Below are 144,179 nucleotides of genomic sequence, written 5' to 3' on the forward strand. Positions count from 1 at the left end.
TAAGAATATAGAAGCAATGAAGCCAAGCAAGTTCACCGTACCTCCAATGAGACCTCCAATGTCAGAGACCAGCTCCATCATCAGTTCAAAAAAAACAAGTTCAATCAGAAAAAAAATCCAACGAAGCACGAAATATGAGCTTCTAACTGTTCTGATTGTATTTATAGTTTTATATATTTTTGAACTGATTACGGAGCCGTTCTCCGGAAAGTTTTCATTAAAATTATATTGAACTTGAATGACGTTTTCTTTAATTTTAAATTCTTCATCAACTTGCAAGCAAAGAAGGATAATGACGTAAGGACTTAAACACATTTTTAAGAATGAAATTAATATAAATTTAACAGCATAATGCCTATAGAGAAGCCGGTCGAATTAACCAGGTGCAGTGGAGATTCGGGACATTCTGTCATGTGCTTCGACTCCACGGCAACACGACTAACTTCCATGAGAGCTTCCGCCTCACTAACATGTCTAACATGTCTGTCTATATACGTAGCAGCATTGTATGGGCTGTTACAGGCGCGTTATCGCCGTACGCACGGTCTGTGACACTTTTTAAATGGCCAACAGTTGTACGTGTGTGATTTCACGGCCTCTTTTCGAGAACAGCGATTTGTCAGCGTAAGCTGGACTACTTTTGGGCGAGGCGGCCAGTCGCCGTCTCCGGGCTTGTGATCGTCTGTCTCGTCCAAAATCACCGGCCAAATGGCCTCGATTTTTGACTGGGCTAGCCTGAATATCTGTCAACGAAATCAAGCACGAGGGCTATAATTTTAATTTCGCAAAATCCTTGCAAATTTATGAATGCAATATCAAAGAAATTTCCAGTTATTATTGAGAAAATTTATACTGGTTAAGCTCTAATAAAAATAATGGCATTGAGTAATAATGCTGAAACTAATTTCTCGTGAATTATCGTGCAATGAAATTTTTGTATTACACAGAAACTGTGAAAATATAAGTACAGAGAATTATTGAATCTTGAACAATCCTTGGAATCTTTAGTGGAACAAACCATTGCACTCGAGTATTATGTATACAAAATTTGTTAGATGAGATTTAAAAAATTTTCTCGCTGAATCTAAAAAATTAAAATTTTTATCAATATGGTTTTAATCAAACTTCAAACTTTTTTAAGATCTTCTTTAGCAAACCATATTTAAAGAAATTTTCAAGGAATTTAAAAGCAAAGAAAACGCCAAGAAAATTCACCATATCGATATTGAAAACGTTTCGGAGTCCAGCTCCATCATCAGTTCGACTAAACTAAAAATGAATAAAATCACATTAAAAATCAAAATTCAAAGACAGACATAAAACCTAAATAAGATCTAACATTATATCGAAATCAACAGGACTAGTTTAGATCAACTTAGGCCTAGGGGTTCGACAAGAATATAAAATCCTAGCGATTTACTATTTCCAGATTATATGAGATAAACGCATTATTGAGACATGGTTTTCGTTTGAAGATATGTAGAGACTCCAAAATTCTCAAATCCGAGCACCCAGAAGTGGAACCGAGTATCCTGAAATCACTCTCAGATACAATTTTCTTGGCGTTTTATTTGCGTTTAAATTCCTTGTGAACTTGCGATAATCCTGTATCCTCTGGATTTTAACTTTGAAGGCAACAATAGTATACAAGGTATTATTTTATTCGTGAATAATATCTTATAGTTATTTAAGAAAAAATTCTCAACAAATTATTTTTTCATTTCAGGGATAGCGAGGCACCAATTTGCCGCGCTCAACTAAAAAATTTTCCTGCTCTCTTGTCGTTATTCAACGACATTCCCAATATTCAACTTTTAAAGAATGAAAAATTGAAAACAATCACATTATACGCACGATTTAGAGATATTTTTCACGCGGAATAAAATAACAATTTGAAGCTAACTGAGCCCTCGGATGGTCGTTGCTTTTCAAGACTTTCAGAGAGAATTTGTGTAGCGGCATAATTGCATGGCAGGAATCAAATGGAAATTATATTGGCCAAAAATTTCTGACAAATAGCTTGTCTGAAGACAAAAATCTTGTCCCAAAAATTGTAAAATTGTGTTGAAGAATATCCCCAAAATTATGCGCGATAAGCTAATTTGTCAGAAGTTCCGATATGTGAACTGAATATAAAAATAATTGGGAAGGAAAAGAAAATATGTAATTGGAGTTGTAAACAATGTTCGCTTGTAAGTAATGTATTAACCACATACACGACTGGACGGTCTTCAAATTTCATACTGGAAATAAGTTCATGAAAACTCCATATAAGTTTAATTCATGTTATAGAATTGTTAAAGAAAGTCAACTAAATCGAAGCATAAGACACAAATTTTTCATTTATAAAAGAGTCTTGAGCTTTGAACAAATTAACTGGTTTTTATAACGTACTTATCTTTTCTATTAAAAGCGACTTTAATGAAGCTTCAAATGTATCTAAGTTACAGCATGAAAAGCTCTGAGTTATATACTCATAAAATTAAGTGTTAATTTGTGTAGACGCTCGCGAGCTTACTCCAAGGTTTTGGTGTTTGGTGCTTCGCATTGGCCACAGCAGGAACCGAAGTCATGCAGCGTGATAGTCGTCACAGGTTCTTTTTAGCACATTTTCTCATTTACGGAAAAAAGGCGCTAATATGCTCGCCATGTCCGCCAGTCCGTCTGTCTGTCCATCTGTCTGTCCGTCTGTCTATCCGTCTGTCTGTCCGTCTGTCTGTCTGTCTGTCTGTCTGTCTGTCTGTCTGCCCGTCTGTCCGTCTGTCTGTCCGTCTGTCCGTCTGTCTGTCTGTCTGCCTGTCCGTTCATGACTTCACGTTTTCGTCGACGAGAAAATGTGCTCTCTGTCACTCACTGCAGTGAGTACTGAGTTATATATCTTTTATCCCTGTTAAGTATAACCTCACCATGACCTGCCTTAATTTCATGTATTCTCCAGGACGAATTAATAATTATAGTCCCATTAGACAGTTATTTTAAATTAAAATCAGTAATTTTGTAGCTTTAAACCTAATTGTGTCTTCCCTCTTTGCGGCTGAAGTAAGTTATGAATGGATTATGGAGAGTCCACGTTCATATGTAAATTTGACACAATTATTTCTGGGTAGTAACATTAATAAATTCAACAAGCAAGTTTGAATGGCTGGGAGCACCAGCCCTGAGGTCATTGCTCCTATTGAAGTTGAGAAGAATCCAGTTACGCGCAACGGCTCTTTGTTCATGGTAGTAAAACTGGCTGAATTTCGTGTCATAAATTGTGCGTGAAAAATGAGTTTTTTGCAGATGACCCATGTCGATATCGCAGATCCAGGGCTTTGTTTATGCAAAGGAACAATGTGAATCTTTGCCTGAAGGATGATAGAAGCTTTCAAAATTAAAGAGTTGAGGAAAGTTACTTCTCTTTATTTTTACGTTTAGAGCATGTCAAACAGAAAACCCTAGCATTTATTTTATCACTAGATGTATAAGTTAGGATAAGTTTTATATTATAGGTTTTCTTTAATGCAGGTTTCATTGTCAATTTTAAAAATTGTCAATAAGAAATACTCTCTGGTCTTCAATGAAACCTGCATTAAAGAAAATCTTCTGCCAAACTACACCAATATTATAGGTTTTTGCATCAGAGGAGGGATTTCATAATAGAGCGCTGAATTTATTTAAAAAAACCGTAGATTTAGAGACTGATAAGTTGTGTGAGAATTAAAGATAGAGGAAGGTAAAAAATGATTTTTATCGTAATGAGACAAGTGCGGAAGTTCAAGAATTATGCGAGGATTATGGTAATTGATTTGAACAACTCAATAACTTTTAGATTGTAATACTTACTAAGCCTAAGTCGATTCAAAAAATAGTTACATGAAATGATTCAAATTTTAAGCCATATCTTAAACTAGCAGGTTAACCCATGGTTGAACTACATAGTAGTATATAATTCAACCATGGGTTAACCAGCCTGTGCTTGATAATTCATGCATGTTTGGAATATCAATATATACTTTGGTGTCATTTCGGTAACCTTGAATAATTCTCCGGATAAGAATGAAGCTTGCATATTCTCATTGAATGAAGAAAATTTCAAATCTATACTTGAATATGAAAATAGCACTCCCATATTGATCTCGTTTCAAAATATACACAAATTATCTTGCGTTTTTTAAATTAAATTAATATTTAACAATGGCACAATTAAATTTTAATTTTTGTTTTGATCTTTTCCGCCCTGTTTTTCAATATTTTCTCATATATATTCTCTCACTGAAATGAAATTCTAGGTGTAGGTAATATCCCGACATGATAAGTATCCTGGATAGTGGATACGCTTCTAACACACACACGCCCACATTTTGACGAACATAAAGACAACTAACATGAGATTTATGTTAGCTGATGTTTACGTTGTCCGTTTTTATTGCTCTAAATTCTTTTTCAATCTAAATAAACTGTTGTGGAGATCCAGTAACGATTTGAACAGGAGCGAATAAGTTTACTAGGCGAATACGTGCAACCATTTTAAATAAAGCTATTTGTGTTTTTCATGTGCATTCATTTCGCTGTTTGATTTTAATGAAAAACACAAGTAGCCATTTATTCATTTCATTCATTTCTTTTCACTTCGCTCTTCCATTAATGTGTCGAATTTTCACCGACCTTAAACACACAGTAACGATTTAAACACAGTAACGATTTAAACAGGGGCAAATAAGTTTACTAGGCGAATACGTGCAACCATTTTAAATAAGGCTATTTGTGTTTTCCATGTGCTTTCATTTCGCTGTTTCATTTTAATGAAAAACACAAGTAGCCATTTATTCATTTCATTCATTTTTTTCACTTCGCTCTTTCATTAATGTGTCGAATTTTCATCGACCTTGTCCCGGTTATTGACATAATTTAATTATTAACTTTGAAATAAAATGATTTGTTGCCATCAACACAAACATACTAATTTTAAAAGGAACCCACTATTTAGATTTGCTTAGGCAATCCACTGTGCAAAAAAATCATCAATTAATAAGCCATTTATGCGCTCATGCGACTAGGCTTTCCGTGTTTACTTTTATAGGCCCCAGCATGCGAAATTGCGCCTGAAAGTATAATTCCCATCGATTAGATCATAACAGGTGCAACATGTTTACGAACACCTCGATGAATTGGATGTTGAAATATTGCAGTATCAAAATGCTATTGACTTCGACAATAAAACGGTTCTTTATTGGGCCACGATAAAAATCACGAGAAAATTAAACGGATAACGGGCATTATTTTGGCGGAATTTGGACAATATAATTTCTTTCATCCGTGCCAAAAAGCCTTCATTACACTGTTGTCATTAATATATATCTAAATTTGGCCTGGATCTTTCGCAAATAATTCCGGTTATCTGGAAACAGAGTGGACCAGAAATAAAAGCTTCTTGGGCATACAGTACAGAAACAGTAGTTGTAGTGTCAAGGCTAATATTTTCCTTCGACTGTTGGAGAAGGTCTTTCAATATAATAATTTCAGCAATAGTTAGGTTACATGTACTGTCATATCGGTTTTTGAGTGAACTATTACGTGATCTCCTGTAGACCGGCCCTGCACGTCATCATTGCTATGTGATCCACCACAGAGGTTAGTACTTGCATTGGTAATCTTCCGTGTTGATATGGTGGTGGCCTTTCTGGTGATAGTGAATATTATTATTATATTACCTAATTATTTATGTGTAATATTTATTCGTCAGTGTTACGTTAATTCAACCCCTTAATTTGTTTTCAGTCGTGCTTTTTCAGCGGGGCTCCGAACCTTGGCCATGAATTCGAATTAATAGGCAAGGGCTAGAAAAACATATGGTTCATGTTTTATTCTCTTGTAATCATCATTCGTATATTATAAAGGTTCTCAATTTCTCATTTTGATTCATCCTTTATTTTTGATCATCGGTCGAATGTTTGGGGTCAAATGAAAAAAAACGTGAAAAAGCCCTTTTATTGATACGTACCCAACAAGATTAACATTTTTTGAAGCTTCACAAATAAGATAATCTGCAATTCATTGATAAACGACATCCATTTTCTTTTCAGGGATTCAACTCTCACTTGAACTAATGTTATTTTAGTCTGAATAGTGATTATATAACAGCGACAGCGGGAAAATTTTTCTTACAATATCGGCAGAAAGTACAAAAAGTACAAAAATCTATTGAAGCTGCATGGCGAGTCGAGTTGTTCAAAAGTTACGGGGGAAATACAACGAGCTTGACAGGAGGGCAGCTGTGACACAGCTGTTGGCAAATTACTTCTCTCTGTGATATTTATTATGATTTTTCGTGAGTTTATTAGAGGGGCACTGCAGTGTTACGACTGCCTGAGAGTCGGCAGTCCGAGCTCTTTATGGGAGATTTCGTCGCTAACAGAGAACGAACTACAGAACCTTGAGCTCGAGCACATTTTCTATTTAGGTTTAAACCAAGAGAATGTAATCTCATTGTACTGAACAGAGCTTCACAAAAAATGCATTTTGTAACATTTATTGATTAATAACACGAGCTATCATCATATTAAAGAAATTTGGTCAGCGTGTTGGATTTCCAACTCAATGCACTTTGAACGCGAAATTTTGTTAAATTTTTTACATATACCTGCGTACATTTCACTAGAAATGACCTGATAAATAACGCACAAATTTTTCTCCCATATTCACTGGATTTCTTTGAGTATGTCTTCCAATTTTTAACTAGAAATAATGAAATAAATTGTATTTCTCTTATAATCCCATTTATAAAACTCAATATTTTCCCGATGGAAAGTGCTCGTCAACATATTTTTCAAAACATATTATATAATCAAATTTAAGATAAAGAGCGAAATATTAAATTATTTTTCGGAGGAGTTAGGCAAGTACTTAGATAAAATCAACTTCATCATCACAAACCATTCGCCTTCCGTCTCTGCTCTGCAATTGGAGTTTATAACTGGAGGCGGAAAACTTGAATAATGAAATGACATAAAAAGGCATCATTATCCGTCATGCATTTTCGGAAGTTCGTGTGCTCGTTTGATGCTTAGAATTTAAATATAAAGGCGATATTCGAGCGCATATCCACGATACCTGGGGCCATACTTCAAAACTCGCTATATAAGTGAACGTAAGTACTTACGCTCTATTTTCTTGTCTACGATTGGTGGATTCTGCTTGAAAGGCCGTCGATGATTGGCGGATGAACTTACGATCTCTTAACTTTTTTGAAAGTATAGGCCCTGTCGTGTATTTTTTTTGTTTAAAATTTGCTGGAGCCTCTGAAGACTAGTCCAATGTGGTCCTGTCGTGTCTGCGTAATATTTCAGCCTGCAACTTATTCTTATTAAATGTCAGAAAGTAATAGGAAAAAATGAGAAAGAAGGAGGGTGAAGAAGAAAAATTAAAACAAATTTTGATCTGTATTTCCAAATTTTATTAGGAAAGTTATATATCCATTATATTCAGGAAAATATATTCCGAATATTAAATATTCCGTTATTTTTTTCGTTATGTGTGATATTCGGTCCAGATTTTTTCCCAATCAATGGTCTTCTAAAAAATTTGTAAATAATTCAAAGAATTTTTTAGGAAAAACTGACAAAAAAAGTCGTATATTTGCTAAGGGAAGTAATACATCGAGCATTTAATTTCAAACTAGAACTAAATCAGTGTAATATTTTCGGGTTATTGGTATTTGATATTATTATCAGTCTGCTTGATTTGCTAGTTCACCAAGAATTTCAAACGAAAGAACACGACAGAATTGAATTCACTACATAGTCTTTGACAACGTCTTTATCATCACTATTGTGACCAAGATTTGACATAAAAGCAGCTTCATACGGTTAAGTAGAAGCCTAAGTAGCAGTTTACATGAATCTAAAACTCATCATAATAAATTAAAAGCAATTGAATTTTTGTTATTAAAGCCATTCGAGACGATATTGCCTTCAGTGAGAATCGGTAATGACGCGCATTTCATGTCTTAAAGTTTTTGATGACCTGATAAATGAAATTTCGAACTATGTGCCCAGTAATATCATTGCATCCTCTTATAGATTTTGCATCACAGACTTGAAATTATTTAAATGAAAGTTTGCATGAAAATCGGGGTACTGAAGGTCCGGCCTAACGACCGGGAAATCTGCCAGACTTTTCACTGAACTGCACGTTCATTGGAATGATTGATCTGGACGGAAGTAAGTAGCGAATTTCCGCTTTAAGCAAGGGAAAATTACAGCAATTATGATGATTAGAACTCATAATAATCCACCCACTAGCAAAATAAATCTCTAAAACTGCAGCAATTATGATGATTGGAAACTCATATTATTCCGTCTTGTAGCAAAATAAATTTCTCAAATTGAAGCAATTTATATAATAAATGGAAACTCATATTATTCCCTTCTGCAGCAAAATAAAAAAGATTCTCAAAACCTTACATTGTGTAATGGTACGGTATATGAGGAGTGCGATTTTCTAACCACTTACAATAATAAGAGTTGAAAATTAAACAAATTTTACCAAAATAAAACGCACAATCGTGCACAATCAGTTCGTTGTCCTGCTGCACGAAGCTCCATATTAATGAGATGTTGGAATCCAATTATCAATCTTTCTCGGTTCGGTTTCAAAAACACAAGCAAATGAAGCAAGAATTTAGTAAATGATCGCACTTAGCAGTTTTTTTTCCTTACATCGATTAGATTATCACTTTGATGTTCCGTACATTCGTCGCTCCTCACCAACTGAAGATAAATAGTACCCGCTGATGGGTAGTATTAGAAGATTTTTTAAATAATGCGAAAATAATTCGCGCTTTGGCAACTCTTTTGTTTAAGTTCTACGGCGGGCCGTTGAGACCAGATGAATGGGTAGCATGGACTGAAAATCGTTCACGGCTCAGCAGGTGTTAGCGTTGCACCTAACATGAATGTAGGTGCAGCGTGCTAAACGTTATACTGGAATCACCATTGACCTCATTTGAGCAAATCGGTGTAATTATGGAGCATTTTGGGACATCATTATTATTTGGAAATTGAACCTTCAAATACATGCATCACAATTATATCAAATAAAAATCAGTGACTGCTGATGCCGTCAACCTATAACTCTTGAATAATAGTTTAAACTAAAATAATAAAGAATCAAGTTTCTCCCTCGATCATGTCACAGGTGCTGAAAAATAATATCTCGGCTCAGACTTTTTCTGAACTCAGGCCATTATGGTGGAGAAAACCTTTTTCTTCTCTTCTTGTGCGCGCTGCCATCAATACCGCAAAGTAGGCTATTTTTCTTCACAGCTCCTATCTTTTCCTCGCACTGTTCCTCTACTTGTATGCAGTTACCGGAAATGACCGGGAAGTTCAGTATTTTTTCTGCTCGCTGAACATATATTTCGGGCGATCCTTTCTAGAAAAAGTTCCCTCAAAAACTTTTGAGTGAATTCAACAGATCTTTCGTGGATATATAATATTGCTATTCATATTTTATTTTTCAACGTTTATTTTGTTTATATTTAAATAAAATTATTATTATTTATATTAATATTTTATTTCTGCTCACTGAATATATACATATTTTGGGCGATCCTCTCTAGAAAAAATTCCCTCAAAAACTTTAGAGTGAATTAAACTGACCTTTCATTGATATTTAATATTGCACGAAAAAAGTTGTAGCTTTAATATTGGTGCAAACAAATAAGTAATTGCTGAAATAATAACAGGAAGACGTATTGATTTCTGAATTTAGTTTGATTGCCTAAACGTAAATCGAACATGAATTTATGAACGGAAAAACGCCAATAATATTCTCCATATTTCCGGCAAAACGCTTCGGACCAGTTTCATCGTCAGTTCTGAACATCAAACATGCAGGTCAAATGAATACTAAGACAGAATTTACACGGACAAATTTGCACATAACGATAGCCTGCCAAACGGGACCAGAAATAATATGAACCAATTTATTAACAATTTCAAGCGGATGAGAAATGTAACCGTTGCTCAGACAAGATTTCCGTTCGAAAATGGGCGAAAACTTCAATATCATTGAGTCTGTAGCACTGGATTAAGAGGTAAGAATGTGAAAATCTAATAGCATGATTCCGCGAAAATTAATTAATATATGGATTATTTATATCACTTTAATTAATGAAATTTTTAAACTGATGATGGATGTGGCAACCGAAATATTTTCAAAGAAAATAGCGTGAATTTTCTCGATCCTTCTTTTTCTGTAATTGTTGAATCAATATTATCCACAGTGATACAGTTTTTTTTCTATAAAATTCATTAGCTTACATGAATTCGGTCTTGGCTTCATCGATTTTGACTTTGCTTTTTCTCGGGTAAGTAATTTTTGAGGTCCAATATAACAGGATAATGCTTATAGAGAGTCTAGCATCTATAGATGCTAGATGTTTCTGTAGCCGCGCCTCATGCGTCTCTAATTTTTGTACCGCGATTTTCCTTATAATTTTTTGGCGATCATTGAAACAGTTATTTCTTATATTCTTGGTCTTAAATTTGTACTCATTTTTCCATTAATGTTTTTGTCTTTCGGTTTTACTAGCATTTTCATTTAGAGAAAAAGCCTGTTCATCCTGATTATCCGAAGCGCGTCACTTTCATTCTATTAGTCGTGAAGAACTTTGCACTTCACTGCTGGTGAACCTTAATTCTGTGACCTTATTTATTGTGACATGTAAATTAGTGCGTGATGATTGTGAATAGTTATATTGTGATATATAAATTCGAGTTTTGATATTTATTAATAGTAATTTTGTTAGGAATATTTAGGATTAACCGTTATTGCTACATCTTAAATTTGTTATTCTTTGTTTGCAGAATCTTATTGGTTAACCACGAACAACAGGTTCAGTACCAGCCATCCGCTGGGTTTTTGGGTTTATTTTGTGTTTTTTTGACTTCATTCCGAGTTTATTTTGGGTTCAGTTTGAGTTTTCACTGTTCCCTTTACCACGTTTTACCGTAGCCACTAGTGCCTTCGTTACCAATAAAGTGTCAGAAATTCTCCACGTTCACTTCCCTGCACGGTTAAAGTTTGTTTGTCTGACTGGCGCTGAAGTAAGAGCGGCAGGTATAGCCGTCGCGCTTACATTTCTACAGAAGAAGACTAAGTAAATTTACAGATATTGATGGAAATGTGCAAATGCATTCGACTATGTGAGTTACCTGTGGTTACTTGACTTACATGTGAGGTACCTGTGGTTACTTTTTCGACCATAGTGCGTGGGCACATTGGTTATTCAAAAGAACTTCATTTCTTCTGTTTATTTATGTGATCTTCGGAGTGTGTCTCTGAAGCAAATGTTAAATGTGAGGTAAGTTGTCATGCATAGACACGACGCTCGCTCGCACGACCCAAGAAACAGTTGATGTCATGTCGGAGCAGAAAGCTGGAACTTGTGAAACGCATAATAAAAGTATTTTCCAGTTTCATTTTCCGGAAAATGTCCTAGTCAATAGTCAATGACGGTATATTCGTACGGCTACAATGCAGACGAATTTTTGGAGACACTGGAAGAGGTTTGAGATAATACCAGATGGCTGGAATTATAGGCCCCGTTCACACCATATTGCTCGGAACGTGCCAGGTATATGCCGGTCAAAAATCAATCCATTATTCTTTAGTGTAACCCATAGAAGAATTCACACCAGCCGTGCAAGGCACTGTACATGGTGGGAATGTTTCTATGGAAATTCATTAAAGAAATTTGAACTGGACCTTGACCGTCATAAGTTTGGAACGTGCCCTGCAGTGTGGTGTGAACACGGCCTGCGAAGATACATCACTTCTTATGAAAGTGCATGAGGTTTAAGTGCATGGGAAACGGTCTCAACGAAATATTCTCTCCAATCAAAATGAGTTTCAATGAAATTTGGAGAAATTTTTATAAAATAGTGAATTAACAATATATAAAAATTTTTGATAATGATGTTTTCGTTAGTGGCATTTTTCAACTACTGTTTTTCAGGAGCTGTGCGAATATGTTTGAGGGAAAAATAACTTTTTCCGGATTCGAAATAATTGATTTAATGATAATAGTGTAATAATTCATCAGAATGCTCACTAAGGTTTTTCAATTTTTAAATTACACGGTCATTCCCGGAGACCAAATTTAATCGAATTTCGCTTTACAACCAAGGAATAATTTACATGTTGCGAACATTAAAATCACGACTTCCACTTAATTGAACAAGACTAAAGAAATGTTGAAATTATTTTTCATATTCATTCCATCGTATCAGCAAAATTAAGTTAGAATATTTTCCTATATTCAGTCATATATTAGGACACAATTAACACATGAAATGAAGATAAAATGCTATAACTAGGGAAGAGATTATTGCTTGAATATTTGAGGGGTAAATTCAAATGCATGAACGTAAATTGTTTATAAATAACTTCAGACAAAATTATTACATATCCTAGACGAGTGCTAAAAAATAAAAATCCAAGATAACACACCAGAATCAAGACATAAGTAAAAAACTCACTATATTCATTTAATAAAAATCAATTGAAATGTGGGTTACAACAAAATATGGTAATGTATCTTTGGGGAATACCGGTTTGAATCGTCAACAAATTTTCAGATATCTCTAAGGAAAAAAATTGTAAATTTAATTTTAAAAATGAAGTATTAATAGTGCAAATTATCTCTCAGGTTTTTTGAATACTTTCATAATGAAAGTGAGTTAATAAGGGTTGAAATTACTCGCTTAGCATACTTACATTCAAATTAGTGTATTCAGTACTCGTATTAGTTCTATTTATATACAGATTTAATAGACTTCATTCATATTGTCTTGACAGATCCACCTAAAAGTATTATGTACAAGTGTAAAATAAATATTTCCAAGCCGCCATTAAAGGTCTAATCTTATATTTATTTATTTAATAAAAATCTTTCTAAGTAACACAAACAAAAAATACGGAGCAATGTTTTTCAATATTGAAACATTAAAGAAATATTGGATGGTTCCTATTTTCAATATTCTCATTTCGGCTGGTATCCAAAAATTTCTAATATTTTGTTCGATTCTAACAACGAGTTTATTTAATGTACATCGGTGTATCTATCTGTTTCCTTATAATTGTTTAAATATTTTCAAATTTAGAGTCGTGATTACGTAATTTGAAGAAATAAAATCGGTGAAAATTGTATACAAAATTGAAACTTTTGCATCAGCGCTTAGTAAATACACTACAATTACTAAGTTCCATCAATAATGATTCACATTCACAACCATTAATCATACTTCATTGATCTTACTTGAATAAAATGAAACATCCTACGCCAGAGGGTAAAACGGACGGTTTGATGTACTACGTGACTTCTAATTTTTGAAGCGGTAATTATAATTAAGATTCATTCGAAATCAATTTTATATTCTACTAATCACCGAAAAATTAAAACTGAAGCATTTAGTGCCTAATTGTTTTGGTTTACTTAGCTGCACATGGACGATTTTTAAGCGATCAATTTAGTCCTATTGAAAATGCTTTAAAATTCATGAAAAGTTCAATATATATTTATCTTAATGATAGATTATATGGTCAAAAATATGGACGCAATATTAAACAATGAGAATACTGTAACAATACTACCCGATGATTCCTCCACATTTTCTTATTTTAGGTGATAATTTCTCCAAAGTCTTGCTCGTCGCTGCCGTCTGAGCAATCGCGCACTCCGTTATTCAACTGATTAATCCCTATACATTTACCGTCCAAGCACTGTAGCTCAGGGCAAGTCTGAGGTGTGAGTTTTTCTGTTGTGGATGACACTCTAACTGTCGGTGTCGTTGACGAATCGCTGTTGATATTCTCAGTTACGGTACTTTCGATCTCGGGGAGTTTCCGTTGGGTAGTGGTAGATGGTTCTTCCAGAAGGATGACCGAACCAGAAGACAGTGTTGTTGTTTGAGGTTCTTCGGTTGAAATTGGACTGGTTGGCTTAGGGGTAGTTCTGAAAGCTACCCTCTCGGTAGAGAACCGTTTCGGGAAGTTCAAATTTACGCGCGGTAGATCGTCAATGTCCCTGACGGGTATTCTACGAACGCTATCGTTTTCTGTGCTGGAAATAATATCAAGTGGTGTGGTATTTGTCACGAACCGGTTTCGCAGCCCATTTTGTGAACGTCTAGAGGATACTGTTGATCTATCAGCGAACGTTTCCGTGAATCGGTTGTCGGTTGTGGAAGGCTGGCGTCGACCTTGTAGCTGCTGAATAGGTTTGGAAGTTTGCTTAGATTTATTCCTCAAAGCAAGTCGTTCAGCCAATGACAAAGTCCCCGTGTTCGCAACAGCATCAGTAGAATCATCAAAAGACGGTTCCGACACTGTAGTGTCAATGTGAGCTCCACTAGAGATGGATTTCGGTCTTGAAGTAACAGAGAAGCGAATTGATTGCTCAGTTGCTATGCTGCTCAAACGATCTGCCAACGAAAATCCGGAACGCGTTGATCCTTTCTCATCGCCAGAGACCGGAGGTGTCACGGAAACTTCATTTGAGTGCAGTCGTTGAGAAGGGAGTTCAGATCGATTATTATTTGGCTTTTGTGATCGATTTCCTACTGAAATTGTAGAGGCGTCGTCACTGGAACTTGACATTGCTAATTTCAATCTGTCTGCGAGGCTCATAGGAGTTGGTGCGCTGGGAGATATAGTGGGCGTGGAAAATGTGGATCGCTTAGTGGAAGGCTTATTGTCTCTCTCGAGTGTAATGCTTTCTTCGGCGGGCGAGCTAACAGTTAAAATAGTTGCTGTGCTGCTTGCCACAGGGTTTACTGTGGTCTCATCTGTAATTAAGAAATCTGTGTCAATTATTACGACATAGCAAAAATTAATATATCGACTTGAAAGGGTATGAAAATATAAGCGATTATCAAACTAAGATGTCATAGTTTTCTTATAAAATTTTCAATAATTATGTACACAATCTAATGCATAGACTTTGCTTAATGATATAATTTGAAAATTATTCTCGGGAAGGGCTTGTTTTTTCTCAGCAATCTACTTTTAAATATTTCATGCTATCCCATTGCAGTGAATAAATATTGAGAGATATATTTTTTGAGCAAATTAGCAAAAGATTTAATAATGAAAATAAACACAAATTGCTAGCACTTTAGTATAACCTATAATATTCATGCAATCAAGGCTTCTAGGAAAGCACTTGAAATTTACTAAGCAATAAGCATTGAAATCTGTCGGCAAGACAAATTACCAACACTTGTTGGAAGCAAAATTCCTTATTAATTCGACCTATTATACATACAAGCAATGAGATTAGGTAAATAAAAAGGAAGCAAATACATTGCTTCCTTTTTCCCTACATTCATAAAAGGAAGCAATTGCGCTCAACATTGTGGATTACAGGTAAGCACAGCGTGCATGTTACACCACAAGCAGCGGCTGTTTAGGAGAGCGAAAGCATGCAATTGCGTGGCACGTACATTTCACAGCTCGTCAGTCTTGATGGTCAGGTCAGTCACGTTACAAAGGTCTCTCACGGGCTGATGAGTACGGGTCATGACGGCCCTCTCCTGATGGGTGGTAAATCCTGAAGGGTCGTTGGTTTACAGCAGGAACGTCGTAGTGTAACTCGGAGGTGAGCGCGTCTTCGCGATATTGGAAGTTGTTTTGGTGCGGCTCCTGTGGATGTTCGGCTTGATGGTGTTGTTGCTGTTCGCGTTCATGACCGTTGAACTGGAAGCTGTTCTCACTTCTAGCTGGCCCAGCATCATTCGGCAGAGGTGGCTGCTGACTTCGGTGCCTGTACAGAGCTGGACGAGATGATCCTGTGTTTCTTGGAAGCGGGAAACTTACGCGGAAATTATTTGGTGGATTAAACTGAGATTCAGTATCAGACTCTTGACGATATTGGTTAACTGATTGTCCCTGATATTGTCTTGGCGTGTAAGTTGGAGGTTCGTACCGTTCGCGAGCTGATTCTGAATCATATTCCTCGTTGTCCCTTCGAGAATCATAATCTCTAACATTAGGAACATTTGTATCTCCAGCTTCGTTTTCATTAAAAGAATTTTCTTCTTCATCGTAAACTTCAATTGGCTCCTGGTGAATCACACTTGGCCGACGGGCTTCCTCGTGTTCTGGCTCATCAGTACCGTCACTCCTATGAAGCATTGCAGGATACGTCTCTTCCGCCACAGTTTGCGTTGCATCGTACGGCATTTGATCCTGTTGTTGTATCCTTCTGTTTGGAATTCTATTTCGATTCTGAATTCTTCTTCTATGAGGTGCTGCCTGATGATAGTCTTGTATAGGTTTATTATCTGCAATATTTTCTTCGTGTTCTTCATTGTAGATGTTAGGGTTAGTTTCAGGTAGTACATTTTTAGGGAGCGTGACGGGCTGTCCAATAGACGGATTTTCGAAGTTATCAGCAGGCTCTTCGCCACCAAGTACCTCGCTACTCGATTTAGAAACTGGTATTTCTGCTTCCGAAATTTCCTCTCGAGTTTCTTTGACATTGTTAACTCTCTGTGGACGACGCCGGATGAGTTCATAGCGCCTTTCTACCGGTGTAACCCTATTCACTTCAGGGAGCCTGGTCGCTTGCAAGGGTTGCATGTCAGCCGGTAATGTAGGACGACGTTGCTGCCTCCATTCACGAAATCTTTCTTGGAAACCTTCCAATCTTGATGGAGGTCGGGTGGGTCTAGCTGTTATTGAAGTTTCAGAGTCAGCTATGTCATCGCTTGAACCTTCTGTTTTAACTTGCTGGTCAGGCACGGCTGATGGAGGAAATCGACGGCGGTTAGCCCCTGCCAACCGCTCTCGAATTCGTTGGGAAGGAGTTCTAGAAGTGCTTGGACTGCTGTCCGATTCTGACGTTGATTTTAGAAGCTTTTCGGGAGCCTCAGGATTATTTAAATCTTGGTTTTCGCTACCGAGCGAGTCATGATAATCTACTTTTTCATTTTTAAAACGAACGACCCGTTGGTCAACAGATGAAGATGAATCAACGGAAAATGTTTCTTTGGCAGGGTAATCAACATCCGGAATAGGATGGAGATTTATATCCTCTTTTCCAATGACAGCTGACTCTGAACCTGCTTCGGAATCATCGCTGGGTTCAAAATTTCCATTGAATGGCCGACTTTGTAAAACAGGATGGGGTACATCGTCTGCGGATTCTTCACTTGGTGCAACTTGGTTGTCTGAAGTTTTAGCTTCCGACTCAAAATTTTCTGGTTCATCTCGCAAGACAGCTTCTTCATCTCTATTGAATTCAAGATTGGGGCCATAAACTGATTCCAAAAGACCAGGATCATTCAGACTTGGACCGACTAGAGCAGGCTCGTTGATCACTGCAGGATTGTTTGAATCATATTCATCGTATGCGAAAGGGGGTGCATCTGGTTCTGGAGCGCCACTTTGTTGCTCCACGTCAATTTCAGCAGAATCCTTCCGATCAAACTCGGGGACTTTAGGATGATACCTAGACACAGGTGCTGAAAATTTTGACTTAACACCTCCACTCATATACGGTTCGCCTGTGCCAGATTCTTTTTGGCTCGGTGGGTTTTCGTTACCACCTTCGCCCTGTCCGTTGGTTGACTGAAGAGTTGCGTCTACACCGTTTACAGGATTCCCTTTATTATCGTCATTCGTCAATGGAACAAAACCCTCTCTATGTTGAGGGCAGTTTTGTTCGTCACTGTTGTCCCTGCAGTCGTCTGCGCCGTCACAAAGCCATGACGATGGTACACAAAGTCCTGTCGACGCGCACTGGAAGTCATCAGCTCCTGAGCATTCTATGTGGGAACCGGAATATGGTTAGTACATTGACTAAAATTTTCGGGAAGAAAGATTTTGCGATACGTGCATTTCAAAGCAGGGTTCACTTGATTAAGGGAATATGATTTATTATTTACATTGCGGCGTTAATTGTTAGCAATAAATATTCGAAAACCTGATTAGTTAGTTTGTTGTTTGATTGATTAGTTAGTTTGTTCTTTTTTATTTTAGGTAAAACGATTTCAATCAAAATAATGGGAAACCTATAATAATAACAAAGTGGCATGTGCCTCGTTGTGCCTTGTAGTCCTGTAATGAATTCTTAGATTTATTTTTATGTGACAAACTTAAATTTTGTACCAATTAATTTCCAGGCAAATTGAAACTAGAACTCTGGGCTTTCAGTTTCAGATGATGATGAGGTTGTCTCATGAATCTCAAAAGATATGAATGATCTGCAATTAAATTTACTAATTCGTTCGAAAACTGTTTCTAGTGTTATTGTTTATGTTCGGATATTTTACCTATTTACCTAGCATTTTAAAACATATGATGGATATTATGCCTTACGGGATCAATGTTGCACAAAAAAATATCATAACTGACATGAGCGGCGCTCGAGATCTGTCTAAGATCACGTAACTTATAGAAGCCATAAGCGTCCATTGCTCAATATTGGCGAAAATCTGAATTTTATATCATATATGATAAGTGCTCGTCAACTGGTAAAACGTATCAATTAATGCTCATGGGTAAGAGATTATTATTAGTAAAGTCCCCACTTAGTGCTGGGAGTTAAGCATTTTGAACCTTAACCTTTTCAGAAATTCATGAATTTCTTTAACATAACATATGAATGTGCATGGCTGCGCAATTTTTTAAATTTCATCCACGCAAATTTACAACCAGCAGGATTAATGTTGCACAAAACTTAAAAAATAATGTTGTGCTAAATCATCGAATTTCAACTTCCAAATCAACCAGGTAAATGCATAATCGATAATTGCTGCTTGATTAAAAAACTAACATGCATTTCTAAGGAGTGGACTGATCAGAGTTACGTTTCATGCGAAGAAAATCTTAAACTCATAATTAATCAATTTATGATTATTTTAAAAAGTCGTTAAAATTACTAGGAGCAAAGAAATACCAGACCTAACGAAGAAAAGGCAGTGCAAACTTAAATGCTAAAGAAGATAAAATGATGAATTCGATAAAAGGCATCAAATTACCGAAAAATTTTCAAAGGCATCAAATTACCGAAAACAAATTAAATAGTGTTACCCTAAAAAGTGAAATTCATGAATTTTGGGGACACTTAAGGTCTGAGAATGATTTTAAAATTGTATTTGTTTCGTTCTTGTGGTAATCAACAGAAAAACTGAGAATGCAAGTCATATTATAGAGAATATTTAAGGGCCATAAAACCAGATGTATTCCCATTAATACGAAAAAATACATATTCTATTTTAATTTCTGGAGTTAGGAAGCCAAAATCATCCATAAGTGTTGAAAATCTATACAATATTTTTTTTAAAACTCCAGAACCAGGCGGGATCTAACTAGAAGACCACTAAAAAAATCGTGCGGTAAATTCAGCCGAGCAGACGTGTAATTAATGGTGGAAAAGTGTTAGCTCTAAAAACAATTATGTGTAGTTGTGTACATTTGGGTGAGGTGTCTACTAAATAAATATTGCAGCTACAAAACCAAGTGCGTTTTGTGAAAAGAACCCGTTTGTGTTGTCATTTTTCCCAATTATAGGAAATACGAGTTGTGCTAACTATCAATTTTTAACGGAAGAAACTAATGAATAAATTGGGAAAGTTTTCACTATTAAACAAGAAAAACGAATTTTTAATTGGCTTTTGTAACATCTCACCAGGGCGACTGACAGTACAGTTATTCTCGTCGGAATTATCGGCGCAGTTTTGGTTGCCGTCACAAACATAGCTGTTCAAGAGACAGTCGGAGCCATCGAGACACATGAACATCTCCATCGTACAGATGGCCAGACCATCTTCTGCAGGTCCGGACTCCGACTTATCATCATCGGTTGATGATTGTGTTGAGGGGACAAAGTGAGTGTCATGATCTAAATCTGACTTGCTTTGGTCAGGAAGGTGTTGCATTGAGTTTGTGTTGTGGAGGTTAGGGACATTAGCAGAATTTTGGAAGTGTTCGTTAGGAAGTGTGTCATGTTGTGTGTCGATTGCCGAATTTGTGAGATGCAGTGGCTCTGATGAAAATCAGGTATCCCTTTATAGTTGATGACAAGCATAGAGGTTTAGGCATTCAAAATATGGAATAAATTGCTAGCATTATTCCGATCATAGCGCTCGCATATGCATAAGATATGCGATTGTTAGCGTATTAGTAGGCTTACATGATAATTGATTCAAGCATTTTAAACGTGAGGCAATAAATTATAAAATTTGACCTATACATGCTATTGCAAGAAAATACCGTAAAAATTTCATCAGAGATTTCAAAATTTCCGAAAAACAGCAGTCTCACAGCGTCAGCTACATCATTATGATAATAATAAATCAATTATGCATTATTATGAAGTTTTGAATTTTTATTCATGCTCCGGACATAATTCCACTCATTTCATCGATAATTTCGGGCAAAAGCTCACAAACATGAGATGACCGATAATTAATGTAGACCGCAATGACACTCCCGAAGCGAAGTTTCGAAAATTTCAGAAAGTTCAATTGAAAATTTTAATCAATATTCATGCATTTTCAATAAATTCGAAGTATTTCGTCAATTAATGTAGCTATTCAGTCCCAAAACCTAATATATTAGATTACTGGGACAGTGAACAACTATTTCATTTATGTCCAGAATTTTTCCCGATGAAAAAACAAACACTGCCAATCATCCCAGCCATGTAGTTTATTTCATGGTTTATGCACAATTTTTTATAATTCAGGCTCATTCTGCAAAACGCATGCTTGCTCCAGAAAAATTTTGAACTCTGAAAGCCGAATTGTTAATCCAGCTCAGCGATGATTCAGTATTTCCTTCCATGATATATCAGCGCACGTTCAGTTGGTCTTTGACAGAGATCAAGCTGGCAGGGGCTTCTCACACAGCAAGCATTAACCCAATTGTATACAAATATAATATATAATATTTATATTTATTAAAATATTATTATATTTCTATACAATAAAAATTACATTGGTTATGGCAAGCCCTACCTTGTTGCGCCGACACGCAGACGCTGGGATCGGACGAGTCCGGGAATTTGCCGCAGTCGAACATGGCGGCGACACCCGAAGAATCAGGGACTTCGCATGAGCGAGCCACGTCTGGAATTTTTTTTCACATTTTTTTATTGCTAAAAAATAATGGAATTGTATTCTTATTGAAATGATTTAAATCAGAGTTCCGGTATTGTCGCAAAGATGTACCGTCTAGCGTAAGCTTGTAAAATAAAAATTTCCCAAGCACTCCAATGCTTTTGACCTGTAGCCAAGTTAACAGCTGAACTCCTACGCTATCTTATCGCATATATTGTAATTGAACTCACCCAAGCAGAAGCTCCGGCAGGGTGGCAGAACCTTAGCATCTCTGCATGGCGGCTCAAGAATACTGCAGGCGTATAATGGGGCCAAAGCTGAACATTCAGACTCTACGAGCAGACTCTGGAACAAAAACCGGTGTTTGTGTGGATAATATTATACTATGATCACTGATCAGGCTCTTGAACAACAACCGTTGTTTGCAGCGGAAATACTGGTCCGTGAACAGGCTCTGGAACACAAAACATTATATCTAATATCTAATACGAGCAGACTCTGTAACAAGAAAAATTGTTTGTATCGGAAATTTCAGGCTTCGAGCAAGCTCTAGACACAATTATATTTTGTCAGTAAAATATTAGTCTGTGTGATATATTAGTCTGTAACACAAGCCTTTTTACTGGAGGAATATCTACTACGATCAGCCTCTGGAGCAAAGACCGCTGTTCAAAGGGGAAATATCTACTACGATCCGACTCTGGAACAAAGACCGTTGTTTGTAGGGGAAATGTCTACTACGATCAGACCCGGAAACAAAGACCGTTGTTTGTTGGGGAAATGTCTATTACGATCAGACCCGGGAACAAAGAACGTTGTCTGTTTGCTAAATATAAGACTCGAGGAGCAGACTAAGAAAAATAAACTCTTTTTTTTTGTAGGGCAATTATCAGTAACTTTGAGGCGACGGAATATAAACCATTATTTGTAGGGAAATAATCACTAACGGTTAATCGACCTAAATAATTATCACTATCAATTCAATAAAATTTGATCACTTCGAAGAATTCTCCAATTAATTAATTAATATTATTAATACGTTCAATCGCTCATTCATTAATAGATTTTGAAACGTCCTAATTAATGTTTACAAGTATAATTATCTTCATTATTATTGTTCGTTAATACTTCAGAATGCCTATTGATTTGAATACGGTAGGTGCCATTTACAAATCTATCCCATGGTATTGCGCCATTCTACCGCGATAATTCTTTTACGTGGAGACGCAATTACGAACAACCTCAGCCTCCACTTGAAATGGAACATCAAATCAAAAGTGACCACTTGATTGTTGAAAGCCCGGCAATGGAAACTTGATTATATTTTGTATCAATTGCCTTACCAGATGACATTTATTAACCACTTGTAGGGAAATTCTACCACCGCTCGCTCACTTTGACGATGTCCAGAGATGCAAAGACCTCTTCGACAGCCCGGTGGCCCAGCCAGTTGGGTAGACCAGCCAGGTTCCAGGGAACGGAAGAGGTGCACATTGGCAGTTGAACGGTGCCACAAACTGCAATGAATTATCACAATAAGCTACGCGAAATACAAATAAAGAACAGAAAGATATACACTCGAATTTTCAGAGTTTTCATTTACTCCGAAAATATTAGTAAAAAATAGAATAAAGAAAATACTTTCTCCTAAAAAAATGAAAAGAAACGGGTCATTTGCCAACACCAAAAGCTAAAAAATATGAAAACTTAATAATATTTTGAGGCCACCAGAGCAAAGGACGCCCCATTAAGTTGTTACCAGTTACCACTTACAGTTTTTTTCATGTTTCAGTTTGCTTACAGTTATTTTTACAGTTATTTTTATGTTTCACCTTTCACCAAACTATGGAATTTTCCATTCTCCTCACCTGGTTCAGGATCCAAATTAGCGAAGAAGTCAATCTCTTCCTCGTGCTCGGTTCCTTCTCCGTGAGGCATGCCACCTTCAATTCGAGGACGCTCATCATGGTGTCCCAAATTATGTTCATGATGGTGACTCTCTGGTACTCGTGGACCACTGTGGACATTATCTCTACCTTCGAGTCGTGCCTCACTATCCCTGGTAGGGGACACAACATCAGCAGCGTCTTGGAAAACTTTGAACTGACTCGAATCTGCTGAGCTTATTTTAGTGGTAGGAGCTTCAAAACTTGCTGCCGTCGAGAACGTGTTGAAGTCTTGAGATCTTCCCGCCGTAGATTTTCCGGAATCATTTGGAAGAATTTTGTATTTATCGCCGTCCTGCAGCGTGATTTCATTCACTTCTACGAGGCCACCAATCACTTCTTCTGCAGAGCCGGAGAGCAATCCTTCCTCAATGAGCTGTTTCTCGTCTGAAAAATATATTGACGGCATTAATTTTTAGTGATATTCTTGGTATTGACAATAGAAAACATGAGAACAGTTTTATAAACTAAAAATGAATCAATAAGGTTTAATTTTTGCTGCAATCAATGTTGATAAATGGAAGTTTTATTAATTACTGACAAATCTATTTATAATTTGATGGAAAATAACTATCGGTTAATGAATATTTATACTGATAAGCATCAAGAATGATTACTTTTTATATTTTTTGAGTGTTTTATAATCCGACAAAAGAATGGCCTGGAAAACGCAATTTCATTTGCCTGAATAAGGTTTTTGACGATCGAAAGATGAAAGATACTGTGCCAACTTCTCAACGGAAAGTAAAAAATTGTAAATATATATATCAATAAATCCAATAAAATTTCATATATATGTCAATCAAGACTAAACACATGTTTTCTATGTGTCCGAACATTCAGTAGAATTTCTGCATAATACTGAAGCTCTGAAAATCTTAAGGCCTGATCTAGGTCCAGGCTGACACAAGCCTGTAACAGAAGTCGATAGTGCATAAGACGGTAAGACACGATCACTCAATTGCTCATGCATATTCAGTCCAAGCAACTCATTTGGTTGCCGGTCAACATGTTCTCTTCCATTTGAATTGACCTCGGGATCAAGAACACGAGTCGAATATTGTTGATCGATGCCAATGACAGGCTCGACAGGATCAAATCCTACAGATGAGACAGGAACTTCGAATAGACACGAAAGCCCAACGAATAAGAATAGAAACTAAACGACAATAAAAAATAATGCTTTAAGTATGAAACTTCTTATGTCACTTGAGCAGAAGGTTTATGAGCGGTAAACTTAAATTAACAATTTTTTTGCGGTAAATTTAGACGAATGCTCATAGGTTCTCGATTGATTCAGCGGCCATGTCTTTATAATATAAAATATGAACTAAAAACAAGTCAGACTCTCACAATACACAATAATCGTAAAATTTTCGCGAAAAATAATGCAGTTAGAATAAACTACAGCTGTCGATGACATACGAAGTTAAACCTCATAAATGATTTACAAGTCCTAAATAGTTAATTTGTGTTTATCAAACCTTACGCAGTATGGGTATATAAATATCAATAAAACGTGAATTAACCAGGCTTGGCTCGTCATGCATCATTCAAAAGACACATGCACTGGGTTGTTAACGTCATTAGGCTTTTCGGCATTGGTGCTGATAATTGCTGTTAATTGCAACGCAAGAAAATGTACATCATAATTACGTTAAAATGTCGTTATATAGATAGTGCGAAACGAACGGACAACAAAATGTTAACATATTGCCGCAGGTTAATACATGAAGAGTACATAAATGGGTGCTTCAAAAAACTGGGAATAAGCATTAGTGCATGACGGAGCAACGGTTAATACATCGTTTCTCATTTGATGAACCCTAGGAAAACAAGAATGATAAAAACCAATGATGAAACCTATTCAACACATCCCCTATGTATTACTTGAATAAACTGAGACTTCATAGAAAATGTTAAAAACCAATCGGAGTTAAGGAATATCAAGCAATGCAGGGACTGTGAAAAATTTAATCAGTGAATCAGGGTCACACTCGGCAGAAAATAATGTAAGAGAATTGAATTACATTATATTCTTATCCAGGAGATGAAGTTATCTAAGCAAATTAATATAAATTCTAACCCCGGAGAATGGATGATATAAGAGAATCAAAATCTCAGCCGTGAGGAAATATAATATAAGAGAATGAAATTTTCAGCCGGGTGGAAGAATAATGTAAGAGAATTAAATTCTTAGCTGGGTGGAAGAATAATCTAAGAGAATTAAAATCTCAGCCGGGAGGAAGAATAATCTAAGAGAATTAAATTCTCAGCCGGGACGAAGAATAATCTAAGAGAATTAAATTCTCAGCCGTGAGGAAGAATAATTATAATCTAAGAGAATTCAAAATTCAGCTGGGGAATGAATAATCTAAGAGAACGAAATTCTCAGCCCAATAGAAGAATAATCTAAAAGAATTAAATTCTCAGCCGGGAGGAAGAATAATCTAAGAGAATTAGAATGAAGTAATTCTTACCCGGTATGACATAGAAGCATACGACGAATATGACAGCGACTACGACAGCGAGACCCAGCAGCACGAGGAGACCGAGCAGCGCGTCGCGCAGTGCGTAGCCCGGACGGCAGACGCTGCTGCAGCAGCGGCCGTACCTCGGATCAGGCTCCAGTCTGCCGCCTGCCTCGCCTTCCTCGTGCTGGAGAAAAAAGAAAACCCTTTGTTATTTCACAGTCAGCTGTTGTTGTTGATTTTTTTTAGGGGGGATTCATGAACAGCAAATCTGCATAAACCCAACCACATCGGAACATTGTAATCTGTAGGTTAGATCCGTGGAATAGGTTCTGCCCTGGGAAAAAGAAAACTGTTTGTTATTTCACAGTCTCGGAATATTTGTTCGGATTTGCGAACAGCAAATTTGTATAATCCCAACACCAAATGAACGTTGTAATCCGTAGGTTTGATCCGTAGAAAAGGTTCTACCAATGTCCATTACTGTCCGAGAACCTACACAGGTAACTTGTTTATTTTTATCTAGTGTTATTTAATGTTTGTTAACATCCTGTCGTGTTATTCGTTTTGTGATTTATTCAGTGCACAGAAATTCTAGTTAGGAATGTTCTTACTATTATTATGTATTATTCTGTATATATATTTTAGTGATCCGATTCATATCATTATCATTCATTAAATAAAATATATCATTCAAATAAAATATATCATTCATATATCATTCATTAAATAAAATTTTTTTTCACTCCTGACATTTCTTGTCCGGAGTCTGGATCGTGACCCAAGTGAAAGTGTTTGCCATATATACTGTGCGCACAAGAAGGACGAAGCTATATTTTATTATCTCAAAGAAATACAACTGCACGAGAACCTTTAGGGCGCCGGGCGGAACTTCTACAACGTGTCATTGTTTGATTAGGATATCAATTGGTCGGTCTGATTATTAATTGCTTTATATCTCCGAAACTCTGTCCGTTAAAATCTTAAATTTATTTCAATTAGTATTTGTCAAAAAAAATAGCGTGGTATGATTAACCGTTATTTTTATTAAGCGGTATCGACCGCATCATATATTCCAGGGATTCCTTCCTACTTGACATTTTCTATGTCAATCCGAGGAGGAAAGTCAATGCTAAATAATATATTGAAGGAGAGACCGAGTCTCTCCCTTAATCTACTAAAGACAAATGTTCAAAGTTGTGAGTTACATTAAAACATAGCGTATTAATTGTTCTCATCACTCATTAGATTTACCTTACACTAAGGCAACAATGCCTCAGACCGTCGCCAACTTCGTACTGTGGTTTCACAGGTTTTAATGGAAATTGTATACAATTAAAGATGTTTTAAAATTAAGCTGCCTGATCTATTTCGGCTTCCATCAATCAGTTTCAACAGGGAAATATTTTATAAAAAAAAAATCCACTGTGAGTGAAAGACAAGTTATATGACCGATGGTTCCAACCTCGTTAAATTAACACAGGCGCCTAAGACAAGTAAATCGAAACCAACATGGAACATAAATCACAGTCGGGAATTTCGTGTTCATAAGGAGCTCGTTACACGCAATTAAGGCTCGAGCAAAGGATCTGCCGCTCATTTGAGCGTTAAAATGCGTGTCGCTCACGTCTACATCGAGAATCGCACACGGAAAACTTTGCAATGGAGAGCTCCGCAATCGCTTTCCGGGAGAACAATGGACATTTTTTGCAAAGTTTGCTTGGTTTTCAGATTCTTCAAGAGACGTTGCATTAGAAACATAATAGAGCAGGTGTTTGTAAGCGAGGCAAAAGATATTGCATAAAAACCTCTGCCTTAAGCTCCTATAAAGGAACGCTTTTGAATGGTGTTCTTTACTGGAAAGAGTTAGATGACTGGCATACTGCATTGGTATAAAGACCAATGCAGTATGTCGAAACTTTCCCATTCGTATGTGTACAATAATAAACAACGAAGTTTGGACTTCGAGATTGCAGAAATTAGGTACAATCGCAACGAGTAATTTCGAATAATTTCCTCTCGAAACTATTGGAGGTTTCGTCTTCTTCTCAAGATAATTACATGAGATATTTGAAAATTATTTAATATCTGTTTATTCGGAAATAACTTTTAGAATTTTCCCTGAGAGTGTAGGAGAAAGAGCCTGGAGAAATAAATAGTTTGATAGAACATCAAATTATCTTAACAAACTTTCATTTGATTATAGTCGATAGTTTAGATAACCAATTCAGAAGGATTCACATGTATTCATATTGAATTGCCAAATTTGATGGAAATTTAAAATTCGGAAGCCAGACACTCATCTACTGCATCAGTAAAAAATAAAAAAAGGTTGCTCCAAATACTCCAAAATTGTATAATTCTATAGGCCAACTCTGTATCAATCATTCCTCATTAAAAGATGAAAAAGGCCTACACAATGCCTATGGAGCCTCATAGCTTGGTCAATTAGTCATCAGCAATTATCTCAATTTGCGGTGAAACGGAAGCTTCGATCGATGAATTTAATCCTAATTCTCAGCTAATCGAAATCGTAAACGAGCAATTAGTGAAATGTCAGGAGCTTATCATCAATGCAGATGGTCAGGAATAATGACTGTGATTTCTGAAGAGAAGAGGATGTGTCAAGACAATAACATGTTGAAAAGAAAATGTTGCAATGAAGAGATGTTGAAAAATAAGAGAAAATCGAAAAGAGAAGAGTATGATGAAAAGAATAGAGGATGTGGAAAAGAGAAGAAGATGCGAAAAATAGAAGAGGATGTGAAAGAGAGAAGTTAATTTTTAGAAGAGAATAGGAGGTGGAAAAGAAAGGAGGACGTTTACCGAAGACTAAAATTATAGATTGCTATATGCATCTGGGTTTTATGGGAATGAAGTTCTCTATCAATTTTACTAATTGATTGTCAATTTTTCCTTTACAACCTTAAGAAAATAACATCAAATTTATATCTACAAAAATCTTCAAAAAGTCCATTGGTTGAGACACTAAATAAATGTTTTCACTGCCATTCTTTCTAAAATTAAAAGAAATACAGCCTATATCGGCAAAAATACAGCCAAAAATACTGTCAAAATACAGCTTAGATCATACGAACAGCTCGGTGCGCGCTGAACAAATAAAACTTTTCGTACGACTCAAGTTTTCGACGCATTGCTTACATTATTAGATCTACACAATAAATAAATCTAAATTTTAAGTTAAATCAAACTGAAATAAATCAAATCACAATATTGATGAAACTGATTTCAAAAGTTGCCAATTTATCTTGCAGTCGTGCAAGGAGTAAGTAACATCATTGCAGAACTAGAAAAAATGTTTTCTTTTTTCGCGAATGATAACCATTGATCATGGCGTGCAAAACTTGAAAAGGTTGAGGCAAACATGACTTCGGATAGCGAAAGAACTTCGGTGTTCTTGTAGGCGCACTACATCATAAACATAATAATAAAATTCCAGAGAGAAAAGGTTAGTCGCCCAATGCAACGCTCACGCCAAAATGCCTTCGAAAAAAAGATTCAGCTTCAGCAAAAAAAATCATTCGAGTATTTTATTGCAGGCAGTCGTGGTTCTAGGCATCATATGGCAGACGCCTTCGTACATCACGTAGGTTCTCAAGTATTATATCTATTTATGACTGGAATTTACAGTAACACTGGGATGATCTCGACGTAGGAATCCCCATATACTGTAAACTCTCTTGACGTAGGAATACCAATCAGCGGAAACTCCCTATGTAGGATTACCATGCGGAAACTTTCTACGTAAGAATAGCGCGCGGAAACTCTTGGCGTAGGAATACCATGCGGAAACTCCTTACGTATGAATACCACGAGTAAACTCTCTACGTAAGAATACCACGCGGAAACTCTCTACGTAAGAATACCACGCGGAAACTCTCTACGTAAGAATACCACGCGGAAACTCTCTACGTTATAATACCAAGCGGAATCTCTCAACGTTAGAATAGTGCGCGGAAACTCTTGGCGTAGGAATACCATGCGGAAACTCCTTACGTATGAATACCACGAGTAAACTCTCTACGTAAGAATACCGCGAGTAAACTCTCTACGTACGGATACCACGCGAATACTCCTGACGCAAGTATACCGTGACCAGTGCTTAATAAATGAAGGAAGTTTTATTTAAAAAGAGTGATATGTATACAATTTTATTTGAAATTGTTTGAAGAAGGAATTGTTGTTGCATCAGTGAAATATAGTCCTAGTACGTACAAATGTATATGACAGAAGATGAATTTAAAAAGAGTGATATGTATTCAATTTTATTAGAAATTGTTTGAAGAAGGAATTGTTGTTGCATCAGAGAAAAATAGTCCTAGTACGTACATATGTATATGATAAAAGTATGAATGATGATGTAATAAAGTTTCGAAATGAAAAAGCGTAAAATAATAAAAATTAATGGCAATCGGATGGGAGCGATTACTGTAATTTCTTTGCATTATTTATGACTAATATGCATATAATTCATCCCATTATGACTGAACATGAAACTGAAACTAAATTTTTAGAATGTATAAGAATCTTAAATAGAAAAAAATTACTCAAACTATTAGATTCAGTATTTGATTGAAATAACACTTTTATTGTTGATCAGTTTTCGGTCGATTAGTATTCGATCAACCTCAGCAAAAATTGTAGCTTGTTTTTTTCGATAATTAATGCAAATGAGATCGAAACTGCCCCTAGCGTCACATTCTGTATCCAAATATTATATAAATTACTAAGTGAAATAATTATATTGTCAATGCAAAAGCAGCTTCGTTGAAAGTGAAGCATTAACGGTCCCATTTATTTATTGATTCCAAGTGGCTTTATCTTCAAAATCAAACCACGCAATAAATAAAAATAAAATTAATAAAAAATAAAATCCAACCACGCAATATTTTCACTGGGAACCGATTTTGCATGGAGTATGGAGCGAAAAATTTTTTCACTTCATCGGAGAGGAAAAACTTTTTAAATATCTGGATATTAAATTTATAATTATTTGATTACAGTTCTAGGCAAATAAAAAATATTAGTCTTAGTTCGACCAATGTGTATGGCAAAAAACTTCCTCCATGCGGAAATGTACTAATTTTCATGTAATTAACACAGATTCCGACCCACCTTCATACATCATCATGCCCGTAAGCAGGCACATGTGAGGAAGAAGCGATCGCTTTGTTCAAAGTTCACCTTGGCATTTCGATGGCTTCTTTTGTATGAGCTAGTTTATGTAGGCCACCACTATCATTATGCTCCTTATGCATCATGTATAGAAAAAAGTTTCTGATAGGCCTTCAGAAATATTATTTGTCAATGTAATGTATAAAAACCATCTCAAACTAATAAAGAATCCGTCTAAAACGGATAAAAATTTTTATCGATTCAAATGCATCCGAATAATGAATTTAATGCAAATTTATACTCTATGAGCTAAAGAACTTCTAAAAAACATACAATATTAGCCTTGATAAAAAACTTTTAAAAGGTTACTTGGACTACTTGTAATAATTGTAAAAGTTTCCGAGCAATCATCGCGTTAGAAACAAAATAAAAAAAATAGCGAATATTTTGGAGCAAAACGGTTTCAAACACAATAATTAGATGAAAAAACAATGTCTTGTCCTTCAGTGTCTGGGAGAAAAATAACGACGAAGATACGCCAAATAAAAATAAATAAATATAAATAGATGAATAAGTACCTTATAAGGTCAGTTCATTTAATTTGAAATTTCTTCGCAGCTGTGTGTAATAATCAGTTTTATGACGAAATAAATAATATTTATACTATTTAGTTTATTATCGTCTTACTCCATAAGTAACGGAGAACCATTCAATTATTATCAATTAATGAGTATGCTCAGGTTTGAAATTTGGCGTTTTAATACAATTAATTTTATTTCAATCGTACCAATTAGTGCTAAAGATTCATGGATACTATAACAAAAATTTATCAACAAGGCTTCGAGGAAGATTTATCATCTTGAAAAAGATTTTTGCTCATTCTCATTTAGAATTAATTATAGAAAACATCAAAATATTGCGAGTTAATTGAGTATTTTTGACATGTTATTGAAAAAATTAGGAACTTCTTATAAAGAAAATTCATAGGGTGCAACGAAATATTATTGAAAAGTCCCTAAAATTTGTCAAGGATTTCGTTCGCGTGACGCCTCGGTATCCTAAGTACCGCACTCTAACAACTTTGAACTATCTGAACTTTCGGCGTTTGCATTTCTAAGTTGCAAGAGGAGCGAACACAACAGCGACTTAACTTAGGAAGCGCCTCGGAACCTTGTGGGCTCTCCGATTAACCGCTTGCCCTTTCCAGAAAAGAAACCGTTCGAAATGAACAAACTAGAGCGTCGGTAAACCACTTTGATGGGGTCCACCAAACTGTTGCGATCTTAGACTTTTTACTATCTAGAAATCGAATGTTCATAAGTAGCATAAATTAACATTTAAATTATCATACGGTCGATCTCGTCGTGAAAGTGAAACAAAAACACTGTAAAATCAACTACTCCGACTGCTTCCGAGTCCGAAACAACCATTCTCTTTTTAATTTGCATACAAGCCAGCCAGAGCCGAACTAATTAATGAGTGATTTGCAAACAGAAATGGTAAATAACGGAAAAAGTGGTTGGAAAACTGCTTGTAATTAGTTCTACTACTAAAAAACTGCATACAAATCCTACTTAATATGAGTCACCACTGCAACGAGCCTAGTGAAAGTATTGTCGCACAAGAAAGTGGAAACGGCTGAGCGTGATGCATGCATTTTCATCTCTCATCGTGATTGAGAGAAAGCTCGTGGACTTAAAAAAATCGTGATCGTTATGGCCAGTATTTAAAAATCATACCTTGAAGTCCTGAGGCGACTTCTGATCCATTGCTTCGATATATGAAAAAATATAAGAATAAAAATGTGGATTCATATATATGAATCCACATATATGAATAAAAAAATAAGTTTTAGTCGTTATTGTACTCATAAGAATTTTTATTCTTCCTTTGTTTAGTACACATTGTGCTTAGTTAAACAATATTTATCTACTCAAATAAACAATAAAAAAACTGAACACGACCAGAAATTCGGTTGCCGAAAACGCAACCGACAACAAGACAAATGGTAGTAAAAATAGTACAAAATTATTCAGTTCCCAAGCAATAATTTCTTCAATTATTTTTTTTATGGATGAAACGTTCAACGTACAACTTGAAATTTTCAATTTAACGAGGCATTTTATCAGGTAGCATTCATTAGTTTTATTCTTATTAACGGGCTGAATTGAATTAGAATACATATATTTCATACGAACTAATAATTTTTTCTGCAGATTTCAGAAAGAAAAATTTTCGATGTTGATGGAAAACACAACCGGTAATTCAGCAAATGGTAATAAAAACCGTACAAAATTATTCAGTTCCCAAGCTATAATGTCTTCAATTAATATTTTTATTCTAACGATGAAGCATTCAAATTACAACTTGAATATTATAAATCTTGGATAATGCTAACGAACAAGTTCAAGGTAAACCTGATATATAGCGATTTTTTTCTCCTGCTCAAATAATTGGCTGGAATACATGGGCCATTTCATGCCTTCGTATTCACATTACGTTTAAGGAAGCACCGTTTTGCGATCTCGGCTTATTTAGGCAGCGAAGCGGCAAATAAGTTTAAGATTCCCGCGCTGCTGCCCGACATGAGCTTCTTACATGAAAATTCACTCGCCTTAGGGAACGGCGGCGATTTCCTGTGCGTACAGGATGCAGTTACAAATCTGGAAAACGTGAACACACGGAATGTATATATATTAGTACCTCATGAATTAGGGTCGTGATGTTATATGTTTGGATAAAATTATTCTTAATATTATCCATGAGTAGAATTTTAGTCAGATTTCGCATTCAAATGGTTTTGTAGCTAATTATTTATAAAAAAAATTCCGAAACGTTTTCTATAAGATATGAATTTTTGTGGACTTTTCTTTGCTTTTAAATTCTTAGTTAATTTGAGATTTAAGCAAACACGTGATATAAATTCATGACATGGCTTTTTATGGGTTTGGAATATGAGGGCAACGATTAGACCATAACAATTAAACTCAATGAGTATATCTAAAATTTGAGGGCAATTGCACTCTTACAAGAAACGTGTAATTCTCAGTTTTCAATCTGTGATGTCACACTCACCCACCCAAGCAAATGGCGAATTGCAAACCTCATTACACTCGACATTAGAGTTCTCATTTCGCTCACCTGCGATCAAAATAAACTCTGCAATTTGCTTACAGCATTGCAGTGCTCTGCGCAAATTCTACTTAAACACTGAAAACCTTTTCCAGTTTTTTTCATCTTCACACTTCACAATCAAAATTATTTATCGAAAAGCGCATGTGAAGGAAACGAAAAATGTTTAAAAAATATTTACGTACATTTTTTGTAGCAGGAATCGCACTTTAAATACTAGGCGAGAAATTGGGATAATACATTTGATCTGTTTTGTTTCAGTTTTCCATCAATTTGTCATAAATCGAACTGGGAAATTGTCTTGTAAGGTAATAATTTTTAGACCGAAATATATGAGATGGATACTGAAATGCGATTTTAATTTGTTTGAGCCCACACAAAGCCGGATTTGATGATGGTTAAGAAATGAAAAAGACTAGAGAGTAAACTTCAAACGATACATCCGTAATTATTATAATGTTTTTCAAACTTGATAAAAATCTATTTGGTATTTCCTTTGACCTAAGGAAAATGAATTCAATATTTTATCTGTACTTATCTAATATGTGCTTTTTTATCCAAGAGATTGATATAAAGAATTCAACTTTCGAACAGAATGACTTTTCTGTCTATAGAATTCAATTGCATCTTGATGAATAATGGTTAAAATACAAGAACAAGTGATGAAAATTTTGTGAATTTATTTTAATTATATACATGGAAATTTGAATTTTATGATCATTAATTTGGTTGAAAGGCAAAAAATTTCATGACCTCTATTGGAACCGACTACCAAATTGAGAATATGTCACAGATGTTTCATCGAATCCTGATGAGTTTATCGAGCATTTGTCTCTGAAACGCAGAGCATATGAGTGATGCTCAAAGCATTTATTACTCGTGCCTCTCTGTTTGGATGCATAGGAATATCCAGCAGGCAGAACCATTAATTTCACGGGTGCAGATCACAATAACGTTTTCCAGAAAGCAATCACGAATCGACGAGAATCTAAGCCACGATTAAATGCATGACTGGAATTCTCTTAATCTGTTCACAGCAACAGGGCACTTCATGTTCACAACGAAATGATTTTAATTCGATATTCACGTAAAGTGATTGATCACTTCCAATAAATATATATTGCAAGCCTCGCTTGCATGTGGTGCGAAGCGATTATATCATGGTTCAATTAATTGTTATTTTTGCTGCACTTCTATGGTATAGAGAAGTTCATTTTGAAAATCGATTCATAATTATGCATGGAATGATGCACATATTTCTTCCTTGACAAAAAGGTGTTCTTATATCGTTCGAATACAATGGATAAAAAAATCTGTGCCATATATTTGTCTTATTATTACCGAAGTAATCAGTCAAGCATTTATTTTTAGACGAGATATAACTGGCAATATAATATAAGACATATTTAGACAAGATATACCTGACATCATTGCCAGAAAAACTGGAATTTTATTTTAGTTTTAAATCCAAAGTTATTGAGAATCTTAACCTGTATTATGTAACGTCAAAATCTTCATTCTCATTGCTACTTATCGTCTTACCGAAAAAGAATATAAGTTGATAATTTTTCATGTTAATAGAAAAATCTCAGCGCAGGAACTGGATTTCTGTTCAATGTTAAACGGAAGCCACGAATTAAGGCGAATTAATCAACATTTGAAGCATAACGAGCCGATCTACTGAGTCGGATAAAAAAATAAATTGATTTCTGGAACCCGGCCGCAAAGTTTCTTGCTTCTCTACATAGAAGATAAAAAAATTTATGTATTTTAATTCATATTTAAAAATATTTCATGTCAAGAAATCAATAATTGTCGATTTGATTCATGAATTCAAAGAATTTTGAAAACAGTTAGAGGGCTAGGCATCCAACGTTGCAAAAACCTCAGCTGTTGTAAAATTGAAATTAAAAGATATCATCTACCGATGAAAAATGGTGAAAAGACAGTGCATGAGGGCTTACGCACACATTTCACTCACAAAAATCTTGTAACACATTAAAAAAATTTATATGACAACCTGTAATTTCATTTTCTAGAAACTTTTTTGAAATATGCAAATAAATGTCTATGCATGAAAAAATAATTGTATGGTAGAGCCCATTTGATATGACAGAGAAATGATAAATTTACATGCCATTACCGTGTTTATATTTCACACGGAAAATTAAAAAATGATATACTGGGCATGAGGCAGGGTTAGTCGTTTAGAAAGAATTAAATTGATCATGATGCACCTTTTAGTAACATCATTCAAACAAGAGAGATGAATGTATTTTGTTTGACATCATTTGCTGCCTTGGGGCTTGAAGCAGCACACTACGCTCAGGCATTAAGGCAGCTGTGCTTAACAATTCCTGGTTCGCTGTCTCTCAAGTCATCTATTTTCGTTAAGTTGTGAATAAGAACTTCTATTTCTAAATTTAGGATTAAAAGACACATTTTTTATTGAACGAAATAATCATCTTAATTTCAAAATCTTAGCGTAGGAACTTGATTTCTGTTCAATGTTAAACGGAAGCCATGAATTAAGGCGAATTAATTAACATTTGAAGCATAACGAGCCGATTCACCGAGTCCAAAAATTAAATGAAATGAATTGAATGCCGGGTTTGAATTCAGTTATGAGTAAAACTATTCTATAATTAACCCATTCAAGTTAATTAATTATTAAAAGTTAATTTATTTATCTTAATCTTGTTCACAGACACGGAAATATGTTGATCTGCGAAATATATATCTAGCAAGAAATTGTTCCATTATTTTAAATTACAATCAAGACTAGTTTCTTAACCAGTTTTTAATTTGTACCATTGAAAAATATCAAGTATTTATTTTCAAGAAATACAAACTGCGTTTTCACTGCAAACTGATGCCAAATTTGTTGGCTTTTCCCGCTACCACCCCATGGAATTTTCCGACAGCTTTCATCCGACCAAGAGTTCCATAAACATCCGACAGTTGCTCGCTGAAACATTCAAAGGAAAGTAGTTCAAAAATTCAAGCCATAAAATAGATTTAGACAAGCGTGAAGGCTGCGCAAGAATGGCTTCAAATGAGGATATGGGAAATTTTCATCTCCCTGTAGCTGGAACGAACGCCAAAATTAGCCCAGAAACTTTCAATGAAATTACAAAATTCGACTTTTGTGAATAAGAAGAATTAATTTATGGGCAACGGGGTTATGTAAATTAATTTATTATTAATTTAATAAATAATTTATTATAATTTATTACTTAATTTATTATACCCATAAATAGGCGACAAATTACATTAACATGTCATCAATACATTTAACAGTAATTATAATTAACACAAATTTTGATGTTTATCGATAAAATCTAATTTTTTCTCAGTTACTGAAATTTATTGCAGTGGCACACTGACTAGATTACAAGCTATACTTTTCGAAATCACATAAAGTTTTCATATAATTAATGTCTGATGAGGAACCTAACTTCCTTGTAATATAAGGCCAGGTAGGATAGGAAGACAAATAGGAAGATTCAACTAATGTAGATTCTCTACTTATCAGTGAATAATTATAATTATTTCATCGCGGCTTGGAATACGATAGTCACGAATACAAAGCACTGAGACCCCTGATGATTTAAGAGCTCTAAAGAGGCCACATCCGCGGCCCGAACAGAGCTATGCCTAAAGAGGCCACATCCGCGGCCCGAACAGAGCTATGCCTAAAGAGGCCGCATCCGAGGCCCGAAAGGAGCTATGTCTAAAGAGGCCACATCCGAGGCCCGAACAGAGCTATGCCTAAAGCGGCCACATCCGAGGCCCGAACAGAGCTATGCCTAAAGAGGCCACATCCGAGGCCCGAATAGAGCTATGCCAAAAGAGGCCACATCCGAGGCCCGATCTCTTATACACATCTAGATGTGTATAAGAGACAGGAACAGAGCTATGCCTAAAGAGGCCACATCCGAGGCCCGAACAGAGCTATGCCTAAAGAGGCCACATCCGCGGCCCGAACAGAGCTGTGCCTAAAGAGACCGCATCCGAGGCCCGAACAGAGCTATGCCTAAAGAGGCCACATACGCGGCCCGAACAGAGCTATGCCTAAAGAGACCGCATCCGAGGCCCGAACAGAGCTATGCCTAAAGAGGCCACATTCGTGGCCCGAACAGAGCTATGCCTAAAGAGGCCACTTCCAAGGCCCGAACAGAGCTATGCCTAAAGAGGCCACATCCGCGACCCGAACAAAGCTTTGCCTAAAGAGGCCACATCCGCGGCCCGAACAGAGCTTTGCCTAAAGAGGCCACATCCGTGGCCCGAACAGAGCTATGCATCCGAGGCAAAGTCTTCCGGCAGTGAAAGTCTGCACGCAGCATTGTGCCTGCAGTCACACACTGATCCCAATATATACGCACGTATTACCGCTATCTCGTTGCCGTCTAAACGCCAAACGTTTCTCCTCGGCGCCATATTGATAGCAATACGCTGACTATCAGTCATCGGTTCATGTTTTTATAATGAATGTTGAACTATTTTATATTAGCAACTTCAGATAAACAATTTTAGACCAAATTAAAAAATGAGGCGCTATAATAATTAAAAATTATAACTCACTAATCGTGATACAGCCTAATAAGTGAGGAAAATTTGTAATAAAATATAATACCGCTGTTATCGGACGAGTTATTTCGATCAGGTAGATATCCTAACTTTTAGTCTAGCATGTGTAACTTTTCACGTCCGTGAATATTACCCAGCTTCAGACCAAGGGCATTTTTAGAGAAATGCATAAAAAAAACAATCGATTTGTGGACGTAATGTTGAGAAATTTTGTACAGTAATAATATATTGAAAAATGCCAAGTTTTTAGCTTCGTGAATAATTATAGTACAGGGTTTCAACACTGTAAATAATCGCAGGTGCAAGGCTCTAATACCATTAACAGGAACAGCTGCCAGTTTTTTTTATTATTATACATATATTATATTATTATTTATTTCCAAGAAGCGTTGCTAAGAGTATGACGTCTTGCTAACAATGGGAGCAAGGGCAGCAGTTACGTTATTGCACAATTCGAGTAATTGCAATTACAAAAGAAATGAAAGGCTTATTCTCTAACATATGAGTGAGTCTTTATTACATTAATTACTTGACTCGTCTGGATAATCGTAATCTTGGCATAATAAAAAAGTTCCGCATTATTGGCCAAGCGTACAAAAAAGAAAAGAAAAATAGAACGAGAAATAAATCGATGACGCTGTTAGTGGTTCATTGTTGTCTCTATAATTGAAAATCACATCAAACAACACGGCATTATCATAAATTTTGCTATGGGTTGATTGCAAAAATTCAATGGGAAGGAAGACTATCTGAAAGTTAACTAACTAATTAAAAACGTCATACTGCACACGACATTTCACTATTCAGATATTGGTTGAATATTCAAGCGCTGTCGCGTCATCCGGCAATAATGACTGGCGTATTCGCAGCGCAATTTTCCTGTAATTTTAAATTAGTAAACTCCGAGCGCGTGTTTTGCAATGCGTAAGAAGACGCGACGTCAAAATAACGTACGACCTGCAATCACAAGCGTCATCTTCTCATCATCAACGGGAGGATTTGTACTTCCGTTGCAGGCGTAGGAGAGAGTGTGCGGTTATTGCACACTTATCCAGATGTTCAACACTTCAACTGAAGTGAAACCGAAAGTGTTATTGCTTATATTTGTTGATATTTACTTTGGGCAATTCAAGTGCATATAACCAATTCAATAAAAAAATAAAAACACATTTTGAACAGTATTTTGTTATCGGAAATTTCGAAAATTGCACCGAAATATGTTAAAGTCTGTTTCGCTATTATTGGACGGTGAAACAGCAAATTATATAAGAGTCACTTTGCTCAGTTTAAGAAAAATACTTAACATAAATCAGTAACTAAATTCGGAATCGCCGCGAAATCAAGCCAAGCGAAATTCTCGAACACGTTTAGCAGAATTCAGAAGCTGAAATTTTCCCACGAATCCGAAGACTTTCCGTACCTCGTTTTAAAAGTAGAGCTGTTCGTCCAAGCAAGACTATAAAAATCACCGAAACCACATCACGTGAATCAAGTATTGATCACTAGTATTTGGAGAGAGGGCCTCATTTGCATGTAGGCTCAATTGGATATAAACGTGCTATTTCTCGTGAGTTAGCTTAAATTTCATGATGTATTCCCATGAATCAAAGTGATTTTTTCACTGCAACAGTCAACATGAAACTGAACCGAATTCAAGAATATTGCACATCACAATAACGAATATATACGTATATATAACACATACGTATATACAAAATTCTCCGTGTAAATTAAAATAGTTATTTCAATGCGATTTCGGGAATTAAATTCAAGCCATTGTCAAAGTAATCTATCTATTAGAATAATGTCCTGGAGCGTTTTTAATACATCGAGAAGCCTTTATATTACATATTCTGGGCAATTTAGTTGAAATCGGTCGCAGACTTTTGTCACATGAATAGATGATATTTGCATGGTATTTAAGTTAAAATTCGGTCGCAGCCTCATGTTTCTCATGAATCACGAATAAATGATTTTTGCACGGCAATTTCCTCCAAAAGTCAGTTGAGAAGTGACATTCACAGCTCTACATTCGTCACACACATCCTGCTGGTATAAGTTGTATACTAATTTTAGGTGGAGTCGGTTTCACGCAGGTCAAGGGTAAGAATATATATAGTGGAAAGTTTCACTTAGAGAGAATGCACCATCGGCGTGGACCCAGATGCTGAGGCACCACTTTCACCTCACAACTGTTAATGTGAATTTGAAAATTTCGAAACAAGGAAGTGGTTTCAGCATACATTTTCACACGAAACAGATGAACCTGAAAAAACTGACTCGAAAATCTTTGGATTACTCCATTTTAACGAAACCTCAGTTGTCGGTCCTCGCTTTTTTCAGCGCATAATAATAATAGTAAGGACGATTCATGAGCGAATGAAAAACAAGTTTTCAGCAAGGGGAGGATATTTTCAGGCTTATTACATGTCCTCAATCGATATAAAATTGTGAATAGGAGTGAGTGCCTCAATAATACTTGATTAAATTATTCATTTAAGTATTAGTTTAGAATAAAAATTTTTTGCATTGCAATTTAATTAATTTATTTATTTTTCATTCGATGTTAAGTGAAAAAGTTTATAAATTGAAAATGCTGGCGCTCATGCTGGACTCATTTTTACTCAGAAATATCTAAGTTTTTCTATAAAAAAGGTTAAAACATTCTTTTTGAGAAAGAATTCAAACATTAAAACTGATTAATAATTCAATTAAAACTATTTACAGCAAATAATACAGCAGATATTTATGCATTCAATTAAAAATATATAGATATTTCCCCATATTCTTTCATCACGAAGAAAAAATAATTACTGATCAACTATGTCGAAATTTGCTTTGTCAAAATTTGCTTAATAAAAAAATTGCAGACAGTATCGAATTATCTTAAAGTTTAGCTAAACACAAGCCACCAGCTATGTTCCCGCTCGCCTAGCTGTTTACCTTAAAAGTGAGCCGGAGAAATCAGTCCAGCGACCTATTCTACACTGCAGTGCAAGGCGACTCAGTGTCAAACCGCTGATAACAGACAGGTCTTTTGATATTTTTTACTTGACTTTTAAAAAATTTTGCGTTTGCTGTTGACGGATTTCAGAAAAACGTACCAGTGGATGATCGTAATTAAAATCAATTGAAGCTTAAATAGCATCAGCAAATGAAATCAATTTCGAAAAGAAAATGAAATAACGAGAGATTTAATTGTCGATAGAAATGTTACCCTAATTGATGCTTGTGATAGATCTGATCTCCAATGGTTGGCACAAGATATATTTGCCGGACCTCATAGTTGAAGGTTGCTCACTCAACGCCCTTCAGACGCACGGTATAGGTTCATGGACACTGACACTCCATCGTTCAACCTAAGAACGTCAATGAGCTCCATTCACTTAATTGGCGCCAAGTCAAATGGAGACCATAAATCGAAACTCAAAGATCACACAAGGACCGTGCAATTCATCATTAACATCAATTGAGTTTATGGATACAGAGAATTTGATAAGATTGTCTTTCTATGAATATCACTAATTACTGTTATTAACTGATCTTCGAACTTCAGAACGCGTAAATTTTTGTAAAATTAGATTTAGACAATAATAACTTGCAATTTCCATGGCATAGTATGCGATACATATTTTTCCGTTGACAAAGCCGATTTTTTATTTGGCATATATGCCGCTACGCTCGATTGTATCTATCATCCCAAAAATATTTTTGCAATGCAAGCTTGGCAATGTCTAATTCTTGTTTTTAATTATGAAACAAGCGTAAAGATCTGATGGAACCTTCGGAAAAATTCCAAATCATCACTGAATGAGAATTCAACAAGAAACGATGAGTTGCAGCGGACGATGAAACCGGCTTCATTTCAGGCGGGTATCCGGTGAGCTCTCGGAGGGGCGAAGAGAATGCAGTACAAAAAGAACGCCACGAAAGAGGCGGCAAAAAACACTCGGGCAGTTTTGACCTTGAGTTGTACCTTTGAATTCACTATTGGCAAGTCTACATTATGTTTCACAGTTTAATACCATCATTCTGAAAATTATTATTGTAATTATACAATTTATTTAATTATTAAGATAATTATTTGAATTATTATTATTATTATTATTATTATTATTATTATTATTATTACATAATAAGATAATATACAAATCGCTAAATGTGTTTTGATCATTTATTGCTGAACTGCTGACTATTGTCAGTGTAGTCTGAATGTAATGCTTAAATAAAAATATATTCAATAATTTGGCTTGAAAATTATACTAAATGAAATACAGTAGCCGAACCTCTATAGAGGATAGAGAATTGATAACGATGAAAATATTAAATATCTTGCCTTAAGTTGAGTCGACCTAAATTTCCTAAGACAACTAACTCATAATTTATAAGAAAAACATGAATTGTTTGGCCATTCGAGATCTTTCCCATGAATGTGCTAATATTATCAATTATTTATTATTAAAAACTTGGCTTTAACTGCTTTTGATTCATCTGAGTTTAATTACGACCCAGGTTTCTAAAATGTAACAACTCGGATCATTGAACCTATAATTAAAAAATTTAAAATTTATTTAACTGAGACGTACATCCCGGTTTAGTACAGGTAAAAATCAAAACATTATAATTTGATGGCTTTTAAACAGCGCTCAGAATTTCGACCTTATTAATTATTAAACATTTTGCCTGCTTGATAATCACCAACAATTAGCAAAAAACATTGGTTTTGGTCAACTCTTATATACAGAACCGTAGCACTAACAATTGCAATGGATAAAATAGGGTCTCTGGTCGACGATAGGCATTCCGGCAGAGATGACTCTTCTTCATCATACTGGAGCTGTGAAAATCCAGATTCTATGATATCAATAAAAGCTTTCCTACGTAACTTTGTAGCGGAACTTTTGTCGCTGTCAACCACTAAAAAATTCTGAATAAGTTCTAATGACAAAGTTTGGGAACTGCTGGTACTAATAAAGAATGGAGCAGCCTACATGCGCAAAAGTTGGATCGAGTGTTGCGTTTATATTTTTATATAAAGAAGACTTTGATTAATATAAGATAAATAAAGACAAAGCATTGAAGAAGACTTGATAACAAGTAACTTCATTATTCTAAGTTTTTCTCACTGAGTATCATAGGTAATATCAATTTATGATGTACTGCAGATGGAAATGTTTGTCAATGTCTTGAAGCGACATAAATAAATACACAAGGAAAATAATGAAAAAAGTGCTGGACGAAAATAACTGATTTTCGTTGTTAGAAATAGTAACTCACGAGCTTGAATGATTAATTCAAAATTTCGGGCTATCGGAAGCTGGAATATCTTGTCCGGATACTCATTCCGCAATTTAATCTTCAGCTTTTCTGCTGATTTGACAATTGTATCTGGTCGTGAATTTTATTTGCCCGGCTCTAACTTTTATTAATACTTCATTGGATTAAAATATACTGAAGCGGTTAAAGATTGGGCAGAAGGGAGTCCAAGTTATTCGAAAAGTTTTGAAATATTTGCTTCAATAAAAGTTGAAGTGAAGCATTGGCTCAAACTAACATTGATACATTTATGGAAGGAAGTATTCTATTACAATTGTGTCGAATAAAAACTTTTCATAATAATTTGAAATACTGTAGGTCACATGGACGAGTGAGTTTGAAAAATTCGAAATGAGATAGAAAAATTCTTTCATTCAATTTTCAATAAACTGTAATAGGAGATATTAGGATACTCCATGTAAAGATAAATAATTTTCTACGGCCAACTTAGTTGAGAGAAATTGCTAATTCTTTTGCTGGAATTTATCTATTCCAAAATTAGGCACTCAAAATGAATAAAAGAGTTAGGGAAGGAGAAGGAAAAGCTATGCATGACAGCATGGCATTCTAATATAGTGAGAACTTTCTCCCAGCTTTCTCTGTGATAGAAATTTTCAACGGGCATACTTGCCCCACTAAAGTTCTCCCTTCTTTGATGTTATAAATTCAAATTGGAAAACCAAAAATGTTTTATGTTCACATAGTTTTACTCCACATAAACCGATACTAGGAGAATCTTAATAAGGTTTGGAATTCAACGTCAATTTGAAAAATATTTACGCAACATTTTTCATAGAAAATTTGGTATAACAAATTATTATTTATTGAATGATTGTCTTATTTCACCATATACAATAAATTTCCGCAGAAAATTCATCACGAAGAAATTTCTGCTTCAAAAATTACTATTACAAGCCATTCATTTATCGGGATAAGTAGAAACTTATTCATATCAGAATTATTATAGCAAGCTATTCATTTATGGAGATAAGCGTATCCTTTGCTTATTAATTAACTTAACTCCACGAATTAACCTGATGCTACTCCACCCAGCACAGAGATCAAGTGAACAGCTGGAGCGGTGTATGAACTCTAGTCGTTGACTCCGTTACACGCCTTGTTTAATGATCGAATTGTAGGAACGATCAAGTACAGGAAGAACGTACGCATAGCCGAAACTTTTATCCGCAGAGAAAAATTATTTATTGAATCACTTATGATAGCAAAACACGGATGTTTTGAGGCCCAGATCACAGTTGTAATTCAAGTTCTAGTTCACGAATGATATGAAATAAATTTTATTTCAATAAATACAATCAAGTTGTAAGTTTTGTTCCTATTAGGTGTACAATAGTTAAGATGTCCGAAGATCCTTTACCAATGACTTTGTCAACGTGTTCAAACGATCTGCTGAATCAAAGAATCCGATATTTTCCCCGAATAGGTTTTTCGAGAAGAAAACGCGCGAATAGTTTGCATGATTCACATTTATAAAAGAATTAAATATTTTTGTGCAAAATTGAAATAAAAATTCGAGTTATGATTGAATGTCATTGATGAAAATAACCATGAAAAGCTCACTTGCAAATAAACAGCAAGTTTTCTGATTGCTGAACAATCTTTGATGAGTCCTGGTTACAGAATGAACTCGGTCCAAACTATATAGGTCCGACCTTGTTTAATGAATCTAAAGCGTCAAAATTACACGATGTTGATCTGTCTCGAAAAACATATGTTGCAAATGTTGAAAATTTAACATTTTCTGCCACACTTATCGAGATGAAGTAGCCAACTTAGTCATCCTAAACTAACCTATTCCAACATCTCACAGAGGCTGCTCAAGCAAACGGAACAGACATCGGCCACAATTTGAACTCTTAAGTAAGCCTTGTAGCAAACGCTTTGTTTAGGCCTAATAACCATTAAAGTTCAATGTGAATCCCCTGTTATCTGTTCTCACCTGCAACACCGGATGCCGGATGCGAGGTCGGGCATGTCGCCGCGTATATGAAACACAATATTATAGGACTTAGCTAAAGTATTTTTCTCAGTATTCAAGCCTTTATTTCAAATAATCCGAAAAAGTTAACCCCAAAATAAAAAGAACTCGAGGCGACAAACGTTATGTAAAGAATAATTTTCTCGCAAAAAAATAACACTTTAAAATTATCAGGTAATCACGTGTATGAAAAAAATTTTGCGGCAGGGCAACGTGAGCACGTTATGGAAAAAATAGTGACAAGTAATGCGTGCAAAATGTCTTATTTTTTTACACGATTTTCCACGAAATTATTGAAATAAAATTGCGTGCCTCTATTTAAATTTTAAACCGAAAGACGACTACCACTAATAATTCCTAAATTATTATTTTTTCAATATGTTCCTGATACTGTAGAGGACAAGAAAATTCGAAGTAACTTAGAATTTGATAAAATTTAAATTCTTCATTTGCGCACAAAAATACGCTTGTGCACGTGGATTTGCGTGGATTTGGAAATATACCCTTGCAACCGGAAAATTTTATACTGCTTAAACAAACAAATTAAGTATTGATAGATCAACCTGTGTCTTGAGTTCAGGATCATAATTCAGGATTTCACATAAATTTAGTGCAAAACTTATGTCATTTATTGCATGGAAAAACTTATTTTATTTATATTTCAACATGGTTATGCCGTGATAAAATTATACCACCTCAAAGTAAAGTCATTAGAGGCCATGAAAATAATTTCCACCGGAAGTGTTAAGAATGACCATTAACTTAGCCGCTAGAGAGTAACTTATTTACTAAATTAACTGCCTTGTATCTTACACGTCGTACTTGTTTCAAGTTTAAGAACTTTATGTGTGGAGTAAAAATAGCATGCTGCCAAAAGAAAGGAACTTGTTTGTTAAAGTACACAAGTTAGGCTATCACACGACACGCAGGCTAGCTGGCACGGAGAAAGCGTTCTGTCCTCGATTTCCTTTCAGGGTTCCGCTGCGGAAACCCTCGTTGCATCGCACATCGATGTTTACTGGTACTTCGCTAATTGTTCATATTGATCAAACAATTTAAGCTGATCATTATTGTATCTTTAGGCCTTTTGCACGAATATTGCTAACAACCTGAAATTATTAAAAACGAACAACCGGAAAAAACATTCATTTTATATGTAATTTCTTTGCTAATTTTTGCGACAATAGAAAACGTTTGCCTGCATTTCAGTTTTGAAACCATTCGCGTGGAGATCAGTGAGATTCTTAAATCAGTGGACGTTATTATACGAGTGCAAGAAAATACGCTTTTTAACAACTTAACAAATAAAATAGAGATGATAGAGATTAACCAGGATAAACTGATTTCTTTGAACGTGTTGGCTTTTAATTCAAGAGAATTCGAACGGAACCCTTGGGCAACGAACGAAATTTTGGGTAAATTTATTCTAACGATAATTTTTTTTTTTTGCCGATCTTGGTTTGGAAAGAACGAAGAAACCAGCTGGAATGAAACGGAAGAGGAAAGTATCAAATGTTCACCATATCACTAAAATGCTGTGGCGATAATTTTTTGAAAAAGTTAGCAAAATCAACAATTAAGATGATTAAGCGTTAAAATTAATTGTAATAATTAAGCGTTAAAATTATGAAAGGATTACAATTAAGCACAAAATTAAACCTCAATAGTGCGTAAGGAATTAATTTTTATTCATACAGCATGAGAATAACGAGTACAATGAACACAAAAATCATTCCAGTCATTCACTATTCACATATTGAGTTAATTACTCAATTATTATTATTATTATTATACTCAATTATTACTATTATTGAGTTAATTACTAATTATTGAGTTAATATTACTCACGGGCAAGGGCAGCTTGTAGTCCTGATGATGTGATCGGATTATGCAGCGCATTTTGAATAATTACGAGTGCTTAATTAATATACAAACAAATCCGTTGTTATCTGAAAGCGTTCACCTAAATAATAATGACGGACTTTCGCAGATGTTATGAATCATATATTACGCTTACATTTATAATACATCGAATATTCATTTTTTGAAGAAAAATAATAAATAAATAATTAAAGCGAAATACAATGATAAATGTCGTCCATATTGCAGTAGCTAATAACAGAATTAATTACTGGAAATAAAACTCAATGTGGAGAGAAAATTTAAATCAGAGACCCATAAAAAAATATAAAGAAATCCAATAAGAATCACCACAACTAATTTTGACTTGATAGATCAATATTTTTTCTAGAAATATTTGAAAACAATCATAAGCCCAGCATTGAAAAATTTCGTCCAGCTGGCAGTCCAATACAGAGTCAGTATATATGCCAGCAGCTACAAACGTTCGGAAGGCCACGATTTACAGACTTTCGCTCTAACGAACACCGTCACCTCCACACGCGGGAGCAGCTGACGACACACTGACCAATGTGCACAACCACAAGACATGAACACACGTACGTACGAGCCAGCCACCTCTCCACGGTGATGCATACGGAGGAGACATATGCATTGAATGAACATGACGGCCTAGTCTAAAATTCAGCGAGATGAATATTATCTAAGGGAATGGTTTTGCAGCTAGTCAATAGTTACACGAATTAAAAGCTAATATCCACTCTACTTATTTTAAATAGAATATTTATTGATGTGAGATCATTTGCTCTGTTATTTTATCTCTCGAAATTCATGTTAACGAAATTCATTGAGCGAACAGCGAAAATTCAGTTCAGTCCGTGTTCCTTAAAAATATCACTTGATGTAGCCAAACACAACTGAAAATTGTGCTGAAATATTTTACAGTAATCGTAAATTCCGGGATACTTTCGAGGACATAATTTTTTTGCGAACAAGTACAGCGCACGTGAGTGGCGTGTTCACATACAGCGCACGTGAGTGGCGTGAACATATACAGCGCACGTGAGTGGCGTGAACATATACAGCGCACGTGAGTGGCGTGAACATATACAGCGCACGTGAGTGGCGTGAACATATTCAGCGCACGTGAGTGGCGTGAACATATACAGCGCACATGCACAATACGTTTTCGCAACGTACGAAAACGTATTGTGCACTCCCAAATACTTGACATGTAACGCGGGTGTGTAAGTATCATTCTACGTTCGTTGAGAACGATTATCTGTATTTTCGTCCACGAGGCATAGCAAGGGTAAAGGGAACGTGCTATCATGTATGGCTAGTTAGGAGAAATTAAAATTGCCTATCACTTCCGAAGACCATTTTTCAGATTCAAGCGAAAAAAATCTATAAAAAAATTTCTGAATAAATATGAAAAAGTTAGTTTGTACGTTAGCAATTTTTCCAATTGGATGCCAGATAGAAGAGGAACACTCGAAATATATGTTTTTAAATATTGATATGGGCCTTTATTTGAATTTATTCAGGCTCAACGAAGCAGCTTCACTTCAATCTCTGAGAATGTCATTTTCGGTTTTAATTATATTAGCTGGAGAATAAAAATTCGATTGTTAATGGTCTTAATTTCAAGATTCTGCGGTTCGGCCTTCAGTTTTAGAAATTTATTTAATATCTTCAAGGCAAGGCCGCGACACGTCCAGGTTCCGGTCACACGTGAATGCCACGAGTATCCTCGTCCTCGATATATACTACAAATTAAACAAATTCACAGCGCAAATATTTATTCATTTGTCTATAAAATTCGCGTAAAAAATTATTTATTTATTTTTAAATTTAATTTCTTAATTTTAAGGTAAAAGTTCGATAAAGTGTAAAGTACAGCTAAGCGATGAAAGTTTGTGAATTATAGCGCAAAACTATAGGCAATTACGGAGGACATAACAATTTCGAAACTATTTTGCGTCTTAAATCGTAACACATCGGTTTCCACATAAAAATATAATAACAACGAGTATAGCAGATTGATATGAGTAAGAATGCTTGTAAAGACTGACGCATGGAAATGATTCACGAGACGCCGAAGTGACCGAGGTGCCTGCCTGAATTTCCGGGCTATGAACACTGCCCATCATCAATGAAGCGGATGCTATGCGTCGGCACGACGCTGTGTTATGCACCTGAATTATTGTAGGAACTTTACGCCATTGATTATCACGAAATAATATAAGTTCCGCTTCCAAGAAGGTTTAAATGTCTATCAGTGTCCACTCTAAAATATCTCATTGATGTATCGTTGAATAATGCATACAAATTGAGTTCGGCAAATGAATTTTGAAATTAATTCCAAATTCGGGAGCGGTAAGTTTGGACGAATTATGCATTCCGGTCAAAAATTTGGATCCCTAACATGAAGATGCAGTCGATACGCATGGCGGTTAATTCCATTCCGGATTCACTGAATTTGAATCAGGCGGAATTCATAAAACCCCGATTTTAGAATAGGTGAAGCCACTTCTGCACAAGCGCGGAAAGTCCTTCAGGCTTCCCCGGCATTGTGTTTTTAATCTGAGTGAAGCTGAAGCTCGACTATCCTGCCCTAAATAGACGACCCCCAATAGCCGCCTGCAAACGCAATTTAGTGAAGCCTTTGAAGCATTCCGCTCTTCCTGCAATTGGAACGCTTCTCGGTGATAGGCGTCCGTTGACATAGGAATACAACGGGTCTTGACTCGCATCAAGCCCCTATTGGAAATCATAGAAGAGTCATAGACGGCCGCCAGATGTACAATACAATGTTCATGATACCTTGACTATAATATTTAATAGAGAGCCTTCCTCCGATGCCGATGGGTGACACCGCATGCCGCGCCATAGCCCGCAACATAACAGCATTGTAGACCCAGAAAGACGGGATAGGTTCCTTACGACACCCAACCTCCGTCGATTATTCTGGTAACATTGAATGGAAACTGAGGCCACGTGAAGTAATATAGACGTCCAGTATACGGAGATGATCGTGGAAAGCTGATACTCTCATTTATTGTTTTTAATTGTAAAATTACCAATTGTGGGTACTAAAAACCACTATATTAAAGCGAAAAATTTATGTAGGAATATATGTTCAACTGTAAATGAAGTACTAAATTTCAATGTCTTTTCAATTAACAAGGCCAGCAATTTGCGCTAGAACAATATAAGAACTCCATCATTGAACTACGATGAAAGAATAAATTTTTAATTATGTATTTTTCAGCTTACACATAGGAAGGAGTTGGAAAAAATATGAATATGAATGGTGGAGCTCTTTTTCATTTCGTTTGCAGTAAAAAAGCTTCCCAGAATTTCTTGGATGTATACAAATAACACAAAGTCATTTAATTGAATGGCTTTGACATTTATTTATAAATGAATGAATGTGCTGGAATCTCCTCCTAGAGGAAGCTCCAGAAACGAATATAGTAGGTACTGATTCGAAATTATAATTTAGTTTTAAAGTTAGACTTACATATCACATAATAGTCCAAATTCAATATTTTGAAGATAACTTTCATTAATTATTGGCCAAACAATCACATCTTCTTGCAGCGAAGTTATTCTTATTTTTCTTGAGTGCTCTGTTGGAATGTTTCAGATATCGTAAATCCAGTTCGGCTTTTGTGGCTGCAAAGCATTAATCTTCTTAAATCTTGTTCGGCTTTTGTGGCTGTACAGTATTAAATGTTTCAGGGCACACTTTCCCACAAGTACTTTCATAGAATTAAATCCGAAGCACTTTGTTCATGGGATAAACGCGGTCGCGGAGCGACAGAGCAACTCGAATTATCCCACTGATGGTGCTGCCCTTGCCCCATGAACAATTTCCACATTTTAAAGGACAAAATTGTTGCTCTATATTGTAATCAATCATTTTACAAATAATTTATTATTTATTAAACCTGTTCTCGTCAGTCATAGCATCGTCAATCAGTTCGCTCATGGATTTAGTTTTTGACTGGGCTGTTGTCCTCTAGATGATGGACGCGAATTTCTTGATGCCACGCCATGTCTGTTGCATTTACCATACTTGCATTAATTTTTTTGTGTACTCAGAAGCACTGAATCAGGAAATTGCACTCATTCACGAAGCCTTTGAGGTGAGAACGAAATAATTTAATATTTAATGAACATTTCAGAGGTTACATGTTCGTTTGAAATCAAGCGGTTCATCATAGACCACTGAATCAAATTCAAAACTTATTGTGCATTGATGCACGGGAGAAACTTGCAAGACCTCTTTGTTCAGGCGTAATAAACAGGATTTATTCACTATTTGCAGTTTTAATACGATGAATTGTCAACGAAATTCACACCTATTCACCGAAGATTTTTTGTATTGAATTAATTTTGTGATTATTATAGTGTATGCAAGCTGACCAAACATTAAATTTTTTTGTTGAAAACAATTTTTAAGGAATGTATGAGTAATTTCAGAGTATGGTGTATTTTTTATAATTCGTGATGCTCTTCCTATCAATTTGATGCGTTTCATATCAACGCATCTCATTTCTATGCAGGCGCTACGTAAGTTCTCCTATAAAAGAAACTTCCGCTTGTGACAGTGGAACGTACTGATTGCCGCTAAACTTTCACTGCAATCAATTTGTTGACTGTGAATTAACAGCTTTGGACATCGTGTCGCTCATATGAATTGAACTCAATTCATATGAGTGACGTATTTACGTAGAAATATCATCACACTTGTAGATACAACATATGATCAATGAACAAATATGGGTCGTTAGGATATTGGTAGAGTTTATCACACACAACTTTTTTTCTGTGATAAATTAAAAAAAACACAAACAGCACCTTTTCAATGATTATTATTTTCATCCTTTAAATGTAGTCGATTATGCATTTAATTATATCCCACCTGCAACTATATCAGCAAATCGCTCTTTTTAATTGGCATTAAATTATTTCATTTAAATAAGCATAAATTCATAGTGTATAGTTCAATGTTGCATTTGAAAGGACTAATATAATTCCCTTAAATATACACACAGTAAAACAACTAATATGTTAATACTCATTTACGCAAGATAATTAATAATGTACTCAAATAACATGCTGTAAGTGATCCATGCATGTCGGCAACCGAGGCAAGGACACATACGAGTATATCAAGCACAAGAACCGCAGTCAAATGACGCTTCGCTGTTACAATAAAAAGCTACTAGTTTGGAAATCATCCTCGAATGTTAATTGCAACAGCTCATGGCCGCCTCATCAATTACCTCAGGACTAATTTATTAATGATGTTAGTAAACGACTAGTCATAAATTCCTGTTTGGCTGCAAATTTATGAATAATATTTTTAATTTAGATAACATGACTGCGTATTTATTTTGAACCTCTTTAAACAATGATGAATTATTTGTAACATGTGGAGCCTACAGCGTGTAAGGTAAATTGTGCATTATCAAGAAAAGTTTCTTCATTTTCCAAAGAGTACCTCTATTTCATAAAGAGCTCCACGCCAAGCTAGACATAGACCGTCAATATCCGTGTAAAAATCTCTGTGTTTCTATGATTTAGCTAAAGCTTCATGAAACTCCATCGTAAAATGAGTTGGAATTATTATTCTGAGCTTCATTTAGTGCCAACAATCGTTCTGAGAAACACTAATTGACAACATCTTTTTTTAACTTTTAGCCAAGTCACAGAATCTCATCCGAATTTGGCCTTGCAAACGCCGCGTGTGTATTTCGCTTTTGGCAAGCTTCTTCCACAACACGAGTAAGGGAGCTTTTAAGGGATCCAATGCCCTTTAATTAGCCCTCGGTTGACGCGACAGGCTACTCAACGGCGTGTGAGTAACGAAAGACGTGACCGCGCATACGAATCTTGGTGCCTTGATCGTCTCTTCAAAGTCTACGGAGGGCGCGTGCAAGACTTCGCGAGCACAGACGTCTCGGAGTTAAACCCTTCACTAGAGTTTCAGAATCAGTTTTATTTTTTCTCTGTAGAAGCCTCAGCAAAAGTACACTCGTGAGAGGCATACAGAGAATTCGAAATCTTCAGCCGAGTTGCGGAATTTCTCTCAAGCGATGTTTTCAGCATGACATTTTTCATCAAAAAATATATGAATTATGAGTTAGCTTAATAAATAAGGAATGATTCTCATAGTTGTTCTTATTGCATTCGTGCTATTATCGGCTTTTGAATAGAACACTCATGTTAACACTGGGACAATCCTAGAAAAAATTAGTTGAGAGAAGTTTTCTGCACATACTGATCGATTGTATAAGCTATAGCTAATTTACGACGAGTGTTGAAATTCCATCCATTTACTCAGAAGAACTGGTTATCTTGTATTTAAAATTGCTTGTGATAACTTTCTTGAACAATTATAATGTCCACAACACACTCATATTTCAAAAATATGATAACACTGAACTTATACAATGTTCTTAATTCAATTTTACTCACTTAATGGATGCGCTGCAGACAAGAACAAATAAACAAGAGTTCGTGAATTCATGAGCGCGGTGGATTTCTCGTCACAGGAGCAACTAGAATGTTAATTCACGTTGGATTTCAAGCCCAATGCATAATTGCGTATTTAATAGCTTGAGTAGTCATTAGACAACGAGTAAAAGCATTCGCGTATGTCCGAAAGTTCCCTGCAATTGACCTTCGTTTGGTCCTAAAAAGAACGACAGGAAAGGCTGTTCAGTGTTCACGGTCTAATAGAGGCTGATGAAACGTTGCTTCTTGTACCACTGGTTTTCCCGTGTTGGTTTTCAGCAAGAGAGGAAAAGCTCAGTTCGTGTACGAAAACAGTTTAGCCGTCAACCTTTGAGCCGGCGAACTCAGCGGTTGAATTACGCCGTTCGTGTTTGAAAGGATAATTGATATATATCACTTAGAGTTCTCGAAGTCTGCTATGCTAAGATGAGCATATCACTCTATGAAGAAATTGGTTATGAGCCGCTAATTGGAACGCCCGCGTCAAAAATGATCATAATATGTAGGTAAGTGTAATAATCAATATATAACAACTCAAAACTTTTGCCCCAATAATGGTACCTTCATTCTCGTTGTTGAGTAACAGTTTGTTCAGAAAAAACAGGTATTTCCTGCTGTGAGCTCAAATTACTTGATACGATCTCATCACTGTATTTTTCGATTGACTGAGACCTTAATAAAATAAGGGAGGTTTATAAGCATAATCACTGTGAGATGGAAGAGAGCGACACTGTTAAAATGAAGAGATAAAACATACTTCTTCATTTTCCTTCGTGGAGCACGGATGATATGTATATATCTTCAGTATTGTAGATTCCGATTCTATCAATCGCACTGCCGTTTATTAAGCATTCATATGATGACATCTCAACAGTGAATTCTAATTTTATTTTTATACAGATAACAATATTTTAAGGTTTAAAAATATTTAGTTTTCGAGATTATGTTCGAGTCACTGTTCGCGGGTATACATACGAGAAAAAAGTGTTGCCAGCGAAAAAAAGTAGATTAAATGCAAATTACCCATGCGTGTAACTTGATCTGTGGATTAAGTAAGGTATTATCAAGGCATGATCCTGCTGTATTACTTAATCTCTTGTCCTATTTCAAGTTCAATGATGTTCTTATCCTATCATTAGCTCACTGATTTTTCTTATTCAATAAAAAATACTCAACTTGGCTCTTAAGAGAAAAGTCGTAATTCACATTGGAAAAGAGAATTCTGTACAACATTGTATTGTTTAACAATTATTTAAAAAATGTTACTAAATTGCCATCTCCATTATGCAGAATGTTGCAGTCACTTAGTGAAAAGTGGTCTACAGCCGTCTCTTGCTCTAATATTTCTTTCCTATTTCTTCAGTGCCGACACTTCTATTCTATTCTATTCTATACCGCTGTCTATTTTCTCTCCATAACTACTCTATAGACTTCAAGCAGTCAGCTGGTCCTATAAGAGAGCCGAATGATGCGGTCCCCGGTCCACAATTTAGGTATAGATCGGTTCCGCTAATATAGAGTCTAAATTTTTGCCCTGTCTCATAGAGACAAGTTGCATGGGCACTCGATATGGTGGTTTAATGAAGTGCTAATAATGCAATAATTATAATTATTGCATTATTGGACACTTCATTAAATAATAATTTAATGAAGTGCTAATAATAATAATAATGCGTGTTGACAGGTGGGGGGGACTCATACACTGCGTGTTGACAGGTGCAGGAGACTCATACACTGCGTGTTGACAGGTGCCGGAGACTCATACACTGCGTGTTGACAGGTGCAGGGGACTCATACACTGCGTGTCGATAGGTGTAGGGGAGTCATACACTGCGTGTCGATAGGTGTAGGGGAGTCATACACTGCGTGTCGACAGGTGCAGAGGGCTCATTAAATTATAAATCCACGTCTATGCGAGTAATTTCCCGATTATTAATCACTATTATTATCCATTTTTATTGCATTATGAAAAGCATTGGTGGATTTTTCTTACCGTATCCAAGGTAAGTAAACAACTTAATCTTTTTATTGATAACAAATAAACAATTTGTATTCGGTGAGAATACAGCAGCGTGTCACAGCTCGAGCCTCACTCCATGCGTCTGCCCTATCCACACATAATTCACAAGGTTTACCGAAAAAAGCCTTACTTTGCTGGGCTCAGTGTATCAGGGATACGGCCGTGGGTGTAATTTAATATTCAATTTATGCAGTACATAATGTGTAAGTTGTCGATTTTAGTCAATATGATTTTGGGATAAACAAAAATAGTTAAGTTCTACGAGAATTTTTTTTGCAAAATCGTTTTTTTTTAATTTTTAAATAATTGATCCGAATAACGATTTATATAAGTCGTTATTTTAAATCGTTTATTCTGTAAGTAGTACCCTGAAATTTGTAAACGGTCAGACCCATGAACAGGGACTATACATTCGATTTACATTGGATTTTTGAGTTCTTACATGTTGAATCGTTTTCATTAAAGCGTAAATCATGCATTATCTCAGACAAGGATCCAAAGATGCTCAATCAATATTTCATAGATCATTTCTACTTGAAACTATCCAATAAGATTAAAAATTAAAAATGCTTCTTTAACTGAAGAAAGCAACTCAGTTTATTCGATCTACAATATACGGCGACACTTGCAAAGAATTCATGTACAGCAGTAATCCCTTCCACGTTGAAGCCCCCAAGGAATAAATAGTTTTCTGTTACCTAACCGACAACGCAACGTATAAATTTAAATAAATGGCTTTCAAGTGATTTGTCATAGATGTATTCCTAACATTAAGCACTTTCTAAAAAAATTCTATAAAATATTATACCTCTCTCCCGTTTATCAAAAGTGGACATTAGACGAGTCTTGTTTGCATTATTTGCCAGTAAATCAAGCAGACCGGATAGAACAAACGCGTCCGGGAGCTCGGATGACGCCGGTGATCGATAACCGCTCTCGATCACTGACCGGACCTGCTTTCGTAATTTAGGTTCGTGCACGAATGAATCCGGTCACACATGAAACTCTGGACTGAAACGTGTTATTTCCATGGGAGAAATGTACCAATGGAATTTATGAATGATATTTCTGGATGAATAATAATTTTATTGGAAAGTTTTCAAAATGTTGATATTGTACATGTTTGGTTTGAAAGTACCAATGATTTAAAAAAAATTAGGGCATTGCAAATAAAACTTAAAAGTAGGTCAGGAATGGAAGTAGTGCATAGTTTTATCGAATTACAAACAATTCGGATCACAATATTTCTACCTAACGAATAATCGCTAAAGGTTAAGAAACAACAGTAATTTTGATTTAGTGACAATTTGGCCATAAATCAAGTTCAACACAAAACTTTAACGTGAATAATGCTCAATCAGATCCTTATCCATCTCAGTGACTGTGAAACGATCTCCCGTTTCAAAAATTAAACTCCATAGACCATTTGCCATGGACAATTCCATCATATATTTTCCAACACTTTTTCACGCCACGAGTATATATGCATGTGCAGTGTTGGAGTTGTCCATAGCAATGGCTTATGGAGTATAATTTATATGTTGACGATTGAAATCATTGACAATTTGAAACCTAATATCGTTAACTCGGTCTAACGCAACTGATGAGGTTTTGGGCCCCAATCATTGGAAGCATTGCAAAATAAACTTGAAAATATATTCTCGTTTTCATTGACCATTTGTATATTGGATACCAGCAGAGCGGCAAATAGGAACATATATTCAAGTAATTCGGAACTCAATATGTATTGCAATACATAAATCTTTGTTTAAAGCTGAATCAACTCAAACTGAATGACGAATTTGAAAGAAGGAATGAAATCAGTACAAAAGATTTTCGTTGAATTTTTTAGATTACTGCTACTTTATTCCTATTATGGTTATAATAAATAAACAATAATTGACATACTCATAATTCAAGTTATTATTTAAGTAGACTTTCAATTTGATCATGAATTCATGCTGTTTGAAAAATTGCAGTGATGCAATGTCATTGCATAAATAACAAGGAGAATTCGCCGCCAACTTGTCGAAAAAATCAGTCAGAGTGGCTGTGTGAATATGAAAATTTCATTGGAGGAAATTACAAAGAGAACAAACAGTTGCAATAAGAGAAGTTATATGGAAATGTTGTTTAATTATTTGATCCATGGAGGCAATTCTATCTGCTAGATTAGAAATATATTTGGAATCTTCGAAATATTGCGATAGATTTTTGATTCCTCAGGTCTGAAAAATTCACCGTACAAATAATTAATTATTTAATTCCACAATATCGGTCCATAAATTTTATATTTACAATGCAAAATTTCCATAGCAACGAGTGATAGTAGTAAAAAAGTGTTCCCGTAAATAATTCAATTCCACAGAACAGTTACAACTGGCAGCACGTATGCACACTGGAAATGTGTCACTCAACTCGCCTCCATCCGAGAATACTTCAAATTATAAACATAAACACTGTAAAAGATAAGATGAACCCCAAATACAAAGAGCAGTCTAATTAATCCTCAAATTTAAATTATAAGCATAAACACTGTAAAAGATAAGATGAACCTCAAATACAAAGCGCAGTCTAATTAATCCTCAAATTTAAATTATAAACTGTAAACACTATAAAAGATAAGATGAACCCCAAATACACAGCGCAGTCTAATTAATCCTCAAATTTAAATTATAAACATAAACACTGTAAAAGATAAGATGAACCCCAAATACAAAGCGCAGTCTAATTAATCCTCAAATTTAAATTATAAGCATAAACACTGTAAAAGATACGATGAACCCCAAATACAAAGAGCAGTCTAATTGATCCTCAAATTTAAATTATTAGCATAAACACTGTAAAAGATAAGATGAACCCCAAATACAAAGCGCAGTCTAATTGATCCTCAAAGGCATCCTCAAGGCGACGAGCGCTCAAGATTTCGAGGCAAGCAAGCAGTGGCATTATTTTGCTTACAGTCAAATGCCAGTCACGTCGCTCAGGCATTAGCTGAGCACATCACAAAACGCAGAAATTCGAGCAAAAAGCCTATGCCTACACCCAAGCAATGTGGATGGCATTAAATTTATAAGTTCTGGGTCAAATTGATCTCCGTTATATTGCTGAAAATACATATGAATTTTTTGTTCGCTTTATTTTAAACGATATTGGAAATTGGTACTCCAAACCATAATAAAAATTACTCATAATCTGCGGTTCTTGAGTGTCTTGTTGCAAAATTTTATGGAAGCGTCGGATTTTTCAATATTCTGAAATGATTTGAGATCGATTATACTAATGATCGTCGTTATCACGGAGCAAACAATAGAAAAGGAATGTGCATCACCGGGTCGCAGAAAAATGTACGTATACATTGTATTGCCCGAATTCTCGCAATACAGTTGATCGCATTATTTTATAATTATATTTTTATTAATTATATTTTTATTAGGAATACATCAAAATATTAGAACAAATGAACATGTTTGTCCATTTTTATTTATACAAATTAACAAGTTCGGCCAGTTGAGGATTATTAAACTGGTCTGTGAAAGAAGAATTAGGCAAAACATTGCTGTGTAGGCGAGCCACGCTTGTCGTTGCAAGGACTTACCTGACACGCACGACGCACAGTGGGAGGCTGCATGCGGCATTTGTGGCTTTCACGCGTTGTGCATAACGTAATAAATACGTTGGGGATAAAGTAATAATTCATTAACTTAAACCAAAATAATACAAAAAGATTTAGATATTATGTGTATCATCGTCAAATATCTCCTAATAAATGCGCATATATTCATCCATTTTTTAAAATTCAAGAATTTTCAACTCAAAAACCTTACACGCACAGAAGCTTCAAGGGGTGATTTATTTTTGTCAAGTAGGACTAGGAGATCGAACTTTTTAAAACAATTCGTGATCATAAATAAGGTGATTTGCTCAATTCATGATTTTCGTCTTATAAAAAAATTATGCTGATCGATACTCAAGCCTTCGATTAACACACTTCAAGTTCTAGATTCCATAACATAATGCAACCAATAAAATTAGTTTTATTTTATAAATACAACCAGCATGCCTGCTAGTTGAGGGCTCTTTTAGCAATGAATGGATGACTCAGTAGCGCATTTATGTTCGCTCACTCACTTGACTGCATCGCATGCATTGAAACTTGTACCACAAATGCCTCTGTTGAGTCACTCTTCTTCAACACCTACACACTTAACAGCTAAATGGTAAGTACGTTATCGTTTAGGTATAATAGTATTTGAATATTTTACTTGAAGATTATTCAAAACATAATTTAATTTGAGGAAACTTTTAATATAATCCTGAATATCAACAGATGAATTCGAATAATTTTGTGATTCATTTTTATTTTCTAAACTGTTTTTGAGTCTCACACCCTCTGGGCAAATTTTATACAGCATTTATATTTAAACAGTATTTCATACAGTATTTTTGAAGGCTTCCTCATGCAATAAAGCAGCGTGGCAAGCAAGAAATTCACATGACAAATTTATTCTATAAAGCACAGGCAGAGCCTCTTCCAAGTACAACTGACATCATCTATCACTCAATCTTTTTTATTATTATTTGAATAATTATGGTAATTATATTTTTATTTTATTGTTTTGAAATGAAAAATTGCTAGTGGAGTTTAATTAATCATTCGACTGTTCTTTGAAATAATCCTAGTCTTGTAAAAAGAATTAAGCAGCGAAAACAATAATTTAAAACGGGATTAATTAAGGCTTGTAAAAATTAGCATAAAAGTTTTTTCCTAGCTTGAATCGAGAAATATAACGCCATTCTTGCTTCAGAAGCAACCTCCCGCATTATAAAAGCATCCATAACAGTTATCAGAAGAATTTGTATCACATTGTCACCTATATACCAATATTGTAGAAGAATTTCTATGGCAACTTAACCCTAATAAAATTATTTTTATAGAATTTCTATCACATGGTGACCCGCATAACAATATTGCGCTATACTATTAGATGTCATGTAATTGCCCCTTGAAAGAAAGTCAAATTATTCTTATCAGCTAATGCGGTAACCATGTATGGTGCCGGTGTTTTGGTGCCTTCAAGGTGAGAGTTTTCGGTATTTATTTGAACGAGGTATGTAGGCATCCGTTGCCAGTATTCTAGTAAATGCTTAATACATACATGATGGTGGCGTGAAATCTATTTATGAATTATTGTACATATAAATAACGGATGTGAATAACTGAATTACTTCACTCTTTCCTTGTATAAATTTTTTTAATACAGCTTTATTCTAGCAAAACCCTGCTTAAAAACTGTTAAGATTCAGGTTCGAATTAAAGGTATCGTAAATTTTTTAACAGCTCATAATCGATAAAGACATGATGGGTACAGGGACTACATTATCTATACAGCAGATCGGCTAGCAAAATAAGAGTACATAAGAATTTTCTAAGCAACCTGAAAATAGTAGTGAAGCAAAATTGGAAAACTTTTAACATTTTCAAACAAATAATTAGATCGTATTAATTATATAATAATTGGAGAATTACAGTATAAAAACTATACTATAATATAATATCGTTTTAGAACACAACAACAGGAGATCGAAAACTTACCTGAAACGGCACTGAATTGCAAGTGTGCGCGTATTTTACCAAAACATACCCACAATAAAAGCAGCTAAGGTAATCGTCACAATAAAATTATCAATTGCAAAATAATTAGTATTAATTTCAGTACAATACATGAGAATATTGCACTATAAAAATCAAAACCAACCAGGTAATAAACAGTCGATGCAAGAAGATATTGACACCGCCCCCGCAATGTCGTAGCCATGCTCAGATGACGCAATACAAGTTGCATCAGATTCCACGGAATACATAGAGCAGGCGAGCACAAAACGTTCCCCATCACGTCATGTAAAACATAGCACCTGTTTCAGGCCGACGATATGTTAACAGTAGGTAATATATTGTTTTAATTACATACCTGTTACTTTATAGTTAAGCGATGATGATGACCTATTTTAAATATATAAAAAGTCCGGTATAAGACATTGGGCTCAATTTTCAATCCTTTAAAGTAACGCAAAAACTTGCCTTAACTGAAGTGGTATAATGGGACTAACTACATCGGCAAGATTTAAGCTTCAATTTGAAAACTGCAAAACACATTGATGAAAAATTTCTAAAATCATCGAAGCATAATCGTCGAACGATGAGCAATGTGAATAAGATATTTAATATAATGAATAACATACTATCAAGAGTGATAATGAGCTGCTGTTGCTAAAATGTGTTTCGTCATTATTTGTTAATGAAATTAATTTTCTAACATCAATTTCTTAGAAAAAACATAAGTATATTTTTTAGTTGCCTGCCATGCTTCTGGATGTTCAATTTTTGCTCCCCGCACAACTCAGTGATTAGAGCTCGGTAGACTTCCTTCATATTTTTGGAAAGTAATTTTTAATTTTTTAACGAAATAAAGAACAGTCAGCTATCATTCATCATAGGAAATAAATAGAAATTTTGAAAGTTAAGAGGTCATATTGTAGTTTATATATCAGTAAAGTTGATAATAATCTCGCAAAATTCTTGCAAAAATGATAATTTCGCAGGAAATAATCATAAATTTGTAAATAAGTATAGATTTAAAAGTCAACTTAGGATATCCACATGTTTTAGGTCAATATCGTTCTTGAAATCTCACACCGAGCTAGAGAAACCCTGTGGCTCATCACCAGTAATGTTGTGAATAACCGCGCATACCGACGCCAAATATATTTTAGGCTTGTAATCTCTACGAAACAAAACCTTTATGAAAAGTGCGCATTAGTTGGAGACTCTCGAACATTACCAAACGTCCTTGCACGGTTCCTAACGAAGCCATGCTTCTCTAAGGGATTTGCATGATGCAATAGCATTTCCTTCTGGGCATAAGCCTGATCCGCCCCCCGTTTGCTTTCCAGCCTTAAAACAGGCAGCGACATCGCAGTCCTTAATGAGGAGACGAGGAACGCCAAGCCTGAGCATGAAACATGGAAGTAAAAGCGGAGCTGTTGGTGCGTGAAAGTTTCTGCCTTATCCATAGGATTGATGCATTTGAGCTGATGGATGTTCTGTACTACTTTGCCTTACAAGACACGCTTGACACGTTGGCAGTGAACTTACGGATTGTTGAAATATTTTGAAACGGAGGACTGAGTCATAGCACGATATGGTTAAGGAAATAATTATATTAAGTGCGATCATTCTAATTGTTTTAATGCTAACGCATCATCATTGATTCATGCAATTAGAGCTTCACGAGCCACTATTTATTGAAATGAAAGGATTAGGTGGTGATTAATGGGGAATTGAGAGTTTAAAAAATTCAATAGATAATGCCATTAGTCATCACCGTTTATAAACTGGGTCGTAAGCCTCAGTCAAAAGTAGAATAATTCAGAGAAATTTAAAGTTGTCAAATGTGTATTTATAAAAGCAAAGGGCATAATTAACGAATGGGATTTGTTTCAATATTAAGGCCACTATATGGCATGTAATTATGATCGTGACCCAGTGAAACCTTCCACCCGACCTTCCTCCTCTGTCGATAATAACCTAGCGTGCCTTATTCATAAAGATCTTGCATCCATACATGGAGACAAAACTTTTCTCGCCTGCCCTTCACAGGCGAGAAAAGCAACAGTTGGGGCGTCTGCCCCAACTGCTGTAATCATCGCCTTTTATCATTATTATTATAAAAACACTTCTCTTTAACTTCACTTCTTGTTGGTCTGTTTGTCTGTCTGCTACAAATCTTGTAATCGAAATTTAATACACTTCTACTTTTCCTACCGATCTGAAATTTTGCACACTTGCGTAAAGTTGGAGGCAATGCATGAATCAATTGACAGAATAAATAATTTTGAAAAATTTTTATATATTAAAAAAATTGAAAATGAATTTTTTTAATATCCGAAAATGAAATTAGAAATTCATTGTACATCTGTAACATGGAAACACTGGATTCTTTAGAAGTGTTGTCTTTAAAAATATATTTTTCATGTATTATTCTTTTCGTGACGCCATTCATTTGATGGAACGCCAACCGTACAGTACCAATGTAGTAAACACTTCGTTTTCAGAGTTAAATACAAATTTATCGTAAATTAATTTGCAATAAATTTTAAAAATTCAGAGTTAAATACAAGTACGTTTTTATTTCGGATACCAATAAATTGATTGTATTAATAATTCTAATGATATAGCAATGCTTGAAAAATTTACAAAAGATCCCTCGGCTCTTGGAGACTTGATTAAAAAAGGAATTAAAAGGAATTAAAATTTACGTGAAAATAACCAATTTGCTAGTTCAAGCGCCGATTATTAACTGCAAGACACTGATAATTATTATTAAAGAAAATATTCAAGATGAAGAACAACTTTAAAGTACTTTCACTTCGTAAGAATTGCTTCCTATTGATAGCAAAAGTTTTTTCAAGACGGAAGTTCTTACAGCCTTTAGAAGTGTGATCAAATGACCTCCAATTGTTGCTGAAAAAGACACTTCGCTTTACCATCCGAAAGCTTCTACCATAGAGTGTGCCATTCTGAAAGAGATCCTCTTACAACAAGTTATTGTTTAGAAAATCAACGGTTGAACAATATCACTTGAACGTTCTCATCCTTTGTGAGAAAAAAAATTCTTGCAATTTTTAAGTGATTCGTTTGCGAAGACGAACTACCTTTCCCTGAAACTAAAGCTAAATTCGACAGCTCATGCATTCGGAAAACATTATAAGGTAATTTGATCCAATCCTATTTTAAGCACAATTAGAATTGAATAAGTAAAGATCTGTAATATTTTTCATCTTTAATATTATAAATATAATCAATCAGTACAAAGTACAATTGAAGCGAAACATCAAATGAGCAAGTTTGAATAAAGTGTGATCAAAATTCTTCAATTGGATTGCAATCAAAATTCTATAGATCATTTTTGTATGGTTCTGACGTGAAATCAAATTTATCAAATGAAATTTCGATAGCAACCAAGTAACTAATCCGAACAGCGACTTCATTTTTGCTCTGAAGATCACGGGACTCTTCATAATTTAATTTTGTAATTTAACAACAACAATTCAAATGATTCATTAGACAAATAACAATTAATGCAAAGCTTGAAATGATTTAAATTACTGTAGTAATATCCAACTGTTCAAGAAATGATAGCATCCAACGGACAAGCACAAACGCTATTAAATTTCTAGCTCAATATTAATTTTTTTTATAGAATATTAGGTAATTTCACGTAGAATTACATAAAAACAAATATGCAATATTTATAAAAGTTACAATCGTCTCATATATTTTTTAATTTGTGTTATCCTGTGTTATTTCAAACCTTTTCAATAACATCATTTTCAAAAACACTTCAAACACTTTCAATGCAATCCACCCTCGTGCTTTCATACTGACCGATTGCACAAGATATTTTCCCATGAATGTGGCCTGTTGTTCACAATGTTCCCTATTTGCTGGCCAAATTCTTCCCACGCACTGTGATACTTCCCACAAACGAAGTGATTTTTCCCATAGCTACTTGAACGGGAAGGGCCAGTCCAGGTAGACATGCCGGAAACACTATGACGACATCGATGTGGGAGATTCCTTATGCTTTTAGTTCTTCCGCTCCCTCTCTTTCATCCTCAAATGTAGGCGAACTTTATTTATCATATACTAAAAAATAAAGGTAATCAAGTCTATCTTCGACTGTTGATATGATTTTTTATTACAATTATTTTGACAATTATCAACTGGATACTTAGAAGTAACTGCCTCGAAATTATTAACTATCATGTCGCATGCGAATTGTGGTCGTATATGTAGGACGAGTTCGTAGTTCAACAAACAGTAATTATGAGTCAATTTTCAGGACGTGTGATCCATTCGAATCTTTTGGAATCATGTGCAAAGAATTAATCGCTGAATGCAAACGAAGGATTACTTCGCAAAAAAAAATCATCCTAAATTTTAATTGATGCGATAACGAATTATATGAATTGCCTCGAACCAATCCGCATAAGTCCTAGAATTAAATTTATTATCATTTTGAAAACATATGTAAGATTCGGACGGGATTGAGAGCTCCGATTTTACTCAAAATTGCATAAATTAAATATTTGAACTAAAATTAGGATTAAAATGTTGCAAATCATTTGAAAATGTATATATGCTGAAATTAAGATAGGCTAAGTTATTTATATTAATTAAATTGAATTTATGCGTCGATTTAATAATAATACCTACAAAATTTAAAAATTCAAAGCGCCATGCCTCGTGCTCCACTGAAAATAAATCCGGGCTCCCGAAGTCGACAGTATTACATCATCCTTGCCTTCAAGCCGCTTGAATAATTTCTATCAATACATTGAATGTTTTATAATAATTTTCTGAAGCATGAATGTAGAAGTGGTGATATTTAGATGGTGGAAGAATTCCAGTAGCGTAATTTTTCTTTGTTCATCTGAGAATCAAAAGCCATATTACGTCTCATTTATCAGTGCAAAATAACGAAAATGAAGCGAAGTCACCTCGTGAAGAGAAGTTTTCCACGTTTGTTTAATAATTTTACTTATTTTTAACTTTTCGGCTCAGAATTTAAGAATTTTATGCCATCAAAACATTCCGAAAGTTCTCATCATAATCGCCTTAATTTACACTCTCATCTTGTGAGTTTTAGGAGGAGAACAGAGGACTATAGAATAGTCGCCCGACTATAAAATAGTCGAGCATCAAACCTGTCTCGTTTTCTAAATTTGCTATCAGAGAAATTATTAGAAGGATCAACTATAGAAAACTTCCCCTATGTCTCAAAAATTTGTAATCGTCTCATCAGCATGCGATTTTTTGCAACATTCAGAAGGGTACACGAAATGCATCTGAAAGTTTACCAAATAAATAGTATAAATTCATATATTTTATTCTGATAATCGTATTTGATTAGCCTTATTTATAGTACATTCCTATGGTCAGAACGGTTATTTGAGTGGCAATAACGAAAGAAACTTTTCGGATTGATTGCCAACTACTGAAGTAGTGACTTTGGCAGTAAATAGGCGAAATTAGATGTTATACATTTTTTTAAATTATATTTTTACGTTTTTAAAGCTATCTTTGAGAAATTCATAATCTGGCATCAACGTAGACAAAACTAGAGTATAACTATAACATATTGCACCATCCACCGCAAAGAGTAGGAAAATGAGATTATAGTTTATAATGCGAAAATTTCTGTCGTTTTATAGTTAAAATTAAACTCATCTATAGCGAGTAAAGCTCCGATCAAATAACTCTGATATTTTTTCTTGATTCGATTTATTCAGCACTGATGGGTACACTGAGTCAAATGTAATCACGAGGAGTGAGAAATCGGAGAAATTTTCAGTCTTTATAATAAGATATACGGTGTATTTAAGTAATTATATTTATTGTAATGATCTAGTTATTAATATTTTGCTGATGAAACAAAAAAGTTTCAGAAAACCATGATTAGTTCCAGCTCTGTAACTGCAATCGCTATTACTAGCAAGACGGCGCGATGTTTGTTCGGAAAATATTTCTTAACATTAATCCTGGAGGTTAGAGCTCCTTGGAACTGGATCAGTAATGAGGAACGATGACACCGTGTTGGAAAGTGAAGAAGATACGGGATAATTAGAAGCAAAAACCACGTGCGCGATAAGCGTGACGGCAATGCAAATAATGAGCGGCGAGTGTGATATAAATAATAACTCTACTGAAGACCTTCACCTCCTTCATAATACAAGAGCTTCTGTTGCGTCAACGTCACAGTTGCGTGACTGACGCTCTCGTTCTCAGCGAATACTTTATACATAAAAAATATGACTCAGAACTCACTGCAGTGAGTGACAGAAAGCGCATTTTCTCGTCGACAAAAACTTGAGGTCACGGACAGACGGACAGACAGACAGACGGACGGACGGACATGGCGAGCACAATGGTGCATTTTTTCCATAAATGAGAAAATGCGCTAAAAACCGACGATTCGAGTTTGTCATTGGGATTTTTCTGACATATTGCGGGCATATTCTGTGTTATGTCATGGAAGTTTGAAGTTTGCTGCATAAAAGTCCGAAAACTTGCATAGTTTAAGAACAAATAGAAAACGCATCCAAACTCAAATATTAAATGTAATTTCAAACCCTCATTTATGACTTCTTTAAACCTTGATTCTGGATAAATATTTATATTGAATATTTTGCTGCAAATTTGTAAATACTTTTCGTCCATTTCCGTGCTAATTTGATTATTTTTGAATAACTTAATTAGATTTCATTAGTTTATTAATTAATTTAACTAAATGTTATGACGTGAAGAAGAAGTCATTCCGTAATTCTATCAATTACTTAGTAAAATGAGGCCGAATTGATCACAATTCTTTTCTACTTTTTGTCATTGCTAACTCATCATGTGCAGGTTTTGCTATGCAACAAAAAACAGTATCTCAAATTAAATCGATGTTTTTTAATATTACTTGTCACATTCCTGTTATTATTACTTGTCATGATTCCTGTTATAAAGATCTGTGTCACTGCTTCAATATTAGTGAAAGTTTTCGAGTTGAAATCCCGATTAAAGACGCACCGGACTATCAGTGAGAAGTGACACAACCGCAGTAAAATCCTTGAATATTTTTGAGTTGAAATCCCATGTGTAGTGACATTCTTCACTGAACATGGAAGCTATTTAGCTTGAACAATATTGGGTGCTTCAAGTGAAAATTTTTTTGGGAAAATGAGACTTCTCTGACTTTTATCTGTTTGTATTGTGAAACGGTTTGATTTGATATTTTTGAGCAACATCCATGAAGGTGAAGTACGCATTGCAACATGTAAAGCGTTTATAAGTCACACCAATTTTTTCGATCAAACATATCAATTATTTATAGGCGTGTTTTCAACACACAAATTACCATTAAACATTGGCACTACTTTTAAATGTGAGATGACATAATCGAATTTAATTTTAAATACGTGATATGCTACATGGATTCTTTGTAGGTATGTGTGCAGCATGTAGCCGGATGGATTACAGGATTAGAAATAAATAAAAATTACTTTTAATTTGGCATGCGCATATTTGTGCTCAAAATTTCGATTCTACTTAAAATGCTGGAAATTGTTTTTATCTGTGGCTATTTGCAATTTCGCAATCGAATCTCTATACTAGATTATTTCAAGAAACAGCAGGACACTATACTATGTCTACTATACACGATGTTAATTTCCCTAATTGTACAGAAATGAAATTTAATTATGATAAAGTATTCTGATTTTCCGTTAATTTACAGACCCAGAGCATTTAACTTTATTTCAGACAAAATTTAAGCTATTTTTCACAATTAACTTTTTCGCAAAAAAATTTCTCTCGTAAATTTCAATCTACACATGAATAAAACAAAAATCACTGAAAACTGGAAACTTAGTGTGAATTATGTAACTAACGGATCAATAATTAGGTAAAACGCTTATGGATTAACGGTTTAATTGTTCACTAAAACTATTTGAAACCGGCCAACACTTGAAGCTGTTACACCGCCCGCGGTTTGCCCGAGTCGATCAACCCCTGATGTTGCATGAGAAAGCTACCGTGCGCTCCCGTATTGAGAGCATCGAAACTCAAGCAGGATTCGCAGTACTAAAAACTTTCATTCATAAAGGGAGATGAGGCGCTCCAATAAAAAAAATTAACTCATTCACTACATTGACTGATAAATCGCTTCATCTGAGTATTCATCACCTGGTGAAGTACGTACTCACGCATTCGTTCGCTCCGACAAATTATTTATTACCGCCTAAAGCGAACAATTTAAGCTATTTTCACGATTAACTTCATTCGAAAAAAAAACCTTCTCTCGAAAATTTCAATCTACGCCTAGATAAAACAATAATCTCCGAAATAGAAATAAAACTGTGCTGTGATTCAACTGAGTCAATGATGAATGTTGCATCAAGAACAATGCATACGTGTATGCTTTTCTTTAAGCACAAAAACAAAAGCTAAAATTAGCCTTTTTTAAAATTGAATAGACTAAAAGTTCGCACGAATTGCATTATACTAAGTAAGCCGATTCTCATCTGCAATAACAAATAAATATAGCTAAACGATTGACAGGATGTTGAAAATAATTTTTTAAATCCTCTTAAATTCTGAGTTGCAGCTTTCCCAATTGAGGATTGCAATATTTTTTAAAACATATCATTAAACATAAAACATAAACATATCTATAGTTATATCTGTTTTTAAACAACTCATCATTAATCGTATTCATGTTGAATGCGATTGTAACAGTTACATGAGATCTAGATAAATAAAAATTATCACATTTACGAACGTACCCTTCGGGCTTTCAGCCGGTCATGGATGGCGCCTCCAGGGCAGATTTCTCACCTGTTTGGAAACAGAATTATGAATAATGTTGTTCTGTAAAATTTGTTCTTAATCGAAGTTTTCTACACGCGGTATTATCCCAGATTCCACTGCGTGGTTTCTAGTAAACAATACAAGTTCACATGTTTCTTCGACTGATACTAGTGATGAATTGATGTCCTAAAATATATGCAGCCAGAGCAATTAAAAAATCTTTTACGATAAATATTGAAGATTTTTTAATGATAAGGACACTGTTTCAATGGGAAAAATTCGCGAATAATCGTAATTGTTTTAGCTCGCAACTCGTGCAGATCTTGAGAACAAGTGCATGCACTAGATACGAATCGTAGGTAGCAGCACTTGATAGCAGAGTGAATGTGCTGCATGTACTGCACCAGATTCAAATCGTACGTTGCAGCATGCGGGAGCACAGAAGCATTAAGCAAAGACATGCAAGTTACATGTTTCAAAACTGGACACAATATATGTATGTGCGTGACGAACACGCATATATTTATATATATGTAGGTATAGACTGAGATCCTCCTAACAACCAAACAGAAACCTGTCTACTACAATGTTATCAGCTGAATAAATATCAGGAGGTTAACTTAAAGTAGTCAGTCACTGCTCTTCATTAGCTGTTTGAAAATAATATTTCGCTAAAAATAATAGAAGGCATAATTTTATCGACTTTGACAGCATATATAGCTCCCTAAAACCTGTCCTCAAACAATAATTCATGTTACATATACACGCATAATTGGATAAAAATCAAATGAATGAAATCGTCCAATAAACTCATAGTTTTCGATTCTAATGAAGAACTACAACACTTTCTATCCTGTCATCCTGATTCTGGACTTTTTTGTCCAGGCACAAACAAAGAACGGCGTGCTTGCTTGAGCGAATAAAGCCCCATTAAAAATGTAGTGCAGGCAACTCACGCCCGCCATATTGCACGACTGAGGAGCAAATAACGTGTTTTCTCCTCGCTTTCTGAACCGTTATGCGCGTTCAGCTTTCGCACTATAACGCTGGACAGACATCGGCGAGGACGCCAGGAGAAAAGCTTCACCAGCTGCCGCGGGGAAACCAAAGGCGAGATTATTTTTGTAGCGATGATTGAGGACGCGCGCGAAGATGAAGAACTTGAATTCATCGATCATGGATGCTGGTGCCGTGATTAGGAAGATGTTATTTGACGGAAGGAATAATAATGCATTGGGAAGAACTAAACTGGATTAAAGTTTTATGATGAGGTGACGTCCATATAAAAAATGCTTCAAGCGATGTAAAAAATGTTAACTACATCAAATACCTTTATAATTTACATTACTTAAGCAGGGTTTAGATTGTTGGGTATATAAAGCCTCGAATTTCGGAAGCCTTATTCGTCATAAGCATTATTGGTGCTAAAATGAAAGGCATTATCTAGAGATAAATTTAATTTTATGGATAATAATTTGATTTTCTTAAATTGATATCAGCATAAAATTCGTGTGATGAATACGAACATCATTCAAAAATGTTTTTCGTACTTTCAATACCAAAATATATTAAAGGTAATTTACAAACAACAATCATATGATTGCAAGCTATCTTGGTGTTTGGTCATCATACTTTGATAATCCATTTGCTTGGCATTATTTGAGAGGATGCTTGGAACATCCGAGTTCCGCAATTCCAAACTGACACTAATTCATTCTGCTTCCGTGCAATGCGTTTGTTGACATTTAGAATTCATGGAATGAATTCGTTCAATTCATAAAATGTGGCATGACGAATTTTTTGGTCCTGTGAAGGAAATATTCATTCATCCGGAAATTACATCAGCTAGGGTTGTGGATCGTTTCATACGATGTACTATAAACACAACATTGAATATACTTAATATACGTTATACCTATATTTCAAGTAGACTGGACCGCTTGCCTTAGCCAAGAGGCTCTAAAATAGGGAACAGCCGGACTGTGTTACCAACAGGTGGCTATATATAAGACGCAGCAAATAGCCAGAACCTATACATTCAAAAAAATTTAATAGATCGTATGTTCACGAACCAATCATTGAAAGCCTTTCAAGCAAAATCCACCAATCATGGACAGGAAAATAGAACGAAAGTACTTACGTTCACTTAGCGACTTTTGAAAGCATGCATGCCCCAGAACTTAGAGTTCAACTGAGATCTTCTACTTGATTATTATTATGGAAATTTCATCTTCCGTGCAATACGGGTTTATTCTACTTTGGAATATAATAAAAAAGTGTCAGTATTGAAATTTGATTTTCTGATTTTAAAACAAAGTTACCTGCTTTTCTTTATAACGTATATATACAAGATTTGTGGGAAGCAATCAAAACAACCAGAGATTTTTTCGTTTTTAACTGGTTTTTGAATACTTTAACCATAAAAATGCTGCACGATAAAATAGTTTTTTCTGTTACAATCGAGGTCAAGAAACAAGAAACCGGAAAATATTTTCTTACATAAATGTGATCTTATATTCTTCGAAATTGCAACGTTAATTAAGGAATTGACTTTTTTCCCTTTATAAATTATTATTTTCTTTTCTAGTTTATTTATTCTTTTTATGTTACAATCAAGGTTAAGATACACGAAACGGAAAAGATACTTTATTAAATAAACATGTTAATATATGTTGAAACTTTTTTGCACTAATAAAGGAATTAACTATTTCCGCTTTGTTGATTCCAGGTGTCAGCGGAACTTGAAGATTAAAAATTGGTCGACTCGGAGCGCTTTCAGACAATAAGGGGTACATGACTTCTATCGCCTACACTTGGTGAAAATTTTAGATGTTTTAATGCATGCCTTACTCCCCAATAGATACCAATTTTGCAGTCAGTTCAAATTATTTTCCTTTGTGGCAATTGTTAATTATTCATTCCCTGTTGAACTCCCTTTTGGCATTAAGTATTCGTACCCTTTTGGCGCAGATACCTTAACAATGCCCGCGACCTTCAGAACACACAAAAAAACACGGAAATTTGCTACCCTAGGCATCGAAAATTCAGAAAATATTTGCATGTTTCTCTCCGTGAAGATTTTTTTCTGTTCTTCGAGCAAAATAATTTGCCGAATTCGCTGCCTATATTGAGTTTAATTACAACCATCTTGAATTAGAAAGCAACTTTAATGAGTATCATTAAATATGAGCAAAACGACCCCACGTAGGCTTCCGACCATCTTCCTGTTCATGAGCCAGCAAAAGCTCTTAAAGGCTAACCTAGCAATCTTCAGCTCCAGTTGATCTATGTTCTAGGTTTTTTTCGCAGGTGCAGACCAACTTTTTGTAGCCTCATCATGGCCCGATGTCAAGGGCATCAATGGGAGGTCTCAGCAAACAGATTGTCTTCAGCTAGCGTGCTCGAAAGGACAAGGAAGTGATGATTGCGAGAATTTCTATGCTGTTGATATTTTATTATTATAGTAGCTGGCGACACAACTTGTAGATTTGACGAGTTGAATCTTCTCTCTCGTGTGAGTGTAATAAAAATAATATGGGCATAACCAGTCAGCTTACTCTATTACCTACAATTATTGAACGTTGCACCAACGAAAAGGTTTAAATGAAACGCACCAGTGGAAGTAACTACTAAAAAAAGTGTACATTCTATTTTAATATCACCTATATATCCTTGACTCGGCGTAACGTTAATGGTTGAAGCTGTAAACATGCGATTCCAGAAGATAATTCCTCTGGTCAATCTATTAATTTTTTATCTAGTGATCTGAACTAGGCAACAATAAATAACAATTCAACGCACAACTAACCGTCATTACATTTTTAGCCATAATAATTAAATCATTGACAATGCATTCCAAATTGTTTAATAATTTACATAAATATTGAAAAGCCATGCACCACAAATGTATCCCCCTCCAGTAATGAGCTCAATGCTCCTGAGCTTCAAGGCTTCCTAAAGACATTCAAGAGAAGAAAGAAACCCCAGGAGTCAAAACCTTCGCTTTAGCGCCGCTCTCCAGACTTGGCCTAAAAACTTTCAACGGCTGCGGCGATTTCGAGGCCTCAAGAAAGACGAGTTAGTAGGTCGGTCAGCAGCCGGTGCAAGGAAAGAACGATCATAAGTTGACTCCTCTTCATCAGAAACATAAGTAGATGACGTGTTCAAAATACCAGTTCTCAAATTTCTATTAAGTGTAAGTTTGATTCAGATTTTATAAATATTCTGGCTGAGCGTTTGGAAGTAAGTACGAAGCTTATGTGATGAACGTCTTAGTTGGATTGCAGAGAAGTAATAAAAAGCAAAAATTTTCACGCTGTAAAAGGTTTCAAGTAGCGTTTACTGGAGAGAATTTACGGTTTGAGAAGTCATCGATTATCTTCTTCCATTTGAGAGATTATTTACATCAAATAGCTTGCTACCTTATTAACCGAGTGAATCTATTGCACGTAAAGCAAATTATGCATCCCCATAACCAGAAAATCAAGACAACGATGAAAAATATAATGCGAAATGAATCACGAAAAAGACACTTCGTGACCTCATACCTCCGTCTCCGACGAAAGAGAAAAGAAAGTGACAGTTTCTCCGAGCAACTTTCTATCATTTGGAGGTAGTTTTACCGTCTCTATCTTGCTTTAAGTGCGCTCTATTTAAAATTTATGCACTAATCAAATGAGCTCTGACAAGCTATCATAAATGAGGGTAGCGAAAACCAAATAAACAGAAACAGACAATCATCATTATACATGCAGTTTGCTCATGAGACATCTCAGTTTCAAATTACAATTAACATAATTGTGAATAATTACTCTGGTAGTTGGAGTCTTTTTTTTTGTTTAATTTCTGTCTATGAAAGCGAGAGGTCAAACTAAATCCAATTGGCACAATCTAAATTTATTCTAAATCTTATTCTAAATCTTATCAGAAATCTTAGAACGGAGTCTAATTATGCGACAGATGTTATTGCATACATTTCAAACAGTTTTTTATACATATAGCAGTGAATCAGAAAATTTCACTGGTAGCAGTTATGGACGAGAAAGATGCTGGAAACAATAATGACCATGATTTACCGATTTTTATTACAACATGCCTACAAAAAGTTGGCAGGAGAAACAAAAATTGTAAGTCCAATCATTCTTAGTTAATTGACACGCCTTCCCCTTCCATGCAATCAGGTGGACAAAGTTCCAGAGAACTTCAACTCATCGCATACAAGACAATTGAGTAAACCAAGTCCGCGACGAGTAAAGTCTGAATTAGTAAAATAAACTAATCACTACAGGTAAAATTCACGTTAATTGATGCAAATCATATCAAAAAGAAATTTTTACTTGGAAAACTGAGAATGAAAAGAAAATACACGTAATTGTATGCAAAAAGTAGCGTGGTACGTTTACTCTTTTATGGCCTGAATTTCTAATTGCCAGCCTGTCACTTGGTCCGCATTGCCTAATTCAATATTGCAACCTTACAGTGAAAATTAATTCCAAATTCAAAACATTTCTAACATTGTTAGAGAGAAGACAAGTGTCTCATAAGGCTGCCCAGTATAACATTCTTAACACTGAGATTTTCTTTATAAATTGAATCGTCGAAATAAACAAGGCTGGTTCCGCTGCAATCAGTTTCAAAGCGATGCAAGGTTCAGAGGAGCTTTTGTGTCTAGCCAACGGTGCAACCAAAGCGTGGCGCAACTGCGCACCGGCTGTAAGGTAATAAGCAACCGCGCAGTGCGAACAGTCATTGAAGTCGGATCCTGTGCAAAGTTAAACTGAATGAATTAAGTTTCCTGATATTAAATATCTGCTATTCATCCTACACGATGTTCTTAGAATCAGGTTCCGTCTTTTTCGCCTGGGAAGCTTATATTGACTTCTATGGGTATTCACTAAGAAACATTTGTTGTTGTGTTCATTAGCATTGTCATTTGTTGTTATGTTCATTAGCAATGTTATGTGCTTGTGTCCAAGAATGTGAATAGAGAATGAATAATCAGACTTTGGATGAAATTGATCAGACTTTACTCTAACTAAATTGCACTTAACGTAAATAATATTTGAAAGATAAGAATATGAGCTTAATTAAATCTGACGGTAAAAATATCATTATCTAGCAATAATAAATGAAATTGGATCGGAAGATAAATTTCATTGGAATGTGGAATCTGAAAGATGAATTCCATTCCAAGGTGCGAAAATAAGATGAAGAAGAAGACTGAAATTACAGTGATGAAAGGAAAAAATTAAAGATTTTACGATTGTCAATACTGTTTATGTTTTGCTATACAAATAGAAGAGCTGAATTGTAATTGTCGTTCCTTGAACATTAATTGAGTGTTAATGCAGTCTATTGACCAGGGCGGTTTATTAAGATACTCATTCAGTCACTATACACGATGCACTTAAATTTTCAAAACACACATGGATTACTATGTATCATGTGTTGAAATTTCTGAAAAATAATCGGACATTTTGAAAATAAACTCATTAAATTTCTTCCCAGTCTTCCCTCAATTCAGAACAGCATGCGAAATTTCGTTTAACATTTTGTGATCATCAAATAATAATGTTGTCAAAAATATAGTTTTCATTAATAATAATCGTGTCGGATGCACTTGATAGATTTTAATGTCAAGTATCTCTCGGTTTAACTTTCAGAAAAACTTCCAGAAAAACTTGAAATCCTTGGTTGTGTGGAAGAGAAAGTAACGATGAAAGAAGTATTGTTGTTGGTCACATCGCGGTGCTTTTTTAACATCAAAACAACTTTTGAGATACTGTGCACTAGGAATATAATTTATTTTTCCCAGAATTATCTAGTGATGTGTATCGGTTGAGTGACGTTGAAATTTGATGGATATAAAATTTTGGTTCTCACGTATTTTTTAACTTATACTTTGACAAAACTTATCCTCTGCCAACTGTTTCGTTTACGATCGAGTATGTCAATAATATTATTGAATATTGATAGAGTACGTCAATATTATATTATTCAATAATATTATTGAATAATATTATAATATTATTATATTATTATTGCTCGTTGAACCACCCCAAATGTTACTTAATTATGCCGCTGGCTTCACATGGTCGAGTTCGTAGCGGGAGATGCGTTGTTGCGATGTTCCACACGAGGTCACTGAAGTTTTTGCGATCAGATGTTACAATAATAGAGACGTGTTATCTCTGTCTTTCTTCCGCATGGACACAGATTTGGTTTCAAAATCAATAACAGCTGTCAACTTCAAATTTTAAAAATAGAGTAACAACAGGTCTATTATAGTTGATCGCGATTCTCTATTAATAGTAGGAAATTAATGTCATAACGATAATTACCGAGAAAATGTGAATGTCATTACGCAATTGAGATCGGCGACGGAGCGTAATGAGCAAGATGGTTTGTCAGTGAAACGTGAAAGTGTTCTGAGGAAATTACGGAACTAAAACTGATAGAAATTGATATTAGGTATGGAAATTCGTCCATCGAATCAAATAAGTTAAGAGAATTACGATCATCAAAGCAGAAAATACCCAATATATTTATTTTCATGTGTAATTAAAGAGAATTTAAAATAATAATCGATTCGTTGAATAAATATTGAATATAAAAATTTGCTAACTTCAGAGAGACAGAGAGTCATAATCAGAGTTTTGCGAATTTGGTGGATTTCAGTCAAGAATAATAATTTCGATTTGTGTTAATTATTAGAAAATTTATTATTCTAGACCCAATGATTTTTTAATCGAGTGCTATGGAACATGTACTACCGGTGACATTGCATAAATTTCACTAATATTAGAATAGTAAATTCAATCCATCTATAGAGTTGGTTGCTTTTAAACTTCCTCAAAGCGGAATAAATAAATCACATTGAGGAGATGTATTGTCTGGATTTATCGTGGACCGGCGGGACCAGGTATTTGTGTGGCGTGTTGCAGCTATTACAAATCGTTGCCATGTTAATTGTTCTTTGCCTATATACATCCTCATAAAGTGAAAAATTCATGTTAAAATATTTCAAACTCAATAGTCTTTGCGTACCACCTGAATATCCCTGCGTACCAATAATGCCACGCGTACCACAGTTTTGGAAGCTCTGTTCTAAACAAAGACTCAAAGGTAAGATGAAGAGGTAAGATTTTAATGCCTGAGTGCAACTAAACATTGTGGCAACTGCTAGCGTGACGGAATGGTAGCAGACCTCGTAACAATGTTTACGAATTATCACAGTGCGTGTTTGTTACGTAAAGTAAAATTGCTGGTTAGTTTAGGGAATTGAAGGTTATAGATCAGATAAAAAGCAGGCATGGTCTGCTAAACAAGAGTTCATTTTGCTTCTCATTTAAAGGAGAAAGGAGTCACTCTATAGTGTTTATTCCAGTCTGGTGATTTCCTGTCGAACTGAGAAAAAGACGACGGTTTGTTTTCCGTAATGAACACTACGGAAGCCGCTCAAATTATTTATACCTTCTAGATCGCACTAAATATAATGGCGGATCAGGAAAATGTACGTGGCAACGAATAACTTAAAAATTGATTGAATGATTATATTAGTAGGACATGACTGTCAAATTCAACTCATTTGAGTAAATTAAATAGGAACCTCAACGTAAATGCGTAAAACGCAATTAAATAGAAGAAATTTCAGCGTAAATATATGCAGTAGAGAGGATGTTTAGGACTTTGTTCCTGTAACGGCTACGTTGAACACAAAATCCAACTGCAGGCTCACCCGACGGCTGAGTTCGCCCCCTTCTCGTCAAGAATTATACCCTATATATCCTGATTAATACCCATAACAACCATTAGAACGAGAGAAGTACATCGCCGGCAGGAATTGTGTTGAAACTTGATTCTTGGATAGCCTCAAGATGTGGACTGGCAGGTCATTAATATATAGGCCATCAGTTCGCTATGACCTCTTTCTCACAGGATGATTGGAATTCACACTGAGGCCATGAAATATAGGCGTTGATGTTCTATAGAGCATCTCTTTCTACATCATTATAATCACAATGAAAATTTATTTCAATTCGTGATATTACGATACATTAACATTTTTTCGACTTCCGTCATGATTGATGTCTGTTTATGAACCGTAACGTATACTAATATGTACAGTAAAAAATACATTTTTCATAATCAATGCTGGAGCAAGGCACCTCCTGATTACTTTTACATTATGGCGATAGCAGTCTAGGGGAAGGACCTCATTAGTTAATTTTAAAAAACAGTATTACAATAAGAATTTAGTAAGAATCATGTAATTGTCAACTCTAAGAACAATATGGAGGTTAATGGAAAGACTGTAAATAATTAACTAGTCACACAAATAGACGGAGAGATAAAGAGCAGAGATTCTCTAATATCCTCATGTACATTATATTGATAAATTAACTGATGAGGATAATAAAGATAAAGAGAACAATAACGAATCAAATTGTTCCAGGTTAAAGAGGCCAATAGAAAAATTTTGAATATGAAATGTTTATTTTTAAAACTACACTCGTGGCGCACACGCTGCCGCGCGGTTACAATCTACCAACTGATGTATCTAAAAAAGTTATACAACACAACGCATTTTCAGACAGAACCATTTACTTAGTTTATAAGGATGACTATTAATTAAGAGGAAAATTATTTCAAATGAGTTAAGAAAATCAAAGATGAGCTAAAGAAAATTCAGGCTAGAAAATAAAAACCTTAATTTAAATAAACAAGTAATTATTAAATGATGTGACGATCATAACTCACTTATGAAAAATAGGATTCAAAATGATGCAATAAGAATACTAGGGAACAATCAGATAAACAGTAACAATTTCTTTAAGTTGTTACAACCTGCATAGTATCAGTCATGAAGGATCACAGAATTAATCTTTATTGTAGAGAATCTATATTTGTCAAATGTATTATATTTTAAATACCTAGTATGATTGTTCATGATCCAAGAAATATTTTCTGTTTTTGATCTTAAGACTGAGTATAACATGAACCTACCTACATGGGAGATTGTAATAGCACCCAATTTGTTGCAGCTTTCGATGACTTTCCAATGGTTGACAAGCCTCCAGTAATTCATCAATCCTATACACAATCCGAGGCGGTGGGAAAAATGTGTGCAACATTGAATGATGATTCTAATAAGCGATACATCGAATTACTCTTGGTTTCTTTGAGAGTGCGAGGAATACAACGGCTCAACCATGAGCGGGATGAGTGCTTCAGGTGAGAAGAAAGTTTCGACCTAGATCAAGATTTGGATCAAGACCTAGATCAAGACTTGGATCAAGACCTAGATCAAGACTTGGATCAAGACCTAGATCAAGACTTGGATCAAGACTTAGATCAAGACCTAGATCAAGACTTAGATCAAGACTTGGATCACGACTTAGATCAAGACTTAGATCAAAACTTAGATCAAGACTTAGATCATGACTTAGATCATGACTTAGATCAAGACTTGGATCAAGACTCAGATCAGGATCAGGTCAAAAAAAGGAGCTACATTGAGCTTCATTTAAGTCAAAGCTCATGTAATTTAAAGGTAACGACTAGAGGCCAATGGCTTAGGCAGCACGAAAGCTGAACTTTTCTAATCCACGAGACGTTAGCATTCAAGTCCAACGAAACATAAATGCAAATTTTTAGCCTCGGAGCCCAGAAAACAATTCTACAGCCTTGATCTGCATATTCTGCAAAGAAAAAGTCAATTTCCGATTCAAATAAATTCGTTCAACCGGTCAACAAAGAAAGATTTGTCTTCAAGAAATACAACACGAAAGGAAAGTATCGGAGTGTGAGTCGTTGCTCTTTGTTCCGTGTTAAACTTGACATTTGGGCAAGGCCTTCTAGTGGTCAGAGGTCATTTGCACAAGTTCGCGAGTGAGCGTGAAATTTACGGCAACGTCGGCATAGCCCAGCATGAGAAGTCATTTCTATATTTACCAGAAATTATATTGGTATCTCTTATACAGACTTGTAATTTAATCTCTTATACAGAGATTAGTACATTGATATTTTATTGGTATCTATTATTCAGAATTTTACTTTAAACATAAAATTAGTTTTCTTTAGTTTAAAGACTGAACGTTGATATAAAGATTTCATTTTTATTAGTGCCATTTAATGCATGCGTCGGTCCATTACGCAGGAAACACGAGGATCTATTAGGAATAAATTAAATTTCAACATTAGACAGGAGTGTGCTGTGGGAGTGAACACATTTAACAGGAGTGTGCTGTGGAATTGTACACATTTAACTGAAGTGTACCGAGGTTGAGCTACTGTTGGACTGTATTATGTAAGAATGTAACATATCAAGCCTATTTACTTGTATGAAAGAGAGCGGTACACTGCCAGGCGACTGTCATTAGCGGCATCCAGACCGTGTACGTGTACTAATCCAGCCCATCTCACACTAGAAACTGTAGAGGAAAATATACAAGCATCAGGAATATAAAGTCAATATTGAATAGATGAATATCGGGGAAGAAAATATTGAATGGCTTAGAGGTGCAGGTAAGAAATGGAAAAACTGAGTAGACGAATGCAAAAATAATTAAAAATGAGTATCGAAGGAAAGATTGTTAAACAAATTAAATCATTTTAGGCACATATGAGATAATCAGTTAATTTAATGGTACTTTTCACGAAACCTAAAATTGTGAATGATCAAACAGGTTTCTGAGATGAATGAGTAATGCACCAGTGTACCTTTGTATGATTTAAATAGTTAAATGAGTTACATTAATTGATTTAAATTCCAAAAAATTAAAATGCCAATTAAAAAATTTATAAACAAAAAGTAAAATATAACTAATGGTTTTATTACTTTTTGTTAGCAAAATAATGAGCTATTCAATGATAAATACAAAAACGAGCGAACAAACCTAGCACGTGAAAATTTAGGACGTAAATGACGAAAAAAATTGTTTCGCATTCTAGATTATTCCGGACGACTTTGTTATAACGTGATATAGAGAATTTTTCGTAATTTAATAAAAACTCTTAGCGTGAAAACTGAGAAAGATTTTAAGATATATATGCACAACAACTATATATAACTAACAACTATAACTATAACTTAACTATATGGACAACAAGTGAACTAAAAGTTGCTTTATATGCACAACAAGTGAACTAAAAGTTGCTCTACATGCACAACAAGTGAACTAAAAGTTGCTCTATATGCACACATCTCTGGCAGGTGAACAACATTAAACATGAGCTCAGCAAAAATAAAAATCAAATAAAGCAAACATCGACGATGATCAGAGAAGGGAAAGCCAGATTTTTTGCCCTTTTGAGGTAGAGTGAATGACTCAGCAAAACGATCCAAGTTCACGGAGAGAATCTAACGGCAATTTTGGTGGGAGAGAGTGCATTAAATAGCAAATTTTCTCATATACAGAGTATACTGGCTTGCAATATATAATCAAATCGAAAGGACACTACGCATCGAGATGAAGCGGGTAATGTGCAAGACTAATGTGTCAAAATCCTCTTGATTAATCCAGGCTTAAATACAATCTTTTTAAAAAATTCGTAAAAGAAGATCATTTACACGTAAGTTTCTCAAGTACTGACAGCATATGTTCGTGTGGTTGACTCGGATACAAGTTATGTGGGTCACAATGCCAAGTCGCCATATGGTCAAGTCACACATGCCGGCCCACTGTCCCGAGTTCTAAATCATAACAAGTGTCACTTCTCTGTGTTACAAGAGCACAACATTCAGGTCAAAATATGTCGCCTAAGAAATTTCGAGTCGGTAATCTGGTGATAATTACCTAAAGTTAAACATAAGGTAAAGTTAAACACAAAGTTCTAGTTAAATATAACTTAAAGTTAAAAACACTTTGCAAATCTCAACATAATTGCTCGAGGTGAATCTGGACATAATTGTTCGAGTCGTGTTATCAATGCAGCAGGTAAGACTTCATCGAACATCCGCTGCTCTTTAAGCTTTAACGTAGTACAGGTTTTCACGATTTTGAAGCCCGCATTAATTTAAGTTGATTTCCATCAACAATTGCTTATAGAACTTTAATTTATTTGCGTTGCTTGGTTTCTTCTATACTTTGCAATCCTTGTTGAACTATTGGCGTGCGCAAGACGACCAACGCATCCACTTATGCCTTTGTTAATTTGAATTTCGTAATATGGAGTTTTGAGTCTCATGAAGTAATGATATGATAATTATTTCTTTATATTATATGTAATATTATAATATGGAGTCTTGAGTCCTGATAATGTAATATTGTATGCGATCAACATACAATTAATTCCTAATTTTCAAACGTCGCGTCTAATGAATGAAAAAACCTAAAAATTTCAATTCCGTGACTTACGACGTTCTTAGAATACCCGACCGTAGATATTTTTTGTGTCTCTATTTGAATTTAATCTGATATTTTTGCCCCACGTGTCATTGAACTACAATGATAGACTCGCGCCTTTTTCTTATTCTGCATGAAGCTTCGCAGTAAATGTGGACTGTCTAAACACTAAATAGGGTGATTTGATAATGAATCCTTGGTCCAAGATCCTACTATGAACTGTAATTTAATTATTATGATCTTACTGTGACGAGAGAGACGCTTTGTCGTGAGACTATGTTATATGGCCGCATTTTCTCGTGATTGCTGATTGAAGCTTGCGAAGGAACAATTTTTTTGTTAAGCTAACTATTTTTTCTGTCATTTCACTTTAAAAAATTTCAACGTCACTAAACCTGGAAACATGGAGCACAAGGATGTTCTGTGTTAAAGTATAAAAAAAATGTAAATTGGATGCTGAAATCCCTAATATTTTTACCCCATTTGATTCTCTACAGCAATTACGCATGATAAATATGTACGTAGTTCTGAAACTGGGCCGCAATCAATATACTAAGCGAAAGTCATAATTATGTTTCCATAGCACGAACGTAAATTGTGTTTGACAGCGCATACGTGCCTGAAGCCCGTGCATGTGCTCTTACACTCAGAGAAATCAATGGGCCACAATGTCGAAATTGCGACACACTTTCTCAGCCACAGCCAAGGAGAGAGTGGACGTAGCACCAATAAGTCCTATTGCTGGCCCAAACTGGGTCGCGATTACCTACATAAAATTGTCAAAAACTGCGTCGATTTAGACATTCAATCAACAAATAATTATTATTATACGGTAGAACGATCGTAACAACACTACCATCATTTCTTTGAGTGTCGAGGATGCTTTAGCACACACCTACCCACTTAAGACGCGCGCCTCTCAAGGCTGTTGGGGCAAGGCCTGTATATAGTGAGCACCCCACGCTGTGTTCAAGGTCCCGCTGGTGCCTAGATAATTCCATGCTTGGAGCGAGGGCGAAATAGGCTACACGACGACATAATAATTAAAGTTAAATATTGAGATCGGAATTATTGTTTTGAAAGATATGGTACAAAAAAATTATTATTGAACGGTTCTATGATTAGTAACATGGTAAGGAATCTATGAAGATTATCCACGTCATAATGAATGTTGAAATGAATAATTTAAAACATGGAAATCATTTGGTTAGAAGCCAGTTATTTAGCGACGAGCAAAAAAGTGTGATTTTTTCATTAACATATGTATTATAAACATGAAAGGGTAATAATATTACATGTTTGGGCAAATAGAAAATGACATTTCACTCGCCAGAAGCATGAAAGTGATCTGCCAAAACCAGGAAGAAACTCCGTTCGACTCATAAGAAAAAATAAGAAAATTGTTCATAAAAATATATTATGTGGTCTGCAAGCATGCATACAGTAAGAACTTCTGCCCAATTATATCAATCATAAAATTGTACAAATTTGTTGACATAGTAAACGATAATTATAAAGCCTCATAAATAACTCACTAGTGAATGAAGTCATTATAAAATTGGTAGAAATCTGCTAGGCGTGTATGCAGCTAGTGGCATTAAAGTTAACCAGAGTAAAAATATCTGATATCAGAATGCAGTGGTGATATTGACCCAATAATTTAAATTCATCGAATATATCGTCACAAAAGAGACAATACAAGTCTATTTTAAGAAAAAATAGATTTAATTTTGTCATGAGCATCGCTGAAATGCATTTTTTGTGTATGGAAGAGCATACTTCCTCCATGTGGTCTTGCATACCCGCGCTGGATGCTGCAGAACACTTCCGTGTTCGAGTTGTCTACCTGGCGAGACGCATGTAGCCCCTATCCGTGCCCATGTCTTGGGGCACTCAGTGCTAAATATTATTTTTCATCATAACTATTTTCATCAACATAGATTTTCACGCCCAAATTTATTTTTAAGCTGATTCAGTAACTCGATTTTATAGGCCTCTGACACACCAATTTTGGTCCATCTTAACTCTTTAAAGAGTGCATTTTTTATGTCAAGAAATTCAACAAAGTCTTAAACATTTGAAGACTCATTTTAATTCAAGGTTTTTCATGTATGTAATAAACATAAAAATTAATACTTTATTATTTGAGTTCACGTGTAGGAGAATAACTGGGGCAGCAAGAGATGTCTTTCCCTATAGGCTACTTGCCAATTGATCTTGACAAGCAGGGATAACTATAGCAGTCACAGTGACAAATGATCCATTGTTAGTGTTACAGTCTCCGTCACATTGACGACCGACAGTCTCTGTCAATAATTCGTCCATGTGTTTGAATTAATCTATTGACCACATAACAACCGTACCTCGAACCCTAGTTTGCCCCATCCCCCATCACAAGCCTGGTGCAATGATCTCATTTCACCTTCACCCCTTCAGGCCATTGGTCAACATAGGCCCTGCAGCCGTTCAAGCTTAACGTTCAATAGCTTCATGAAAAATTAGCAGCAAATCTGAAGCACTGCTCTCATGATAAGTGTAATTCGTGTGTTGAGTTGGTATGCAGTAAATACCTATCAAAAAACTTTGAATTGCCGTACAAAATGTCAAGATTGACTTATATATTACATAACAAATGGGTTTTGACGCTCCTTTTAAAGTAACTATCATGCTAATACATGTATAAAAGAAACAGAAATGGCATTTATCGGATAAACTTATATGCTCTTAGAATCGACTAGAATGAAAAAAAAAAATTACTTGGTTTGTTTACAGATCAAGGGTCTTGACATAAATGAATTCTCATGATATATTTTGTGAGATGCAGTTTTCTAAATGGATCGCCAGTGAAAAAAAAATTTTGAAGTAAGTTACGTATCATCAATCCCAAATAATGATCGTTTATGTTGGTATTTCAGACATGTAAATTGAAGATATAAAAAAAAATTTCTGACATCTTAAATTTCTTCGCGTGACATTCCAATAATGATTATCATATAGTTTCTCAAATCGCTTTCACAACTTCTAACCTTGGAAGACTCGCAGTATTAGATGTTTGGTTACCGTACTGTATGATGTTCAAATTGCAAATAATGCCCTTTATTTGATTGGTTCATCGTTGATTAGTCAATATAAGCAATGAACTCTGTAGAATCTGCATTAATCGTTCGCAGGATACGTACGTGCATTGTAAGACGATGGCTACTCTCTTAATTGAATTTACGCACATATGCAGGTTTGTGCCGAACATGATTGAGCATTGCAAGCTCCTTGTATTTTTTTGTCGAAGCTCCTCTTCCACATTTCGTGGCAAAAAAAAAAAAAATTCTGTAAACTTTTTCGATGTACGTGGTCAACATTGACCCAAGTTTTTTTCTCAAGTGTTCAATGCTCATCTTCCGGAACGCGAATATGTTCGATTTCGAGAAATGAAAGTTAAATGAATCAGTGTTCAGTGCAATATGCGTATATCGTATTCCTTTTATCAGCCGCCACTAAATTGCTCAGTAAGCATTAATTGAAATTTGATTTAGTAGAGAAACACGTTTCAATTTTGCTAAGCCTTCACCCGGAAGTGAGTCAAACTAATAATTTACTTTCTTCATGGTTTCCATTCATATTCTCATGCGAATTTCAAGCTCCATAAAGCCATAGAAATTACTCTAATTGCCTCCTCGTGAGAATAAGCACAATAAAGCGTAGGAAGACCTGAAGGTCGCTAGTGTAACCCAGAAGTTGGCTCAGGAAATGATTGTTTGGAACTGCGTTCGAGCAAAAACTTGAACTCGGCGCCAAAAGGACTCTCAGCACGATCACGGGTGAATTTTAGAAGACATGGCCTCCAGCTTCTCAACGAAAAAGAAAAAAAAACACGAAAAGTAAAGGAATCGGCAACAGGCCATGGGCCTATTATCTTCAGGGAAAACACTTCTATTCTATTCAAGCTCATGGCCGGCGACAATATTCAATAGGGATAAATTAACGCTTTGTATTAGGTCATGGGGTTTTGCGGTCGATAAGTGCTTAAATAATGTGGATATATAAACAAATATTGATGGAAGATGTACCGAGACATATCATTTTGTTTATTATATACTTCCACCACCAAATTGTTAGCAACAGTTACGTTAGCATCACATTGCATTAAATACACTTTCTTTATTCACTATTTCATCAATAATGTTAGTCCTGTCTATAATATTTATTGATCTAATGTCATATAATTGCAGCAAAGAGGTTTAACGCTACAATGAAAATTCTATTATATTTTCATTTAATTTACATAAAGCAGTTGCCGCTAATAAGTGATTTTTAAAAATTCCATCTAATAATATCAGCCTCCATTTTTAGGTTTATATTCTAGAAATTGTAAGCTGAAAAACTTATTATTAAATTTGTATAGTTTCGTTATCGTTACAGGTTTGAATATTTTCTTGTATGTATTTTGCGTGGCTGTTTCATAAGATACTTAACTTGCTTCCTTATTATGAAGGTTCTGTTGTTTAAGCTTCAGGTTATTTCTAGTTGTGTTGACAGACTCAGACTCACTCGTGCATGCGTCTGACCTAGCTACTCTTGCACCGCATGTCAACATGAACAGGGGTTTCTTAATGACCTTGTATGCACCTAGAAATCAACGCAGTTGATACAAGAAACTACTATTCGTATTTTCCACTTGTCAGCTCAAATTCAGTCACCATTATTTCATATGCACGAGAAAACTTCCACGATTCAATTTAATATTTAATTAAATGTTCAACTTTTAAGCCAGATTATTTTTGTTATACTCACCATGCTCTAAATTCGGATTCAATAATCAACTTCAATCAATAAAAATTTGATGCTGGCGATGCATGTCACTACAAGTGGTGATTTTAAATGAACATTAAAGTAGCAATGGCAGCTGAAACTTGCGACACGTTCTTCGTCAGTCAACTAATAACTGAATTAGTAGCTCTTTCGTCCACACTCTTTCGTCGTTAGTAGCTCTTTCGTCCTCCACAAAAATGCTGTTGAAATTTTAGAATTTTATAGTCATAAGTGAAAAGAACGCGATTGTAAATCGTTTCCGTTAGAGCGCAGCGACGAAGGAATGTCAAATGTGATCGTAATGAATGTGACAGAGAACGAAAATCAACCTAATATAACGTCTCCACAATAGCATTCATGCCGACATTCTATAAAGATCCACGTAAATCGAAAAATGGCAAACGAAAAACTATCCCCATCAAACGCAGCCATTTTTTCTGTGGTCTGAAAAAATGATCATGAAACGACATAATTACTGCAAGCCGCCGTGATCTAGTTGGGGCTTTTATAATAAAACAACATAAGAATCAACTAAATGAAAACATAGTAAATTCTGATTATTAGCTATACACAGACACAAAGTACCCCATCTTATGAGGTACCATTATTTTTCATCAAAGTACCTCAGGCCAAAGAAAAATTTCCGCGATTTTAAAGACATTTCATTTTTATCGCATTTTCTCGTTTATGGAAAAAATGCACTATTGTGCTCGCTATGTCCGATCGTCCGTCCGTCCGTGACTTCAGGTTTTCGGCGACGAGAAAATGCGCTCTCTGTCACTCACTGCAGTGAGTACTGAGTTCTATATTTTTTTAAATCCGACTTAAATTTTCACAAAGTTAAAGTTATTCACTCTTCAAACAGCGATTATTATTTTTGCAGAGGGCACCGATTAAATCTTAATACAAATATGAAGCCTAAATCTATTTAATACATAATTAAACCACAATAATTTAGAATAGCCCATGCAGTCCATGTGGCATTGACGCGTATCTATAGTTGCCAAATATGGCGTGTAGCCGTGGCTCAACTCAACGTTGCATGGCTCGAGCTCTCAGAACACGGAATTTGTTCACGTCTGTTGATGTAACATAAGAGAAACTTCTTATAGGAATGAGTGATTCATTCCTTTATTATTATTATTATTATTATTATTAATATTATTATTATTATTACTATTATTATCATTATTATTATTATTATTATTATTACTGTTATTATTATTATTATACTCAAGACTTACCTTATATTGGCCTTTAGAAGTTTCTTCGCTCCCTCCCATGGTGTTGTTTTTCTTTATCGTAGTCTTGATTTAAAAAAAGCTTGTTAACGAAATACTTGAATTTCCTCGGTGACACAATATAGTCAAAGTGTTAACATACCTTTGACCCTTACTATCGTTTATATTTTCGGGTTTTAAGAACAAATATCACGACGGCTGAATAATTTATGCTAAGATGAAAAACAATCAGGTTGAATGCCTCTAATTTTATGAAAAATATTCACTTATTTAATGAAGACCAGATTCCGGATAGCCCAAACGATTGGAGATAAGATGAAGATGAGATAAGGAATGGCCACAACCAGAAGTTCTGAGATCCGTAAGACGTCCCCAATGCGCATCGTTGTAAGGCAATAGATTGGAACAAATTCAAAGAAAATTCGATACGAAATTCCTTATTAAATTAAAATGTAGATCGACCAGCGGAGTTTTCTATGTGATAGAGATGCTGGTATGGTTTGCAAAAATATATTTGATAAAGTAATAAAAATTAAAATTTTGAAAGTTTAATGCCCATAGATTAAGTACCGATGCAGCACAGCGACTTCACATTGGAAAGGTTCTGGACCTACCTACATAGAATGACTAAAAAATGTTTCCAATTGAAGCAAGTTGAGATTATCGGGCGATCATAAGCAAATAGTTTTGTTCTGAACGGGAGTAGAGAAATTTCACAATTAGAAGAAAGCCATTGGATGGAGATCCCAAAAAGAGTAAAACAAACATACTGTAGAGTATTCATAACCTTTAAAAAAACATACTCAGAAAAATGCATAACAGACAAACATTCGTCAGTGTATGTATGTACGATCGAATGAAATGAAGCAACGCGTTAGATATGGGAGAAAAAACGTTGTGAAATGTTGTGTTTTCAAGAAATATGATTTTTGTTTTTCATAATTATTAAAAATTTATAAATTGGCCACTGTCACGGAAATTAGTTGATGAAAGAATACACTGAGACTGAAAGTTATTAATTATGGAGAATAATTTATAGCCATCAAGACCGTGAACAGGAAATCTGGGATCACCAAGGGAAATCGAGATAAAGATTTAAATATACACCTAGGGTAAGAAAAATCGTAGCCTCGTACATTGATTACACAAATAAGCACGGAAACAAATATTTAAATAATCTACGCCTCTCTTTTCTCAAGAACAATGAATCTTATCCCAGTCAAAAAAATAAAGAATTCAGTCTTCCAAAACAAGTTTGTTGCTGCTTCACCGAACACAGTTTTTAATCTCACTCAACGTAGTCAATTCACTCCAAATATATTCATTAGAAATAACATACTAAGCTCTATCTGCTTTCTATCAATGCAAACACTGAGCGGTTTGTCGTTGCACCGCCGCATTGTTGTTCTTTCCATGACGGCTGCTGGCATCACACTGGCCACGTCCAGTCTGATCCTCAAGTCTGCTGCACGCGCCAGACACACAACGTTCCAGCGTCGCATGGAAGTCGCCAACCGCATCGGGTGATCCGTTTCTCCTGGATATGTCACTCGCCACCCAGACAACAAGACTCGTGCGCGCAGTCCATATGATCCACGTGTTGATTAGGAACAACAGGTATAGGGACAATTATGAATAGCGTACGAAAGATTACAAACGCGTCATGGTACCGCTGATTCTTACGATCTTGATGATGCTAAATTAGCGTGTTCTATTAAATCCGTCTTTCCTGAGTCTAAATTATAAATCCAACTAAATCCCAAAAGTTAATTTTCAAATCATCATGATTGAATTTACAGAGACGCATGGGCTTTAGTCTCAGGAATCGTCTTCAATGATGGAGATATTTTTTTAGTGACTGCAAAGGAAGAAAAAATGTCTAACGTTCAATTTGAAAGTCAGCCAATCCAAATTGAGCTTTATCTGAATGGGCTATATAAATCTATAGCGATTGCGTACATTGAACTTTTTGCCGAAGTTATGCCTGCAAATCATCAGACAACATTAAAAAATATTTAAAATATCTCTAAAAAATATCTTTGCATAATTCATCAATGATAATGTCTTTTTCAGAGGAAGAATATACGCTAATTTAATTCTCATAACCATGCACAGAAATCCCAAATAACTGCGTATGTCTTTGCTCGTCGATATTATTTTTCTCACGATGCTTGTCATTCAAACTCTTCATGCCGTACCGGCTGGGGTGCATGATGTTTTTTATCGGGCTATCCTTTTTCATGCCGTGTAGCATGTGACAGTTGTTCATGCTATGCATTCCCTTTATAACGGCAATGTAGTGCAATCTCAGCAGCCTGAATCACAATCTAAGTCATTTGGTTCAATTTTTTTAATCGAAGTAACGGCTAGCGCATCAATTTTACAAGTGAGTTTATTGGTGTCACTTGCTATTTAGAATTTTTACTGATTTCAGGAGTGATCAGATGAATTGATTCGTCGTGATTTGCATGCAGAAATTGTGCCATCTAAGTTACTCGATTTTGTCCACGTGAAAGAAATTCATTGATGACCCTATGAATTTTTTCCCCATTTTAAGTGTCTCATTTTCCCTATCGTGGCGTTTTTTCATATTTATGAGCTGCATCCACATGCACGTAACAATTCTCTTCGACACATCTTAATCTTATTACGGACTGGGAATAATTTACCCATTTGCCGTGAAAAAAAAAAATAGAATTTGATTCGCTAAAATAACATTTATACATTATGGCAATAATTTCTGCAATTCTGAAGATATTCAAAAACTACGAAAAAATTGTGTTTGTTTCCAGTGAAAAAATTAGAACATGACTGAATATATCTTTCAGAAGGGAAAACAGAATAGAGCTACCCTGCTTTCAGTATAGAGGTCTGGATGAGGTTGAGACGCCACCATCTGTGAGACAGCTGACTCTACCGTAGTTTTGAGGTCAGTTGGGCTGAGCTGTTGTCGCGTGAGTCCAGTGCACGATAAATTGGACATATTTTGTGCTCTGTTGACTCCAGGATGGATACTTCTTCTTCATATCCACTCGAGGACATTAGCCCGGTTCAGAAAAATAGACCATGTGTGGATGGTTGGATGACAGCTACGTAGCGTGTAGAGGGGAAATATTTAAATGCGCCTAGGCACGAAGACCTGCACTTTCGAATCGCAAGTTTCTTGTATCAGTTGTAATCTTTATTGTGCATGCAAAGCACTGCTTTGTAACTGTGAATTCCAAAATATCGCAGCATCATTCAAAAGAAAACGGTCGGTTCAATGCGGAAGAGTCAATATTTTTTCAACTCCTTTAATCTTTACTCAAATCAATCAAAGAAAAAACTTATCTGATGATTTAGGTTTGAGCATTTTGAAGCTGATGTTCTGACAACATTGAATTAACTTCGGGAGACGTCTTTATCAAATTTCAGGTATTGGTTGATTCAATTGGTAACGCAGTATTGGATCTTATAACCTATGTAATATAGGATAAAATAGGTCCTTTGCAGTTTAAGTATATATGTAGCTTTCCCGTCATCTCCTGACTAAGATCCTAATAATTCTTCTCGGTTCCTCAGACGCATCTTCAGTAACATTATCACCAAAAAATGATACTGACACGGTTAAAGATTTACTACGTCACAGTGAATGTCGCCGAGTGTGAGCGAAGAAATGAAAACGATTCAAGTTTTCACTTTGCTGGAAGATTTTCAAGCCCAAATTGTGCGTTGAAACACCGTCCTAGAGGAAAGACATTGCGTTAAACATCGTTTTCCTTTAATATACCCTGTATATTAAAGAGAAAATATAATATACCGTGTATATTAAAGGAAAAATATATAATATACCTTGTATATTAAAGGGAAAATAGCTTGAATATCCGTCAAAGTATGGGACGAAATTTTCTCAAAGTGTTACTATCTATCATATAAATGACTATATGATTAAAATTGTAAATGCATTCGATGAAATATTTTCTTCGGCTCACAAAGCAGCGTTCAGGACCAAGTTAGTATTTAAACTACTCTAAGATAATTGAATTAACATACATATAAACAAGAGACTATTGTTACGCATGATTTTAGCAAAATATTTGCATAATGCATGTGCAGGAAATCGTTCCTAGATCTCAAACGATAAAACTCTTTATCAAAAATAAAAAAACTGAAGGCTAATACCAATAGTTTAGTTCAATTTTTATGCAAGTTTTATGTCTTAAAACTTTCTCACCAGTTTTTCGTACGTAACAGCACTAGTTCATTCTTAGAAATATCACATTTAAATGGATCAATACCAATTTATCTTAAAAAATGTGATAGCAACGTTTCTGCTTGCTAGTAAAAAGTTATATGAAAAATGCGAATAAATATTTATGGAGGACGAGCATCCCATTGCAGGTTCATCAAAAACTTTCTCGTGGTTTTTTACACGGCGCAAAGAAGAGGCCGTACATATGCCGTGCGCATGCGTCTCCATATGGCGTGCGTAGCGAGCGCGTCTTACAACGCTGCTGTCGGTGAGCTCGGCTGAAGTGACTCTGCCTTGCGATCAACGGTAGATCCGAAAATCTTGTTCGTACTTATAATTATGCGATCATATATTTCAATAATTTCGTTGTTATCGTAGTCGGGTTTCATTTTTAAGTCAAGTTCTCTGATCATTGCGCCGACTTTATTCCCGCTTGTCTCTATTCTTCAGATAAAATCTTCGTTAATCCCGTTCACTTGTTTTCTGTATCAGAAAACAAGTAAACGGTGTTTTCTGTTCTGTTTCCCTTTATAACTGACAAAATGCAACTAATTTTTATAAGGGTATTCACACATCGAGGCTGTCTTCATTTCTCGTCGTTTCTCACCGTAGAATTATAATTAGCAGTAAATGAGAGTTAAAAGTTAAAATTTTCACTTATTTTACTTATCATTTTTATATACTTCAAATTGGCTTACAGTACCACTAGCATTTATGTCTTTACAGTTTATATATAAATGTATATATTAGCTACATGTTGTTTAATATATTAAATGGTAATATGTGGACCATCGGACAGTCAGTAAATTCTGGCGTTTTTTAACTGATACACACAACACAGAGGCACATCCCAATTTCAGAGCAATCAACACATGAAATTAATTAGAGTGAAAAAGTTCATTTATACCTTAACATATTCTGGCACATTAAATCAGCTCATAGGGTTTACTTTTACACAACTAACAAATCGATAGTAGCATAACCGCGACTTGATTGAACCAATCCAAGTACGGCATTAAAAAAGCAACAATTATCGTCAAGCGGGCAAAAAAATGGTCCACATCGTTTCTTCATCTGAGAAAATGAATTAATTAAGCCACCATCGCTCCAAAATGACGACGTCGGCACTTGAAAAATCCGTCAAGCTGCTAAGATGTTATTAATCTTATTTTCGCCAGAGACAAGGAACAACCGCAAGATTAATGAAAAAAATTTTCGTGAATTTTGTCGATACCTCAACATGGGTTACAGCTTAAAAACTTCAAGTATTATTGAAGAAAGAGCTGAGTCACTAAAGGCCTATTTAAAATCAACTCAAATAAACTCGGTTCTACATATTCTAAGTCCTCTAACCATTCTACATGATCTAACATCCCTGATAAAAATCCCCCCTCATGGATGGACTATTTTTTATACCGTAAGTCTTCTTTTAACTTGAATTAGTGACTAAGGATCAGAGTTCAGTATGCTTCAGATGCTTTTTTCTTTCCTTTCTCTTTGCGATTTTGGTCCTCTCTCAGGGTTGACAAGTAAGAAATACGGGACTTTTCCTTTCGCAACTCTGTGATTCTTTAGCCATCGTTTGCCTTTCAACAGCTTATCGTACAAAATGTCTTTCCATATTCCAGGTGGCAAGTAAATGTCCCTTGACCGAGCACCTCTTTTCAGCACGGGAGCAACCATTAAGTCTTCCCCCACAATCCACTGGTCTCCAATGGATAAACTCTTTAGGTCCTTTGGGAATTTCAAAGCCAATGGTGATACCAATGGGTAATTATTGGTAATACTTTCATTGAGATTTTTCCGGAACCTAGGAATAACCAATTCCTCCCTAATTCTCATGAGATCGTTCATTTTAGCCACTACTGCTGAATCGTACATAGATGGTAGAACGGATATTTCCATAGCCGGAAGGAATGCACTCACTCCCATCCAACGAACATATAGTTCTCTGCTTGGAATTTGCCCAGGTTGAGTGGACCAGCCTCCCACAACCCCAGCATCCACCAAATTTCCACCGACGGCACTAATTGTAATAATTCTGTTAGGCAGCATTTCTAACATATCCCAACTGGAATCTACGTAACTCACAGTTAAGAATGTCGGGGCATCTACCGGAATGATGGCAGTATTCGTGCTGATCGGAGCCTTTACTCGCGAGACTGCTGTTATAAATTGCCGAATGGCATAATCAGGATTAGGGTGTGCACTGTAAAACTTGCGGTATGGTGGCAAAGATTGCGTGCTAGTCGGTGAAAGATGGAAAGAGTTAATACCGTACTTATCTTTGAGCTTTATCAACTGAGATGAATACCATTCCACGGTGTTTGGATTAGTGAAATCTAACACTGCCGCAGATTTAGTTTTCGATGAAGGAACTAAAATCGGAAGCGTTGAATTTATCTGGCGAATCAGCAAATCCATAATCGATGAATTAGTAAATCCTGCAATCTCAACGTCTATTAGCGATGATAATGTTAATGCCAATTTTAGTCCTTTTCTGTTCAACCTTTCCATCAACAGATTTGGGTTGGGAAATCTATGATAATCGAACTCTAAAGTGCCAAGTTTTGTTTGCCACGAAACTGGAAGCAAAACATAACCGCAGGTGTTGCGTAGGTTTGAAGCAATTGACTCCACATAAGCGATAACATCATCTTGATCAATAGAGCTCTCATCTTTTGATATCCATGGCCGCCAAATGGGACACAAGAATCGATCTGCCACCTCGCGTAAGGTTCGACTTGTTACAACCGCCGGCGTGTGGATGAGCTCAACATCATCTGGCAAGGGATGAAGGGACTTATGCCATTTTGATGTGGCATACTCAATGCTGTCCATGCGTTCTATGTCACTCAGTTTACTCAAGAGTGAAGCAACTTTAGGGGCAGTACAGAGCGTATAATCTAAATTAAGGTTTTTGCGGACATTGGGGTGATTAAAATCTACATCATTTTCCGATAGTAAGCAAAATTCCCTACTGGGTTCATGCAGAGCATTCACACTCAGCTTCGCGCCAGCTGCAAACGGAATGGATACCAAAATTCCTTCAGATGAAATCCATATCCTGCGCAGCAGGCCACCAACAGCGTTTTGCTGGATCTGACCAGAATACAAAGCGGTCTCAGATATTTTATCCAGTTTTGTGAGTGGCATGGCACCTCCAGTTACATCACCCACACCCCACCAGACACCTGTCGTGTTCTTGTCCATAATGAAGCAATCTTTCATCACCAGGTCGGAGCTGGAAGATTCCCAATGAACGCTGAAACAGTCCACGTCATCCAGTGGGGGCCGGTGTGTCAGTTGTAGTCTAGCTTTGTTCTTGAAATCAACGCACTGCATGCTGAAAAAGAGAGGCATTACTCCATATTAAACAATAAAATATATAATACATTGAAAGAGCGAACTTTATTAAAAAAAATAATCAGTCTAATTGAGTTTCAATCTATAAATCAATAAAAATTTTATCCGTTTAGAAATCGTCAAAATAATTGATCCAGCTCAGCAACAGATTCACATATTGAATTTTAATACTTAATTCGTACTCCAAAGCAACTTCAGAAGTATTTGAAACTCACTCGGAAAAATGATCTCCAAATTGAAACGGGTCCGTTTCGTAGATTCCATAAGGAAAATCTTCTACTGAAACGGCTTCTTCTTCAGCTTCGATCATATAATTCGTATTACCCCGATCAATTTTAGCAGACGCTTCATTTGCAACATAAACTCTTCGGCCAGCAACAGCATCCCCGTTCACATGATTCCGATCGTCAAATGCACCTCCGATGTTGGGGTTTCGTGCAGGAATTGTCGGTTTCTGATCTAGCGCTTCCTGTGGAGTTGGTTTGGATTTTGGATCATCATTCTCAGCTAAAATTGGTTCAATGAGAAGGTCGGAATTATGAATTTTGTCTTCAGATATTAATGATGCAGTTGTGGTTGTAGGAAGCGTTTCCATAACAGCTTGAGCTGGGGCTAACATATTGTTGAACCAAACGTCTGAAGATTCTGTGTCATCTTCAACTTCGTTTAATTTCTCGTCATCCGATGTTGTGTTGATCGCGACTTCCAATTTATCGGAACCAATGCTGGGAATTGCATCAGTTGAGTTCGTCTCAGTAACTTTAGTTTCAGTCGAGCGTTTTTCCCGTCTCGATGCATCTGTGAGTTTGTTATAGGTAATTAGCGAATCCGATCTCAGTTGCTCAGTTGGTGAAATTGAACTGAGGGCTGCTTTACGATTAGCCAGACTCCGCACCGTTCCCTCAAAGGATCTTCTTTTCCGCTTCTGCGGAGGATCGTTGCTTTCTCCAATAACGTCGATCAGGTATGTCAGGTAATCTGTACAGTCTGTGTGCGCTGTGTTGACCGGGAATTCAACTCCGAGTCTAATTTTGACTAGCGGAGCGCGATACCCTGACTCGTCGTCCACACTCATCACCTCCATTACACGATCTGCTTCAACAATCTTGATTCTGTCGAAGATGAACACCTGCAACGAGGAAGGGGTATTTAAACAGGGGTATCCTGAAGAAGCTATTATCATATAAATTGGTGTAAGTCATGCATTTACCGGAAAAATTGTCTAAAAAGATGCTGTATGCATCGTCGTTTCCAACTTATTTTTTATTAACTTAGTATTCAGGTTTATGACTAATGTCGCTTTATGTGATTAGTTATAATGTGTGTTATGACTAACTTCGATTACGCTCTAGAGCATTCATTCATGAAAGTTGCACCATTACCCAAGTATCTAAAATTTGTAAATACGAAACAAATTAGTTTCTTCGAAGTTCATTAGCTTGAAAAACTGACGCGAAAATCTTGTTCGGTTATTACAATCACAATAAAGGTAAAAATTACACATTTTTATTCTTGTGGCAAAATGTAAATCAAGGCTGATTGACGGAACGGATAAGATGTAAAAATTGTTCCTGTTAAATAAAATTTGTGAAACTCACAGATAAGATGTGGAGATGATAGTAGTGATAAATAAGAGTGATCAGAATGACGATGATGGTTAGCAGAATGATGGACAGAGCGAGGTTCTGGTAGTCTTCAGGAGGCTTCTTCTTCTTCTCTTCAACTGCAGGCATTTTCTATAATCATAATTAATTAATTAATTGATTTATCTATACTGAATAACAATATAGTTGGCAGGCGTACATTCAACTTCCTTTCAATTGACTCATGCTGACTGGAAATATCGCAATAACTTTTTTGCTCACACCACTAAAAATTTCAGTTTTGCTAAAATTTTTTATGCGGGCATCACGCATATTCAATACTCGAATACTCACAAAATATTTACCTCACAATATTAATATATAAGGCAATATTTTAAAATATAAAATAATAACCTAAATTTTGGAAATTAAATTCTTCATCAATGGGAACACTAATAAAGTAAAATGTAAGCGTACAACCCTTTTTAAGATCAAACAAAATCTAAACTTTCAGCTGCTATTGCAATCCGAACTGATTTAGTACACAATGTTCGGAGATTAACTTCTATACCAAACCAAAAAATAAAACACTTAAAATGATACCTTTACATTTTTCTCGCGGACGAGCGATGCGATGGAGTTGAAGTTTGAGGGCTGTTGTTCTGCTGCATCGAAGTTCCCACTTTGTCGACTGGAAGAAAAAAAATCTTGTATTAACACCGAATGGAATTTTTTTTTCTCATTGAATTACTCGTAATTGAGCGCGTTTTTAATAATCATATATGGATGGTGAAACCAACAGACGCAATATCCAGAACGTATTATGGGGTCTTAACGTATGACATTCTAATGTACGATGTCATTTTACAAGGTAAAAGATATACATCCAGATTTAATAATATTCTCTGAAAACGAAGCATTTTCGCTGACAGAACTTAGAGACTGATGTCAATTGATTGAAAACCCATTAATAATGTATTGTGTCATAATTTTAAGAAATTACAAGGAATATCAATACTCGCGCAACTGATCACTGAAACCTAACGCAAAAACATACTATTCGATCTTAAATAATCCCACATATTCGTAATAAATCATAACTGAATGTAATTACCAAACCTATGAAGAGATCTTTTGAAGCGTTTGGTTGAGAATTATTCATGTATCATTTATTAATGCCATAATGGCACGATGAGAAGTTCTAATATTATATTAGGTCCCAGGAAGCGAATGTGATATAAATTGCCTTAGGTGTGAATAACTTCAATGTAATATAAATATAATGTAATTTTTGTTTGTATTTGATACAGTCCAAATCGTGACTCGATGAAAGCATATGGACTATTTTTCAGCAAAAAAAAAAATATTTGACGTTCTAATTATCCGTTAATGCAATTCACAGCATTAACTCATTAGAATCATTGAAATAAGTGGTTCAGTTTCTACATATATTTTCAGCTAAACTCGTTTAGGGACGCTACACCAGCCATTGACTCCCTTAAGTCATTTTTAGAACAAAGGATCCTTTAATAAACATTTTTTCAAGTAATATTTCAAGAACGCTGCTCAAGCCATTGTCTCATTAGAATCGTTTGTAATACGATAATACCTACATTCATTTACTGCGTTACTCGTCCAAGAACATTATAACACATGATCTAGAAACGCTAAAACAGAATATCTAGAACGCTGTTAAAAAATCTATTTCGCTTTAACAGAGGATCTAGAACACTATAATAGAAGATCTAGAACGCTACAATAGAGGATCTAGAACACTACAATAGAATACATAAAACGCTACAACAGATAATCTAGAACGCTACAACAGAGGATCTTGAATACCATTTTAGAAGATCTAGAACGCTCTAACAGAGGATCTAGAACACTATATTAAAAGATCTAGAACGCTCTTACAGAGATCTAGAACACTATATATAATACAACTATAATAGAAGATCTAGAACGCTAAAACAGAGTATCCAGAACACTATAACGGAAGATTTGAATGCTCCAACGTTCAAAATCTAGATCACCGTACAAGCCCCGGACTCACTAGAATCGCTTGAAGTACGCTGATCTGTTGGAGCAGATTGAGTCTTCGTAGGCCGGGACTTCCCCGTCCGGCGAACTGGTCGTCCCAGGCCGCGACCGACGGTCCATCAGAGGCGAAAGTTCGCTGCGTCTAGTCGATCCTGGCGCGCCCTCGTCCGACGATGAAGCTGAATTATCATCACTGTAACAAAAATTTTGGCGTTATTGAGAGAATTTTTTTTAGCTGGCTACCTAATATTTGTTATTTATTACTGATACAATGAGATGGACGAAGCTGAATTATCATCTCAGTAACAAAAATTTTGGCGTGATTAAGCTAATTTTTTTAGATGACCACCTAATATTTTGTATTCATTACTGATACAATGAGTTGGACGAAGCTGAATCATCATCACTGTAACAAATATGTTGGCGTGATTAGGTGAATTATTTTTAGCTGGCCACCTAATATTTTTTAGTTATTACTGATACGATAATTCGATAAAATGAAGACTCGATAATTATAATGTTGGGCCGGGAAGTAAAGTCATCTTCTTTCAAATATAATTATAGCCACTGTTCTAAATTAGATGCGCGTGTGGAATTTACGTATTTCAAAGGCATAAATTAATTGATAAAGGAACTACTGAAAATTACATTCATTTTAATAATTACTGTTAATAGGGAATTAGCGGCACGTAAACGTTTCAAATCTTTATTTAAATTATTGACGTATATCAAAAAAACAAATGATATTCTAAAGCTCAATGGCCGTAAAACCGTTGATTTACAATGATCTCATTGAACAGTTCACATGAAAATAGATTAATTTTAATAAATGGACTAAAGATAGCCAGAATTATCTGCATACTACATAAAGTATGCTGATAATTAATTTTCATTCATATCAGGGATCTTGTTGATCACTTCCCCTCAGGGTATTAACTTATTCAACGAAAAGATAACATGAAAAGCTTAGAGTATATTTATGTGTAAAAAATATATACACAGATTGGCCAGTCTCATTGATTTCATAAATAACGCAAGCAAAACCCAGATCGTTGAATTATAAAAGCAAGAACTAACGTGAAACATGTTTGAAAACAAAGTACTGGGGATCTTGGAGACGTGAATACAATAAACTATGACTTCATGTGCATGTTAGATTGTTTGTCTTTTTGGCGCCTTGCATTTTATAGTTTGATGCGGCAGCAGAATTGTATTTTAGGAGATGAAAATGTTGTTACGTTTCGGATTGTATTGTATTCAGCACGGCAATTGAGATCAAGCGCTCCATAATTCAATAATTTCGTGATAAGTTTTAGTCCTAATATTATATTCAATATTGTACAGCGAACTTTGGAGTGCAATAGAGCATAAAAAAACATTTCAGTATTTTTAGTACCATAGCATTGATTTTAAGATTAATTCAAGCAATTCTGGTTTTCTTGTTCCGAACTTCTGTATGCTAAATAATAGACTTTGTATGGTAGGGGTAGCAGTAAACGCTGATATCGTTGGTCAAACTTACATTGCCTCATTTCTGTCTTTGATAACAATGGGCCTTTCGTAAGCTATATGAACAGCTTTAGAACAATCACTACCCTTCAGTCTTTCGTAAGTTCTACTCTTCTTCAGAGATGAACGAATACCATTATTCGAAGCTGGTTGCGTTTCAGAAACAAGCGAGGTTTCTTCAGGATGAAGGTTTGATTCTGATCTAAAATCGCTCAAATTTTCCATTTCATATTGTGAATTGATAACGCCTTCAAAATGTTCAGGAATTTCATTCAAAGTCTTATTTTCTGAAGTGGATAATTCTTTTTCCATAGGAATACTCGAAGCCTCTTCTTCTTGATTTTGCATCGAATCAAGATTTTCCCCCGAATTTGTTTTCTCTGTTGAATTCAGTGTTACATTTGAAGCAATTCTTTTATTTAGATTTGCAGGTGCGCCATTACACTCTGTTTCAATAGGCTTTGATGTTACGTTTGAAAATATCACTCCAATATGATCAGGATGTAAGCCACTTTGTCCATTCTCAGTTGCGTTATCGAAAAGTAATTCGTTTCCGTCATGTGATTTCGTCTGCGGCAAATTGTTTCGTCCGGGCTCTTCATGGTCCGCTTTCGCAGAAGCTGAGCTCGAATCATCATTCATCATTTCAGCCTAATAACAATGTAAAGTATCTCTGATTAATTATTAGCACAAAATCAGGTTCAAGTTATTAAATTTAAAGTAAATTCATCAATAATTTCTTTAGTTCAATCTTGTTCAGGCACTTGAGCCATGGAGTCGCACCACTACGAGAACCGTACTGACAACCGTGCCTCAAGAGAGACACGACTACTGGTCTTTATCTTCAAGAAGGTCTCATCTAACGTCTTATCAGTCAGTGCAATACGAATTACATATTTACTAGGAATTTATTATCACAAGACCTGTCGTTCTATCGACCATTTATCGTTCTAATATTTACGTCGTGCGTGAGTGTGAAGTCGCTTCTCAACATTGTAGAGTCCAACCATAAAAGGTTTATTAAGAATTTACAATTTTCTTTATTTTTTAATCGATGACGTTTCTCCCGGGGGCAAACATTGCAGAATTGAGTTTTCTTTGAATTACTTTCGCTTCTATTCGTGAATGAAATGTATTAAACTTTACGTACTCATTATTTCATGGATCAGGCATTTCTTAGTGTTAGGCCTAAAACGAGTTTATCACTATATAGTATTGATCGCCCAGGTCCAACCATCTTAATGTGTTTCAAAAAATTTGCAAAGCAAGAAAATTCAGAAGAAAATTCATAAATAAGTAGCAATATTTGACATGAAGCGCAATTTAGCTTAATATGTGGATGAAGCAATAAACATGCCATAATTTCTCAAATTGACGGTGAGATAAAAGTTAAAGTGTGTCACACCTCGGTGCTACTGCCGTCATTGCTCCACTTCAGGTTCACAACGAACAGACAAGTGTTCTCAAAAATTTACAGTCGTGGGTGGAATATACCACGAGGCAAAAATTGAATGTAATGAACTCACAACCAACACATGTTGAAAAATTCTCTTGATTCTTTCTCATGAAAAAACAATTATCCTGTTCAAATTTGAATTCAACAACAACAAAAATATTAAAATAAAAGTTTAGAAACTTTGTGTAATGTTAGAGTATTTTTCTTATATATATTCTTGGTTAACGCATCTTTTATCATAACAACACGATCAAAAACATATCACGTTCGAGCTTGAAGTTAAAATTCATAATTTCTTTATAATTTAATGTGTCGAAAATTAAATCTAAAAGTTGTTGTTAACTTCCCAATTAAGTATATATGTATAACAGTTAAAAAACGAAACTAGCTTGAATCGCCGGGTGGTTCAATGTTATCTAGGAATTCCGAAAGATGTTAGTGAAAATAATAGTTTAATGAGTCACTATGACTGGAGATTCATTAATGTTCCAAGACCTTATAAATGTCTTTACTAACTGTGAATTTAGGAAAATAATAGCCAAATGCTCAGAAAAAAATAATTCATGTTAGATTGTGGACGTCATCCACGTTTTCAGGGACCACAAAAATTTTTCTTTTTACCCGGAAATAAGAGAGAGTATTCGTCAAATAACACAGTAAAGTGAGATTTAAGCTATTTTTTATGTTGTCAGAGACCTTGGAAATATCTCTGCCTTATTGGAAATCATAGAGAATATTCTTCAAATTGAACACTAACCTGGAAATTTCCACTGCTTTTGATGTTGACAGAGGCCATGAAAATATATCCTCTACTCGAAAATCAGACAGAATATTCGTCAAATTAAACACTAACCTGAGATTTCCACTGCTTTTGATGTTGTCAGAGACCTTGGAAATTTTCTTATTAGCGGTCACCCCAGCGTGTTTGGTTTTCTTCTTGCTGCTTCGGCTGGTTCGGTTCGACGCGACAATCGTTGGTGCATCGCCGCCCGGGAGGAGTTCGGTCGAATCTCCAGCATCAATCTGCAAGAAATTAGTAAGCTTTGTTCGATTGCATGGAAAAAATTCTAAAGCAACAGGGCAGGATATGAGTTTAAATTAGAATTTTTCCCGAAAAGAACAGGATACAGTGAAATAATTTCTTGGACAGCTAATTTTAGATTTTATTATTTCCCTTCCCTTTGAATGTACAAAATAAAAAATCTCGGTTATATAAAGTGACCGTGCCTTGATTCCACGCGTTATGGAGATTACTGTGCAACCAACCAGCCTTGGGGAAAATGTTAAGTAATAAGAAAGGAGAATGATATTAGAAAATGTGACCCCATATACAGAGTCCGCCATATTTATGTTTTTTTTGTTATTTCTCAATGAGACAGACAGGTGCATTGTTTTTTATTAGATGAGCTAGTAGCCAATAATTACCTAAACAATTCTCAGGCATATTTATTCAATATGACCACCCTTTTTTAATGACTGCCACCAATCTACGCGGGAAAGCTCCACAAGAGATACTCAGCGTTTCTTGAGGGATCAAGTCCCATTCTCGTGTCAATTTAGACTTCAAACTATCCAAAGAATCATGAGGTTTTCTGCAGACCCTACTCTCTAAATCTCTAAAATAGCCCACTCATAAAAGTCGAGAGGATTCAAATCAGGGCTTCTTGAAGGCCATTCATTTTTGCTAATGAACGCTGGGATGTGACCCTGAATCCAGTTTTGGGTCATGTTTGAGCCATGTGATGGGGGCAGAGTCTTGTTGAAAACTCCGTGGTGAGCCGTTGAAGTGTTAACGGGCACAAGGTAACAACACAGCTCCCAAAATGTCCGAAATGTATCGCTGACTGTTCAATTTCACTCCTGAGGGGACAAAAACGAGTGGGGACCTCCCAGTGGCGGTCACCGCGGCCCAAACCATCACAGACATGGGATTTTGATGTCGTGTTGCTGTTCTGGTTGCCATAGATCCATCCCGACTCCAAACTCCATCCGCTGCGTTAACGGTCATTTTGACGGTTAACGCTCTGTTCAATGTCAAATTTTTTCTCGTCACTGAACACCAAGTTGGACAGCCTGTCATCCTCAATGAGATCCAGAATGTGCTGGCATCTTTCGAGCCTCATTCGTTCATGACGGTCTGTTAGTTCATGCCTTGTTTGCATCTTGTAAGGGGAGGTTTTGAGGTCATCTTTGAGGACTCTACGCATTGATGTCTGACTGACTCCTGCTTCTGCAGCCAATTTTGCAGCTGAGCGACGAGGGTTTCTCATAACTTCTCCCGCGTGTTTTTGACCAATTGTTTTGTCCGGACACTTCGTTTCCTTCCTTGACCAGGTTGATTGCATGTTTCACAAGTTTCCTTGATTTTTTTACCACCTTCCACACATTTTCACGACGAAGTTGGAGCATTTTTGGCAGTGACTGAATTACTCTCGCCCTTTTCATGAAGGGTTACAATTGCATTTCTATCTACTGCCATAAGTAATAGTAAATTTAGACACCTTAGACTTCTGCAATATAAAATAGATGAATTATTAGATGATATTAGGCTTCATTATAAAAGAAGAGTCTCCTAGAAACCAATTTATTTTATCAAACATCCGTTGCCATAAATATGGCGGACCCTGTATATATGGGTCTCAAATCCGTGACACAAGCCAAGTGGTAACTCCGTTCACACTTAAGAAGCAATTATCCATGCATGTCTGCAATTTTTCTATACGATGTATATAAGATACTTTGATGTACTGCGCCATGTATGGTCTCTCCAGTATGATGTAAGAAGTCTCTCTACGTACGTATTGATGTTCGGAGTATCCAAGTCCTGTGAACGTTTAATTGGTGCGCATTGTATAGTTTTTATGAAATAGTTGTTTTAGTTTTATGAAATTCAAGAGTAATGGGATAAAATGAAAGCCAACAATTTTTCTTCAGACGTTACCGAAGTTTGACCTCGTATTCCTGATACACTGCACAGTAACCTCGCCAACCTCATCCATTATTTTAGTTGTGCGCCTTCCAATGAGACGCGTGCAGAATATCGAAGACATGGCTACAGGCTGGCTTCATGTGGTCTGAGCTAAACAGTTCTCTTATTCTCCAAAATATTATGAAAGTAGTGTTATAATTCATATTCTCTAAAATTGTGTTATTAGACGGTTAAAATTATATTATAAATCTTATGAATTAAATAATACATAATTTTTTTAAACGTTACCATAAAATTAAGTTAATAATTAGTTTTGACCATGAGCTTCGGACATTTTTTTACTTATATACCTGTCCTAGGGGGAGCAAGAGGCACAATATTTAGCTATCGCTTAACACTACAAACACAACAAAAGCGAAAGTTAAATATCATAAAAAGAACGTTTTCTCTCATCGTCAGACGACAATCTTCGCTGAGACCAAACAACCAAACCCCCAACATGGGTTTGAACATCCCAACCTTTGACCTACCAACACAACTAACTAACCCTATATAATTTACTGGCCTACACAACCTAACCCTATAATTTACCGGCCTACACAACCTAACCCTATAATTTACCGGCCTACACAACCTATCCCTATGATTTACCGGCCTTCAAAACCTAACCCAATAATTTACCGGCCTGCACGAAATATCCCTATAATATAAACAAACAACCTAGCCAAACCCCAGAAGAACACGAAAAGATTTCTGCCCGCTCTGAACGATTTCGCAGCCATTGATGAATTCCTGGGGTGATTGTCTAAAATCATCCATATTAAAAAAAATATAACTCAGTACTCACTGCAGTGAGTGACAGAGAGCGCTGCATTTTCTCGTCGACGAAAACTTGAGGTCACGGACGGACGGACAGACGGACAGACAGACAGACAGACAGACGGACAGACATGGCGAGCACAATAGTGCATTTTGTCCATAAATGAGAAAATGCACTAAAAAACGGTGAAAAAACTGTCGGTTTAGTTTTATTTCCGTTAACTTGAAAAAAAACGCCACATGGTATTATTTCACCGGTCGACCGGGCACTAAAACCTTGCTATGTCCGTTTTTTCTCACCGTTTTTAGTGCATTTTCTCATTTATGTAAAAAAGGCGCTATTGTGATCGTCATGTCCGTCTGTCCGTCCGTGACTTCACGTTTTCATCGACGAGAAAATGCGTTCTCTGTCACTCACTGCAGTGAGTATTGAGTTATATTTTTTTGAACAGGTTATGTAAAACCACCTAAATGTATCTTTTCGGCCCCATATGCCCACTATTGGCTTGTAGACTAATAGACAATGCATGATGAAGTTTCATGACAGTGTAATTGAGACAAGGCAGTTGGAAAAGCAATCAGTGCGCAGGAACACAAATTTTACAAGCAATTTTGAGGAAAAAAAAAAAATTCTGAAGAATTTAAAATATAAAAGGTCTAAAATTTGATTACCCACCATCAAGTTAATTGAATCACAAGTGATAGAATGGCTTCAGAGAGCGCTATAAATGATCGACTTAAATTAGTTGTATGAAACATTGCACCATCATTGAGCAAGTGATAGTTTCGTGTAAAATACAACACGCAGACTATCATAAAGTCCACTTAAGATCCTGAACGGGTAGCCTTTGATGAGATTCAACCCTCGTCCAGACCCTGACTTCTCTGAAGACCGCATTACGCTTTGCTCTGAGCCTAAGTATTTTTGTCAACTATATTTTGAAAAGTTAGAAAAAGATCGGAGGAAAAATGTCGAAAATAATTGAAGTGGCTGTTCAGAAAACATTGAACAACTTTTTCGGGATAATCTATAATATAATATATATAACGCTTTTTGGACGATTGAAATAACTTCAAAACAATGAACTCATTAAATTTGAGCTGAAAATTTGTGAGACATTCGCAACGTGGGGAAGAATATAAATTACTCTCAGTAGCTGCATTGGTTTGCGATGAGAGTTCAGAAGCTACTACGAAAACAGTGTAATGCAAATCTTGCACAATTTGGGTGGCTTCCATATTAAAAAACGATTCGATAGTGATAGATGAAAATTGAATCAAATCAATAATTTTAATTTCAAACGCAGCAATCCGGCGTTTATCAGGAGGTAGTGTGAGAAAACAAACAGACTTATCCGGTGTTTGTCGGGAGTTTGAGTGAGATAACAAGCAGACTTATCCTGTCCGGTGTTTGTCGGGACGTCGAATGAGATAACAAGCAGACTGACCCGGAGTTTGTCGGGAGTTTGTGTGAGATAAAGAGCAGACTGATATGGTGTTTATCATGAGGTTGTTTGTTTTAACTGCTCCACTCGGCGTTCATCATGAAGTTGGATTGGATAAATAGCAGGCTACTGTAATATTTATCAGTAAATGTTGTGAGGAAGTATCCCGGCGTTTATCAGTAGTCTGCATGCAATTATTCAGCGAAATAATGCAGTGGCAGTTATGAGATTGTGTTACACAAGTAGCAGGTTAAATTGAGCTACTATGAAGGTTTTATCATAACTATAATGACAGATACGGGGATTAAGCTACCATGTACGCGACGGCATGGTAACGGATAAATAAACGATGGTAAAACGGCCTGATGTTTTATGCGGTAAATTGTCTATTACCGCTACACGTGCTGAACGAGTGTATGAAAAATTCAGTTTACAGTGTATCAGAATTGAGAAATGGTCAGGGTGAATAAACGAATATGCAATGGAAAAATGATTTTCGAATGAATAATGTTACGCGATTGAATAATAATCGCGTCGAACAAAGCGTTCCATGCGAGGATTTTTGAAGCGCATAATTTGCTGCAATGTGTCGATCATTGCAGGTAACATGCACGGAATATTTTTGTAGCAAAAATCCATTGCAATTAGTATAAGAGAATTAAATTTCGGATAATCGACTAGCATCGGAACACATTATGGGGCGTAACCACATTTGTTCAGAAGTTGACCGTCTACCATCAGCGTAGATTTTATCTTAAATTAGTTAATAACCTACAAATTTTCAATAAGTTTAAAACTTTAAACTCAAGAACCATGTAATCTACAGTATATCAGGAAAGTCAGTGTTTAATCCCTATTCTTACTGAATAATGAATAACTATTAGGATTGATCAAGATTTTTCATAAAAAAGATAAGCGACTAATATGTTCAAGCCGAAATGAATGAAGAGCTTCATTCAGAATTTTTAGAAAACCCGTTCAAAACTAATCCATAGACTATGGAATTAGTTAAATACCGTCTATAACCATGATAGGGTCAACAAATTCATCATGTTATGACTCACAATAACTAACCGCCATTTTTGATGACGGTGATATACATTTATTTTTGATCACCAAAAAAGTAGTATCCAATTAAGGTCTCATCAGTGAGGCAGACAAATTTCATAAAATGTTAAAGTTTTGTCCGAGATCAGTTCATTTATTGGTTGTTCTATATTTAGATAATTGAAGATTTTTCCCTGAGGAGATATTATAGGAGATATTTTTCCGTGCCGTGTAACTTGACTCACGGTTTCGAATAATTTTTAAACGCTTGGAATTTTTTGCTTTTCCTCAAATTTTTTCACCTCTGTATGCGTTTGACAAAATTATCTCATAAGTGAGCCAATAGAGCACATATTTTTATACGTAAATAATTTCCCTGTTTCCTCATCTTACGAAATTACCGTTCAAACGAAAAAAAGTATCAAGTTTTTCAATAGATGTTTTCATGAAACTTTGCGTTGATTTTTGCGTATAAAGTTGCACATCTTCATACCTATATTTTACTTCTTTTTTATTCCTTAACTAACTTGTTCAAATGATATAGTGATACACGGTTCTCTTTAATTTTCATCTGTTTGAAGATGAAAAAAATAACAGTGTATTATATGTAGTATATGAATAGCTTAATGAAAGCAAACGAGCATCATCCAACAATTCAAATTTTTTTCTTACATATATACAGACAGAATTACATTTTGTATATCACACAGAATTGTTTTCCTTTAAAGTAAAGAAATTAGTTACATCTATAGGATGGGTAGCTGCGAATACAGTTTTTTAAGTACCTCCTTCGCGTGTTTTTTTAAAACGATTTAATTTTGACGAAATATAGCACACCTCACCTCTCACCAAATATAATATATGCGTTTTCAAACGATTAGCGACAGATATTGTGTTTAAATATATTACCTGCTGTTCATCATATTTCTCAAATACTTTTTTGGTGTTTCTGATTCACAAAACAAATAATTGGCCTTTTACTTTTAATTTCATATAATGTAAAGTAAAATTGTGAACAACTTCCATTGAAATAATTACCTGTAATTCCTCTTGACTTGGAGGGACGAAGAGAAGAGAGAGTTTCCTTTGCCAGCCCGGCATCTCTAATCCTGCTAAAAAAGTTAAGCGATAATAGATAAATATGGCGCAGAAATATTCACAGCTAATATTGACAGCAATTTTAGTCTCAAATGGTATTAGTATTCCATTTATAATCATTTAGAAATGGTGGATTCGCTAACATTACCTCAGATAGATTGTAGTCTGTACATGGGTATTGCAAATTGAGACCTATAATATTAGGTTATTTAATGACCGTAAAATCAATTCACCTTGACGGGGATCAAGTTCAGAAAATCGTCTGGCGGTTCTTCTACTCTGTGGTTGCGACGATGTCTGTAAAAATGGATTTTTGGAGGAGGAGAATATGTTCCTCTTAGTGTTGTTACGAGGAGACTTCTCTTCATCACGGACGCCATTAGGGTTTGATTGATTCGACACTTTCCAGAATGGCACTTTAGGCCTCACACTTGCATTGTTGTTTTGTTTTGATCCAAGCTTTTTGTTGGGAAGTAAAGTTTGGTCATTTTGGTCCTTGGTACCGGAGACATCTTTTTCTGGATCGGAAAGTTTATCAAATTCCTCATCAAGGACCATGTCAATATCACCTTTAAACGACTTCGTATTTTCACCGATATTTATTTCATTTTTCGTTTGATCGACAGCCATTAAAATTTGCTGCCCAACATTTTCTAATCTCTCTTCAGCAAGCTTTCCATCCTTCAGTTTAGCTGGCCTGGAATTTTCATCCTGCGGGATGCCTTCTTTCCCATTCTCGTGTAATTTCGTCTCATCCCGTTTAGAATATTGGTCCAGGAAACTAGGAGACGATTTGCTGCTGCCCAGCGATGATCCTTTTCCACTATTACTCATGCTTGCTTTTGCAATTTTAAACTGAACTGTAAATGGCAGACATTCTTAAATCTGCAATAAATAAACACATGCGTTGAAGATTAATATTTTCATACAGAGAACAGATAAATTTATCTGATACAATTAAAAATTTAACTGGTAGGTTTGACAAACGTCACCGCTGACATTCAGTTTGCCTCAGCAAAATGAGTTCACTAACTTCTGAGATGAGTTGTATGAATGAATCAGAGGAATATTTACAGTTAAATAATGATTAATAAAAGCGATACTCAACAGACCAAGGTATATGCGTCATTTAAGTAATGAAACAGTCAGAGGCTAAAATGGCATACAGAATAATTTTCTGTGGAAATCTTTATTCAAACAGAATAAAGTACAGGATTACATCATAGCAATCCTGTAACATGAATAGTTTTATAAAATTATATATTCCCAAAGAAAAAGAAGATTTCGTAATTTTTATAATTAAATAAAATAATTTTCATTATTTTTTATATTCCCTCCATCCCCCAAAAATATGGCTTCCAACAAAAAATTGAAGGCGAAGCCGCAAACCTTGTCTCTGAAGCCATCTGGCTTCATCTTAAGATTGTTGCAACGCGGCCCAGGCACCTCGCTATAAGGAGACCCATGACCTTCAACCACAAATTATATCTTGCCCGTAGCGATAGAAAATGACCAAAAAAGTATATGAAAGTCATGCAAAAACCAGTTGATTTGTACCCTAACCCAACCTTACAGGAGGGACGATTTTATGCCGTTATGACTGGATTTTATTCTTATAAAGAATGTTTTGAAAATAGATTTTTATCCGTTTACCCCGATAATGAGTGATCTCATCAGCTGTGTAACATGGATGCCCGAGAAGTGTTACTGGTGCTTGAATTTGAGGATTTAAATTTTTGACTTCTCAAGTTTCAAATTTTTCCACTAAGGTGACAGTATAGAGAATTTCTGGATAAAATAAAAGAAGAAAATTTCGTGTCAGAGGAGCCGCAGAAAAATTTATTGCAGAAAGTCAACCCATCTGAATACAATAACCTTAATCATTATTTCATGGTCACGCACACATTCGTCTGGCAGCGCAGAAGTGTATGTTTAAATACGATAATTCCATCACTGTAATGGCGCAGTAGCCTGGCTACCTCCAACACAGAACGTGACCTCGTCTAAGCCTGCGCATGCCAAATGCAACTCAGTACGTGATGAAGCGTAAACGTTTCGAGTTGACGTGTCGCAAAATGGCAACATGGCTCCCGTATTTTCTTTGTGCAATTACTGTTCTTTTTAGCACATTTTCTCATTTATGGAAAAATGCACTACTGTGCTAGCCATGTCCGTCTCTCCGTCGGTCTGTCCGTCTGTCTTTCCGTCTGTCCGTCTGTCTGTCCGTCTGTGACTTCACGTTTTAGTCGACGAGAAAATGCGCTCTCTGTCACTCACTGCAGTGAGTACTGAGTTATATTTTTTTTACCTATTTCGAGCCTTGATATTTGCTTTAGACAAACTTTCACCAACCCCCTGGAAATACACATAATTTTAGTGATGATCATCACACAGCAAATCCAGTGATTCGATATAAGATCCAGTACAGAATTATGGACAGAAGCGGTAAAGGAAATGAAAACTCAACCCTACTTGATTTTATTCCCCGCCGTTCGTATGAAATTGCAAATTCATTGGCCCGCATTATATTTATTATTAGATTCTCTTGCGTGACCACGCACAGCTGAAAGCGATTGAGCGACTCTTGTTACCCTTGTAACAAGAATTTTGCACGAACGTCGTTCTTTACGGTTTTATATCATCGCTTCTAAAGTTTGATCAAAGTTTATCCCACTGGGCCCTGTTCATGATATTTATACTGAAGCATAGTCACTTGTTTATATTGAAGTATATATATATGTAACACAAAGCATGCACAATAAAGCAAGTTAAAAGTTTTTATAATTGATTATAGTCCATGATTCTCTTAATGAGCTAATTTATACTACATATTTACGATGATGCATCGAGCGTACTTTAAATACTGAAGCATAGTCACCATAGTTCTTAAAATGGGGACTTGTGAATAATTTTCATCGTGAAGCATCTACCCTGTTTTTCATAATGAAGCATATATAACGATCATAACGGCGACTAGACCACAGTTTTCACTGCGAAGTATAGTGACCAGATTTAATAATGGATCCGTGTTCTCAGTCATTTTATTTGTAATAGGGGTACAAGGTTTGGCCACAGGACGTGAACGTGTTAACAAGTGGCCTTCATGTTTACAAAAGACTTGAGAATGAGAGAATGTGGACGTGATAAGGTTAATGATCGCACGAGCTAACATGTTTTCACAGTTTATGTGTTGCACAATATCACACAACGGCAAAATAAATACGTATCATATGTGGTTGAGTATATTCAAATCCTGAAATGACCTTTATTACAAAGCATTTAATTCATTCGTCGTTATCGTAGCATTACTTTAAGAAAGAGTTTAAAATTTATAATTAAATTTTTGTCGTGTTAAATTTTTAAATATTTTTTCCGTGTTAAAATTTTTGTCGTGTTAAAATTTATAATTAAATTTTTGCGTTTCAAAAATTTTCATGGCATATCAAAATTATATTTTATTGTTTTTCGATATCGTAGACAAAAATCGTCAACAAATCAGAACCCATGAGAAAATGTATAAAAAATTTCTGAAAAATACTCCCTTGATATACTAGATTTTCACTGAAACATCGGCAAAAATGTACATGTCACAAGCGGAACTCGAGTCCACTGTTGAAACAATGGTTGATATACAATACTCCACGCAATTAAAACGATTTGGGCAGGAAATTATTCATGGATAGAACCCTTGCTGATATTTTTCAAATTAGTAATAAATTGTTATCAAAACCTGGAAATTACTCTGCAATAACAGTACATCTGTGGGCAAAGTTATGTAAAAAGTAAAATCAGTATTTAAGTAAATACTGAAATCAGCGTTGCTAGGCTATCAATGGCAATCAAGCAGTCACCGTACAACGGTGGCCATGAACCTGTATGGACCAGCAATATTCAATATTCACTATATTAATCCTTTTAATCCTTATTCATTTTTCCTTAAATAATTAGCAGTCAGTCAACATCCGAATTTCTTATAGATTGACTTTTTCTTTTTTCGTTGATTCAGTTACTTGCTGTTAGGGAATAATATAAATGTGTTCATATTTCATGTAACAATTATTCCATTTTCATTTAGAGCTTTCCGTACTTTAGGTTAAGCAAAAACCCGGGATTTATTCATTCATATTTTAGTTACGAGCTGGGAAGGTTTGCTGCACGGCAAAACGCTATTTTGCAGATACGTTTTTAACCATTAATTTCATTCAATAGACGTATGACCTTTCTTTCCATGTTTTAAAATGAGAGTCTTATCATCTGTGCAAGATGTGTGTTTGAAGTGATCTTTACTTAATTATCATCACAAGCATTATAATTATTAAATATAATGAGGGTAGGGGTTGTGGGAATAACGGGATTTGGTAAAATAGGATTCCTGATCCTATTTTATCCGATTTAAAGAAAAAGGAATTATCAGGAACGAGCAACGAGGGGTCAACCAGCTAGTACTACATAAAACTATTCAGCTGAGGAAAAGTGTGTCAAAAATGGATGAAAGCCGACAGCTTCCTTAATATTAGAGGGCTTAAAACTCTCAAGAATGGGTGAATACATAGTTTGTTCTTCTTAGTAAACGCCATGCATTGTTTTCCCAAACGGGTTCAGAAAAGTGGTTCACAAAGTGTCGTGTCTTTGCAACGAAGTGCCAGTTCGCAGGCTGCTGATGTTGACACTAGAGGTTAGTTTGTCGACAACTGGAGATTGTGAATCAGTGACCGGATATTCGACACTAGACATTTCGTTAGGATAGGGCAATCTGGGTGACTGATTCCTACAAAAGCATAATAACGAATATTAAACGATTCGGGAATATGGATGAACGTTTCTTCTTTTATCACAAAAATATGGATATTTCCAACGAAAATAATTAGTAAATATTCAAATTGGAATTTAAGAAATGCCCCTTAACTTTTTACACTTCATATCACAATCATTACTTTTATTCTTTCATAGCAATCAATAATTATCGATGCCGTCGTAGTAGTATATGATATTTGCTTCTCTGGCTTAAAATTGTCGAAGATAATAATAAAATAGAATATAATAAAATAAGACATTATTCCAAGCATCAAGAAACAACCATTCGCGATTTTTTTATCTACACAAATAATATAAAAATTTACATTATTACTTGTTTTATTGCACAGTGCCCTTTAAACACGCGAAGTATCAGTCGGCCGCGGCGAAACACGTGCCGAACAAAACAAAAACAATCAAGGGTGAAAATCCTGTCTCAGCGTTAATGAAAGCACTTCGTTCGTCAACAGCACTAGAAACTATGCCCCAATTTAATATAGTAGAACCAATTTCAGTTCACCCTTGTTATACAAAGTACCGTGAAATCAGACACCGACTAATACTTTCTAGAAAAAAGAATCAACATTTTGCCACATTGATTTAGGAGCGTAATTACTTGACCGAGTGATGACTGCAGGCCTACGGACTGGTGCACCCGCTCCATACTGAGCGTCAATGGCGACTGCCGCTGCAAGGTGACAGGAGTACATCGTTCGAGAACGTGTTCTGCCCTACACTGGAAAATAGAAAGAAAATTCAACTCAGAGGAGAAGACATAAGCCTGCAGCAATGCGAGCGAGAAGATATAAGCCAACAGCAATGCGAGCGAGAAGATATAAGCCTGCAGCAATGCGAACAAGAAGATATAAGCCTGCGGAAATGCGACCGAGAAGATAAAAGCCTGCGGCAATGCGAACAAGAAGATGCAGCAATGCGAGTAAGATGATATAAGCCTGAGGCAATGCGAGCAATACTTCACTAGCGGTAAACTTAAACAATTAAAGATTTTTTTTCAGTTTTCAAGCTAATCCACCAGCGTTCAATAGCGGCAAAAGTTTTTTAGTATTTACTCTCATGTGGCGCACTTTGTTGGCAAATTAAAGTACAAATAAAAATTTTTATTCTGAACAAATCTCAAAGCATCATTCAAAGAAGAAGCTGAAAAAGCTGCCGTGAGAAATATCCTGTCCCATGAGATTTGAATTGACTATTCACTAAATAACTTAATGAATGAAGTCTCTTAAGCTTGGCTGTGTGAGTGCATGTATGCAGACGAGTCAGCCTGTGAACTCCCCTCAGTAACTGAGCAATAATTTAGTAAGGCTCTGAATTGAATATAGGATGCCCAAATCTTAGATAATTTAAACACGTTCTGGTTCTAACAACTAGGAAAGAAAGTCAAAATTCTCTTCAGTGATTATTCGAATATTATGTTAGTTATAAAGGAACCCATTTCTTATGTCTCTGCTGAGGATTTTTTCTCAAGATAAAGGCGAATGAAGCAGGCACTGGGTAGTTGCAGATGATGCCGTGCACCTAACTCGCAAAGAAAAGTAATAATAATAATAATAATAAAAAACTCTGAATAAATCAATCTTCCACGATAGTTAGGCTAGTTAGGCATACAGCAATGACTGTAAGACTGAGCTTTCTGTAGGACATGAAACGATTCAAAATTTCTATATGTGCGAGACTATCCCGTCTATTTACTATGTAAATATATGTATTTACCCTGCACGTAGTACGCATGCAACATATAAATGCATGGCTCGTTAATATTTTTTCTCAAACGGACTTTGTGTTTGGTTGGCTGTAAAGAGTCATGCATGAGATTGCGAATATTTATGGCTCACATTCTTTATGTAACGACATCGTCAAGATTTAACCTCCATTGACTACCCTGAGCAATTGGTAATCATAATTATTGCAAAAAACAATGTAAAATTTTGAACTGCAAGTGTAGATTTAAATTAACTAGTAGAATGTGAAGTTACTAAGGTAATGCGAAAAATCGAGAATGCAAAAATGTATCAGTTATGATATAATAAAAAAATGCTGCATTGCGTATTTATTCGACAACGATTTTCACTATGCAATATCATTAGGTTCAGCCTACATCATCAGCTTCGAATTTCACTCCCGGAGTTTGAAATAACACGCCCCTCGTAGAAATTATTATCGAATTATTATCGATACGGGAAAATGAGTGAGCATATGACATTAATTTATGCCATCCCTCAATGTTAAAAAACGCGGTTGCGCGCAATAACATTTATTGCCAACACATTCACACAGAAATAAATAGGACTTCTGGATGAGGAAAGTTAAGTGACCAGAGGACACGAGTTTTATTGTAAACAATCATCCATAATTCCGTCTTTCTTCTTTCAATATGAATTTGAAAGTTTTTTTACCATATGTCGTTGATGCTAAAATTCAGCAAGGTATAATAATTGAATTACTTCTGGCAAGCGAAACTGTGACCTTCCATCTTAAATCAGTCAATAACATCAACATACTCAATGGAAGAACGTGGAAGCATGACATAACATAGTGATGTCGGCGCTGCAGTGTAGGCCTGATGTGGCCTGTCGCCGATTCTTTTCCTTTTATTGCCTTGTTCATAGATCTAAACTCCTGTCATTTGACCGTATCTTTTCATGACTGGCGATAGTTTGAAGTAGCTACTAGACTTCCACCGGGTTCGATAAGGAGCTAGGCATTTCAAATCTGAACATATATTTTTCCATAGCTTTATCTAGTCTGTTCTTGAACGCGTTCATACTTGGAATTATAACTTCAACGCCATAGCATCGACATACTTTATAGTAGTTCTCGTATCGCGCCACTACTTATGTTCATGGTCCTAATGATAGCCGAACTACATCAGGCCTACAGAGTTTATCGCTGTGATATTCGCATCCTGGTCCTAACCAATATCCAAATTGGATCACATTTTTTGTGGATGGAAAGCGAGGGAATTTTTTAGTGAATGTTTGTACACTCTCGTCTTCTGTACAATTTCAGACGATGATTTTGTATGAAAAAGATCCTTAATGAAATGAGCTAGAACTTACAATTCATAAATATTAGCCCATTAATTAAGCAGGTTTCTGAAGCTCTATTGACCTGAAAGGTAATAAATGAGGGATTATTGAAGGGGGTTTTCAACACCCAAACAAATAACTGAAAGTTCTATTTATATTATATAAATTTATTTATTAAATAAACAAATATATGAATATTGTACATGTTAATGTACTTTAATACATAATTTTTTTCTGTTTTCCCTAAGTGAAAAAGTATTTCATTCATATTTTTATTAATTCCGTATTTGTTCATTTGCTTCGATTCTCAGGCTCTAAGTACCTAAAAAATATAACAATTGCTACCTAATTTTCTACAACATTACATATGCTTTGGGCCGACGAGTTGAATGTTGGATGAAACGTTGACATCGATCTTGTGCAGTTTATCCTGAAATAAAAGTCATTCTCTTTTACTGTCAAAGAAAACTATACAGTTCTGAGGGATAACTGAATGAAAGGGAGAAGATGGCCAAAAACCAATTCTCGTCATAAATGCATTTAATTTTAATCAGCACAAATTCATTTGATTTTCGGATTATCTTAATCCAGATTATGAATCACATAGTTATTTTAACCATGCAAATTATAGAATGAAAACTTTTGCTCGCGATGAAACTTAATGCATTTAAATAAAATAAAATAATGATCGTCATCCTTCATGTTGATTCAACTATAGTTCATCAAAGTTAAATCTTTATTCATTTCGTTTATATTCACTTCTTTGCCTTCTTTGTTCCTAATTTAGAAGGATGAATGGTAATTAAGGCTGCTGCGATGTTTTTCACTCTTTATGAATTCGAAAGCTGCGCTTCTCTACACTCATAACTCCAAAGAAATCAATTTTTTCAAACCACTTCACAATCCTGACGTCGTCCAATAGAAACTTTACCGTTGACATGAAATATCTTTGAAATGATGCCACGAACTATATATAAAATACTTTCGAGGGTATAGATTTATAGATGATGCTTTCTTCTGTGAAAAGTGTGCATTGTTCGGAACTCGTTGTGACGAAAATTAATTTACTTTTTTTCTGTATATTTACGCTAGCAAATAATTCACAAAAGATATGTTGGATATGAAATGTTTCTTTATCAAAGTTAGATCCTAAAATTATTGCCAAATCTCGCGAAAAATTTTATTTGTAAAATTTTCAAGAAAAATAAATTTTCTGAAAGACCGAGCAACAAATTTTTTGCTAGTCTGAAAAAATTCATATTTTATCCGTCACACACAATTTAGTTACTTAATAAATCTTCATGCTCGTATATAGATAGGCACTAATTTAATAGTTAAAATAAAATACTTGCACGATGCTTTAAAGTTTCCGCATGCTCTCGTTCAATTTTGCATCGCAATAATGAACAGATGGTTTCCCAATCATATTCACTCATTATATGGCAAAATAATTATGCTTTGTATGAATTGATGCATTGCTCTGGTTCAACGATTTTTAACCGATACAATGAAAGAGCGGTAATATTCTATATAAAGAAGATACGTTACAAAATTCTTCTAATACGTTACAAAATTCTTCTGATGCTTAAATTGCCTTTTTCCTTTTAATATTTCATCTTCAACATTTTAACACTGAGTAGCCAAGAATCGTTTTTTCTTTTCAATGTAAAACGCTTAAAATTCCTTAAGTCTAATAAGAAGCCAGTATTGCTCTGAAGTGATCCAAACTTCATACTTTGAAATACTATTAATGCCTTAATGCGTGTTAGTACCGAGACTTAAAACGTTTTCAATCTGAAGAAAATCTGATCCTTCATTCATCTTGGATGCATGTGCAGTACCTCAAGATTGCGATTAGAACGATGCTGATAGGCAGATCTATAATGTACTTATGACAATAAAAGACACAAGTTGGGCCATGAGTTGTGTTGCCGTAGCGACTTACTCTTGAAGATGAGATTAGTTGCTTCCTGAAAAAGATTTACACTGAACGAGATAATTCCTAAATCGAATTCGATGACAAATGTTGACTAACCTTAACTGAAAAAATTCGACTGTAACTGTGTTTATTAGTTAGTATTGACTTGTTGAACACTGCTTCGAAATCAGTGATATTTTTTTTTCAATTCACGTTATCTAACGTAATCTAACGGTCCTAATAGTTATACTTTGGATTTATATTATATATATATTTTTTTCTACAAATTGAAAAAAGTTGTCGTGAACTTTCGTTCCGAATTCAAAACGATGGTAAGATATTTAAAACCGAACAATAATTTCCATGATAATCTGTTGATTCCGGGAAGTTATTTTTGCTCATAGGTCAAAATTATTATCATATATTACAAAGAAAAAGAAACTTGAAGTGCATGGAACGCCGCACATAATATTCGTGGTGCATCATGGCAGAACAGCGCTGTGCAGCGCACTCAAGCCTGCAGCAATAATTGAGTTCCACAAAAGTTATCTCAAAATGGACAAAGTTGGAAAGTCTTACGCGCGCGAAAAAGTATCTCAGCAATGTTTAATGAAACTCCATTGCCTGCTTATAATACATGTATCCTTTTAAATCTAGACCTTTGGTACTATGTGAATCGGGTTTGAGGTTTCAAACTTTGCCGTATTTTGAGCAAAATATTGCGCGGTGTACACGATTTCTGATTAGAAGATTATCAAAATTTAATAAAGCACATATCATTCATATATTGATCTACACAACGAAGATAATATTTTTATTTGAAACTGTCCCGTTTGTTTTGTATAGTAATCGAAAACTTCCAATGCGCAATAATTTCAAATTCTTCAAAAGCCTCATCAAAAATTATATTCACTTAATATAGTTTAAAATTCTATAAAATGTTATTGTAGTTCGATATGCACCTTAAAGTGTATATATGCTTTCAGGAATTATAAAGCTATTTTAACAAAATAATTATTCGAAAATATAACTTAAACGTTACATGAAAACAATGAAAAACAGAAAACATCATCACTCATAAACAGTTAATAATAAAATTAAATAACTGATAAATTTTTACCAATATTATCTTAAACTTAGAGAAAAATGTTTTAGAATTTTAAATGTTAAATAGTTATGCTGAAATTTATTGTTATTCTTTGCTGTCTAACAGAGATGTGCATGCAACTCTTTAGTGTGGTTGGAGTTGAGGTATAATAAATTAATAAATGAGCCTGCAATTAAAAAACTTTTCGCGTCTGACTCGAAGTGCTAAAGAAATCGACAAAGCTGTCATAAAAAATTTTTAATCAGTTAAATAATTTCCTGTAGTTGGCAATGGCTTATGCATCAAAACATCTGTACCAAAAAATTTTACGACTGTGAAACAAGTTTACGTAAAATCTACGTTTCATTTTACTTCAGATTTTATTTACTTACTTTTTATTTTCATTTAACTTTTTACTATAACTATAAATGTAAACAAATAACTTTAGAACAATTTCATTCCAAAAACAATTTCTTTATGAATTATGTTGACAATTTTCTACCTCGTGCCATTCTTTGGCCTGCGAGCGGCGGTCTAGCAGATTATCTCATACAAGACGGCCAACTTTTTATTAATCCAAGTACGGCATGATTAAAAAAAATACGTCAATAGGTGCATTTTGATTAAATACGTGGCCTGCAAATTCTTGATAGGCATTTTCATTGGACTCGTGCCTACTCGCGCCTGAATTTCATTTCATTCCTACTCGCAACTGAATTGCCTGAATTTCAACACTGAATTCATCAGTCGTGCGTTCGCTATGGTCTGCAGGAGATTAACATTCAGTGACACTCAGAGAAATATGAGTGATTCAATGGACAAATAGCGACACACTTTTTGCACTTATGTGAGCCATCCAAACCCCGTTTAGCCCGGCAAAAGTGTTTCAGTGCCACGCTTACTTTTTATTATGTTTTGTGTTAGAATATTGTCTACTTAAGAACGCTTTGTGCATTTAACTGTGACACAAAATTAAACTGTATTATACAATGAATTTAAAAGCAAAGAAAACACCAAGCAAATTCACCATATCGATATTGAAAACGTTTCGGAGTCCAGCTCCATCATCAGTTCGAAAAACTAAAAATGAATAAAATCATATCTCGATTGGAACAACTTAGTCCCAGGGTACGCGAAAAGAACATAAAAGCCTAACGATTCACTATTTCCAGATTATATGAACTAAACGCATTATTGAGACGCGGTTTTCGTTTGAAGATATGTAGAGACTCCAAAATTCTCAAATCCTAGCAGCCAGAAGTGGAACCGAGTATCCTGAAATCACTCTGAAGCCACGTCGCACTGTTCAGCATGGAGGCGCACGGAAGAAGGATGAGGCTTGGAGAGAGGCAAGTTAGAACGATAGCTCCTGCCACGGTGCCCTATTGCACCCTATACCACGGTGCCTATTGCACGGCATTTATTGCACATTGCCCTATTTTGGTAGTGCGTCTGAAACTATGTCTAGAGATACTGTTCAAAAAGAAACATTTTACTGCTTGAAAAATATACTACGAGAAATTTTTACTACGAGAAAATTTACTGCTTGAGTTATGAGTAAATTTGTTGTTTCGTCTTTTCATATCTAATCGGGATTTTTCGGAATGGCAGTGCGTGAATATTTTTGTGGACCACATTCTCCCATAGCGAACAGGTGAGCTTGCAACATTCTGGGTGAATATCATGTTTGTGGTACCTATAATAATGTTAAGGGGACCGACTACCCTAAAATTTTCAATTTTGGCGTTTTCTGGTTTTTGAGCTCATCTTAAAGCTGGAATTCTGCTCTTTCCAATGGTACCACTGCCATCGCTGTACGCCAATATTTACGTTCATGACGTCTCTTCAAAGGGAAGCGGGTGGGAGAGTTCTTTAAGTAAATAGATATAAAGTAATTAGCTGCTGAAATCTTTGAATATAGTTTCTACTTGAGTTGTGCTGCAGTTACATGCTTAGTCTCATCTTAAAGCTGACATATTGGTGTATCTGGCATCTGAGCTCAGTTACCCTCCTAACATTGTACGTAGAGGTGCGCTACAAGTTGCTGCTAGCATCCTTGAGTGGATTAAGCTACAGAAGCCTGTAGTTTGGTATCCATGCTACATTGAGTGCCTATTTCGAGCCGCACGGGACTTTGTCGCGCCGTCCTGATAAGTTTGAAAAGTTCAACTTATTGTCACGGAAAACCTATCTCCTCCTACAGTTTTCAAGCTAAAGCAATGAGACATACACCATTCGATTCGTAAGGAAACTACCTAAAAATTTGATGATCATTTTTTTGAATTTCTGTCTGGTTCATATTTTATATGGAGGAGAAGGGGGGGGGAGGAGGGAAAATGAGAAAAATGGGATAAAACGCGCATAAAAAAAAACTAAGGGGAAAATGAGAAGAGTGATCATCAAATTTTTAGGTATGGTCCTTACAAACCGAATGATACGTGTCTCGATGTTGTAGGATGATATTTGTAGGAGGAGATAGATTTTCTAAAGTACCCCTTTTTAGCCGTTTTCTATCAATTTTTTCGAAAAATTCATAGAAGCAAAATGTTATTTTTTTTACATTTTACGTATGTATTTGAAGTTTCATGATGATCGGACAATAACTGTATCAGTTTTTTCTGGAGGGTAGTCGGTCCCCTTAATTAAAATAAATTAAAATAAAATCTGCTTGCGATACTAATTTACTGTGATTTATCACATGTCAGACTTTCATGACTGCGTATCTCGTTGCCTCCAAGTTTCACTCTTGATTTATGATTTAGTTTTTAATTTTCTGTTTCGATAGTTCTGTCATTATGTCTTAAGGCTTGTAGTCAAAATGCAGCGAAGTCTGAGAGCGAGGTTTTCGCGACCATCGTGTAAAATCCTTGATCTGCCCAAAGCTCGGCCAGTCGCTACCTTCGAGCTTGTACTCTTTGTAATATGATATCATAGCCAGACCCTTCTTCGCGGAAACTGGTCGCTTTCAGGTGGCCGAGGAATGCCCAACGGTCGGCTATAACTAATTGGACTAGGCCGACCACTGGCCACGTATTATTCTTCGCCCCTCATTGACTTCGCCTTTACCATGCCACCCGTCGTGAGCTGACAGTTGAGTAATTTACGACGTCTCTTTCCCCTCAAACATTGCACAACGTCTCCATTTGAGCAGCTAGTATGCGGGATTTTCCCTCCGCGTATCAGCAGACTCGATCATAACTATTTTTCGGTAGAAAATATCTACAACAAGGAGGCTGATCAAGGAATGCCGATTATACCATTCAATGGAGAATAAAAATTACAACCCGTTAACATCTCGAAAAAGTAAAAAAGTCGCAGACATGATGAACAATAATATTCAAAGTTTCTTGAAATTTCCTCTCATTAAAACTCTTTTGATACAAAGTTTACATATTTTTTGTTACTGGTCGACGCTTATAAATAAATAGCTGGGTAAGTATGGAAAAATCCATATCGCCATCTCATTTGCGAGTGGAGTAAAGTCTATCCTAATTAGTGAAGAAACGCTTAGGGAAGAGCCGAGCCTGTTCGAAGCCTCTCGGTTTTCAATCAGGGCCTTAAATGACTGTCACTGTTAATTTAAGCCAGTTCAGCTGAGTAATTCCCCTTTCAATCCAATAATGTTCAGAAGTACACTTAAATTCAATCCACATACAGTCCTTACATAAAGTAGACAACCTAATTCTTCCTAAGTCACAGATAACTACAAATCATGCTGGAAAATGACCGTAATCATCTACAGCTCGGAAGATGTAGACATCCCTACCTCATCGGCAATAAAAAAAATGTGAGGAAAAATGTTTAGTTAGTAATCAGCAGGTGCTAGGTACTTTAACGAACTCTACCAGATCAACGTTCTACCGTACGTTTCAACGACGCAAATCTATGACAAACAAGACAGTAATCTCTCTAGATGGCTGACGCCAATGATGCAATTTTACAGCTCTGCCAGTTGTGTTGTTTACTTGTTAATAATGAGGACCAAGTTGACAATTTTATGCTCCTGCGAACAGCTTTCGAATTATGAATAAAGGATTATGTCTGAAGGACTAATAATATTTGTGAATGATAAGTCTATGTAATGAATTCAACTTTTCAATATATTTGATTTTTACAATTTATTGCATTTATTTTGGGTATAAATCAGGAAATTTTGCTAAATCCAACAATGGCAGCGCTGTGATGACAGGGCAAGAAGTTCTGTACCACAGTTGAGGCGTGCCTTAATTTCCGTACTTCAGCAGGACCAAGTTAGGCAGAGTTGCCTTGGCCGCGTCGCGAAACCTACTAACTTCTGACGATCGTTTAATGGCAAAATTGGATAAAGCGCTTTGAAGGCGTCTTTGAATTTTGATTTTCTACCGCCGTGTTTGTAAATATATCATTACATGAAGCGTAATGTGATTAGAAATTTCAGGAGAACAAATTTTATGTGAGGCTTCTCCGTGATACGGTATAGAGAGCATTTCATAAATAAATGAATAAATCTCGCTCAAGATTTAAAAACTTATTAAAATATTATCGCACAATTATAGAACATATGATGGAGAGCGTTTCATAAATATATGATAAATCTCGCTCAAGATTTAAAAACTTATTAAAATATTATCGCACAATTATAGATCAAATGTTTATTAACCACCAACGGTGCAAGAACTACTTTGCTTGACATGCTTTATAAATTAGCTAATATATTATTATTCTTATCAAGCTCGCCACCCAAGCAGACCACCAAACGTCGCCGTTCACAAGCTTCTCTGCTTTTGACGGCCAGGATTAATTTAATCTTGAAAGAAATTCCAGCGATCACAGAAGAAAGACCTTCATGATGGCCTCATGGAGAGGTCAGAAAGCATCAGCGATCATCTCAAGGAGCCCAGCAACAAAGGAAATAAAAATGCTCCAGTATAATCGTTTATGCGATCCATAAATCTGCCCGTCACCTTCCGGTTTCTAGGTTCGAGCGGCCACAAAGGACCTGTGCCGCGGTCAACTTCAGTAACTCGGTTTTCGTAAAAAATATCATTTAATCACAAATTATTATAACACCAAAAAGACCTTCATTAGAGAAGAGAAAATGAACCCCAAAATTCGTTAAACTTGCTATCTAATTTATTAGGGCAGTGACGGGGGAAGAAGCGCTATCTTCGTCCGTCCACGCAATGAGATGAAACATGTAACTATCACAAAACCTGTGTCGTAATAAAAAGATTATTTTTTCTGTAAAAAGTCGCATGTGACTTATTATCAAAACTATTTCGATAATAAGTTGAACAAACAAATTATTAGTATCGAATTATTGGATTGAATATGTGTATGAATCCCTGATTATTCCTTAGATTTTGATTATTGTTTATCAGGCATACAAATTGTTGAAGTGAATTCTTTCATGAATAATGAAGTCTAATATAAAATATAAGATAAAATTTTTAAAAAATACCTTCAAGCAGAAGAAATACAATTACGCCAGAAATGGTAGGCCAAATTTCATTGATTATTTTAAATAATGTTCATTTTAACAAAATGTGTACATACTTACTTAACTAAGGAAATATTTTTAGATAAATTTAAAAATTTTCACAAAATTTACACATTACTTACGGCGAATTTCCGCGTTATGTAGTTATTTCATGAAGATTCCACGGCGAGTGACTTATATGGGCGCTGTCTTCTCCCTTCATAGTTAATTGCGAAGCTCGAGGCGACATTCGCCAAAATTTCACCAAGTCATCACCTTAAAATCCTGCCAGGACAAGCAGAGCCCTTAATGAACGTGGTAAATAAGGGGAATTTTAACCTCCTGTACCCAGCAGGTGCGAAGTAGCAATTTGGTCATTTTGCTCCCGATTGGAAGTCATCAATTCTAATAGCAGACTGTCGGTCGCTTGTGTCACCTCTGATAAAACTTTGAATATTTCTATTCGGCGGAAAACCGCAACGCCTTAAAAATGAACTAACCTGCCAATCTGTGCCAAGAGTACATCAATGAATAACCCAAAATAACTTGAAGATTTTTAAATTCCCGCAATAAGTTTGAAGGAAATGAAATTTGATAACTGCGTGATAATTCTGCAGAGTTCATGCATTCGTGTGCAATAACAGAGAGCTTACTGAAAAATGAGGCTATTGAAAATCCGTATGACGTATATTTAGCATAAAAAATTCTATCAAATGTTTGATTTAGCGAAGGAAAATAATAAAAAGCACTTGGCGAGGGAAATATTAGCCTGAGATTCAATTTTAGTAAATGGAGATATTGAGGCTATTACCAAAAATCAGCTACTTTAACTCCTCTCCGATGAATTATGTTTGATGCTCTGTCATCAATATTATGATATATTTTTCAATGTCTTATATTAATTGAGCCTTGGTGGCTATAAAAGGGAAGAACGTGGAAGTATTGAGAGCGAATCCAGGGAGTCTGTGCAACAGAAAAATAACTAATAAAATGCTATAACAAAAAGGGGATAAATGTACATTGAGACGAAAAAAACTACTAGCAACTTCATTTATTCATAGAAACTAAAAAGAAAATCTAATAAATTATTCGTTTATTAATAATAATTATTATTACATCACTATTTATCGATAACTTGACAAATTATAATACAAACTCTATTAGTTTGTATATTGTAATTTTTTGTTTCTCTGAGTCAATTTCCGAACAGCTTTTTATTATTCGAAGTTCTTTACATACAAAGTTTTCCAGCTCATCAAATTACCGAGTCTGACTAAAAACGTCGCGGTTTATCATCCAGCGTCAGCAGCCATGTCTGTGGGAAACTTAGGGCACAGAACGAGTTATATTTTGAACAACTTCTTTGCTGGAGTTATCTGGGGTATGTCTTTAAAGCGGATGTGATCAATTAAATACGAGGTTGTTTTACATATAAAAATTGCTTTCAGTTTCCAAAAATACCCGAGAGCAATGTAAAATAAGTTTATGAGAAAAGGTGCCACTAGACAAGAAAAATTTTCAGGAAAGCAATTGTCGGCTCGTTCTCTTCTTGCTCATTACGACGGATGATGCGACGTATATGTTTTTTGGATTCGTTACTCAGATACTTTCTCATGGGCATGAATCACTGCTTGGTGACACCACCAGATGATTTTTCTTCAAGATGGAAAACCTTGTCGTGTAAATGCGGAATGATGGGATATATAAATAGCACAGAAAATTGGACCTTCCTCACACTATAAACGAAAATAAAACATAATAACACAAAGTATCTTGTACTCGCTTTTTTGAGAGCATTTTAGACTTTTGAAGTTTTGCAGTTTGGAGCAATGAACCTATCATTAATTAAAAGACTGTAAATACTGCCATCTTCATGATATAAATTAATCGAAGAACAAAAAAGTTCATGAATCTAGCATTTGTGGGAATTAAATAGACAAATAATAAATCCTATCTTAAAAAAGGAATATAATCCTTAATATTCCATCTGAATTCAATGATCCCTTCACTATTTATGAAGAAATTTGCCAGTTCCGTGAGAACAAATTTTCGCTAAGAAAAATACCGGCAGCGGCGTTGCGTGCTGAGTGCTACTATCTTTTTCATTGTCTGGCAGCTGTCTTAATCACAGCTTGATTATTGAGCAAAGCTCATGAGTCAACAAAAAATATCAGTGCACTAGAATTTCCTGGCCAGAAATCAACCCCTAACTAAAATTTTTCTGAAACTTCGGCAAAAATTTGCTCGCTGCCACTAAAATGATCGACTCCGTCACGCTCTTGAACACATCGCTGCGGTCACTTTTTAGCGCATTTTCTCATTTATGGAAAAATGCACTATTGTGCTCGCCATGTCCGTCTGTCTGTCTGTCCGTCCGTCTGTCCGTCTGTCCGTGACCTCAAGTTTTCGTCGACGAGAAAATGCGCTCTCTGTCACTCACTGCAGTGAGTACTGAGTTATATTTTTATTGACAGGCATCCGCCAGAGATGATATGCATAACGTCTCACAAAGTTAAATGATGTATGCTGACATTATTTAACTATGATGTAATTTTGGTAAAACATCTGGCGGTAAAATGTAATTAAATGATGTAACGATGATGGTGGTAAAATGTAATTACCTATGATGTAATTTTACTATTTACATATGTATACTGACAATATGATGTAATTTTACAATATTGTCAATCCGCCATAGATGATATGCATTACGTCTCCCAAAGTTAATCAACGAAATAAATTTGCCGGTGACGTGAGTAATGGTCATGTTGAATGAAATGATAACACAAAAACTTTATCTTAGATCGATTTGCATTGAAATTTCTTTTCCTTTAGTAGGCAAAAATCAAGATACGAATGATACAGAAGACGGTAACGAGCAAATACCCATCAAATAGTTAATTTTGTCTCTCACGTCATTAGTTATATTAACGACAATTAGAGACGTCTTCTGATTTATAATTTTGACGAAATAAAACAAAAATAGAGAGAAATTTTTTCACTGATGAAGTGAACGTTAGTTTGAACGAAGATGATATATGAAGTACACTTGAACACACAAATCAAATTTATTTGGACATGTCTATCCGCAGGGACCATGGTTTATCGAAACCAGCAAGCGATTAAAGATTAAACTTTAAATTTCAATCTTCAAAAGAAATTATCACGTTTAAAATTGAAAGATCCTCTATCGGAAAATCTAATCTTAATGTGTCGAGAATTTGAATCTTCTTGGTTTGAAAAGTTTATCTGCTTTTGTCGAGAAGTACAATCTCCTTAATTGTGCCGAGAATTTGAATCTTCTTTTTTTTCGAGAAGCTGAAACTGAAGAAGCTGAAGTTGAATCTTTCCTTGTCAAGAAATTGACTTTTCAAATATCAAGAAGTTGAATACCTATGTGTCGAGAAATTAAATAAAATTAAATTCTTGTGTCAAGATGTGTAATCTTCTTGTGTCCAGTGCTTTATATAAAGCTTAACCACATTTTTGAAATGGACGCTCGTTAAGGGAAAAAATGCAAGTTTGGGATTATGCATACATTAATATATGACTGTGATGACTGGATGAACATGACATCATCACCAACTTATAAAGTTCTTAGAAATTCCTTACGAAATTTTTTGAAATTTACTGAGCTGGAAAACGTTGGTACTTGAACCGCGAACTGCATTATTTTATTTATTTTCCAATAATAATTTTTAATGATTTTCAATGGGTATACGATAAGGCTTGCACCTTAACTAGTGCGTTAGAAGTAAAGTAAAACAACTTATAAATGAATTGTCCAGCTGATAACGTTAGAAAACTAACTTTTAAAAATTCACAAAAACGGCAAAAGAGGATGGTTTAAAGCCGGCATGGGATACATGATGAAAAATACGTTGGAGTGAATTGAGTTAATATTTCTGCATCGTCCGCCCAAATGCAATATGAATAAGGAATAATCTAATCGCTTGATTCGAATGAAATTTTCATATTTATTTCATAACTTGATACGGATATTGTTTTTATCTATGTAGGAGACAGAAATATTTTCTACGGATATTTGTCGCCCTAAGTCTAAAAAAATCATTTCCCAAAAACTAAATCAAAAAATTTATATTAAAAGCTGCACTTAAGAAGGGGTCGCAATTTTCTAAATTAGCTATTTGCTAGTCGCCATGAGTGCTATGGAGTCTCCTGAGTCTAGAGAGCTTATTGGCGTGAACAATTATTCTTTAAATGTGTTCCCAGTTCATTATTATTTTAGATAGTGTTCATTTCACTTTTTCCAGTCCATTATTGTTCTGGAAAGTGGATGGTTGAAATTAAACCTTATTCTGTTCATGGTAACTATATGGATGAGGTTATTGTCACGATACTTAATATTCAATATGAGTGAGAAATCATGCATTAGTCAATAATTTGCAGTTAATATAGTGTAGAGTGCTGCAGAGAAATTTATAATTTTGATCAAATAAAAACGTACTACTATCAATTAACGGATGTCGGTACAATTAAATTGTTAAGGGATGTCGGTATACCCTACAGACTACCTCATCAATTTTTTACCGCAGTTTTGGATTAAACGCGCACAAAAAATCACTTTGAACATAACTTGGAGAGCACGCAGTTAAAAGGATTCGGCCATTGTAGTGCATTTTATATTATTTCTTAGGTATTCTTCGATCACAGACGCACGATGCTTTCTCGCTGCCTACATGATCGTTATTATCAGTGGCGGACTAAAAATTAAAACCCAAATCCCTCGGGTACATTCCGTAACCTAATTCACAGCCTGCCGTTTAGCGAATAGAAAATATGCTCTTCTGAAGCCCGTTGCAAATTGTTCTCTTAATTTCGTGAATATTCCTAATTTAATTCTTCCCAGGATTTATGATGAATTAAGTTAAAGGTTTTCTCTTGTCTCTTGATGGAATGTGTTTGAATGAATGTAGCGAGGTCTGTGGACAACATATATAGACTACACTTTGTACATCACGAACAATTATATGCAATGATAATTTACAGGGACGAACCCTAACCATCGAACAAAATTTAATCTAGTTTAAAAATAAAAACATTGTCGAATTTAAGCATAACTGCGAATTTGTTCCAAAAAATATTCGTGGTCAGCTCATTGAATATCAAATAAACTAAATAATGCTGATAAAGACCCGCAAAACATGGTGCCCTCGCTTGTCGAATTTAACATAACTGCGAATTTATTTCAAAAAAGATTCGTGTTCAGTTCATTGCATATCAAATAAACTAAATAATGCTGATAAAGTCCAGCAAAACATGGTGCCCTCGCTTTCGAATTTAAGATAACTGCGAATTTGTTCCCAAAAATATTCGGGGTCAGTTTATTGCATATCAAATAAACTAAATAATGCTGATAAAGTCCAGCAAAACATGGTGCCCTCGCATTGGCTGAGAAGATCTTGCACCTGCGACACGTCACCAGTGTAGGTGGGGTGAGGAACGCTGCACCTGCCGTCCAAATATGTGCACGACAGAACCTGTTTTTCTCTGAGATAAAACAATCCTGCGGCCTTAACAAAATATTCTTCAGAAACCAGTACGCGGAAGTCATGGGCGTGTTCAATAAATGGTAAATCGAACGGTCATTCACCGGGTATGCAAATAGGACTAGAGATTGTCATTTGTTTCGATTTTTAAAATTATTTGTTTAGAGTTATTTACTCTGACATACGAAAGCAGCTTATCTCTTACAGAATTGCTTTTTTCATTGTAAGTAAATAATGTGTTCTCAATAAATTTTAAAATATTATATTTCGTCAATGTTACACTGTATCCAAATTCAACTGCTCATTAGCGATTCAGCACGCGTAAGATTGTGTTAGAGATACCAAACCGTGAGGTTATAGCCGGACATATGACAATATGGTCTCAGATCTAGAGACCTGCAAAAACATGAGAGGGCAACCGCATGTAGAATAAAGACCGTTTCGCTCGGCTCGCTCTCAGTGCCACATCTGACGCGGGTGTGGGTGGTCGTACTTAGATTGTCGTCCCGCATCCCATGAGTGCCTGAGAGACAGATAAGAAGTTTTTAAAAATGCTTCTTCAAAGCACGAGTCTGTATAATTTTTTTGAATTCAACTAATTACAACGTGAAAAACTTTTACAAAAAATTATGTGTTCCCATTAGAGAATTTGTTTACACGCGGTATTCTTTGTTTTGAAATATGATGGGTATCAAAATGTCATAGTTTTTATAACAACAGCTGACATATTTCTTACAATTCAGTGGCTTTATTCAGAGCGCTGTGAGAGTGGAAAGTAATGAATTACTTTGAAAACTCGATCAGTGCCAATTTAAATAAATTAAATCCACATGACAAGCATCCATAAAAAATTTCGATGCGATGAATTTTACGTATGAGTAAATTGACTTTATTGATTTGTTATACCCGCGTCAGCTATTAGCAAGCTAAAACTAATAAGTGAAGCGTGATATTGTTGAGAACATTTAAATCGTTATACCGAATTTTAATAATAACAAGAGGAGATCAAAGAGAGATTTATAAGAAAAATTATATAACTAAAGGGAAAAAGAGCACGTTGTTTGTGTGTAAACGTTGACATCGATAATGTCAGGTGAGTTCAAATAGTCGTTGAAAACTAAATTAATTTCAAATAAGTACGACGATTTAGTTCATTGTAGCATTTACATGAAAATACCCTAAATTGGCTTCGGAATTCAGCCTTAAAGCTAATTTAAGATTTTCATTTAATTCAGCAGTTATCAATTATATTATTTATTTACTTCAGTCATCATTTTCATAAGTTTATGTTTGCAAGAAAGTATTGGGCCAAAACATGCCTCTTATTCGAGCTGCATTCGAATTTTACTGAGATTGAGAGAAAACCGGCTGTATCTCATACGTCGTATTGCAAGCTAATAAAAACATATTTTACAAACAAAATAGTTTAATCAGGATCATACATATTACAAAATAAAATAAATATTTACTTGCTTGCAGTTTCTGAATGATTCTGTCACTTCAATAGAAAAAACGCATCAAACTAGTTTTTCGCCAAGAAATAGTAATATAAATATAAAACTAGATTCTGACAAGGCTACTATCCAGTGTTAGATTTCTGTTTCGTAAAACACGTGCTATTCTATTCTTGTATCATGAGATGAGCTTTGGATTTAACATATCAATTTCATGAAGCATTTGTGAGCATCACATCGCTAGTGTTTTATGCTGATGACATCTCCGATCCTGAACCTTCCATTTCAATCGTCCTGAGAGATCAAGCCTTCATTCTGGAGACGCAGAAGCAGTTTTGCCTTTAGAAATGAGCCCATAACTGCTTCTAATCTATCGAAAGAGCTGGAATGATTCTAGAATTTTTTTAAAGTAATCTTGTTAATCTAGAAATGAGTTCAATAATCAGGCCGACATAATTATTTCCGTATAGAAACTTGAAGCTGTCACATTCAGTCGATTGTGAAGCTATTGAAATCGTAAAATCACGTTTTAGGCAAAATGATTAAGTTAATCGCAAGTTGAGGCGAATCTTACTCCATCAAAATTATGATAAAAAATTCATCTAGTGTTTTCATTTACATGTCAAAAGTTGTATCCCATAAATGTTGTATCTTATTTCGAAGCGTACAATAACCGTTTATACAATTCCTTGTTGGTAACCTTACTAATAAAAAATTAACCAAAAATATTCTTCGGAATGTAGTGCTAATTGCTAAGCACCATTAGTTTTTGTTTCATCATACATGATTAATTAAAAATATTCCCTGAATGTCATTTTAAATAAACTTTTCCCTCAAAAACTGCACTTAAATTAATTAACAGCGCTCATAGCAGTCTTTATAGTCGTACGCGGAGAAGTTAAACTGATTTGTGTAATAGCAATTATAATCGCAATTCACATATCGTCTTTATTAACACAGAATTTTGTATAGAAGCTAATTTAACCTGTGCAATAATGATTTCTTTAGATTCAAAATTCGAAGTGCTGGGAGTGGTAGGAGGAGGCACAGTGAAGAACGGAACGTGTCCGCTGGTGGTGATGGACTGCCAGTACAACATTCCTGATGGTGAAGAGGCAGCAGGTCTAGTGGTTAAATGGTACCATGGTGGACACGGTGGAAAATTCAAGCTTGTATATCAGTGGATACAAGGAATGAAACCTCAGGTAATTCAGTAATAAAATTTCAATAAGAAATACGCTCATGCATGGTCTTCAAAGAAAGCTTCATTAATAGAATGAATGTTGAGACACTCGATACGTCATCAAATATATTATAAATCCTTGCTGAGACCTGCCTTTTGATCTATTAATTTCATCTGAAGAATTTTTATTCCCTGCAAATTGGAATATAATGCATTCTGATAATTATTCGTGCGCGTTTGACTAATAAAATTTCGTGAACTAATTGCTATTATAACACGTATTTTCTGGGAACAAGGGGAATTTTTCAATGCACTCGCAAGGAACAACTGCTGACGTTCATTCCTAAGAGAATGTATTCATACTTGAGTGAAATTAAGTATATTCATACTTAATTTCACGAGACGCAAGTGTATTCTGTATACGAATTTATCCATTCAAGATTATATTTAAATACAATAAAAGGAAACATTATTCGTTTATTCATCACTAGGATAAGGTGTCGAACTTTATTAGTTCCAATGTTAAATGGTTACTCTTATAAAATTTGAAGAAGATAAACTTTATTTCCAAGATCAATATTAGCGTGAAATTTAGTGAGAATCTTTTTCATAATATTAATTCATTTAGAATAATCAGGCGATTAATTCAAAATTTATTTTTATATGGTACAAAATTGATTACTTGAAAGTAGGAGATGATTGCTGGGGCTAGCGGGTCTGTATAAAATAAGTTACATAAATACGAGAAAATTTTAATCAGTACACCATGCAAGAAGCTAATTTGTTCTCGGTAAATACAACTTTCAGGCTCTGGGTATCCTGCGAGGAAGGCTGGATCTAAATTATGAAGCATCTTTTGATCCATTGAAGGCTCACAGCGCGCTGGCTTTCATAAGACCAACGGCAGAGTTGGCAGGAGATTATAAATGCAAGGTTTCCACGCACTTACACGAGGGCTCTGCCACAGGAAATCTCGTTCTCTACAGTGAGTTTCGCTGTGTATTTCGTTGGCCTTGTTTTTTTCTTTAGGTCCATGTGAACGTAATGAGCAAGCAGGTTCTAAGCCGGTAATTTTCTTGATGTAATATTTTCAGTCATATCAATGGTTTTAATATCGTCGCAAGATGTTAGGTATTAATGTCAAATGCTTCAAGCCGTAATACTAAATATTCAAATATTCCTTATCTATTTGTATTTACAATAAATATAAATGCTAAAATAGTAATAATAAGTTTATACTAAATTCAATAATGTATTTATACTAAATAAAAAACGACGATTAACTTTGTTACAGCCTCGGCATCGTCGTTCAATATCCAGGTGGCTCAAGATTCGCTCAGTCGAGTCACTGTTAACTGCGTGGGAGAAGGCGTTTATCCGGAGCCTGATATTTCTTTATCTAGCACCGACCTCAACACAAGAAAGTAAGGAATAAATCCTTTAGAAAAATGGTGACATGATAATTATACATATCGATATCGTTATATATTCATCAATTTTGTTTAATTGAGGGGAAAAATTGGAATTTGATTATATCTTGTAATATTATGTCTCCCCCAATATAATTAACAAATTCTTGAATAAGCCAAAATTTTTTGTTACGTCTGAGAAAAATGTTAATTAAGCTGATTAATGAATTTATTGTTTTATAACATATCCTAAAATAATCCGGAAAACTTTATCATCAATATTTGTTAACAAGGCGTCAAAAAAATTTGAAACTTCGCCCTCAGGCGAACGCCTATCCACGCGACGATATACAAAGACAGGAACAAGGCAAGCAATCTGTACAGAGTGTCAGCGACTGCCAGCATCCCTACATACCAGCTCAACAAGGAGACTGTCTTTGGCTGCGCCTTGAGCCTGCCTGGTACAGACTACAGACTTGAGGACAGACTTCTGTATCATCTCGGTGAGGATAAATTCAGTGGAATAGATTCATAAAATCAACAGACTTGAGGGTAGACTTCTGTATCACCTCGGTGAGCATAAATCCAGTGGAATAGATTCATTAAATCAAAAGACTTGAGGGTAGATTTTTATATCAACTTGCTGAGGATACTTTCAGTGAAATAGATTCATAAAATCAACAGACTTGAGGGTAGACTTCTGTATCACCTCGGTGAACATACATTCATGAAATAGATTCACATAATCAACAGATTGAAGGGTAGATTTCTGTATCACCTCGGAGAGGATACATTCAGTCAAATAGATTCAGTAAATTTTCGGAATATTTTGATTCTTCTTACACTATCGTGATTCACGTGAAAACTTTATGAAACGCCTGAAAATATATCATCGAAATAATGTCATGCATCATTGAAGAAATTGATGATTAAAATTGATAATTATAAAACATTGAATCATTATATACTACTATGCATGGTTTAACAAAGAAAATTGCATGGATTTGATGATAATGGAATAATAGAAAATTAAATTTATATTGATAAATATGTAAAATGAAGTACAATTTTTGTGGATAGCACTTCAAACATGTAAATAAGCTTTTGTCCTCAGTGCAGTATTTACGAATGATATCATAAAATATTTAACGGCTTGTCCATATCCATGAACATCACTATATACGCGACCAAGGAAATGGTTATCAAACTTAAACTTGAATTGATTTAATTTGAATTCATTTAGCCGTTTAAATGTATCTTGAGCCTGGTTTTAGACATTTTTTCAATTTTAAGCATCGATGTTTAATCATTTGATTTAATTTTTTTGCAGAGGCAGTGAGAAACGATAATGCACGTTCAGCAGGTATGAGATTTTGTATTGATGTTTATTACGTTTATTCTATTTATAGGCCTAACATTTTTGTGTATTCGAAAGAAAGTGATGAATAAGTTTTATAGTTCCATCAATATCACAGAAATGATCCTTCAGGTTATTGATCAGAAGTTAATATGGCTAATCGTATTTCTGATCAATAAATAACATGACTCTTTTTCAATTGATTCATAGCCACAGGCTGGCTTTGGTCCAAAATGTAATCAATATCCTAGCCAATAAACAAAAAAAAATTAACGTTGAAAATGAATTTCACTCTATCCATTTCGATGGTTTCACATGTCATGTCTTCCACACAACACACGTAAAAAATGTTATCGATAGGGAGCATGTAATGCATATTCACGAGGGATTCTTAGCTCTCAGAAATCCTTTCTTGGAACGCGACGCTCGCATCTCCGAGGTAAGCTGATCCTAATGCAGTGTTGTTTTTGTCCTCAGCCTCAATGCGGAGCACGAGTCTCGCATTACAACCCTCTCCCCTATTGTTCCTGCTCGCTCTCGCATTTTACTGGTATTCCTCGAGGAGAAGAACTCGAGGATCATCTCGGCCACCTCAGTGACGAGCTGCCAAGAACAACCCTCTCCCTTATTGTTCCTGCTCGCTCTCGCATTTTACTGGTATTCCTCAAGGAGAAGAATTCGAGGATCTTCTCGGCCATCTCAGTGACGAGCTGCCAAGAACAACCCTCTCCCTTATTGTTCCTGCTCGCTCTCGCATTTTACTGGTATTCCTCAAGGAGAAGAACTCGAGGATCTTCTCGGCCATCTCAGTGACGAGCTGCCAAGAACAACCCTCTTCCTTATTGTTCCTGCTCGCTCTCGCATTTTACTGGTATTCTTCGAGGAGAAGAACTCGAGGGTCTTCTCGGCCATCTCAGTGACGAGCTGCCAAGAAGTTAAGAACAACCCTCTCCCTTATTGTTCCTGCTCGCTCTCGCATTTTACTGGTATTCCTCGAGGAGAAGAACACGAGGATCTTCTCGGCCATCTTAGTGACGAACTGCCAAGATAAACTATTTGCCGGTCCGAAATGCAATGAATTTTTCCGACATATGAATTCTAAAAATTGTAATATTTATTCATAAAGTATTGTTCAGTGCCATTTGAATTCACTTAGAGAGCTGTTTGATGCCGTAGTTATAACTGTGTTTCACCGTTGTTATAGTTTGGATATCAGTTTGATCATTGTAATTGAATTTTTATAGAACCCATAAATGGAAATGTACCTATAAATGCTTATACATTATTTATATTAGTTTCGAATGCTTTATACGAATGAACATAACTTTCGTCATTTGTGATATATGTTGGTGTTTTGTATCTCGGTTCAACTTTTCTATCATACACTACTTCTGTATGATAAGCAAAAGTTTTATAAGCTTCCAGTTAGGAAAATCTGTGATAATAATTGTAATTTAGATTTGTTTCAAATTAGTCCTAAAATACCGGCTTTATGCGGTGAAACATTCACGGACATTAATCACGTCGTAATTCCTAATTTGAAATGTGGCATATTTATTTGAATGAAAATGTAAATTTTACATTGTTTTTCTTTTTATTGATGCAAGAACATCTCTTTGAAAACAAGTTGTCATCTCCTACAACGGAATTAATATGATTATGAGCCAATTTTTGAATGGATAAGTAATTTGCTTTAAGAATAATGGTGATACGTATTTTTATAGGAAATTCAAATTAATAATGTTTATTCTATAAATAAATGAATATTGAAATCGCCGATTATTCCTATAATAATATAATTCACTATTAGCTAATTATGTTATTCTTTAGCCTCCTAAGAAACCGTTTTTATGGCAATTATGGAGAGATTTTTCAGTTATCTTCATAATAAATGCAAAAAGATTTCCGCTGTCTAAATTTATGAGTGAAACTACACTGTTAAAAGTATTATAACTATACTACTGCAATAAGTCTTAAAAATGTAAAAAAATCTATTCGAAAGCGTATTCGGTGGCTTACATCAATATAATATGGCTGGCCGCATTTATTAATAAAAAGGACAGACGGGGTCCTGCAATTTAATATAAATCCTCTGATAAATAATAGGCTTTTTATTTCACCCCGAAAACACCTGCAATCTGGCGTCTCAGATTGCAGAGAGCTGACATGTCGCTAATGTGGTAGATGACATCGCCAAGAGATCAAATACTCGTCCTGTCAACCCATCATTTCTCAAGCAATCCAAGAGTCGTCTTCTTCCTCCATGGAGGCGCGAGCTTTTTATTGGTAATAACATGGTAATGATATCCTTCTCGAGTTAACAATTTGTATTTATTTCTCAGGGAGGTATTTACGTCAACGAATTGTGATTTCAGAGGGTTTGTGACTTCCAGCATTAAATCAAAGTCTGACAGTGCTCTTTTTCAATGACAAAACCATGATAATCCGTCACGGCAGGTTGACAATTTCACGGTACGAGTTAATACTTTGAATTGCTTAAATGCAATAAATTATGTGATTTTGATCTATTATCTGCAGTTTACATGATCTTTCATCTCACAGCAAAACACTGTAACTGCTATAAGTTACAAAAATCGTGTTTTTCATGAAATTGATCGTCCTCTCCGTGCATGTAACTGGGGATGGATGAATTTTATTTGCTGAACTCATGTGGCGGTAAGGTTAAGTAACCTGGAACGGAATTATCAACGCAATAAATGTCGGAATTATTTAACTACAATAATATTTATCCAATGGAATATATGTAATTTTTGAAACTCGAAGAGGCATTTCATTATAAAATTAAATGAAGAAATTAAATTCGTAATTTTTGTAGCAAAGGAAGCATATCTAGGCTACAATAAATCCACAACAACTGTAGCACGGTGAACTGAAGTCAGCCAAGCAGGCAGATTTGGAAACGTGCAAGCACATTTGTCTCCAAATTTTTTCACATTTTCATTCCTTCATTATTAAATTGATCATTTCAAATCTTTGAAAAGGCTCGATGAAACACCTTCTTATTAGATACACATACGTAATTCTAGGCATTTGCTGTCTAGCCGGTTCCTCTGAAAATATTCACTATCCAGTAGTTCAAATTGTATATTTAATCATTTTCTTCATTATTGACAGTCTAGTGTTAGAAATTTTTAGAATTAACTATTCTACTTCTCTTGTGTTAGAAGTAGACGAATTGCCATTAATGTTGTTATGGTATGGACTAACACTTAGCAACGAACAGGTCAAATTGCAGACTGTCAATCAAAGGTCATTGCTCTACACGACTCTGCCGTATTGTGAGGCTGAATTAAGTTTGCCTCAACCTCATTTTACACGTGCATTTATACGCAGTTTTGAATGAAAGTGAGAGCGGAAGCTCACTCCATTAAAGTATGGGCCACAAAAGCCTTTTGTCTCCGGCTCCGAGGGACAATCTGTGTTAAGAGTTCCATATGGAGCTAAAGACCGGTACACAAGACTGGAAACTTTGTCCGGATCTGCATGGAGGTTGCGGTGGCGAAATAAACTTTTACTAAAGAGTTGTGCTGCGGAGCTGAAACACCCCCAGAATTTTTTCCCAGAATCTTCCAATGGTAACTTAGCTCCATTAGTTATTCATTTAATATATATTCAAAACGATACTAATTGTCTCTCAGCGAATAAAAGTATTTAAAATCACGATAAAATTATAACTGAGCTAATTATTCCAATAATTAAAAACACGATAGTTTAGGCGAACAGACCACGCTTCAATTATATATTATAACAACATAGTAGTAAAGCAATAAAAAAATTCAGCGACAATCTTCATCATTTGATAAGCGGTTTTATCTACTCCAGGTATTAAAAAATAACGTGAGATAAGAGATGGAAAACGTAATATTCCTTCATCGATATCTGTAAGAAACGCGAGGCAAATCACTCACTTTCGCAACAGATTAGCTTACTGATAAACAACGACGTGAGTGGAAGCTATCTTTCTCTCATCATTAGAGTGCATATTAAGAGGCGTGTGACTGTACAGAGACATCGACTGTAATGAAAACACGCACTCTCTCATGACATCATTCACAGGAACTTTCGATTAATGAGATTTTCTTATCACTCGATTGATGACTGATAGAGGCACCTAACATCTGATAGGGAAAATTTAATAATAAATTACCGAACTAAACTCGATGCTTGATTAAATGGCATACAGCGGTTTTCAGTATATGTTTGCTATTTCACTTGACGCTTAGAGCATTTTTAAATATTTTGAAGACTTAAATTCGCGGCCAAAGATACTATCTAGTGTGAAAAATAATTCAGGGTTGGAATTAAGACAGAGATGGCGCAATCAGGGCTCGGGTTTCGCAGGCGGAAATAAATAAAAAAAGATTTTATTGTCCGAGAATGTCTTATTTGATTCGAGAAAAGATGCGAGCCTTAACGGCTGCCATTGGAAGCCCTTTCTTGAATTCATTTATATTTTGTTGCACAGCTATGATTCAAAGAACCTAGTCATTGAGTTTAATGGTTTGAATTTTATCACATTTGTTACGTTTGTCGTGAGAAGCGAATTTTATTCAACGCTCGAGATAAGCAGGATCATTTGTACCATATATGATGTCAAAGCATAATCTCTAGCCCTGCTAAGGAACCTTTTTTTTATTTTTTTCTTGTACATTTATGTTTCAATAGTAATTCCATTTGCATAACCAGGCTTTTTCTCTTGAATTTTTATGTATGTCTGATGTGACCACAAATAGCATCATGATAAAGTTAACATGGATAAATTAACATAATTAAAATGAAGCTCGCACGTAGAGCAGAACTGAGGAATTTCTCGCTATCTACGTTCGTGTTAGCGATATTTCCCGCTTCAGCGATGTTAGATCCGGCATTCCGCTTATCTTGAGCAGATTAAAACATGGAAAAATATTGTTACGTGGGCCAGTTATCGTATCCCAAGCTAACCAGCCGTACTGGACGTAATTTTTCATGTATCTCAACTCAAAGCTTGAAATGGAAGACACGCTCCAGCTCCACACTGTACTTACGCATGTCAAGATGAAACATGTCAAGATGAAACAATGTTATAATACAACGCTACTATAATGAATAATAATGGCACAAAATTATATATCCTTGAGATACGATAAAGACGACCTCTTCCGCCGTAGCTAATTAGCCTTTCATTTTAAGTTTATTTGCACTTTGAAATGCATGCATTGCCGAAGAGTAATGCAGTTAATTCAAGCGTACTCTACTTCATTAACCATCAGCAACAGATTCCTGAAAACATACATGAATCAACATACAACGTATACAGTTGGCTATTATTATACAATTAATAATAGCACTGTGAACGCCGGCAAAGAAAAAGGTGATGTGAAACAGCTATCAGGACTTCTGACATTAATTTAGAATATGTAAAAAATATTTTAATAAATAGTCAGTGCCAGCTCAATGAATGGAAACCTTAAAATGTTAGTAAGACATACAAATATTTACTTTTTTCTTCTAACGCTAGG

The 144,179-nt window shown here is 35.3% G+C and overlaps 4 protein-coding genes across 8 annotated transcripts; 1 reads left to right on the forward strand and 3 right to left on the reverse strand.

Moving 5' to 3' along the window:
- Nucleotides 1-13,665: 13,665 nt before the first annotated feature.
- On the reverse strand, nucleotides 13,666-14,643 carry LOC108671592 (location of vulva defective 1-like). Its single transcript, XM_018159154.1, has one exon. It carries the CDS (start codon nucleotides 14,641-14,643, stop codon nucleotides 13,666-13,668), a length of 978 nt encoding a protein of 325 aa, XP_018014643.1.
- Nucleotides 14,644-14,765: 122 nt separating this feature from the next.
- LOC108671598 lies at nucleotides 14,766-90,600 on the reverse strand. 3 transcript variants are annotated; one of them, XM_018159163.2, is made up of 9 exons: nucleotides 89,924-90,600; nucleotides 25,537-25,714; nucleotides 22,979-23,443; nucleotides 22,506-22,627; nucleotides 21,341-21,455; nucleotides 21,009-21,119; nucleotides 19,679-20,035; nucleotides 15,489-17,813; nucleotides 14,766-14,831 (listed from the first exon to the last, which is right to left on the reverse strand). In XM_018159163.2, the coding sequence occupies exons 1-8, from the start codon at nucleotides 89,960-89,962 to the stop codon at nucleotides 15,529-15,531; spliced, it is 3,672 nt and encodes a 1,223-aa protein (XP_018014652.1). In that variant the 5' UTR covers nucleotides 89,963-90,600; the 3' UTR covers nucleotides 14,766-14,831; nucleotides 15,489-15,528. The 3 variants fall into 3 exon arrangements, with proteins under 3 accessions (XP_018014652.1, XP_018014651.1, XP_018014653.1); XM_018159162.2 differs by lacking the exon at nucleotides 89,924-90,600 and adding an exon at nucleotides 47,549-47,833; XM_018159164.2 differs by lacking the exons at nucleotides 19,679-20,035; nucleotides 89,924-90,600 and adding an exon at nucleotides 47,549-47,831.
- A 4,055-nt stretch (nucleotides 90,601-94,655) lies between these two features.
- LOC108671600 lies at nucleotides 94,656-116,913 on the reverse strand. 3 transcript variants are annotated; one of them, XM_018159166.2, is made up of 9 exons: nucleotides 116,854-116,913; nucleotides 111,677-112,328; nucleotides 111,384-111,457; nucleotides 104,959-105,128; nucleotides 101,154-101,333; nucleotides 99,710-99,791; nucleotides 99,116-99,253; nucleotides 97,733-98,646; nucleotides 94,656-97,497 (listed from the first exon to the last, which is right to left on the reverse strand). In XM_018159166.2, the coding sequence occupies exons 2-9, from the start codon at nucleotides 112,275-112,277 to the stop codon at nucleotides 95,622-95,624; spliced, it is 4,035 nt and encodes a 1,344-aa protein (XP_018014655.1). In that variant the 5' UTR covers nucleotides 112,278-112,328; nucleotides 116,854-116,913; the 3' UTR covers nucleotides 94,656-95,621. The 3 variants fall into 3 exon arrangements, with proteins under 3 accessions (XP_018014655.1, XP_018014654.1, XP_018014656.1); XM_018159165.2 differs by having other exon boundaries at nucleotides 99,704-99,791; XM_018159167.2 differs by lacking the exons at nucleotides 104,959-105,128; nucleotides 111,384-111,457; nucleotides 111,677-112,328; nucleotides 116,854-116,913 and adding an exon at nucleotides 102,663-103,458 and having other exon boundaries at nucleotides 94,658-97,497; nucleotides 99,704-99,791.
- A 16,929-nt stretch (nucleotides 116,914-133,842) lies between these two features.
- On the forward strand, nucleotides 133,843-140,748 carry LOC108671601. Its single transcript, XM_018159170.2, has 7 exons — nucleotides 133,843-134,350; nucleotides 135,720-135,916; nucleotides 136,702-136,879; nucleotides 137,189-137,318; nucleotides 137,628-137,806; nucleotides 138,634-138,666; nucleotides 139,138-140,748. Exons 1-7 carry the CDS (start codon nucleotides 134,344-134,346, stop codon nucleotides 139,257-139,259), a joined length of 846 nt encoding a protein of 281 aa, XP_018014659.1. The 5' UTR covers nucleotides 133,843-134,343; the 3' UTR covers nucleotides 139,260-140,748.
- The last annotated feature ends 3,431 nt before the right edge of the window (nucleotides 140,749-144,179 follow it).

This window comes from Hyalella azteca, unplaced genomic scaffold, assembly GCF_000764305.2.
Source record: "Hyalella azteca isolate HAZT.00-mixed unplaced genomic scaffold, Hazt_2.0.2 contig12387, whole genome shotgun sequence".
In the NCBI taxonomy this organism is placed as follows: Eukaryota; Metazoa; Arthropoda; class Malacostraca; order Amphipoda; family Hyalellidae; genus Hyalella; species Hyalella azteca.

Bases quoted from the DNA above. Each gene is read 5' to 3' on its own strand.
- LOC108671601 (XM_018159170.2), top strand. The intron at 136,880-137,188 runs GTGAGTTTCGCT...ACTTTGTTACAG, and splicing joins AGGAAATCTCGTTCTCTACA to CCTCGGCATCGTCGTTCAAT. The intron at 137,319-137,627 runs GTAAGGAATAAA...CTTCGCCCTCAG, and splicing joins ACCGACCTCAACACAAGAAA to GCGAACGCCTATCCACGCGA.
- LOC108671598 (XM_018159162.2), bottom strand. From the start codon at position 47,599: ATGCGCTGCATAATCCGATCACATCATCAGGACTACAAGCTGCCCTTG. The intron at 22,628-22,978 runs GTGAGGAGAATG...AATTCATTGCAG, and splicing joins TAATTTGGATCCTGAACCAG to TTTGTGGCACCGTTCAACTG. The intron at 21,120-21,340 runs GTGAGTTCAATT...AAAAAATTCCAG, and splicing joins CTGCCGGAGCTTCTGCTTGG to ACGTGGCTCGCTCATGCGAA.
- LOC108671592 (XM_018159154.1), bottom strand. From the start codon at position 14,643: ATGTCAAGTTCCAGTGACGACGCCTCTACAATTTCAGTAGGAAATCGA.
- LOC108671600 (XM_018159165.2), bottom strand. From the start codon at position 112,277: ATGAGTAATAGTGGAAAAGGATCATCGCTGGGCAGCAGCAAATCGTCT. The intron at 111,458-111,676 runs GTGAATTGATTT...TAACTTTTTTAG, and splicing joins TGAACTTGATCCCCGTCAAG to CAGGATTAGAGATGCCGGGC. The intron at 98,647-99,115 runs GTGAGTTTCACA...TCCTCGTTGCAG, and splicing joins ATCATCTCCACATCTTATCT to GTGTTCATCTTCGACAGAAT.